Source organism: Aethalodelphis obliquidens, unplaced genomic scaffold, assembly GCF_003676395.1.
Source record: "Aethalodelphis obliquidens isolate GAN/ISIS:26980383/991018 unplaced genomic scaffold, ASM367639v1 scaffold6, whole genome shotgun sequence".
NCBI lineage: Eukaryota > Metazoa > Chordata > Mammalia > Artiodactyla > Delphinidae > Aethalodelphis > Aethalodelphis obliquidens.
The window spans coordinates 19,105,697-19,249,875 of NW_020837950.1; positions in this window are offsets into that span (position 1 = coordinate 19,105,697).

Here is a 144,179-nt window from a genome sequence, read left to right on the forward strand (position 1 = left end):
CTTCGATTAATACCACATTAATTTTTTTTTTTTGCGGTACGCAGGCCTCTCACTGCTGTGGCCTCTCCCGTTGCGGAGCACAGGCTCTGGACGCGCAGGCTCAGCGGCCATGGCTCATGGGCCCAGCAGCTCCGCGGCACGTGGGATCTTCCCAGACCGGGGCACGAACCCGTGTCCCCTGCATTGGCAGGCAGACTCTCAACCACTGCACCACCAGGGAAGCCCAATACCACATTAATTTTACCACATTCTTTTTCTATTACTTTCCTAGCTTTGTAGGAAGGTAATAGAAAAAGAAAATTAGCACACCCAAATATGTTCCCTTTTTCAAGATAAGCATGTTTTAACACTTAAATTCCTTCCTTCATTGTCTTACCATTTTTAAAAGCCAAACAATCAAGAAAGCAGTAAATATTAAATATTTTGAAATCTCAAAAAATATGAGGACAATATAATGGGTTTATTTTTACTACAAATAAAATAATCCTTATTTTAATACATATACCCATCATGTTAAACAATGTTAAGCAAATATAATGTTTTTATGAAGGTTCAGCTCAAGCTGATATCTTATTTGCTGAACCCACGTCTGCGAATTGATTACAAAGTAATAGACAGTTGGCCTGGCAGAGAGAGGTAATGGAGTAGCCAAGAAACTCTAAAGAAACCCTTGCTACTTCACAGTGTTTACACTTAAGTTTTTCATATGAAAATAATATAGTCATCGTAACAGTATAAAATAGATGCTATTACTAGTGATTTGGAATTGAGTTCTTCTGAAAGCAAAGAAAACATTTATATGTTGTGCTCATATTCCAATAACAATATATTTGGATTCTGATAAATATGTCAATACTATTACTTCTCAAATATGATGTATAAAATTGGACTTAATATTAACAGTAAACTTTTGCATGGTTATTATTATATTTTATGAAATATAAGCTGCACTAGATAATTAGTTTAAAATCATTCAACAACACAAATATTCTTCTAAATATGACACATAATAGACCTCATTTAGCAAAGATTACAGTGCAGCTAGATCATTATTTCTGACATTCAGCAGTCAACCTCCAACATCATTGCTGAAGATCCTTTTCACAGTAGCTAAACACTTGAAAATAACAATTGTGCTATCAGAGCATTCCTGAATAACACATGAAGCTGGAATTTACATTTTTTATTAGTAAAACTGCCTGTTTTCTTCTAAAGAATGTTGTTTTTACTTAGGTAAATAATATAAAGTCATGGCTTTTATATGATTCCTGTACAATTGGAAAGTTTCAGTAATTTACTTCTTAGACGGTGGATCTGAAATTTTAAAGGTCCAGTTTACCATCTGACAGCACCCTTCCTTCTCCAAAACTAATTGTTAAAAATGAAAAGAACAAAAGGAAGGTTCCTTCTAGTCGATGTATTATATAGATATATCTGACAACATGGACTGTGCAAACAGCCCATTGAGAAATACCTGGTCTCTCTAGTCTAGCACTTTTCAACTTAGTCAATCACCAACCAGTACAAAGTATTCTTCCATGGCACCTGCTAGTTCTGTGTGCAGTTGAAGAAGTTCATGAATATTTATAAGTACAAATGATGAACAACAACAAAAAGCCACAATACTTCAACATTAACCTGAAATTTCACAATACTTTCTAGGGCATTTGCTTGTCTGCTTACATTCTTTCAGAAACATTCACAGTGGCTTGCTTTAGTCTGCCAAAACCAAATGTCATTTCAAAGCTGTTTCCTGTTTAGTCTTTTTCTTTTTGGATGCTTTTTAATAAAAATTGATTTCCTACTCCAAAGACTACTCCCTAAGTAAAAACAATTAAACTATATTTAAATGAGGTCTTGTGTGTATATTATATATTTACAGGACTGAAAAAAATCTATCTTTCTATAGCACAGTTGCCCTTAAGTTCTGAACTACCCATTGGTGCTTATCACACCTTTGCTTGGAAGTAGTTAATGGTGTCCTTCTACTGCAAGACAGGGTTTTATTTCCCTAGTCTGTCGCATAAAACTCTTCCACTTATTTCCAGACTACTGGGGTTCAAGTCCCAGTTCTCCCATTTAGTAGGTATATGACCTGTGCAAGTAACTTAACTGTTTGTACTTCTGCTTTATTATCCGTATAGTGGAAATGAAAATCATATATAGATCATATGGCTGTTATTGGTTTTATATATATATATAGTTACATAATTGTTCTGTGTTATCTTTTAAGAACATCTACAGCTAGAATTTTTTCTTATATGAATTAAACACAAAGTATAATTATATATATACATATACATATATATGTATATATATAGGGGAATACGAACACATATATGCATTTTAACTATGTAGTTGGGTCATTTTACCTTTTAGGAACATCGTGGCCTAAAATTTTCATCTCATTATGTTAATATTTTTCCCTGGTAACCAATATTACTGAATTTCAAAAAGATCTGAGGCTTTTTCAGTCTCCACCATCCCAAAAGGCAACCCCTTGTGGTAGCCTGATTTTAGCTCTCTCTCTTAATTGTAAGTTATTCAAGGGCAAGATCACTTCTTATTTATGTTTATACATTTTTGTCCAGAACAACAATCACACAAAATTTTTAAGTGGTCATTGAATGAATCTTACGTGGGGCCCTAATTTGCTAGTATTGAAGAGCACTTAGAATGTTCCATTGTCAAAATACATATGGCATGTAGAAAAGTAAACTTTCCACATGTAAATACATTATACATATCTTTTTCTTCTGAGATGTAGTGCAAAGTGCATTGATATAGTACAAAACCCTAGGGATCTTCAGAAAATATTTCTGAATCACCAGTAAGACTTGTTTTTAAAAAGTTGGATAAAATATGTTAGGTGGGTCATTCTTACCGGTTGGCACTTCTGAAGTTAAGAACGTTATCTCTAAGAGTAAAGGATAACTTATTTCATCATTAAGTGAATAGCTGAACACAATATTAAGTGAATTTTCACTGATTTACATCACAGCAGTCACACTCAAGAGGGAAATAAATGACCTAAGACCTTCTCATTATGCAAGATTATGCAAACTAAAAAGGGAACAGAGATTACTAACATTTGTGTGAACTCAACATTTTAACATTTTTGAGAATATACAAAAAATATAAAGTAAAAAAAAGTCAGGCTAGAAAATTAATTTATCTACAATAATCTGTGCAGATGGAAATTGCATAGATAGAGAATCAATAACCACACTTTGTATAAACTTCAATGGATGGCAAATTAAAGTTCAAATGAACTGTTCCTGAACTTTTTAAATAAAATGTCAAATGAATTCTCAGTCTGTCTCTTTGTTCCTCAGCAATATGTTCAGTTTTCACAAAGGCAAACCGCTTAATAAACGCATGGCCACTTTTATAGGAAAAGAAAATATCATTTAAAACTATCTTCCATATTTGTGAAAACACATTGTGTCACCACCAATTAAGTTTTCCAGTTAAAATTACAACCTTTGATTAGTCAAAATCCCTATTATTAAAATTGGGTAGAAAGTTCAATATTCCATGTTGTCATTTTAACATTAATTATAGTCACATTTTCATACAAGAGAAATAAACAAATGTTAAAGTTATATTCACTTTCATTTTTTTCTCTTTTTAATTAACCATTCTCAACCCAATACACAGAGGAAAAAAATGATTACATAATTAGTTTTTTATTCTTTGGAGATCCCTGTGCATTTTAATTTACATGTTGATTATGTAGCCAGAAAAATCTCCCATGTAAAATTTGATTCAGCAAGGCAGAAAATGCCTTAAAATGAATAGAGGGCTGAAACTGAAAATGCATTTTGTCTAATTGTGTTAATGAACTACCCTGATGAGACTTGTATAATACAAAAGGCTCCCTGACCTTTTGATTAACTGTAAAACCGGATACTTCTCTAATATCGCAGAGTTTTACTCCATTTTCACATGTTTTTAAACCAAACACTTAAACCACTTGAATACTTTAGAAAGTAATGGAATGGGTAAAAGAGGTAGGCATTCCTGCCTCTGCTGTGAAACTACTGTTCCCTATTCATTGCAAAACATGTAATGTTGAAGCCACCAGTGCTTTTGAATTATTTCCTTTGTATCCCAGACTAAGATAGACATTGTTGGAGGAATCCATGAGAAAAGTAAGTTATATAAACCATAACATTGTCTGTGAGGGCTATGACTTAAGTACCCAAACAAAAGAATATCTGATGATAAATTGTAATAGTATAATCCAACATGAGTGGAATTTATGTGTCACAGTTTTCAAAAAGGACACGATGGCTGGGTGTGGGAATATAACCCCCTCATGTGGGAAGTGTACTGTCTGTCCATGCAATGTATAACTTTCCCCTGATACTGAAATATCACATGTAATAATCTAGTATCTTGAAAGAATAGTGTAGCTATTCAATAACTATTTAAACTAATTCATTTGGGCCAAAGTCATTGTGGAAGACTTCATTACTAGGTGGTTTCTTAAATGTGTGTGTATTTGTGTTTGTGTGTGTCTGCGTGTGTTGAATGACATATATTTAAAGAAGCTGAGTCTTCCAGGAGGTTAGAGAAAATTTTGGCAAGAATTCAAGCCATGCTATTCCCATTACATTGGGAGGGCTTTCTCTGCCATAAATTACTGTATATGTAAGTATCTCTTACTTACATATACTAAAATTTTAATTTTAGTTAAAATTATTTGTGTAATTTTAACTAAACAAAATAACCATGGACACCAGTAAGCTGACTTCTGTGAAATGAATGATAAAGTAATCATTGCTCCAAAGTCTCAGTGTTCAAAAGAGTAATAGTTAAAATATATTTATCCATACTATAAACTAATATTAAATTGTCATTAAAATTCAAAACATCAGCAGAGGAGGGAAATATTTTGAGGTAATATTTGATGTAATTTTTATGCTGAGAAAAATACTATCCAAGTGTCATTACAAGTTTGGGAAACCAAAATATATTCATATATTTAACTACTAGAAAAGAAAGTCAAAATTACAACAGTAATCTTTGATTTATTGGATTGCAAAGTGATTTTTAAATCTTTTTCTGTACATTCTATATTTTCTGAAGTTTCTATAACGTATCTTTATTTTATTACATTTATTTAAATATATATTTTAAAATCAATACATCTCCTTGATAAAATATTCATCAAATATAGAGTGAATTTTTAACAAAAACTTTAGGTTAGTTCTAAAATTAATTTTATAAGTTTTAATAATCTATTATTTGGTCTATTTCCTATGTCTATAAATGTTGAGCAGTAATCATTAAGAACTTTGTAAGCTGAATATTACAATGTTGCTTCATTTCTTACAGTTCTTTGTTCTATCTACTTCCAATTTTAAGTATCTGTCAAGTATGCATTTACATACACATAGCAAGTAGTTAGGACAGAAATTGAGTTTCTGTCTAAAAAGTATAATATTTACAAAACAGATCACCTGTGCATTCTGTTCAGTAACTGAAATTTCTCTTCCATACTGTTTGTGAAGATTTATTCAAAAGTTTTTTTTTATTGAATAATATATACATTGCTTTTACTAAGTAAATATTGTTACTGCAGAACCAATTACTATATGTTTGGGTACATATTGTTTCTTATTGTTCTAATTTAACAATTCCTGTGCTACTCAAGTACATTTTTATTGTATGAATTAATTCTTTCATTCCTCAAATAGTTATTGAGCACCTACTATGTGACAAATGCTGTCTCAATTCCCTAATATTTTGAAATCAATGTTACAGTTTGCTTCATATTCAGACTATACAAATTCTTTTACTTCTGTTTTACCAAAAATTTTAATTGCCTCTTTATCATTATTAGAAGAAATTACGTGTGCTTGCTTCCCCACTTTTTTAATACCTTATAATTTATTCTCATTATATCTTGATACTTTAATCAGACAAAAATTTATAATACCATGACAGTAACTGTCTTGTTCATTGTTTTAATCACTACTGCTCACCTAACACAGAATCTGGTGTATTTTAGGTCCTCAACAAATACTTTTATAATGGGTAAATAGGAAAAAGCAATAATATGGTTATTATTTTTCCCTTTTTCATCTTTCCATACCCTCAAAATTGGGGGTATAGAGACCTAGTATCTCATAAACTTTTTGGTTTTATAATCCAAAAATTATTGTTTCCAGCTAGAAACCAATTGAATTTGTTCCAGAAAGAGGCTAAAGCAGATATACATTTATTTTTTCAGTTATATATCAGACTTTGATTTACTGTAAAAATAAATCTTTGCTTTCAACCTTTGCATGGTTTTAACCTGAGTGAGGTAAATTTAGATCCAGATGTTAAAAAAAAAAAAAGAAGAATATTATGATACTGGGAAATATCATCCTATTTAAAATTTTAGTTATTTCACTTGGTTCCATGTTTTACCTGTAAGGTTTGTTTTTGTACCTATTAAATGGCCTCTTTCCCTTGTCAATTAAACAAGATTTGAATTCCGTGGCATTGCCAGCAATATTCCCATGGAGAATGAAATACTTTCTTGGTGGACCCCTGGGAATCTTCTTGATGTGAAAGAAATAAGTTCCAAAACCCACAAAATTATGGAGATATATTGTACAAGGGCATTTCTGCCAAGATGTTTAAATGGTCACAATATAAAGATGTAAATCACTAATAGGAAATCTCAGCATTGTCTTCTACATATTTATCTATGAGACCCTGTATTTATAAGTGGTCAAAAACCACTTCCCACATTTTCATGACCCCCTACTTGCCATACTTCTTACCCCCGTGTTGAACTGCACCCTTAATATCACATAGTTTTTTCCTATCTTCAAACTTCCACTCTTTCATTCTGCAACAAAACATTGACTCCTCAGTGTTCCTTGAATATACTTCCTGAGAATGAAAATATCTTAATCCCTTCCTTCTCACCTCAAGCCAGAAATATTAAAGATACTGTGTAGTCAGTTTAACATGAGAATAAGATGTAAATATTGAGATATGATATAGTAGTAAAATCAACAGTCCCTAGTAATCAAATGACTGCTGGGGGCATTAAAAATAATCTAGCTGATATATAATTGGATTTCATTGATTTAGCTTTCACTGAATAGAAAGTGAGTCTGTGCATTTGTAGTTATTTTACTCATTTGACTTAGAATTCCATAACAATTCTCTTTGGAGTACATTTTTTGGATAGTTTTGACAAATTTAAGTTTCACATTTTTTTTTTAAAACCAGGAATAGAACCCATGACCAATGCAGTGCTGCAGTGGAAGCATGGAGTCTTAACCTCTGGACCACCAGAGAAGTCCCCAAGTTTCCCAGTTCTTAGGTCTGTCATCCCTTGATTTTTTCTCCTACTTACAGATTTAGCTAAGAATTCATAGTATCAGTATTTGTACCAAGGTATCTACCTGTTCACCTGAATAATAGTAACACTAAATGGAAACAAAATTTCATGGTCTTTGGAATGTGATACCCTTAATAATACTACTGATGGACTTCCTCCAGCCCTACTCTTCCTTCTGCTTCCTCAACCAAGGTGAAAATCTAATACATTTTGTTTCTGTTATACAATTAATTTTATTACTTGCTTCTGTAAAAACAATTTACTTAGGATGAACTTTGAGAGAGAGAGCTCAAGCAATGCAGTACCCAGGAAAGAAAGAAAAAGTGTTCCCCATGAATATACTAGCAGCAAACACTTTCTCTGAAACAGATTAAGGATGTCAAGCAGAGGTTAGATGCATTATTATCTTAATTTTGTAATTAGAACAATTAAATACATTTCCCCAAAGCCAATAATCATTAAAACTGGGACTTGAATTCAGGGTTGTCTTTAAACTCTGTGTATTTTCCAATATTTTATGACTTACCATTAAACTAAGGAACACCTTAAAGATAACCACTTTTCAGCAGGCTGAAGCAGGCATGCAACTTCCAGCACATCATTTTTAAAAGTGTCCTGTTAACAACGTGTTTGAGCATTTAACAGCTATCTGTTACTCATCAATTTTAATAAATTGGGATTCTCTGTGCCTAGGTGTCTTTTAACTTGTAGGGAAATTGTATTCCTCAATGGTTCATTCCTAGCCAAAAGTTGATACCAATTAAACAAGTAACCACTGCCTGCCAAACATTCTATGTGCCCCAAACCTTTATCTATCCAGGTATGAAGAATCCATTACAACTAGACATTATTATACATAACTTGGTGTTTTATTTCTTAATGCTAACAGAAATGGCAATTTCTGTGAAATATAAAGGAATAAAATTTTATATAACATTCTAAATAGCATGTATATATTCATGATTTTCAGCATCACTCAACATCAGGGACAGGCATTGTACTCAAGATAGCAATCAGAGTAAATGAAAGGATATGAGAATCAGAAAAAATGCCAAAAAGATGACTAAAAGAAAACTTATTTGCTTTTGAGAAAAAGGAAAAACACTGTGTATAAAAGAACACATCTACGTATTACACACAGGGAATTTTATGTGAGTAATATATGTTTGAAGCTGTTTACAGAGGTAAAATTAAAGAGCTATTTGGGAAGGCAGGCTCCATTTTATGCCAGGTATGCTAGCACCTACCTCATAGACTTGTAAAATTAAAAGAGAGTGCATAGAAAGCACTTATCACACTGCCTGGCTCATATTAAGCAGTCAATAAATGCCAGCTCTTATGATTTTTTATTGTGATCATTATTCTGGAAGCCCAGGATGAACACATTGGAGGTATATTCGTTAATGAATTAATGAAACAAATACAGAAATGTTTATATCCTCAAAATTTGTATTGAATATGCATGCATAGTTATCTAGACTATTCAGTTCAGAATGTTCACTGGGGGACTGAGGTTATTTGGTTTGGTTATCATACATTGAGATAATTAGTTGGATAATTGACAAATGTCTCTAATTCTTCTATATCAGCCAGCAGTCTGGAATATATTTGTAATAGTTAAATCAGTGACTATCCTTTCTATGATACTGATAATTAAAAAAAAACAAACAGGTATATATGGTTTCCTAAAAATCAATTAGAGACTTCATAATGTTTTTTATTAGAAAGGAAATAGAAATAGTGTAAATGTGATCATGCATTATAATTGTTAGTTCTATAGAATGGTATAATGAATGTCTCGGAATGGTTAAGCATATATTGATTTCGTACATACATGGAGGTCAGAAGCTTCAAACTGTGTATATCCTGAAAATCCGAGGACATGATGAAGAGGTGTCACTCTTTTGGTGATGATTTTTGAATGTATTGCTGATGAGAACAGCATGGCAGTATGGTCATTTTGATCACATAGTTATTTTTCTCAGTGAAAATTATACAATTACCATTAAGGCTTATACATTAGTCTTTCATGAAATTAATTAGGTTATATCAGCTCCTCAGGAACTAGTGATTTTTAATGAATTGGTGTTTGCTCTCCAGTAGCTGGGAAGCTGAGATATAGATTCAGAGTCAACTACCTCATTATTGCCCATTCCCCACTACCCACTTGGAAAACCGTGGGAGACTAAGCCTCTTACTGCTGTCTATGTGTGACTCCCTTCATGAAGGCTGTAGGCCTGCCAATCACAAAGAAAGTAGAACTGAGTGGGAGCATCCTAGGTCAGCAGCAGGTTTGGAATATTTTATTTTTGCAGTTATTATGGAGAGAACATGTTGGGCAATTGACCAGCTCCCTGCAGAAAAGATGGTGTTCACCCTATGAAGAAAACCACAGAGGCAAAAGAGCCTGTAGCCAAGTAAATTGCCTGCAAAGTGGCTCCAGCCATTTGAGGCTGGAGCATAACATTCCTGGGAAAAGAACAGGAGCTTTTTGCCTGGTAAGCTACTTAAATGTTACAGGATCAGAGAACTTTTTTTTTTTTTTTTTCCTAAGCCAGTGTAGTTTTTAATGCATCTTGTATATTATTCATCCCTTTTTGTTCTTCCTATGTATTTAGTAAAATTCCTTTTGAAAAATGTAAGCTTGCTTCTGATGTGTTATGGGGAAAAAAAAGAAAAATAACATTTTTTTCACAAAGAAACTCATATTCTGATAATTTTAAGGGAGAGTCATGTAACTCAGGTGCCAAGAGAGTATCATGACAGAAGTATTGTATGTAAATGAACTTCAATAAGGTGTCACTTAAGGGGAGAGAGTTAGGAGTTAGTGACTATTATTAGTTCAGCTCTTTCCATCAATGAAGAAATTAGAGGAACTGACTTTGGTCTGATCAAAAGAGATTTGTGCAATTGCTAGATAGTCTGCCTCTCTACAAGAGTTTAACTACAGAGGTTTATGTGCGGTGTGTGTGTAACATGCAACTGTGCATCCATGTTTATATCAATAATTTTCAGAAATTGTGAGTATATCCCAGTATATGACAACTTGGGGACCAAAATACTGGGTTCAAATGCTAGTACTACTTCTCTGGGCTACAGTTTTCATCAGTAAAATGAGAATAATAACAGAATATGACTAACAAGTTTGGTAAGAATATTCAAGAATTTATTTCTTAAGATCTTATAAGAGGGTTTGGCATAACTGAACAAGAGCTATTAGCTATTATTATTATTTCTTGTGAATCTACTTAGTTACCTAGGAGTTTTATTTAATTGTTAAATTTAAGCAATTTTTTAATTAATATAAACCTGAAAAATACCAGGATGTTATATAAATCCATGTCCTAAAGGTGAACATTATTTTCATGTAAATATAGAATTATCAGTTTCAGTAACTTCAGAAAAGGAAATGCAAACTAATCCTAAAATTGACAACAAGTATAAAACCAGGAAAACAAGAGGTGTGGGTGGCAGGGGGCAAGGAGAGACTGAAAGAGTTTTAAGGTATAAGATAAAAAACTTAGTGAAGAATTGTGGGACCAAGAATTGAGAAGAAATACCAAAATTTTGAGCTTCACATTTGAAGTAACTTAATTTTCCTCCCTCTGCTAATCTAGAAGTAGAAGGAGAGATGGTAAGCAGAGTTGTTGCTATTTCTACAGGGTTAGGAGAATAAAACTTTAAGCCTAATATCTGCCAAGGAGAGGGGAGGGCTGACTAACCCCCCTACACACAGTTTGGAAGAGGATTATAAAGGGATTACCACAGCAATAAGGGTGAACAAGCAAGCAACAGCCCAACACTCTTAGGGAAAGAAGCCCATCTTCAACTCATTTCAGTGGTTGAAAATGAACTGAGTTTTCTGGGGACATCTATCCCATCTAGAAGACCAAATTGTAAATTCTCCCTGAAGAATATAACATTATCCAAACCATCACATTATCCTTACATTTTTCTTCAAACATAATTTCCAATCTCCAATACAAAAAAAGAATCAGACACGCAATAATACAAGACTCTGTTATTGAAAACCCAGGGACACAAATGACAACTAGAACAAATCCATAACAGTGTCAGAAATTGGAGTTATCAGAAATGGATTTTTAACAAGCGATGCTTAATATTTTTAAGGAAATAAAACGGATGTTTGAAATTTTCAACAGAAAAGTGGAATATTGAAAAAGTGGAAATTGTAGAACTAGGAAATTAATGATTGGGTTTCAAAACAGATTATACACATCTGAAGAGAGAACCATTGAATTGAAACATAGGTCAGAAGAAAATGTCTACAATGTAGCATGGAATGAAAAAAAAACTTCACAGAGAAACAAAAGAGAGAATAAGAAAACTAAAGAATAGAGTGAGAAGTTCTAGTATACTTACAATTGAAAATTTAGAATGAGAGGAGAGGAAGAATCAGGCAAAAGCAATATTTAAAGAGATAGTGAATATTTCAAAATTAACCTAGATATTAAGATTCTTATTGAGGAAACTATCAACCAGAATAAAACAAATACATAAGAAAACAACAGAAAAGCACAACTAGACATATAATATAAGACTGATTTTTTGAAAAGCCCAAAAGAAAGAATATTTAAAACAGCCAGGTGAAAAAGACATTATTTTCAAATGAACAAAAATTAAGGTAAAAACAGGATCTTTCAATAGAAATGATGAAAACTAAGAGGTTTCACCTTCTGATAAAACTAATTGCCAGCATATAATTCTGTACAATTCTGTATAATTCTGTAATTCAAAAATGAATGTTAAATAAATACATTTTAAAACAAATCAAGAGGGGACCTTCAAGATGGTAAAGGATTAAGATGTGGAGATCACATTCCTCCCCACAAATACATCTACATGTGGAACAACTCCTACAGAACACATACTGAATGCTAGAAGAAGACCTTAGACTTCCTAAAAGGCAAGAAACTCCTCACATACCTGGGTAGGGCAAAAGAAAAAAGAAAAAACAGAGACAAAAGAATAGGGACAGGACCTGCACCTCTGGGAGAGAGCTGTGAAGGAGGAAAAGTTCACACACATTAGGAAACCCCTTCACTCACGAGGACAGGGAGTGGGCCAGGGGAAAGCTTCAGAGCCACAGAGGAGAGCACAGCAACAGCAGCACAGAGGGCAAAGCAGAGAGATTCCTGCACAGAGGATAGATGTTGACCAGCACTCACCAGACTGAGAGTCTTGTCTGCTCACTCACGAGGTTGGGTGGGGACTGGGAGCTGAGGCTTTGGCTTTGGAGGTCAGATCCCACGGAGAGGACTGGGGTTGGCTGTGTGAACACAGCCTGAAGGGGGATAGTGTGCCAAAGATAGACAGGAAGGAGTCTGGGAAAATGTCTGGAACTGCCTAAGATGCAAGAGACCATTGTTTCAAGGTGTGCAAGGAGAGGGGATTCCTTCCCCATCTGCCCACAGAAGGCAGAGCAGTGGTTAAATGAGCTCCAGAGATGGGCGCAAGCCATCATGGACACCAGAGATGGACATGAAACACTAAAGCTGATGCTGCAGCCACCACTAAGCCTCTGTGCAAGCACAGGTCACTGTCCACACCTCTCCTCCTGGGAGCCTGTGCAGCCTGCCACTGCAAGGGTCCAATGATCCAGGGACAACTTCCCCAGGAGAACACATGGCACACGTCAGGCTGTTGCAACGTCATGCTGACATCTGCTGCTGCACGCTCACCCCGCATTCCGTACCCCTCCCTCCCCCCGGGCCTGAGTGATCCCTCCAATCAGCTGCCTCTTTAACCCACTCCTGTCTGGGTGAAGAACAGATGCCAGAGGGTGACCTACATGCAGAGTCTGGGCCAAATCCAAAGCTGAACCCAGGAGCTCTGCGAACAAAGAAGAGAAAGGGAAATCTCTCCCAGCAGCCTCAGGAGCAGTGGATTAAACCTCCGCAATCAACTTGATGTATGCTGCATCTATGGACTACCTGAATAGACAACAAATCAACCTAAAATTGAGGCAGTGGACTTTGGGAGTAACGGTAGACTTAGGGTTTGCTTTCTGCATCTAATTTGTTTCTGATTTTATGTTTGTCTTAGTTTAGTATTTAGACATTATTATCATTGGTAAATTTGTTTATTGACTTGGTTGCTCTCTTCCTTTAAAAAAAAAATATATATATACATATTTCCTCCTTATCTTTATTTGTGAGTGTGTATGTATATGCTTCTTTGAGTGATTTTGTCTGTATAGGTTTGCTTTTACCAATTGTCCTAGGGTTCTATCTGTCCTTTATTTTGTTTTTTATTTTTTTCAGTATACTTTCTAGTGCTTGTTATCATTGGATTTGTTTATTGCTTTGGTTGCTCTCTTCTTTCTTTTTTTTTAAAAATTACATTTCTTTTTCTTTTAATATATTTTTAATGTTTTTAATAACTTTTATTTTATTTTTTTAATTTTTCTCTTTTTTTCTCTCCCTTTTCTTCTGAACCATGTGGCTCACAGGGACTTGGTGCTCCAGCCAGGTGTCAGGTCTGAGCTTCTGAGGTGAGAGAGCCGAGGTCAGGACATTAGTCCACCATAGACCTCTCATCCCCACATAATATCAATCAGCAAGAGGTCTCCCAGAGATCTCCATCTCAATACTGAGACCCAGCTCCACTCAACGATCATCAAGCTCCAGTGCTGGACACCCCATGCCAAACATCTAGCAAGACAGTAACACAACCCCACCCATTAGCAGAGAGGTGGTCTGAAATCATAATTTCACGGTCACACCAAAGAACAGTAGCAGATGCTGTCCTGCCCACCAGAAAGGCAAGATCCAGCCTCATCCACCAGAACACAGGCACCAGTCCCCTCCACCAGGAAACCTACACAACCCACTGAACCAACCTTAGCCACTGGAGGCAGACACCAAAAACAGTGGGAACTACGATCCTGCAGACTGTGAAAAGGAGACCCCAAACACAGTAAGTTAAGCAAAATGAGAAGACAGAGAAACACACAGCAGATGAAGGAGCAGGGTAAAACCCACCAGACAAAACAAATGAAGAGGAAAGAGGAAATCTACCTGAAAAAGAATTCAGAGTAATGAGAGTAAAGATATCCAAAATCTTGGAAATAGAATGGAGAAAATACAAGAAACGTTTAACAAGGACCTAGAAGAACTAAAGAGTAAACAAACAATGATGAACAGCAAAATAAATGATGTTAAAAATTCTCTAGAAGGAATCAATAGCAGAATAACTGAGGCAGAAGAACAGATAGGTGACCTGGGAATAAAATAGTGGAAATGACTACCACAAAGCAGAATAAAGAAAAAAGAATTAAAAGAATTGAGGACAGTATCAGAGACCTCTAGGACAATATTAAGTGCACCAATAGTCAAATTATAGGGGTCCCAGAAGAAGAAGAGAAAAAGAAAGGGACTGAGAAAATATTTGAAGAGATTATAGTTGAAAACTTCCCAAATAAAGGAAAATAAATAGTCAATCAAGTACAGGAAGTGTAGAGACTTCCATACAGGATGAATCCAAGGAGAAACACACCAAGACACACATTAATGAAACTATCAAAATTAAATACAAAGAAAAAAATTTAAAAACAACAAGCAAAAACAAACAAACAAATAACATACAAGGCAGTCCCCATAAGATTAACAGCTGATTTCTCAGCAGAAACTCTGAAAGCCAGAAGGGAGTGGCAGGACATATTTAAAGTGATGAGAAGGAAAAAGCCTACAACCAAGATTACTTTACCCAGCAAGGATCTCATACAGATTTGACGGAGAAATTAAAACATTTGCAGACAAGCAAAAGCTAAGAGATTTGGCACCACAAAACCAGCTTTATAACAAATGCTAAAGGAACTTCTCTAGGCAGGAAACACAAGAGATGGAAAAACCTACAATAAAACACCCAAAATAATTAAGAAAATGGTAATAACTACATACATATCAAAAATTACCTTAAATGTAAATGGACTAAATGCTCCAACCAAACAACATAGACTGGCTGAATGGATATAAAAACAAGACCCATATATATGCTGTCTACAAGAGACCCACTTCAGACCTAGGGACACAGACAGACTGAAAGTGAAGGGATGGAAAAATATATTCCATTCAAATGGAAATCAAAAAAAGGTAGAGTAGCAATTTTCATATCACACAAAATAGAATTTTAAATAAAGACTATTACAAGAGACAAGGAAGGACCCTACATAATGATCAAGGGATCAATCCAAGAAGAAGATATAACAATTGTAAATATTTATGCACCAAACATAGGAGCACCTCAATACATAAGGCAAATGCTGACAGCCATAAAAGGGGAAATGGACAGTGACACAATCATAGTAGAGGACTTTAACACCCCATTTTCATCAATGGACAGATCATCCAAAATGAAAATAAATAAGGAAACAAGCTTTAAATGATACATTAAACAAGATGGACTTAATTGATATTTATAAGACCTTCCATATAAAAACAGCAGATTACACTTTCTTCTCAAAGTGTTCAGGGAATATCCTCCAGGATAGATCATATCTTGGGTCACCAATCAAGCCTTGGTAAATTTATGAAAGTTGAAATCATATCAAGTACCTTTTCCGACCACAAGGCTATGAGACTAGATATCAATTACAGGAAAAAAAAATGTAAAAAAAAAAAAACAAAACACATGGAGGCTAAACAATACACTACTAAATAACCAAGAGCTCACTGAATAAATCAAAGAGGAAATCAAAAAATACTTAGAAATAAATGACAATGAAAATACAACTACCCAAAACCTATGGGATGCAGCAAAAGCAGTTCTAAGAAGGAAGTTTATAGCAATACAATCCTACCTTAAGAAACAAGAAACATCTCAAATAAACAACCTAACTTTACACCTAAAGCAATTAGAGGAAGAAGAAGAAAAAAAAAGGAAAAAAATAACCCCAAAGTTATCAGAAGGAAAGAAATGATAAAGATCAGATCAGAAATAAATGAAAAAGAAATGAAAAAATAGAGCAAAGATCAATAAAACTAAATGCTGGTCCTTTGAGAAGATAAACAAAATTGATAAAACATTAGACAGGCTCATCAAGAAAAAAAGGGAGAAGACAAATCAATAGGATAAGAAATGAAAAAGGAAAAGTAAAACCTGACATTGCAGAGATACAAAGGATCATAAGAGATCACTACAAGCAACTATCTGCCAATAAGATGGACAACCTGGAAGAAATAGACAAATTCTTAGAAAAGCACAACCTTCCAAGACTGAATCAGGAAGAAACAGAAAATATAAACAGACCAATCACAAGCACTGGAAATGAAACCATGACTAAAAATCTTCCAACAAACAAAAGTCCAAGACCACATGACTTCACAGGTGAATTCTATCAAATATTTAGAGAAGAGCTAACACCTATCATTCTGAAACTCTTCCAAAATATAGCAAAGGGAAGAACACTCCAAAACTCATTTGACGAGGCCACCATCACCCTGATACCAAAACCAAACAATGATGTCACAAAAAAAGAAAACTACAGGCCAATATCATTGATGAACATAGAAGTAAAATTCCTCAACAAAAAACTAGCAAACAGAATCCAACAGCACATTAAAAGGATCATACACCCTGATCAAGTGGGGTTTCTCCCAGCAATGCAAGAATACTTCAATATATGCAAATCAATTGATGTGATAAATCATATTAACAAATTGAAGGAAAAAAAACTTATGATCATCTCAATATATACAGAAAAAAGCTTTCAACAAAATTCAACACCCATTTATGATAAAAAAAAACCCTGCAGAAAGTAGGCATAGAGGGAACTTACATCAACATAATAAAGGCCATATATGACAAACCCATAGCCCACATCATTCTCAATGGTGAAATACTGAAACCATTTCCACTAATATCAGGAGTAAGACAAGGTTGCCCATTCTCACCCCTATTATTCAACACAGTTTTGAAAGTTTTAGCCACAGCAATTAGAGAAGAAAAAGAAATAAAAAGAATCCAAATTGGAAAAGAAGACATAAAATTGTCACTGTTTGCAGATGATATGATACTGTACATAGAGAATCCTAAAGATGCTACCAGAAAACTACAAAGGCTAATCAATGAACTTGGTAAAGTAGCAGGATACAAAATTAATACACAGAAATCTCTTGCAACCTATACACTAACAATGAAAAATCTGAAAGAGAAATTAAGGAAACACTCGTATTTACCACTACAACAAAAAGAATAAAATACCTAGGAATAAACCTACCTAAGGAGACAAAAGACCTGTATCTGGATGCAGATAACTATAAGACACTGATGAAAGAAATTAAAGATGTTACAAACAGATGGAGAGATATACCACATTGTGGAAATGAGTATACTACCAAAGGCAATCTACAGATTCAATGCAATCTCTATGAAATTTCCAATGGCATTTTTCACAGAACTAGAACAAAAAATTTCACAATTTGTATGGAAACACCAAAGAGCCCAAATAGCCAAAGCAATCTTGAGAAAGAAAAATGGAACTGGGGGAATCGGGCTCCCTGACTTCAGACTGTACTACCAAGCTTCAGTAATCAAGACAGTATGGTACTGGTGCAAAAACAGAAATATAGATCAATGGAACAGGATAGAAAGCCCAGAGATAAACCCACATATATATGGTCACATTATCTTTGATAAAGGAGGCAAGAATATACAATGGAGAAAAGGCAGCCTCTTCAGTAAGTGGTGCTGTGAAAACTGGACAGCTTGGGAAACCTGGACCGCTACATTAAAAGAATGAAATTAGAACACTTCCTAACACCATACACAAAAATAAACTCAAAATGAGTTAAAGACCTACGTGTAACATAGGTCATTATAAAACTCTTAGAGGAAAACATAGGCAGAACACTCTATGACATAAATCAGAGCAAGATCCTTTTTGACCCACCTCCTAGAGATATGGAAATAAAAACAAAAATAAACAAATAGGACCTAATGAAACTTAAAATCTTTTGCACAGCAAAGGAAACCATAAACAAGACCAAAAGACAACCCTCAGAATGGGAGAAAATATTTGCAAATGAAGCAACTGACAAAGGATTAGTCTCCAAAATTTACAAGCAGCTCATGCAGCTCAATATCAAAAAAAAACAAACAACACAATCCAGAAATGGGCAGAAGACCTAAATAGACATTTCTCCAAAAAAGATATACAGATTGTCAACAAACACATAAAAGGATGCTCAAAGTCACTAATCATTAGAGAAATGCAAATCAAAACTACAATAAGGTATCACCTCACACTGGTCTGAATAGCCATCATCAAAATATTTACAAACAATAAATGCTGGAGAGGGTGTGGAGAAAAGGGAACACTCTTGTACTGTTGGTAGAATGTAAATTGATACAGCTACTATGGAGAATATTATGGAGGTTCCTTAAAATCTAAATATGGAACTACCATATGACCCAGCAATCCCACTACTGGGCATATACCCTGAGAAAACCGTAATTCAAAAAAAGTCATGTACCAAAATTTTCATTGTAGCACTATTTACAATAGCCAGGACATGGAAGCAACCTTAATGTCCATCGACAGATGAATAGATAAAGATGTAGCACCTATATACAATGGAATATTACTCAGCCATAAAAAGAAATGAAATTGAGTTATTTGTAGTGAGGTGGATGGCCCTAGAGTCTGTCATACAGAGTGAAGTCAGAAAGAGAAAAACAAATACCGTATGCTAACACATATATATGGAATCTAAAAAAAAAAAAAAAAAAAAAAAATTCTGAAGAACCTGGGGCAAGACAGGAATAAAGACGTAGATGTAGAGAATGGACTTGAGGACATGGGGAAGGGGAAGGGGAAGCTCGGACAAAGTGAGAGAGTGACATGGACATATATACAGTACCAAATGTAAAATAGATAGCCAGTGGGAAGCAGCTGCATAGTACAGGGAGATCTGCTCAGTGATTTGTGTCCACCTAGAGCAGTGGGTTAGGGAGGGTGGGAGGGAGATGCAAGAGAAGGGGATATATGTGTACGTATAGCTGATTCACTTTGTGAAACTAATATACCATTGTAAAGCAATTATACTCCAATAAAAGTGTTAAGAAAAATCAAAGAGGAAATATGTCACCAGAGACATTTAAATATAAAGGCAAAGACTAAATGTATAAGAAAGAAATATATCACACTAAAACCAACCAAACAACAAAATCTGGTTTACAAATACTAATATCAAGTAAATTAAAATTTGAGGCACCTCTTCTAAACCAGAGACCACAAGAACACTAAGTGCAATCCACAGGACATCTATAATGTGTAATGAATTAACTTATCTTCTATGCATCTAGTAATTTTTGCATGTTTTTGTTTGTTTGTTTGTTTTAGGCTAATATATTCTGATTCTAAAAAAAGACAAAAATTAGAAAGATAAATTATGCAGATCTCACCCATGAATATAAATATGCTGAAGAAATTATTAGCATATTGAACTCAACAATCTTTAAAAATATGTCTTTTAAACAAGAGCAAGTAGGGAAAGTATCACACACCCAAGCCCACTGGAGCAGCACTACTGAGAGTAAATTCATGGTGAAAGGAGTAATAGTGCCTTGAATAGCTCACCTGATATGAGCAGGATATTACAGAATTATGTCATGGAAGAGGAAAGACCAGACCTACCCTCTCAACAGAGTGTGCATGGTTGATGGAAGCACCAAACCTTCCTTTGGTGTGATAAGTCAAAGCCTTGTGTTACGGCTGTGGTATGTAGCTTCAAAACAGGTTTAATGGTTGTGAAACACCTGCCTACAATCAGAAAATGAGGATCTTCACCTTGCAAATGACCAGGATCGGTTACATTAAACACTGGACCTAGCTGGTTTCCATGTAGTTTTACAAAAAGCCAATTATTTTGATAAAAATTATATATTTGTTAATGATAATAATAATGTCTGATTAATTTAATAACACTGTAAGCAAAAGGGTAATATCCTCATTCTGATAAAGGGTGGGTACAAACAAAAGAAAAAATACTATTGCCAACATCTCACTTAATGGTAAGATGTTGAAAATTATCTTTCTGAGAGTTCTATCAAAATTTCTACAAGAGATTCTAGCCACCACAGTCAGACAAGAAAAAGAAATAAATGTTATAAGGTTAGGAAAGGTAGAAATAATAATCTCATTATTAGCAGGTAGAATATTTATGTAGAAAATTCAAATGGAACTTCTGATGTTTTAGAAATAAAATTGAGTTTAGTAAATTTTGTTAGGTACAGCATCAGTATGAAATATTAAAATGTGTTTTATACACCAACCAGCAATTGTTAAAAAATAAATAAAAATATAATATTTATAATAACATAAAACTAATATTTAGAAATACATGTAACAAAGGTATATAAAACTGTAGGAAGTTACAATAAAATTTTACTGAGAGATTTAAGACCCACATAAAAGAAGGAAAGACTTTTCTTGGATTGGAAGAGTGGATATTGAAAAGATGTCAATTTTTCCTCAACCCAACCAAAAAGTAGCAAAATAGAAGTGGTTTTCTTCAATACTATCCAATGTAATTCAATTGAACAGTTGTATTTTGAATAACCATTTATAAGGCCCTATACTAGGTGATATTTTTCTTTAATGGAGAGTTACAACAAATATATTTTAGAATCTTTGCCCAAATTTTCTTCAGGCCAATGTTCTAATTTTTACAAGCCATAGACAAATTTTTATGGTTTCATTGTTTAAATGTATGAAGAATAGATAACTTGGTAAGACACAAGATAGAGAAGTCAAAGGGATTGTATTTGGAAATAATACAAATATCTATGTAATATTTCATCTTGATAGCTTTTGAACTGTATATTTGTACTCTTTTTGGATTTATGTATATATTGCCTTTTAGGAAAGCATCAGCCAGCACAAAATTTTTCTCATATTCCTTCCATTTACTTGTTTATTCATCTCTTATATTTCTTAGTTATTTGGTGGATTTTTTTCTTTTCTTTTCCTTGTTTTCCCCACTTTATTTTTAGTTTTATTCTTCTTTAAAATATCAGAACAAAAATAGAGATGCTTTTCATATTTTTAAGAAAAGTTTAATAAATGTACATCTATCAGCAACCGTTATCCATAATGCTAAGTCTATAAATATTATCATAGGTTATGGATACACTTTGGGACATTAATCAAAATAGGATAAATTATATAAACTAATCACATTCCAAATTTAAAACTGATTACATTATGGAAACATAGTAGCTAGTGAATGTTTTGTTTACTTACGCTTTTAAAGTGAAAATAATGTCTATCAACTGATGAATGGATAAAGAAGATATATATAGGTCATATATACATCTATAAAGTTATATAGATTTATATATATGAATATTGTTCAGCCATGAGAAGGAAGGAAATCCTGCCTTTTATGACAACATGGATAGATTTTGAGGGCATTATGCTAAGTGAAATAAGCCATCTAGAGAAAGATAAATACTGCATGGTATCACTTACATATAGAATCTAAAAAACAAAAATGTCAAACTCATAGAAACAGAGAGTGGAAATATGTTTGCTAGAGGCTGGGGAGTAGGTTGGTAAAAGGGCACAAACTTTCAGCTATAAAATGAATAAGGTATGAGGATCTAATATATAACATGATAACTATAATTAATAACACTGTATTGTATTATTGAAATTTGGTAAGAGATTAGAATTTAAATGTTCTTACCAAAAAATAAAAATAAAAGATAAATATGTGAAGTGATGGATGTGTTAATTAACTAGATGGAGTGGGGGAGTATAATCCTTTTATAATGTATATATCAATAGTATCTTTTTTTATGGCTCAGTAATAGTCCATTGTATATATGTGCCACATCTTCTTTATCCATTCATCTGTTGATGGACACTTAGGTTGCTTCCATGTCCTGGCTATTGTAAATAGAGCTGCAATGAACATTGTGGTACATGACTCTTTTTGAATTATGGTTTTCTCAGGGTATATGCCCAGTAGTGGGATCGCTGGGTCGTATGGTAGTTCTATTTTGAGTTTTCTAAGGAACCTCCATACTGTCTTCCATAGTGGCTGTATCAATTTACATTCCCACCAACAGTGCAAGAGGGTTCCCTTTTCTCCACACCCTCTCCAGCATTTATTGTTTCTAGATTTTTTGATGATGGCCATTCTGACTGGTATGAGATATCTCATTGTAGTTTTGATTTGCATTTCTCTAATGATTAATGATGTTGAGCATTCTTTCATGTGTTTGCTGGCAATCTGTACTTCTTCTTTGGAGAAATGTCTATTTAGGTCTTCTGCCCATTTTTGGATTAGCTTGTTTGGGTTGTTTTTTTTCTGATATTGAGCTGCATGAGCTGCTTGTAAATTTTGGAGATTGATCCTTTGTCAGTTGCTTCATTTGCAAATATTTTCTCCCATTCTGAGGGTTGTCTTTTGGTCTTGTTTATGGTTTCTTTTGCTGTGCAAAAGCTTTTAAGTTTCATTAGGTCCCATTTGTTTATTTTTGTTTTTATTTCCATATCTCTAGGAGGTGTGTCAAAAAGGATCTTGCTGTGATTTATGTCATGGAGCATTCTGCCTGTATTTTCCTCTACGAGTTTAATAGTACTCAGCCATAAAAAGAAACGAAATTGAGTTATTTGTAGTGAGGTGGATGGACCTAGAGTCTGTCGTACAGAGTGAAGTAAGTCAGAAAGAGAAAAACAAATACCGTATGCTAACACATATATATAGAATCTAAGGGGAAAAAATGGTCATGAAGAACCTAGAGACAAGATGGGAATAAAGACACAGACCTACTGGAGAATGGACTTGAGGATATGGGGAGGAGGAAGGGTAAGCTGGGACAAAGTGAGAGAGTGGCATGGGCATATATACACTACCAAATGTAAAATAGATAGCCAGTGGGAAGCAGCCGCATAGCACAGGGAGACCAGCTCGGTGCTTTGTGACCACCTAGAGGGGTGGGATAGGGAGGGTGTAAGGGAGGGAGACGCAAGAGGGAGGAGATATGGGGACATATGTATATGTATAACTGATTCACTTTGTTATAAAGCAGAAACTAACACACCATTTTAAAGCAATTATACTTCAATAAAGATGTTAAAAAAAGTATCTCAAATCACCATGACATACACTTTAAATGTCTTATAATTTTTTATGTTAATTATACATCAATAAAGCTGAAGTTTTTAAAAGTACAAAGTAACAATTATTTACAGATTTGAATAATTATTGCTATTTTCAAAAGAGTCAATGTTAAGGACAAGTGCAACATCTGGCCCTTGCTGATTTCTGCAAATTTTAGTGCTTCTTTTGCAAGTTTTTGTTTAAGGAGAATTTATTTTTTTTAGTGCTGAAATACATGTCCATATCAGTAAAGAGGGAAGAAAATGTGTATTTTGTAATTTATTCAAATGTCAGTCTATGTGCAAGTGCTCATTTATCAACACAGAAAGTTTACATAAATTCCACATTACAAATATGAAATTTCATCACCATCGGATTTCCCAGTGTTTTCCCTTTCGAGTATTCCCTGGTGAGCTATGTGAGAATCATATTATTCTCTTATTAAAAATTGTTTCTGCATTTAGTTCAAGGTACCAGGAACAACATGTGCCTTTCTTGAATCTTAGGATCCTGTCCCTGGTACAAATGGAAGTGTGTCTTCTTCTAAACTTGGTCTTCAGTAACTAAGTTCAAATCCTCTCTTTCTTCTGCATTTCTCTTCCTCTTTTTTTTTTTCCTCTTTCCACTGAACCACTGAATATTTAGGTCACTTGCTCTTTATCTGTGTTCCTTATAAATGTCTATCTTATAATTATTTCAATTTCTGTTTCTCTTCCACTCATTCAATCCAAACTCTAGAGCCATTTTCTATAAATGCAATTTTATTGTTAGCTTAAGTCTATAGTGGTATGAACACTGGTTGCATTGCATAAAAATTCACAAACAAAACCATATTTTCAAATACTCAAAAATTATATATTCTAATTGATGTTCTCCAGAGAAACAGAATCAATAGGGTGTGTGTGTGTGTATATATAAAATATATAGTATATAATATATAAAATATATAATGATTGTGAAAGCAGGTCCAAAATCTGCAGGGTAGGCTCATAGGCTGGAGACCCAGGTAAGAGTTGCCCTTTGAGTCCAAAAGCAGTCTGCTGGCAGAATTCCTTCCTGCTTAGGGGAGGTCAGTCTGCATTCTATTAAGGCCTTCAATAAGACTCACCCACATTATGGAAGGTAGCCTGCTTTACTCAAAGTCCAACTATTTAATTGTTTATCTCATTCAAAAACACTTTCACAGAACCAACCAGAATAATGTTTAACCATCTATCGGGGCATCATGGCCCAACAAAGTTGACACATAAAATTAACCATCACAGGGATGGACATTTCATCTTTAGGTAAAATAGTGTACTGTGTAAGGGTTTATTTCCTCCTTCCATAACAGTTGTTACTGATCATAAAGATAAACTTGTCAAATTATTTTTATACATAGCAGATTCTTAGCTCAAAGACAGAAACAAAATCTTACTTATTTTGGATTCTGACATTAGAATAGCATTAAACCTGAAAAATTACATATATATATATACATATATATGTAAATAGATGTGTGTACACATATACATGTATCTTACAGATGCTTAAATGATAGAAAATTGATTAAAAAATTAAAATATTTGGGTGACATTGCTCAGCACTATGTCCCAATTTCTATTCTTGTCAGTCAATTGAGTTAGAATCACATAGGATACCACCTCAGGTCCTTGATACTTATTGGTCCTGAAGGGACCAGGGGTGCTGCTATTGGAGTGTCTTGTATGCTCTGTTGGAACATACTGTAATCCTCAGTGCACATTAACTGTGACATCTGACTTCAGGTGCAAGACACAGATATGGATGCCTATTTATTAACAGCCTGAAAACACCTGAAGTCCTCTGACAGATCCAGAGATTTCATGAGTGACAGGATTTTTGCACACACATTTTACTACTACAGCTGGAAAAAGAAGAGAGAGAGAGAGAGAGAGAGAGAGATTTTTCTTTTTTAAAGAGAAAATATTGACACCTCTCTTTGTCAGAGTCAAACATGGATGGAGATTCCAAAATACTAATTATAGCTTAAATTTGCTGAAGGCACTGGTCTGACTCATTCATCCACCATCTACTTCATGCTGCTGGAGTGAATGTCAGCCTCTCAATTGGCTAAACTTTGCATTCCCCAGGAAGGCTTATAAGAGCTTTCAGCTCATGTGAGAGCACACTGACGATTTTTGTAAGATAATGTCACTGATAAAATAGCCTTCTTGTTTGTATTGAGCACCTTGGCAGACTCTTTTGCAGAACAAAAGTGGACTCTTGCTGTGTTCCATCCATCATATTGTGAACTGTGCAATCCACACTGCTTCAGGGAATGCTTTGCTTAACGATTCTCTTGATCCCATTGGACAGACCAATTACACATCTTGACTTTCTACTCTCAGGTAGACATTATTTCAAATTTTTAAATTATTGCTTGCTTGGAGAATGTTTCAGGAAGGCTTTTGTTTTCTTTTTCCCCAAAAAAGAAGTTTTACAAATTCCTCAACATGCTTACAAATCAATGTTCTAAACACTCTGGGCTCCCAGTACTGCAAGGGTAGGATTTAACAGTTTAAATTTGATCAGTCATTTAGAGTGGTTTTGTTTTAGTTTCATATATTGTAATTGATCTAGTTGTATTTTTAATATTCAGCAGGGTCCATTTGCTATCTATGCAGTTTCAGGATTTCTCAATAACGAGCTTAAATTTATTATGCTCTAATTTAAATCTGGTCCCCATCTCCATAGTGAAAACAAGGAAACATAATTTAGCACTCTCAAAAAAATACTGCTTCAAAGAGTTGAATATCATTGCTAACTCATTCCCTAAAGATTAACATTTGGAGGCTAGAAACTTCCTTAAGCTTTTTCTTATAAGGCCAATTTGTTTAAACTATTGGTTTTCAAAACATGTTAAATGAACCCAAGGTGTTCAAACAAGATTATCTGCACCGCTTCAACCAACACTTTAAACTTTTGCATATATATAGGGGTACACAATAAGAGTCTCATTTTATTTAAACAAAGAATTTACAGGAAAAAAATGAAGGAAGAAGAAAGCCTTGCACAACAAATTGTTTCAATTCCTGTGCTGCTTAGTCATTCTTTCATCTACTCATTCAGGGTAGTGTCTGAACATAATAAAATAAATATTTAAAGAGTTTGAAGCTATAGGGGATTTTGTAGGTGACAGACAAAAACCAGGGGACACATGGGAAGCTTTCAAAATCAAGGAGTATTGTGAGATTAAGAAAATTACTGAGGCATAAATGTCCAGGTCATGAGAGATAACCTCAGATCTTGGGTTTATAGAGGGTACTAAAACACACTGGGATAAATGGCATGATTGGATCAGTCCTGGTGGATTTAAAGTCAGATTATAGTGAGAGACTGTGAGTCTGAGGGAATAGGTCTCTAAGTCTTGGCAGAAATATGAAAATCCCATGATTCCCTGCTTCCCTCCTGTTAATGATCCTTCTAAACCACACTACACAGAACTTTGTCACTCCCCACTTCCTGACTTGTGTATCTGTATCAGAGGCTTGGGGAATAATAGAAGTTTGGACTCACATAGACCAAGGGGATCTCAGAGTTGCCCTTCTAGCTCTGAGAGTTTGTGGAAATCTGGAGCTACCACCTGCCTTCTGAAGGCATCTTCCCTGCTAAGGAAACTTGGAAACAAGGCAAGAATTGATCTTATCCAGAAAATGGAGGGCTCTGGGGTTAAACAAAATGAGGAGGAAATGCTTAATATGAAACTAATTTAGGAAAGCCCAGAAGAAAATCTGAATAGTATAAAAAAGATTTCATGGTATCACACAAGAGATATATTATCCATGTTGCCATTGTAATCATTACTGTTTGGTTTTAAACTGTTACTAGACACCAAAACCACATAACGCTCCACATAAACTATACTTAGATATGCTGTAGATCCAGTAGGTTTAGAGTCCCAGCTAGCCTAACATTTGAGAATGTAAAACTAACTTTAGCTAAACTAATGTGTGAACAGTTGCCAATGAAAGTACACAGTCAATTAATCTATGAGCCTGTTATCAAGAGCCTGTGTCTCTTTTATTGTTCAGTTCATGTATCAGAAGATACATTACACACATAGTTTCAAATGGATTCATGGCTAAGTCAGATAAGAAAGTCAGTATATGAGTCATTGTATGTCATCTTTGATTATTTTCCCAAATTTCTCCAACACATGAGCCCGGATAAGTAAGAGTTAAATGGACAAGATCCAAAAATGAGAATATCAATAGAAAGTATCTTAAATCTTCCTTTGTTTCATTCTTTTTAATAAGAAAAGATGATTAGAACATAAGTGATTCTCTTCAGCTCAGCATATCATCAAATATATAGATATAATATATATAAATATATAAATTCAACTAAATGTGAGACAATTCAAAACCCACCATGTGGTATCTTATTGACAGTGCCATGTTACAGCAGTAAGTTCTAAATTAGGCAAGGAGTCATATTTCTGAGAGACTCTAAAGTCATCTTGCTAAATTCATTAATTTCATAGATAAGATTTTCATAAATGAAAACCATACAATTAAATCATTTAGCAATTTCATATAGCAAGATCTAAAAGAACTTCTACAGAGACCTAGATATTTTTTCTATAAATATACTCATGTGAGGTGCTAGATATTAAATCAACAAATGTTGGAATCACCTTAAAATATCCTTGGTGGGAGAATATTTGTACAGCCACTCCTTGAAACCCAAATATCTGGTTTACAATCACAGAGGTAGCAACTGTATATCAAAATTTACAGATAACTTTCCATTTGTGTAAGAATCAATCTGGTGTGGGCCTTTAAAGGGAGAGCTTCCTGATTCAATGTCTCTTTCTTACAGCCTTCTTTAGTGGTCCGTACGGAGGAGTACTGCCTCAGTTTTCTTCCCATATCCATTCTCCAGTCTTGGCTATTTACAGTCCAGCTTCTTTTTTTTTTTTTTTTTGCTGTATACGGGCCTCTCACTGTTGTGGCCTTTCCCGCTGCGGAGCACAGGCTCCGGATGCGCAGGCTCAGCGGCCATGGCTCACGGGCTCACGGGCCCAGCCGCTCCGCGGCATGTGGGATCTTCCCGGACCAGGGCACGAACCTGTGTCCCCTGCATCGGCAGGCAGACTCTCAACCACTGCGCCACCAGGGAAGCCCCAGCTTCTTTGATTATTCACTCTTCTCACATTTTCCTACTACCTTCTTCCTTTGAGACTATTCTTTCTCTCCAGTTGCCTTTTTTCTCACTAAACATTTGGAAACTCCTTCAGCATTATCTATACCTTGATTTATGATAGCGTTTAGGCTCTGTGAAATTTCTGGAACTTTGTAGTAGATTCCTAATTTGTCATCCTTAACTTTAGACTTACCTATGTACAAGGCTCTCCATACAGACTCATTTTTAAAGCCAAGTCAAACCAGTTCAGTTCTCCAGACAACCTTTAGTGATTCCCATTTTCCACAGTCCATTTCTCACATTTTATCATGGCACACCAAGCCCCCCACCAGCAGGCTTACCTCTTCCTCTTGAGCTTTATCCCCAGGTAGGACCCTCCTGACAGTGTATTGTTTATTATGGATTGTATAAGCCTGTGGGACTAGTTCAATCTAAAACAATTACTCATAGCATTGTCCCCTTGAGAAAATTGATTGTGTTCTAAAAAAGTGATTTACAAATCACTTCTGCTAAATTTTATTTGTAGGATTATTTTTTTAAATTTTAACTTATGTTCTTTGCATACTGTATGTTTAAGAATTCTAACACATTTTATAGCCTCTTGGTACATAATCAGAATTTTTTCCCTGATCAAAATGTACATTTTGAAAATGTGAAATTATGTATTATATTATGTATTAATATGAAAAGAATTATAAAAATTAAAAGTAAATGCATGGAAATTTATATTCCAGCAGCAGTTGTAAATTTTTTTTTTTTAATTTACTTCTCTTTATCTTGCTGGATGTATTTGTAAAGTTTTTCAAAATAGAAATATAGTTGGCCCTCCATATCTGAGGATTCCACATCCAAGGATTCTATATCCGAGGATTCAACCTTTGATTAAGGATCAGGGAAAAAAAAAAAAATCCAGAAATTTCCAAAAAACAAAACTTGAATTTGCCACACACCAGCAACTGTTTACATAGCATTTACATTGTATTTACAACTATTTACATAGCATTTACATTGCATTAAGTATTATAAGTAATCTAGAGATGATTTAAAGCTTACAGAGGATATCTATAGGTTATATGCAAATACTACACCATTTTATATAACAGACTTGAGCAGCCAAGGATTTTGATATCCATAGGGATCCTGGAACCAATTCCCCACAGATACCAAGGGACAACAACTGTAAGAACTTCCACAACCCTCCAAACAACTTGACGAAGAAAATAAAAGCTAAATCATTTCAGAATTTTTGAACATTGATAGGGAAAATAATCATAATATGTTTATTGTCATAAAGGGTAAAAAACCATATGCAAATTAAAAACCATAAGATTGAATTTCCACACAAATTTAGCTAAAAAGGTAGATCAACATATAAATTCTGAAACACCACTCTATTTTATTTATTTATTTATTTTTAATATCTTTATTGGAGTATAATTGCTTTACATTGTTGTGTTAGTTTCTGCTGTATAACAAAGTGAATCAGCTGTACGTATACATATATCCCCATATCCCCTCCCTCTAGCATCTCCCTCCTACCCTCCCTATCCCACCCCTCTAGGTGGTCACAAAGCACCGAGCTGGTCTCCCTCTGCTATGCAGTTGCTTCCCACTAGCTATCTATTTGACATTTGGTAGTGTATATATGTCTATGTCACTTCTCACTTCGTCCCAGCTTACCCTTCCTCCTCCCCGTGTCCCCAAGTCCATTCTCTACATCTGTGTCTTTATTCCTCTCATGCCCCTAGGTTCATCAGAACCATTTTTCTTTTCTTTTTAGATTCCATATATATGTGTTAGCATACGGTATTTGATTTTCTCTTTCAGACTTACTTCACTCTGTATGACAGACTCTAGGTCCATCCACCTCACTACAAATAACTCAATTTTATTTCTTTTTATGTCTGAGTAATATTCCATTGTATATATGTGCCACATCTTCCTTATCCATTCACCTGTCAATGGACACTTAGGTTGCTTCCACGTCCTGGCTATTGTAAATAGTGCTGCAATGAACAGTGTGATACATGACTCTTTTTGAATTATAACACCACTCCATTTTACACTTTTAGTGTTAAAATAACATTGAAGCCTGCTCCAGAATTTAGCCTCCCCTTTTTTAAAATGGAATAACATAAATTTGCTGTTTAGGAAAAGAACTGGGGAAAAGAGTTTAAGCCAACTAAAATCCTGTATTAAATGAATATATGAAGCCAAATACAAAGTTATATAAACATTCTTTTCAAAATAAAATGCTAACTTAAATATATAATTGTATGAGATGCATTTAAGAAGGTCTAATCAGATCATATTCAAAATATGATAAAATGTGGCTTATGCCAAGAGGATAAAGAAAAGTCTCTCCAAATTCCTGTATTTTAGACAACAGCTTGGACTGTTTGCTTATTTGTTACAGATCCACCCAGATCTCACCAAATAAATCTCATTTAATAGCACAGTTTGATAACAGTTCTGACAAAGAAAACTGCCATCAGCAACTGCTGGCTGCCAAACAAAACTGCATTATTACGAAGTATTGGCCAAATGTATGGGTTCTCAAAAAAAGTAATTAATTGGTCTCATATGTCTATTTCTACTTGAATGCTAAAATTAACCATTTAATTAACCCATTTTATTAAAATAGAACATTTATATAACAGCTTCAGTTGAAGCCTTGGGACTTCCTTGCTTCCTCTTTAGTAAACAGGCCCAAGATTATCCCACTATATCTGGATTCATCCAGACTTCAGCCGACTCAGATCTCTCTCTGAGTTCCAACCTCAGGTATTCATTTATTCAGCAAATATCTACAGATAGCTACTATGAGCCAGGCATGATGCTAGGCACAGAGACACTAAAAGGCTAACAGCAGTTGCCCAGAACATCCATTTTATAAGATATCCTACAGCAATACATTTCAGTGATCAATTTTGAGAAATGTATATTCTACCACACCCCCAAATATTCAGAGCCTATTTTTAAATTTTTAAAAGGGTTGCAAAATCTTATCATTAAAAACAAAACCACACCTATTAGAATGGTGAAAATCTAAAACACCGACAACAACAAATACTGGACTATCATTCATTGCTGGTGGAAACGCAAAGTGCAACAGCCATTTTGGAAGACCATTTGGCAGTTTCTTACAACACTAAGCATAGTCTTACCATACAATCCAACAATTGCACTTCTTGATATTTATCCAAATGAATTGAAAACTTATGTCCACAAAACCTGCACATGCATGTTTATAGCAGCTTTATTCGTTATTGCCAAAACTTGGAAGCAACCAAGATATTCTTCAGTAAGTGAATGGATAAATATACCATGGTACATCCAGACAATAAAATATTTTTCAAAGGGCTGAAAAGAAATGAGTTACCAAGCTCTAAAAAGATATGGAGTAAAATATGCATATTACTAAGTGGAAGAAGCCAATCTGTAAAGGCTACATACTGTATGATTTCAACTATCTGACATTCTATAAAAGACAAAGCTACGGAGACAGTAAAAAAATTAGTGGTTGCCAGGAGTTGGGGGAAGGAGGGATAAATAGAGCACAGAGTTCTCTTTAGGGCAGTGAAACTACTTTGTATGATACTATAATGGTAGACACATGTCATTATACATTTGTCAAAACCTACAGAATATACAACACCAAGAGTGAATCCTGAACATTACCCATGGACTTTGGATGATATGTCAGTGTAGGTTCATCAGTTGTAACAAATGTACCACTGGGGGATGGGGGAGATGTTGAGAGTGGAGGAGGTGGTGCTACCTGAGGGTAGGAGGTACATAGGGAATCTCTGTATTTTCTTTCTTTCTTTCTTTTTTTTTTTTTTTTTGCCGTACGCGGGCCTCTCACTGTTGTGGCCTCTCGCGTTGCGGAGCACAGTCTCCGGATGCGCAGGCTCAGCGGCCATGGCTCACAGGCCCAGCCACTCCGCGGCATGTGGGATCTTCCCGGACCGGGGCACAAACACGCGTCCCCTGCATCGGCAGGCGGACTCTCAACCACTGCGCCACCAGGGAAGCCCAATCTCTGAATTTTCTGCTCAATTTTGCTGTGAAACTAAAGCTGCTGTAAAAATAAATAAATAAATAAAATATATTAAAACATTTTATCTCACTTGCTTTTGTGATTTGTATGCCAAGAAATTATTATTATTTCTTCATGGAACTAATAACCTTACTAACACCTTTAAGTAACATTTAGTCCATATGACACAAAAATGAATCACAATTTGTTAAGGTAATTAAAACACTCAGAATTTCAGTTTCCAAAACAACCCACAAATAAACAAAAGTTCCTATAGCCAGTCATTTTGTTAAGCTGATAAATCAAGTAAAGCATTTCATCTTGTATTCTCTGTAGATAAATTACTAATATCTCTTGAGTCATATTTTAAGGAAAAATGCAATTTTAACAAAAGAATTTTCATTTATAGTCAAGATTTGCATCAATATGGTGATAATCTCCATTAATTCACTTGCTTAACAAACTTTTTTTTTAAAGAACCGAATCTGTGTTGGCAAACATTTTCTGTAAAGGGCAGAAAAGTAAATATATTAAGCTTTACAGGCTACATGGTCTCTGTCACAACTACTCACTTCTGCCATTGCAGTGCAAGAAGTAATAACAGGCAAAAATAAATGAATGGATGTGGCTTGTGCCACTAAAACTTTATTGACAAAAACAGGTAGTGAGCCAAATTAGGCCCATGGGACTGTAGTTTGTACTTCTGATCTAGAAGATAGGAATACAAATTTTAAACTTTCTGCCTTTAGGAATTTAGAGTCTCATGAAGAAAATGTATGGTGTATTTCATTGTTTTAACTGCTGTGTTATGGAACAGTAAAAGAGGAAGTGTTGCCCAAAAGAAGAAAATGTACTAGCAAGACATTTTTCTCATGCTTCCTGGGTGAAGAGTGGTTTATTATAGTACAGGTTGCTATTTTGTTAAATATTTGGCTGTTCAAAAGATCTGTCCTTTTCTTTGCATATTATTCTGGAATGTATGGGGCTACAGATGATATTCATTAAGAACTCACCCACTCACCTCCTACTTTCTTTAACAACTTATGTTAGAGATATATTGGAAGACATGATGAAAGAATGTGTGGGAAAGTCTGTAATTATACTCAGCTAAGAACACCCACCACAGAAAGGCAAAGCCCTCTATTGAAAAGTAACAAAGCTGCAAAACTGAACAACCAACAGTGAGGTCTAGAAGTGGTACAACAGTAAGAGGGAGGAGCAGTGGACATACTCTAGCAGAAGACTGAATAGACTATAGCATGTCCTGCCTCAAGAGTCTAAGTTAGGGAGATAATGAAGTCATCACTTCCAAGATTTGGCCTTGCTAATTTTCTTAGAGGTCATTGCCCGTACATTTCCTAGGGACAATAGTCCAAAGGCCCTAGGGTCAGATGACCTTTAAAAATAGATTACATTACTGGCTAAAGATTTGAACAGGAATCAGAGAAGCATGTCTTTCAACAAGCATTTATGGAACACTGGTGTGATGGTTAATTTTGTGTGTCGATAAGACTGGGCTAAGGGATGCCCAGGTACCTAGTAAAATATAATTTATGGGTGCTTCTGTAAGGGCATTTCTGGAAAATATTAACATTTGAATAGGTAGACTGAGTAAAGGAAATTGCCCTTACCAATGTTAGTGAGCAATGTACAATTTGTTGAGAGCTTGACAGAGCAAAAAGGAGGGAATTTGCTTTTTTACTTTTTGAGTTGGGACATCCATCTTCTCTTGCCCTTGAACATCAGTACTCCTGATTCTTGGGCCTTTGAGTTTGGACTGGAACTATACCACTGGCTTCCTAGGCAACCAGCTTGCAGACAGCTGGGCATCAGATTTCTCAGGCTCCATAATCTTGTGAGCCAATCCCTCATAATGAATCTCTTTGTATATATCTGTATATATCCTATTGGTTCTGTTTCTTTGGACAATGTTAATATAGCTAGCTGTTAACATGTCAGTAATAGTTGCTGGGGGGAGATTTAAGAGAGGGTAAATAATTCCTGAAATCTTTAAGTTGGGGATATAAGATATAGATAGATAGATAGACATATTATACATATATTAATATACACATAGTAAGCAGTTAAAGAACATAACCCACAAAGCCCATCTTCTAGAAACTTTTTCAGAAATGATACAACTATATAAATCAAAGAGAAGAGAAAAATTAAATAACATTTTAGTATATATATATATATATATTTTTTTTTTTTTTTTTTTTGCGATACGCAGGCCTCTCACTGCTGTGGCCTCTCCCGCTGCGGAGCACAGGCTCCGGACGCGCAGGCCCAGCGGCCATGGCCCATGGGCCCAGCCACTCCGCGGCACGTGGGATCCTCCCAGGCCAGGGCACGAACCTGCGTCCCCTGCACCGGCAAGCGGACCCTCAGCCACTGCACCACCAGGGAATATTTTTTGAAAGCTCAATTGCCAATTAAGTTTGAAAATGAGAATACTTACAAAGTTTTTAGTTCAGTTGAGAATTAAGAGACAGAAATAAGAATAAGAAAACACCTCATCATTCTGAGCTCATGAATTTACTCTTTCTCATATTTTACTAACTTATTTATTACGTCATGATCAATAAACTCCTAAATTTCGCCTCTTTGTGCTCATTCTATGGTTTCCTACCCCATGCACATCGAATGCCTTACTAGTTTTACCACCATCTAGTGGTAAAACCAGGTGATTACAAGTAAACTCTGAATAGAATGTTCATGGCAGATGAAGGAATGCATTCCTCTTTGACTTTATGACAGTATAACTGATACAAGATCTTAGTACATTGTAAAACAGACATAGTAATAAACCTTATAAGGAAGAGTTTTAAAATATAAATTTTTGGAGAGATTTAATTTTTAAATACTGATTATTTACTTGTCTACACATATAGCTGATTCACTTCACTGTGCAGCAGAAACTAAGACAACATTGTAAAGCAACTATGTCCCAATAAAAATTTTAAAAATACTGATCATTTATATTCTCAAACACCTTTTGAAATAAGGGTACCTGTAAAATTGCTTTATGTTTGCTTGGTCTTAAACACAGAATGTCTCTTTCTCTGGAAGTAGATAAAGAGAGTAATCTCACTCTCTCTGTAGCCAGATTGGGCCATGGATACCATTAATTTTAAAAGAAAGTTTTTTTAAAAATAAGAATGAATACAGTCATAATAGAGAGATAGAGCAGATTATTTTTGAGACAAAAAGCTTTAATATTCATCTGAAGAAGCAGTGATGATGACAAAGTCCTTCAGGAAACACTACAGGATGATACAGTCTTATGTTAGTATCTCTCTTCTGGCAAAACAGAGTTAAAACAACGGTAATACCAAGTACAAGTTCATTGATAGAACTATGTTGCCCATGAGAAAGTACTTATTAAGATGGAAAACAAGATTATTATAAATTAATTAGTATGTGTGCAAAACACAAATACCTAAAATGGAAGCTCTGGAAAAAACTTTAGACATTATTTAATCCAGCCCTCTCATTTTTCAAATTAAAAAAAAAAATGAGGGAGCTAAATTCTACAAAACTTTTTCAATTCTCAACATTTGACTCAGATCAAATGTGTGAGAATTTGCAAACCTAATGTGAACTAATTACTGTTCTATGTCCCTATTAGCCTCTATATAGTCCTTACCAATGTTTTGTTAATTTTCAAAATAACCCAGATGTCAGTTGTTTTCATATCTTCATGCTCCTTCATCCGTTCCATCTGTTTTTGTAACCATTTCTACCTAGATATAGTTCAGCAATGCTTTGAGTTGTCAGGAAAATTTACTCACACAAACAAAAGTATTAGTGAGAAATATTCACTGCATCGATTCAGTTAACAAATATGTACTAAGTACCAAGCACTTTGCTAAGTGCTAGGGATAAATAATCAGAAAAAAAAAAAAAAAGCCACAGGCTTTCCCCCTAATGAAGATTATAATATAATGGAGGAGAAAGACAGATAGAAAAATAAAGAAATAAAACCCATAAATAAAACATTACTTCAATGTAGAAGTACACATATTTTCAATGTAGATAATTAACATGGTCAGGAAAAGAATGATTCCCTAAGAAAAGAAGGCTTAGCTGGGATCTAAGGAAAGAGTCTGAGTTAATTTTAAGAGCTGATATATGTGGTGATGTATATGTAAACAAAATGTATAGTTTGATTGGAGAACTAATATTTATAGACAGTGAGGAACAATAGATAATTGTGTAGTATATTCTTAATGGAATGTTATATAGCAGTAAAAATAAATGATGTATAGTTATATGCAGGAATATGAATGGGCTTTAGTAATATATTACTCAGCGGAAAAATTGTTTCTATATAGCATATTTTTCATGTCTTTTTACAACTCTTTAAAAATGTGAAAAATATGATTACCTCACTGGTTGAACAGAAACAGGCCTCAGGTGAGATCTGGCCAGCAGGCAAAAATCTACACACATACACAAACACACACACACACTAAGTTTCACGATAGTAGTTGCCTCAGGCTAAGGGAGTTGAAAGAATGGTGGAACAAGGAAAGAGCAGATAGGTAGATGTAAAATATGTTAGTATTCTAGATCTTGAGTTGAATGATGGATTAGAAAGAGTTTACTATATTAAAGATTAAAAAAGACAGAAAGAGAGGGCCATTCACAAGCCAAAAATGATAATATATGAAAGGAACACAAGTTATGAAAAATTTAATTGTGTTCATTTAAGATCCAACATCCTCTAAGTGTCCATCATCGGATGAATGGATAAAGAAGATGTGGCACATGTATACAATGGAATATTACTCAGCCATAAAAAGAAACGAAATTGAGCTATTTGTAATGAGGTGGATGGACTTAGAGTCTGTCATACAGAGTGAAGTAAGTCAGAAAGAGAAAGACAAATACCGTATGCTAACACATATATATGGAATTTAAGAAAAAAAAATGTCATGAAGAACCTAGGGGTAAGATAGGAATAAAGAAACAGACCTACTAGAGAATGGACTTGAGGATATGGGGAAGGGGAAGGGGAATCTGGGACAAAGTGAGAGAGTGGCATGAACATATATACACTACCAAACGTAAAATAGATAGCTAGTGGGAAGCTACCGCATAGCACAGGGAGATCAGCTCGGTGCTTTGTGACCACCTAGAGGGGTGGGATAGGGAGGGTGGGAGGGAAGGAGACGCAAGAGGGAAGAGATATGGGAACATATGTATATGTATAACTGATTCACTTTGTTATAAAGCAGAAACTAACACACCATTGTAAAGCAATTATACTCCAATAAAGATGTAAAAAAAAAAATTAAAAAAAAAAAAGGTCCAATATCCTACAACAATGGTGGGGGGGTAGTGAAGAGAGAGAGGGCGGGAGGAGAGAGAGAGAATAATTAGATTGGTCAAAAAGTTCTTTGGGGTCCTTCCCTGGTGGCGCAGTGGTTGAGAGTCCGCCTGCCGATACAGGGGACACGGGTTCGTGCCCTGGTCCGGGAAAATCCCACATGCCGCGCCGAGGAGAGGCTGGGCCCGTGAGCCATGGCCGCTGAGCCTGCGCGTCCGGAGCCTGTGCTCCACAACGGGAGACGCCACAACAGTGAGAGGCCCGCGTACCACAAAAAAAAAAAAAAAAAAAGTTCTTTCAGGGTTTTCTTTAAGATGTTATGGAAAAACCTGAATGAACCTTCTGGCCAACCCAATAAAACATGGAGAAGCAATATGGTGCTAGTTGAGGTTGGTTATTTCTTTTTTTTTTTTTTTTGCGGTACGCGGGCCTCTCACTGTTGTGGCCTCTCCCGTTGCGGAGCACAGGCTCCGGACGCACAGGCTCATGGGCCCAGCCGCCCTGCGGCATGTGGGATTCTCCCGGACCGGAGCACGAACCCGTGTCTCCTGCACTGGCAGGCAGACTCCCAACCACTGCACCACCAGGGAAGCCCGAGGTTGGTTATTTCTTAAATGTCAGTTTATGAATCATGAATGAGTTATATGGGTCTTATTCATCTATTATTTGTTTATTTAAAATTAAGGTTTGCTTTATTTGTTTTTCAGATTTGCTTTGAATTCTCTTTTGGGGATGGGGTGAGGAAGAATGATGTGTCTCAGTTTCCTTTTCTGTAGGATTACTCTGACTACGCTATGGAAAATTCTTTGGAAGGAGCTTTCAGAGGTTATGTATCCACCATTTAGGAAAGTTAATAACATCTGAGACAGTGTAATCGTTGTGTAAATGTCAAGAATTACACTGATTTTTCAAATATGTAAAAGAGATAATATTTAGAAATTAATTGGATGTGGACATTGGCAGCCTAAAATATTTCAAAGACTATCAAATTTAGGGCACCTGCAAAATTAGGTACTTGGTAATGCCATTCTCTGAGACAGAAAATAGCATAAGAGAACTAGGTTTAGTTAGTAGTTTATTTATTCATCAATTTATTCAACCTTTACTCAATATTGATTTGTGAGACATTGTTGTTCTAGGTACTAAAATACTAATGTAAACAAAACCTACAAGTTCCCTGCTTTCACACAGCTCCCATTTTAGTAAGAGAAGCCAGATCACAAAGAAATATGCAAATGAATAAATAAGGTAGTTTAAGTTATATGTTTTATAGAGTAAATAAAACAACAAAATGAAATAAAGAGTGATGCGGGAGGCAAGGAAGCTATTTTAAACAGGAGGTTCACAGATTTCTCTGGGAATGACACTTAGCAGAGACCAGAATAGTAATGCCATGAGTTTGGCTTTAGATAACATTCTGCTTGAGGTATCTTTGAGATTTCCAAGTAGAGATGAGAATGATCCAGTGAAGGAGAAATAAAAGCAGTCATGTAAAAGGAGATATATAGCAACTGTAGAGGAAATAGAGGAGGGATTAACCTTTCACATGCCATAATATCTATATCTAATTTGTATACATTTTCTCCTTTATGACTGTTCCTCCAAGGTAGGGTGGCAAGATTTAGAAATATAAATACAGAATACTCAGCTAAATTTGGATATCAGCTAAACATGAATGGTATATATATCTATGCTCTATTTGGGACCCTTATACAAAAAAAATTTATAGATGATCTGAAATTCTGATTTAACTGGGCCTCCTGTATTTCTCTAGCAACCTATTCAAGAAGCACTCAGCTATCTTAGCTTCTCCCTTCCTCCTCTCTTCCCTCCTCCTTTCTCTCTCATCCTTTTCTTCATCTTCCCTTTCCTTCCTCTTTACTTCCCTTTCTTCTTCCCAGATTTTCCACAGGGGGCTTTAAAAACCTCACTCCTTCACTGTACAGAGCAGATCGGTTGTGCCCCTTCCTCCCTCTTCTAGTATATAATACCCTTCCTTATCAGGACATGGATTATAACAAAGGCCAGCCAGCCTAGATGTCAAGTTGGAGTCTAAAACACATCTTTACAAGTGTACAAGCATGGATCCCAGTTAATTGTCAGTAGATGGAACATAGTAACTCTAACTTTCTCATCTATATTTCCTACATGTGACTATAGGAGGCAACTGAAAGTATTTTTTTAAATAATAAGAGGATATTTGCTGAAGTTATGGAATATATTACAGGAAATATTTATGTAGATGCTTCAGTTTTCTCATCTTTAAAATGAGAGGGTTTAATAATAGTAATGATAGTGATAATAATACTAACAACTAATGTTTATTGCCTAATTACTCCTTTCAAGGTATCATATCAAGCATTTAATGTGTATTAACTTAAAAGTTCATTTCAGCTTCAACAGTGTATGATCTATTGGTCTCAGCATGATCTCAGATATGACAGAAACTAACGGAGGAGAGCTTAGAGATACATTAAGGATATTGGATGCCATTAATAATGCAATGCAGTTAAATACTAATATCTAAATAATGCCAGGCAAAAAGAGATTTTAAAGCATCATGATCATCATAAAGACAAGAAACATTACTGGAAAAGATTTTAGCAATTTTCAGTTTTCTCAGTTAATTCCCAAACTGGTTGAGGACAACTTCTACAACGTGTTTTCCTTTGATGATTTGTCTCTGTGAGTCATTCACACACCTAACATTTCATGTGGTGTGACTATAAGGTGCATGGTTGGTTGAGTGAAACCACAAGCTACACAAATGTGGGGAAAATATATTATTAATGGTGTTAGTAAGAAATATCATTTAGAATTTAAAAGCACGTTTCTTCTGTGCAGTTCACTGGGCTTTACAAATATTTCATTACGCTGTATTACCCTGCTGTCAGAGGGAGGTGACCAAGTTGCAAATACTCCAATAAACAGATATTGAGGGGCTATTCAGATAAGAAAAGGACGCTGCAATACACAGTATATGCAGTTAAACAAGAAGGAGGAAATAAATATATCAACTTACATTAAAGGGCTGTGATAAAATCTCTATTGGCATTGGAGTAATTTAAAACCATATGAAGGCAACCCCTTTTTGGCTGCCCCTTAAGATAATCAAGTGCACAATGGAACAAAAACCAGCTACATGCAGAGTGCCATGGGTGTGCTTAAAGAGACATGAAAATTGATCATATGATCTGAAAATTTCACCTTACCCACACCTACCTTCTAAAAGAATTTAAGTATGTGAAGCCCATTCTGCACAGGAATGCCTTATGGAATAACTTTTCTGTAAGTCTGTCTGACAGCTTTTGCTGCATACAAACCACCCCAAGTTCTAGTAGCTTACAAGGTCAAGTATAAATGGGCTCATGGTTTACAGGCTGGCTGGGTGTGTCCTCTAATATAACACAGGCTGTATATTCAGTGGAGCTCATGCATGCATCTGTGGTCAACTGCCTGTTGCCTGGGGTCTCCTGCATGACTCTCTCAGGTGTCTGGGTCAAGGCTCTGATGGCATTGTCTGCTTCATGGGGTCTCCATTCTTCAGGATATTATCTTGCCATTGTTCCCTTGGGGCAGCAGGGTTCTTAGAGAGCAGAAGTGTAAAAGTTCTCATGAGATCCAGGCTTGGAACAGGTGCAGTGCCATTTCTACCTCATTGCATTGTGCAGGCAGGTCTCTTGTCCTGCCCAGATTCAAGGTTTGGGGAAAGAGGCTCTACCTTGTGATAGGAGGAGCTGCAATACTCACATTGTAAAGGCCTGAGTCTATGTAAAGAATGAATTTATGACCATTTTTTAAATCTACCACAGTGGTATAGTAGATATGTCATGATTTTGGCAACCATTCTTAATCAGAAGTCCTTTGTTTGGGGAATTTACCACTTTATCAGTACTATTTTCACAAGAAAAAAAAAAAAAAAGCCAGAACTTGAGAACTTGCCTTCCCAGCAAGTTGAAAGTTGAAAAGTTGAAAGTTTTCCTTTCAACTCACTCATATGACTGAGTGATGTGATTCTATTATGTGACGTAGACTTAATGAATCAGATGCACCTTTGTGAGGTTTTTTTACTCAGAGAAGAGAAAGCACTATGAATAATTCATTTTCTGGTGAATGTTGGCAAAGCACAACAGAGAGGTGGATGGCAGCGCTCCATTTGTGGCCTCCCATGTGATCTGCAAGGTCTCTGCCTGTGTCAACTACTGTAGGGTCTCTGAAGTGTGCCCCAGGGCAGGCACAGGTCCTGGCTGCCCAACCTCTAAGCCAGATTCCCTGGCTTTCCCAGAGAGTTAGAGAATTACTCATATCCTTAAATAAAGTTCTTAAATCAACCAGAATGGCTTCTACGCTACACAAAAATTCAGCAATTTTGGTGTCTTTTGTTAAATGCACACTGATATGACAGCTGTCACGTACAATCTAACAAAATTGTTTCAAATGACATTAAAACCTAAGTGCTACTAGAGCCATCTAATGGAAATCACCAAACGAACATTTTGCGCCACCCAAAAATAATATCCATGGAGAAACTATCTGATTCATAGTTAGCACTTAAGAAATGATAGCACCTATAATATTATGTTTTCTAAATACTTTCATAAAACAAATTCTGTGTCATTTTTCAATATCTAATATAACACCAAACAACATTGGCAAGTTTTATTTTATTTTATACTTAAATATGAGGCTCACAATTCATTTCTTCTAATAGTCCAAATAATTCAACTTACTTTTCCCTTTATTTTTCTAGACAGAAAATAATAACAAAACTGCACAGCATAGCAGAAAGATCTTTGAAAAGGAGAATAGAATGTGAAGGTCTGAGTTCACACCTACCACATACAAGATATATGCAAGTCCCTCATCTACTTGGCTCCTACTCTTCACACAGTTGGGAAAGTGGCTGCCTTGTTTATCACAAGAATTATTCTGAGACCCATATGAAATATTATGAGTATAAAGCCTTTGAAACTGTAAAGTGCTATGTAATCACAAGGTAAAACAAGAATTTCTCAACCTCCCCACAAGTGGTATAAACAAATTAAAAAATTTTTAATATATTCTCAAAATTTATCTCTATTCTGAGCCTCCTCTAACATTTGTTTATATGTGTCCTCAATCCAGATTTAATTTAGATTGGTCTTTTTGTATTTTGGGTTGAAAATCTTGACAGTAAAATCCTGCAAAGTAAATGTAGTTTACAGCACCAGAGGAAAGTTGTCTTCTAAGCTTGATTTCAGAAGAAATATCACTTTTCTTTCCAGTGCCCAGCATACTGATCTAAACAAAGTAGGTCATAAATTAATTTAAAGTGATGATGACTACTACCAATAACAAGACTGAATGATACAGTAAGTTTACTGTGGAATACAAAGTCTTATAAAATATTATAATTACTTAATGTTCTAATATACCATATGTTCTTTAAGTATATGCTAGGGTTTTTCTCTTTAAAATTTTGACCTAAATCTTTCTTCTATATACAGTATGATCCCTTTGTTCCTTTGTCAGAGGATTTGTGCAGACTACTTTATAGTTTACAGTTTTTATTTACAACATTTAAAAATTATTATTTTCTTTTAGATGCTACATGGGAAAAAATTCACCTAAACAATGAACAAAGGCAACAATAATTATACAAAGTTAACAACAAAAAGAGCAATGAAATTATGTAGTATGAGCAAAATTGAATTTAAAATGATTACATAAAGGAATACAACCAATTATAAAAAACATGCAAATATAAAATAATGTTAAAAACCATAAAAATGAAATATGAATACAATGGTAAGTAATTCATCAAAAGTGACCTTACCTTAAGTAAAGGCCAAGTGAGGATTTAGTTAAACTTCATCATCTACTTATTTCATTGAAAGTGTAAATTCTCAAAAAAATAGTAAACTATCTCTTTCTTGTTTTTATCTTCTTATAAAGGTTTAATATTTTTCTCTAACATTTTTCTCTATGAAATCTAAAAGTTCTTGTTTTTGTTTCATTTTAGAAATTGTTCTTTCCAAACCTTAAATAGATCTTAAATCAGTGATATCTCTCTCTACACCAATACTTAAAATCCTGCAGTGGCCTCTCATATGTGTTAAAAAGGTATCCAAGTCTGTATGAGAACTTCAAGTGCCTTTATGAGCTCATCTTGCCTACCATTATCATCATAATTGGTCATTCTCTTCACTCATCACCTTCACTAATTACAATGACCTTTCTTCAGCTCCTCTGCATATGCCAAGACATTACATGATCTGATTCTTGTGTACCTTTCTAACATAATGCATTCTGTACTGCACTCTACTCGGTATATTCCAGCCACTCTGACTTCCATTCTGTTTCTTGGCCATACAAAGACTTTTCTCACCTCTCAGGGCCTGAAACATATTATTCTCTCTGCCTGAAATCATCTTTGCCCCTTTTTCATTGGATGACCTGTTTCTTTTCAAACTCCCAACCTCAGCTCAAATGTCACATGCCCAGGGAGCATTTTCTTTACTACTCTATCTAAATCACATTTCCTGTCAGTCTCTATCATATAAGTGATTATATACTCAAAACTGATATTAACTTGTTTGTTCATTTGTTTACTTGTTTTGTTATCTATCTCCTCTGAAGAAGTAAGTTTCTTGAGAGCAGAGAGTATGTTGTGATTATGATTTTTTATATTCCCAGAGTCTACAACAGTGCCACCACAATAATTATTTCTTGAATCAAATAATGAATTTGTTGCTATCTTTTCATCAATTTATACTTTTTTAGTTCTGAGGACACGTCAGTGTAATTAAATAATTGTATCTCATTTTAGGAGATGCTGATGCAGGTGGGCTCCCGAAGCTAGGCCTAGGGTGCAAGTGATGGGTATTTAATAAAAGACATGTCTATGAAAACAAAAGAAAAACAAAGCATAATGATTGGACCAAATTATAAACTAGTTTTTGGGCACACGGGGCAGTCAGTCAAGGAGTTTTCTAGATGTTGAAGTCAAAGCATCTTTTGCAGTTCAAAATGTGTCTGATGATGTCATCAGATGTTCAGGTAAACTTTCTGAGTGGCTTATGCAGCAATAGGCGTGAGTATTGTCTAAATATGAGATGTTATGGCAATTTCTTTGAAGTTAATATCAAATCATCTAGCTTCAGTTTGTAGGACATCAAGAAAAGGGCTGTTTCTCATCCACCAGAGCACAGGCACAAGTCCCCTCCACCAGGAAGCCTATACAACCCACTGAACCAAACTTAGCCACTGGGGACACACACAACAGAAACAATGGGAACTACGAACCTGCAGCTTGCGAAAGGAGACCCCAAACACAGTAAGTTAAGCAAAATGAGAAGACATAGACACACACAAGATGAAGAAGCAAGGCAAAATCCCACCAGGCCTAACAAATGAAGAGGAAATAAGCAGTCTATGTGAAAAAGAATTCAGAATAATGATAGTAAAGATGATCCAAAATCTTGGAAATAGAATGGAGAAAATACAAGAAATGTTTAACAAGGACCTAGAAGAACTAAAGAGCAAACAAACAGTGATGAACAACACAATAAATGAAATTTAAAATTCTCTAGAAGGAATCAATAGCAGAAAAACTGAAGCAGAAGAATGGATAAGTGACCTGGAAGATAAAATAGTGGAAATAACTACTGCAGAGAAGAATAAAGAAAAAAGAATGAAAAAAAAATTAGGAGGGTCTCAGATACCTCTGGGACAACATTAAATGTAACAACATTTGAATTATAGGGTTCCCAGAAGAAGAAGAGAAAAAGAAAGGGACTGAGAAAATATTTGAAGAGATTATAGTTGAAAACTTCCCTAATATGGGAAAGGAAATAGTTAATCAAGTCCAGGAAGTACAGAGAGTCCCATACAGGATAAATCCAAGGAGAAACACACCAAGATACATATTAATCAAACTATCAAAAATTAAATACAAAGAACAAATATTAAAAGCAGCAAGAGAAAAATGACAAATAACACATAAGGGAATCCCCATTAGGTTAACAGCTGATCTTTCAGCAGAAATTCTGCAAGCCAGAAGGGAGTGGCAGGACATATTTAAAGTGATGAAGGAGAAAAACCTACAACCAAGATTAATCTACCCAGCAAAGATCTCATTCAGATTTGTGGAGAAATTAAAAGCTTTACAGACAAGCAAAAGTTAAGAGAATTCAGCACCACCAAACCAGCTTTACCACAAATGCTAAAGGAACTTCTCTAGGCAGGAAACCAAGGGCAGGAAAAGACCTACAATAACAAACACAAAACAATTAAGAAAATGGTAATAGGAACATACATATGGATAATTACCTTAAATGTAAATGGATTAAATGCTTCCACCAAAAGACATAGACTGGCTGAATGGATACACAAATAAAACCCATATATATGCTGTCTACAAGAGACCCACTTCAGACATAGGGACACAGACAGACTGAAAGTGAGGGGATGGAAAAAAATATTCCACACAAATGGAAATCAAAAGAAAGCTGTAGTAGCAAAACTCCTATCAGACAAAATAGACTTTAAAACAAAGACTATTACAAGGGACGAAGAAGGACACTACATAATGATCAAGGGATCAATCCAAGAAAATATAACAATTGTAAATATTTATGCACCCAACATAGGAGCACCTCAATATATAAGGCAAATACTAACAGCCATAAAATGGGAAATGGGCAGTAACATAATCATAATAGGGGACTTTAACACCCACTTACACAAATGGACAGATCATCCAAAATGAAAATAAATAAGGAAAAACCAACAGAATACACATTCTTCTCAAGTGATCATGGAACATTCTCCAGGATAGATCATATCTTGGGTCACAAATCAAGCCTCGGTAAATTTAAGAAAATTGAAATCGTGTCAAGTATCTTTTCCAAACACAATGCTATGACACTATGTATCAATTAAAGGAAAAAGTCTGTAAAAAATACAAACACATGGAGGCTAAACAATACACTACTTAATAACTAAGAGATCACTGAAGAAATAAAAGAGGAAATCAAAAAATTCCTAGAAACAAATGACAATAAAACATGACGACTCAAAACCTATGGGATGCAGCAAAAGCAGTTTTAAGAGGGAAGTTTATAGCAATACAATCCTACCTTAAGAAACAATAAACATCTCAAATAAACAACCTAACCTTACACCTAAAGCAATTAAAGAAAGAAGAACAAAAACACCCCAAGTTTAGCAGAAGGAAAGAAATCATAAAGATCAGATCAGAAATAAAAGAAAAAGAAGTTAAGGAAATGATAGCAAAGGTCAGTAAAACTAAAAGCTGCTTGTTTGAGAAGATAAACAAAATTCATAAACCATTAGCCAGATTCATCAAGAAAAATGGGAGAAGACTCATCTCAATAGACTTAAAAATGAAAAAGAAGGAACAACTGACACTGCAGAAATACAAAGGATCATGAGAGATTACTACAAGCAACTATATGACAATAAAATGGACAACCTGGAAGAAATGGACAAATTCTTAGAAATGCACAGCTTTCCGACACTGAACCAGAAAGAAATAGAAAATATGAACAGACCAATAACAAACACTGAAATTGAAACTGTGATTAAAAATCTTCCAACAATCAAAAGCCCAGGACCAGATAGCTTCACAGGCGAATTCTATCAAACATTTAGAGAAGAGCTAACACCTATCCTTCTCAAACCTTTCCAAAATATAGCAGAGGGAGGAACACTCCCAAACTCATTTTACGAGGCCAGCATCACCCTGGTACCAAAACCAGACAATGATGTCACAAAGAAAGAAAACTACAGGCCAATATCACTGATGAACTTAGATCCAAAACTCCTCAACAAAATACTAGCAAACAGAATCCAACAGCACATTAAAAGGATCACACACCATGATCAATTTGGGTTTATCGCAGGAATGCAAGGATTCTTCAATATACAGAAATGAATCAATGTGATACATCACATTAACAAATTGAAGGAGAAAAACCATATGATCATCTCAATAGATGCAGAGAAAGCTTTGGACAAAATGTAACACCGATTTATGATAAAAACCTTCCAGAATGTAGGCATAGAGGGAACTTTCCTCAACATAATAAAGGCCATATATGACAAACCCACAGCCAACATCATCCTCAATGGTGAAAATCTTGAAACCATTTTCACTAAGATCAAGAACAAGACAAGGTTGCCCACTCTCACCACTATTATTCAACATAGCTTTAGAAGTTTTAGCCACACAATCAGAGAAGAAAAAGAAATAAAAGGAATCCAAACTGGAAAAGAAGTAAAGCTGTCATTGTTTGCAGATGACATGATGCTATACATAGAGAATCCTAAAGATGCTACCAGAAAACTACTAGAGCTAATCAATGAATTTGGTAAAGTAACAGGATACAAAATTAATGCACAGAAATCTCTTGCATTCCTATACACTAATGATGAAAAATCTGAAAGTGATATTAAGAAAAGACTCCCAAATACCATTGCAACAAAAAGAATAAAATACCTAGGAATAAACCTACCTAAGGAGACAAAAGACCTGTATGCAGAAAATTATGACACTGATGAAAGAAATTAAAGATGATACAAATAGATGGAGAGATATACCATGTTCTTGGATTGGAAGAATCAACATTGTGAAAATGACTCTACTACCCAAAACAATCTACAGATTCAATGCAATCCCTATCAAACTACCACTGGCCTTTCATACAGAACTAGAACAAAAAAATTCAGAATTTGTATAGAAACACAAAAGCCCCCGAATAGCCAAGGTGATCTTGAGAGAGAAAAACGGAGCTGGAGGAATCAGACTCCCTGACTTCAGACTATACTACAAAGCTACAGTCATCAAGACAGTATGGTACTGGCACAAAAACAGAAATATAGATAAAAGGAACAGGATAGAAATCCCAGAGATAAACACATGCACATATGGTCATCTTATCTTTGATAAAGGTGGCAAGAATATACAATGGAGAAAAGACACCCTCTTCAATAAGTGGTGCTAGGAAAACTGGACAGCTAATGAATAAAAGAATGAAATTAGAACACTCCCTAAAACTATACACAAAAATAAACTCTAAATGGATTAAAGATGTAAATGTAAGGCCAGACATTATCAAACTCTTAGAGGAAAACATAGGCAGAACACTTTATGACATAAATCACAGCAAGATCCTTTTTGACCCACCTCCTAGAGAAATGGAAATAAAAACAAAAATAAACAAATGGGACCTAATGATACTTAAAAGCTTTTGCACAGCAAAGGAAACTATAAACAAGACCAAAAGGCAACCCTCAGAAGTGGAGAAAATATTTGCAAATGAAGCAACTGACAAAGTACTTATCTCCAACATATACAAACAGCTCATGAAGCTCAATATCAAAAAAAACAAACAACCCAATCCAAAAATGGACAGAAGACCTAAATAGACATTTCTCCAAAGAAGTACAGATTGCCAGCAAACACATGAAACATTGCTCAACATCATTAGTTATTAGAGAAATGCAAATCAAAACTACAATGAGATATTGTCTCACACCAGTCAGAATGGCCATCATCAAAAAATCTACAAACAATAAATGCTGGAGAGGGTGTGGAGAAAAGGGAACCCTCTTGCACTGTTGGTGGGAACGTAAATTGATTCAGCCCCTATGGAGAACAGTATGGAGGTTCCTTAAAAAAACTAAAAATAGAACTACCATACGACCCAGCAATCTCACCCCTGGGCATATACCCTGAGAAAACCATAATTCAAAAAGTGTCATGTACCGCATTGTTCATTGCAGCTCTATTTACAATAGCCAGGATATGGAAGCAGCCTAAGTGTCCATCAACAGATGAATGGACAAAGAAGATGTGGCACATATATACAATGGAATATTACTCGGCCATAAAAAGAAATGAAATTGAATTATTTTTAGTGAGGTGGATGGACCTAGAGTCTGTCATACAGAGTGAAATAAGTCAGAAAGAGAAAAACAAATACCGCATGCTAACACATATATATGGAATCTTAAAAAAAAAACAAAAAACAGAAGTCATGAAGAACCTAGGGGCAAGACGGGAATAAAGACACAGACCTACTAAAGAATGGACTTGAGGATACAGGGAAGGGTAAGGGTAAGCTGGGACAAAGTGAGAGAGTGACATGGACATATATACACTACCAAAAGTAAAATAGATAGCTAGTGGGAAGCAGCCACATAGCACAGGGAGATCAGCTCGGTGCTTTGTGACCACCTAGAGGGCTGGGATAGGGAGGGTGGGAGTGAGGGAGACACAAGAGGGAAGAGATATGGGGACATATGTATATGTATAACTGATTCACTTTGTTATAAATCAAAAACTAACACACCATTGTAAAGCAATTATACTCCAATAAAGATGTTTAAAAAAAAAGAAAAGGAGAGGGCTGTTTTAGTTTGAGAGTTAGTGAATACTTGAGGGATCAGTTAGGGAGAAAAGATAAATGTTTCAATTCTGCTTACAAAGGTATAATTTACCAAATTTTTCTGAGTCTTAAAAAAATTTTCCTTGTATTAGGGAAACAAAAGATTAAAAATACAGTAATATTTTAAACAGTAGAGTCATAAATTATAATTGTATTCATCAGTTAATTCAATCCCAGGTAATTAATTCTTGTTTTGCTTGAGTCCAGTTTTTCTGTTTGTTCTATTGGACTTGCCTGATGATTGAGGGTGATAGGGACAGGGATAATTTCAGGAAATCTACAAGGTTTTGTTAAGGTTAGTATCATTTGCCAAGTGAAGTGGGTGCCTTCATCACTGGAGACTGTGGAAGGGAATACCCCAGGTGGAAAACACATTTTCGTTTCTTTCTCATTGTAATTGCATCAGCCTCACAGAAAAGGAAGTCTTCAACTCTTCAAGCAAAAAATGGGTTTTGTCAGGAAGCTGAGAACAACCAAGTGGCCATCTTGGTTTTCCCATAGCCCTATTTTTTTAAATTTACAGCTATTGTTGACCCATCTTAATTTATGTATCAATAATTTAGGAATAAATTGTTACATGTTACAAGAACATCAGGATGACAAAATCTGGCAAAGAGGGCTCGGGGGGGGGGTGGTTTGTTTGTTTGTTGTTTTTTTTTCAGAAATAGAATGGACTTCATCCACATGTGTTAGAATCTTTATACATTTTTCTGTTGTTTCTGCCTTTGCATGAATGTCATTTGAGAATTTCCCCGATACTTGGGTTCATTCCTTTTAGTGTGAGCTTCAGTTTCGATGACAGATAACATTTTATGTCAGGACTTTTAAGAATTCCAAGAGTTTCACACAATTTCTAGAATACTTTTAATTCATACCTATACAGATGCAACATAAAGAAGGCTTAATGTTTCTTCTTATTTAATAATGCTTCCTATGTAACTTTACATGTCAAATATGCCTAATTAGTTTAATATTTCTCCTTTTATAAGGAGAGAGGATATCTCAAAGTTAGTTCTAAGACAAAAAGACTTCATTTAGAATTTGATTTTCAGAAAGTTAGTCAAAAATATCAGAAAGGTTTTAAAACACTTAGTCAAATAGGTCACTGTGACACATTATCCATTTAACCAAAATAATTTAAAAAATCATAGGCAAATATAGAAGTTTATATAGTTTTGAGAAAAATTTAGCTCTTAATAGTAAGAAAACTAGGTTTACTTAAGTAATCAAAGACCTGATAAAGACAATATAGAACATGAGTGATTATTTTGACATGTTTTATTTTTAGGTAGAATAAATGTAACGAAAAACCTTTCATAATCTCTTATTATCAAGAGCAGAACAATAGGAAAAATTTGTTCTTTTAACAGAGAGAAAACCAAATTTCAATTTTGCACCAGTTTATTTTTAATATTAAAATGCATTTACTTAATTAAATTCATTCAAGTATTATCCAGTCCTGACCACACATAAAATTCCTTTCTAAAGATTCCTCTTTTCCAAACATTTTATAACTCTATATATCCATTTTAGTTTGTCCTTCATTTTCTTTCTCATTTAGAAATAACCAGCTTTAGAACAAACTCACTTTCTTTTTTCTTAACAAAAATATCTCCACATCTTATACTTTTTCTTACCACAGAACACATCGTATTTCTATTATTATATCTGGTAGCTTTAACCACATATATTAATTAGAATTGTTAATCTTTTGAAACCTTAATTTTTAAGTGAAAATGCAGAAGCAAACAATTGTGAACTGTATTAATATTTTGTGGCTTGGTGAACTTATAAATATATTTTATAATTTATAGAAATATCCTACTTCATAGTATGATATTTCAATAAAGCATAAAATATATTTATTAATAGACCCAAACATACTTAGTCTGTCTGTAATAAGAGGTCAAAAATAGGTAAACTGGGACTTGTTTAGCAATTAATATTTAATATTTTACCTTATTTGGAAATGATCTAGATATTCAATGTATTTCCATCATTTAATTTGACTTAGCAAAACTCTTGGGGTGTAAATCCTCAAAGAGATTTAGGAAATGATTTAAGTAGACATATCATAAAACAATTATTGTTAAAATGTTCACCTAAAAACTCTTATCTCATTTACATTTATTTAATTCAAATTTTCTTAACAATCATATTTTAATTACTCATGAAAATATCATGAGATATTTAAGCAGTTATCATATTTTTTCCTTTGTTGACAGTTTTGTAACAGAGACATTAGCCCATTTGACTAGTAAACCCAGGTAGAACAGAAATTATTCATCTCCATTATATTTAATGTAAACTCTGTAGACACACCTGTATTAATTAACTCAACAAGCTTAAAATTAGTTTTTATTTACTAAAAATTATCCTATATCACATAAATTTGAAAAACAAATTTAGAGTAGTTTTTTATTTTTTTGGATTAGTTTTTATTATATTTTTGAGAATTCTTATAGAAGTACTTGTTAGTTTAAGCCAATTAAATAGAGATCTTTTACAAATTAATTTGGGCAATATTGTTGGAGGTAGGAAAATAACATATCTATAACATAGACTTATATACATATAAACACAACCAGAGATCTCATAGTTTTCATTTTAAAACTTAGATATGAATCAGGTATAATACAAAGCTTACTAGTTTATAAATAACAATTGAATAAATTAGATTACTTACTCAGGTGGCTAAAAAGTATTTTATTATTTGTGGAGAAGATTTTTAAGATCTGCATTTGCCTTTGACAAGAAATTTTAAGGAGGCTGTTAGGACAAGAGAGTCCTTTTAACAGTAGTTTGTGCTTTAAAAGGCCTCTTTCCCTCTCTTTTTTTTTTCAATTTACTTTCAGGCTCTACTGACTGAATAATCTGGGCTCAGTCTCAGGTGATGTGGGCTGTGTTTACATTTCAAGGACATGATAAGATTTACAACTTTAAGGGACAGAAAGAGAACATGTAAGTTTACTCCTAGGAGTTTTGAAGTATATTTATCTATTTTTATAAGTCTTAGGGTAATTATTATTAATATTTTTCTTAAGCACAGGACAGTTTGGCTCTAATATCCTGATCTTTTAAAATAGCTATAATCCTCTTGAGAGGAATAGGCAAGTCCTTGGGACTGGTAAATATAAGTGGACTTTGATTTGTTTCTAGAGTTGTACTTCTGATTTTGTAGGACTTTACAAGATAAAGACTGTTGTTTCTATTAGCCCATGAATATTGGCTTCCAGCTGATTTACTTTCTGATTATTTGTAGGAAGGCCTGGAGAATTGTTGAGGAGATGGGTCAGTTTTTCTCCTCATCTGGTGGGGTTAGTTTTAAAAGGGGCTGCCAGGACAAGGTATCAAGAGGTGCTCTGGGCTCAGGGGTGTCCATTGATGGAGGTGGAGGAAGTGAGTTCCTCAGATAAAAGGGAAGTTCAGAAAAAGGCAAGTAAAGGGATGAAGGAGAAAGTGCAAATTTGGGAGGGGGGGTGTAAGAGAAGGGTAAGAAATTTCTGCTGATTTTTTAAGTTTAGAGACAGTCTGAGTCAACTTTTCATTTATAGTTTGGAGGGAGGTAATTTTCTCAGTGTTACCTTTGGAGGCCTCTAGATGCCAATTAAAGTATGCTTCCTACTTATTTTGTCTGGTTCGATCCATTTTTTAGTCATGCATGAAGAAAGACTAATTTGGGATTTGGAAAGTTCCTCATTTTGGCCAGTGCAAGTCTAAATCATCCTGGGTTAAATGGACCCATGTAGATAGGTGGTCACAGGATAAGGGTCCATAGGTGTTACACATAAATCTGGCAGTGGTTCTTGGAGGGGTTCATGTTTCTTTGAATTTTTGTTATAAGAACTTCCCATTATTTTGAATACACACCTAATTTTTTTTACAAAATTGAAACCCAAATATCGAGACAGACTCCTCCCCACTCCCAAAAAGAGAGGTGGACTAGTGTGGACACTGAGAAACACACAAATAGACTCGGACCTCAACCAAATGGGATGTTTGGATCCAGGAGTCCTCACTTCACAGCCTCCAAGCCACCTAAGAGATATCTGCATGCAATGGGTCCATGTAGTTACTGTACACTGAGTCTAAAGGAGCTCCAGACTGCTGAGGGGGGCTGATCTGGATCCTGCCAACTACACCAGCTATGTTAACCAAAATTTCAGAAATGGAGACCTGATTGAAATAAACAAGCATTTATTTATGCCTCCAAAATGGAGGCAGCTTATAAAGGCAAAATCCTCAAGGCCACAGTTAGTTATGTGAGTTGTTCATCAAGAATTATAAATAGAGCTGACAAGAATTGGTTGGGGTCTGGACTGGCTGCATAGTTACAAGGGGGAACAACCTTGAGACCACCAAGGTTGCAGCTAGCAGATTTTTTTTTTTTTAATGGCTGATAGTGTCCTTGAGTTTGGTACAGTTCTCAGAAAGTTCAAGCTTGCAGTGGTGCAGGGACATGTCTGAGACCAGATCCTCAATAGCCACCCAACTCCATTTTGTATGCTTGAACTATGATTACTCCATTATGATTTCAAGCTGTCATCAGATGCTGTCATTTTGTGATGTAATATTCTCTCCCCCTTACTAAAATCTTATATTTTATCTAAGACTTTTGACTTATTAAATCACCACAAAAAGATTTTTATAATGTGAATAGTTATTTGATTGCCAGACGCCTCATAAGGAATAGCTATTTTTTTCTTTTTTCTATTTTCAGATTTTCACTATGGAGCATTTATCTTGGCATATTTACTATCTTGCTGCAGTAGATGTTATTTTTATTTTCCAATAACCAGCCTCATTCCCAAATTCTTCTATGCCCTCCACCACAATGTGGAAGCCCAAGAACTACATTTCCCAGAATCACTTGCATGCAGTTATGAATTAAATTCCACTAATGAGAAGAACTTACATACTTTGTGGCTTAAAATTCGGTGGTGTGTGATATAATTTCTACTATATCTTCATCATTTGGAATAGTGCCAGTATTTGCTGACTGAATGAAAAAATGAATTAGAGAATATAACTTCCTGTAATATGAATAAATTCTGAAGGGAATGTACTTAGAGCTAGTAGAAGTATTGAGATATTCAACTATAAAAGGCTATCAGGGTTTCTTTAAATTATCTCCCCACAAAAATATTACCTTCAGTAGATATCAAACATTTTGGCCTCAAAATTCCTTTGCACTCATGAAATTACTTAGAAAATGCAAAAGACTTTAGTTTATGTAGGTTATAACTATCAATATTTACTGTATTAGAAGTTACCACTGAAAAAATTTAATATGTATTTATTTTTATTAACATAACAATAATTTTTACATAAAACATAAATAGCATATTTTTATAAAAATAACCAATTTTTAAAAATAAATAATAAATCAGCAAGAAGAATAACATCATTTTACAATTTTGCCAATCTCTTACATATCTGGCTTAATAGAAAACAGTTGAATTTTCATATCTGCATCTGCATTTGATCCATTGTAATATGTTGTTTTGCTTGAAGTCTGTGAAGAAAATTCAGGCTCATACAAATATGTAGTTAAAAAAGAAAGGGGTGTTTAGTTGCCTTTTAGACAATTGTTGATATTCTTTTATACCACACCAAAATTTGTGAAATAACGGCTACCTTAAAATCAGTTGCAAAGTAGAACCTAAAACTAAGTTAATTAATTGTTCATGCTCTGATACATTAAAATCCCATGAAACCACCATACACTGTGAAAATATATTTTACCCTTGCATGATTTTATGACGTTATGCATTGGTCATGTGGAAGGCATTGGTTCACTGAACTATTAAAATACTACAAATGTTTACACATTTCATTTTATAATATCAAATAGTCACATTTATAAATATCACCTCCAGTCTCATTAGAAATGTCCTTAAGTATCGAGAACCTGTGAAACTCATAGGGGTGTATTTAAGTTTTTCAAAATTCTAATTTTCACTCTGAACATTCAAATTTTAATATTGGCAAAACCCACTGTCACTCATTTTCCATAATGTAACAGCCTCACATCATTTAATTTTGAGAAAATGCTTGTTAAATATCTAATTCTAAAAAACATAATCTATCAATAAATCATTTTTTAAAGTACAAATGATATTTCATTTTAAAAAAAATCAACTAACTCAGCTTTTAATTCAAACAATTGCCATGATTTTTCTGGGAACAATCATACTTTGGTATACAATAGAGTGCTTTATGCATATTTTCTACTTTGTCACACCAGATATTACAAAAATACATACTCAGGCATCAAGATTTAATAAAAATATTAGTTGTTACTGCTTTATCATGTTTTTCTCCTTTTCTTTTTCTTTCTTTTTTTTTTTCTTTCCCCTGTGAAAGTGTGGAGCTGAATGGTTACTAGCACAGTTGATTGATTACTAGCACTAACTTGATTGATGCTAGGACACCAGATATTTTACCCATGCTCACTTTTTTACCATTATGACAAAGATCAATAGAAGGGGGAAAAAACAAATAATATTTAAGTATCACTGTGACCCCCACAGAACTCCTGAAAGGTTTTCTATGGCCTCTCCAGAAACATTCAAACGTGGAAATAGAAATCTGTATTAGTCTGCTAGACTGCCATAACAAAATACCTCAGACTAGATTGCTTAAGCAACAAAAGTTTATTTTTTCATGGTTCTGGAGGTTAGAAATCCAAGATAAAGGTATTGGCAAGTTTGGTTTTTCCTGAAGCTTCTATCCTGGGCTTGCAGATGGCTACCTGCTTTCTGTGTCCTCAAATGACCTTTTCTCTGTGTGTGGATGTCCCAGGTATTTCTTCTACATCCTAATAATCTTTCCTTATAAAAACACCAGTCTTCTTGGACTAGGGTCCACCTGTATGACTTCCTTTAATCTTAATTACCTCTTTAAAGGCTCTGTTTCCCAAAGCAGTCACGTTCTGAGGTTAGAACTTCAACACATGAATTTTGGGGGATACAATTCAGACGATAACAATATTCTTACTCCTGTCACTCAGATTTAAACTCTGTTAATGTTCTGGAATAATTTCATTCAAAAATCTCTGTCTGTCTACACATATATCCATATATATTGATTTATTTAAACATATATTGTAAAATATGTCTACAAAGACTCTATGGGTAATTTGTTATTTAAAGTAAAATATTAAATAAATGTAATTCCTCTTGATCATTCCCTTATAATTCCAGCTCACCTCCAACTTTCTACTATAAAGTTTGATGTGTTTCATATTAGTTATTTTAGGGTATTTTACACATATATTTAAGTGCATAGAACTTCTTTATAGGATATCATATGTATATTTTATAAACTTTTAAATCCTTTTTGAAAGGCATAGCCAGAGCCAGAACCACTAAAATCAATGGCTGATTTGGTTTCCCAGAAATCTGCTTTCCAAGAAATGGGAAAGGGGGTGGATGAAGGTTGTAAAAAGCCTAAGTCTGATTTATTAACCTTAAGGAAAACCTTTAGGGATGACCTTGTCATTTCAGTCTGCTTTGTGAGAAGAACATAAAGATGCATATTCTCATGCTATTTGCATGAATTTTATATGTATCCGTGTTAATTAAAATTGACTTTATGTGTGCTGAGCCATCAAAAAATCAAAATTACCCAAATAAGTACCTCTTTTAAATCAGTTTATGTATCAACTACCTACGGAATTTTATCTCATGTTCATCCTATGATGACCTAATCACTTTTAAATATTTGCAGATGATATCTGAGGAACAAATATTTTTGGTCACTATTACTTGACTTTTATTTACCTAGCAAAAAATTTTAAACAGAATATTTCATTCTACTACTCTCTAAATTTAAATAAATAAATGCATGCATATAAATAATGTAAATCTCAGACAATTAATCTTTAAATCAGATTTCAGTAAAATTACTCACAAATTAGCCAATGTAAATAGAAGTTTGGATCTTGTATGGAAACCTCAATTTATTATTTTTTTATGCATCAGTGTGTAGGTCTAACAGTGTATATTTATTCATCAAAATAGATGTATTTTTTCTGAATACAAAGTTAATAATTTCTCATTTATTCAATTTTAAGAATAAAATATAGCTAAAGCATGTATTTTTTACATGTCTGTAACAGTATTTTTTAATTTTAATCTACAAAACACTTTTTAATTGTCCTTAGGCTCAAAGGTCAGGTTATCAAATTAACCAGTAATTCCCTAATTCTGTTTCATATATTTTTGTGTATTTTGTAAGAACATTTCTTTCTCTAAAGAATAGAGACAATTTTACTTCTTTTTTACATTAAACTTGTTTCATGTTTAGATTTTTCCCCGACCCCTTTTATATTTACACTCCAATTTTGATCAGCAGTTTTATTAATAGCAACCTTCTCTTCTCCCCAAAAAAGCAATGAGATTACTCAGTTGTGTTGTAAATGAATTTGGTATCACTGGCCTTTAAGGGAAACTGAAGATTACACAGAGTATCACTGATTTTGTCAGCTTAACAAGGGTTTAGCAATGCCTGATATATATACATGAAAATTCCCACCAGACTGGGAACAATTAAAATTTTTCCTTTACCTCCATAAAAAAAAAAAAAAAGCAGTGACATTGACATATGGTCTTTCCTAATTCATTGCATGCTAGGTTACCTGTGTGCATCATTAACATTTAAGTTTAAAAAGAGCCTAGTTGCTAATTCTTTTTTTTTTTTTTTTTTTAATTATATTTTATCCCACTTTTAGCCTCTGAGGTTGTAGTACCGATTTATTTTGTGCACTTAACTAATTTATAATGCAAATACAAATCTTCCTCAACCTATGATGGGGTAATATCCCAATAAACCCATCTTAAGTTGAAAACATTGTAAGTTGAAAATGCGTTTAATACCTCTAACTTACCAAACATCATAACTTAGCCTAGCTTACCATAAACATGCTCAGAACTCTTACATTAGCTTACAATTGGGCAAAATCATCTAACACAAAGCCGAGGTTCTTGGCAATTAATAATCTCTAATAGTCTAAGATATGCAATCGTAGCTCTTTTTCCTTAACTATTCACTTACTTGTGCAAATTGTTGATACCACAGTAAACTTACCAGACAAATATTTTTTAAAGACATACAATATAAAAATACAAATAACAACAGCAAAATGCTTGTGTCCAACAAAGGTAATGCTAAGGGGTATCTACTAATACCAATAGATTTAGTCCCAAGCCAATTTATTAATTTGGCGACTTTAGAAAGAAGTCTTCATACACAGTCTTTCAAGCTTATTATTTGCTATTGTAGAAAAACTGAAAGTATGGCTGTATTTTCAAGGACAGGCTCATGTTAATTAAGTTTATTAGACTGACATACAATACTGAAATGTTAATCGATTAATTTTTAATAAAAATATAATTATCCCACAAGCTGAAATACTCATATTGGCATAATGTGGAAGGCCAGAGACATAATGTTGACATGTGTTGAGGATCACCAAATATTTCAAATATCCTTGAACTGTTTGGGGCCTTTTCCTACAAAAACTAAACAAATGTGCATAAACATAGTATCCTGTTTACTATTTCTTTGAGACTTGTATTGTCAACCACATGACTCCAATTGCTTTTACAAAGTGGCTTCTACTTTTGAAGTAAGAGAAATTTACAGATATTGAACAGGAAAGTTCAAATAAGGAAAAATATAATTTAAAAGACCTTGGTAAGATACCTTCCTGGTAGAGAACACTCTAAGTCATGTATGCATTTAGGCCATGCAAGACTAAGGCAGGACCTGGGAAAGTTCAGTCCAAGACATTAATTTGGCCAGAATCATTAAAACTGATAACTGGGAGATGATTACAACTTCTGTCACCAAGGAAAGCAAAGTCTTGGGAGTGCAAAATATACTTACAACATTAAAAGTTCCATGGGGAGAATTGTTATTTTGGTATTTCAATAAGTTATATACTATTCTATAGTAGATTGACAATGTTGAGTTTTACCTGAGCTCTGTGTTCATGGAAAACAGTATTGGTTAAGAAAATCTTTTGCAAATGGTACCAGCACCATTTGTTAAAGAGATTATTCTTTCCTCATTCAGTAGTCGTGGCACTCTTGTCAAAATCAATTGCCTATTAATGTATGGAATTATTGCCGGACTTTCAATTCTATTCCATTGATTTATATTTTTCTCCTATGACAGTACCATACTTTCTTGATTACTATAGCTTTGTAGTAAGTTTTTGAGATTTGACAGTGTAAGTACTCCAACTTTATTCTTCTTTTTCAAGATTGTCTCCATTTTAGGTTTCTTCAATTTTCATATAAATCTTAGGATCAGCTTCTCAGTTCTGAAAAAGGTTAGCTGAATTTTTTTTGGTAGGAATTGAATCTGTAGATGAATTAGGGAAGTATTGTTTACTTAACAGTATTAAGTCTTTCAATCCAAGAAAATGGGATATATTTCCATTTATTTAGATCTTCTTTATTATCCTTAAATGATATTTAGTAGTTTTCAGTGCATGTGTTCAGTGCAGTTTTGTTAAATTTATTCCTAAATATTTTATTCTTTTTGACAATTTTGTAACTTGAAGTTTTCTTAATTTAATTTTCTTATTGTTTATTGCTAGTGTGAAAATGCAATTGTTTTTTGTATACTGATCTTTTTCCTGCAGATGCACTCTATCAGGTTAAGGAATTTCTCATTTCTTCTGAGTTAAGTGTTTTTAACATTAAAAGGTACAAGTTGTGGGGCTTCCCTGGTGGCGCAGTGGATGAGAGTCTGCCTGCCGATGCAGGGGACACGGTTTTGTGCCCCAGTCCAGGAAGATCCCAAATGCCACGGAGCGGCTGGGCCCGTGAGCCATGGCCACTAAGCCTGCGCATCTGGAGCCTGTGCTCTGCAATGGGAGAGGCCACAACAGTGAGAGGCCTGCGTACTGCCAAAAAAAAAAAGATACAAGTTGTCAAATGCTTTTTATGCATGTGTTATCATGATTGAGTGCATTTTGTCCTTTATTGTATTGTTATAGTACATTACATTAACTGGTTTTCAAATGGTCAACCAGCATTGAATTAATGCCACAAATCTTACCTGGTCATGGTGTGCAGTCCTTTTTATACATTAGTGGATTTTTTTTTGCTAATATTTTTTAGAGAATATTGAGAACTTTTGCATTTGTATTCAAAGGGATATTGGTCTATAGTTTTCTCTTCTTGTGAATTTTTAAACCTGTTTTTTTGTGTGAAGTTAAAACTGGCCTCATAGAATGAGTAGGGAAGTGTTTCCTTATCTTCTATATTTTGGAGGAATTTGTGGAAGATAGGTATTAACTCTTTAAATTTTTGGTAGAATTTAACAGTGAATCCATGTGATCCTGGACTTTTCTTTGTGGATAATTTTCTGACTAAGTCAATCTCTTTATTTGTTATGGGACTTTTCAGTTTTATCCATTTCTTGTAGAATTAGTTACAGTAGTTTCTGTTTTCTAGGAATTTGTCCATTTTTTTAAAGATTATCCAATTTACTCATAGTCTTCCCATATATTTCTATTTATTTCTGTAATGTCAGTAGTAATGTTCCTTCTTTCATTTCTGATTTTAGTAATTTCAGGTCTCTCTTTTCTTATGATTAGTATAGGTAAATATTAGTCAATTTTATTGATATTTTTCAAGACCAAACTTCATTTGTGTTGGTTTTACTCTAGTGGTTTTCTATTTAATTTATTTCCACTCTAATTTTTATCAGGTCCTTCATCTGCTTTAGGTCTAGTTTGGTCTGCAGATTCTAGTTTCTTAAGGTGGAATTGATTTGAGAATTCTTTTTTAAATGTAGGCATTTGCAGTTACAAATTTTCTACTGAGAACTAATTTTCCTGCAGCTCATAAATTTTGGAATACTGTACCCTTATTTTCATACATCAAAAATATTTTCTAATTTTTCTGTGATTTCTTCTTTGACCCAATGGTTGTTTAGAGTGTTGTTTAATCTCTACATATTTGTGAATTTCCCACATGTCTCTCCTCATTGATTTCTAATTTCATTCCACTGAGCTTTGAAAAAATACTTTGTATAATTTTATTTCTTTTTAAATTATCAAGACTTGTTATATTGTCTGATCTGAAAAATGTTCTCTGTGCACTTGAGAAGAATGTGCATTCTGCTGATTTTGCTCTATAGACATATGTTAGGTCTAATTGTTTAATGGTATTGTCCAAATCTTTTCATTCCTTATTTATCTTCAAATTGTTCTATTATTAAAAATTGAAGTATAACCTATTTTTATTGAATTGTCCCTTGAATTCTGAGTTTTTATTTCATGTGCTTTTAGCTTATTTGTTTGATGAATATATGTTTACAATTGATATATATTCTTTTGGGTTGACTTTTTTTGTGAAATTTTTTTTGTTTTCTATCAGTAATAACTTTTTCTCAAAGTCTGTTTGCCTAATAATAGTATAGCCACTCCAGCTTTCTTGTTGTTACTGTTTGCATGGTATATCGTTTTTCATTCATTTACTTTTAATCTATTTGTGTCTTTGAATCTAAAATATATCTCTTATAGACAGCACTTAGTTGGATCATGTTTTGTTGTCTTTTTTCCTAAACTGTACTGCCAACATTTACCTTTTATTGGGATTTTTAAATCCATCCACATTTAACATAATTGCTGGTAAGGTAAGACTTATATCTGCCATTTGCTGTGTCATATGTGTGTGTGTGTGAGTATGTGTACTATATGTTTTTTTTAACACTCTATTCTTCCATCACTTCCTGATTTTGTGTTAAATAGATGCTTTCTAGCATAACATTTTATTTCCCTGTCACTTCTTTTACTATATATATATATATATATATATATATTTTTTTAAGAAGATGTTGTGGGTAGGAGTTTATTAATTAATTAATTTATTTTTCCTGTGTTGCGTCTTCGTTTCTCTGCGAGGGCTTTCTCTAGTTGTGGCAAGCGGGGGCCACTCTTCATCGTGGTGTGTGCGTCTCTCACTATGGCGGCCTCTCTTGTTGCGGAGCACAGGCTCCAGACGCGCAGGCTCAGTAGTTGTGGCATATGGGCCCAGTTGCTCCGTGGCACGTGGGATCCTCCCAGACCAGGGCTCGAACCCGTGTCCCCTGCATTAGCAGGCAGATTCAGCACCACCAGGGAAGCCCTTTTACTATATTTTTAAAGTTATTTGTTAATATGGGTTATCATTTAAAAATTAATTTATAAAGTTATAGCTCAAATTAGTACCAATTTAAATTCAAGAATATACAAAACCCTTTTTTCCTGTATACCTCCATTTCTTTTCCTGTCATTTGTTCTGTTATTTCCATACAAATTACATCTTTATATATTTTATGTCATCAACACATTTTATAAACATTGCATTATAAAATTGTCCTTTAAAACAGATAGAAAAAAAGGGTTACAGAAAAAAATATGTTTTTACACTGTCTCTTATATATACCTATGTAGTTATTTTTACTGAAGTTCTTTCTTTCCTCACAAAACTTTGAGTCACTATCAGTATCCTTTTCTTGAGCCTGCAGGACTCCCTTTAGTATTTTTTTATGGCTAGTTTACTAGTGACTAAGTCTTTTGTGTTTATTTCTCTTAGAATGCTTAATTTCTCCTTCATTTTTGAAGGATTGTTTTACTGAATATAGACTTATAGTTGATGATTTTTTCTTCCAGCACCTGGAGAAATATGGTTTCTGACTGCCACTTGGAATTCATGGTTTCTGATGAGAAATTAGTTGTAATCTTATTGATGATCTCATATATGTGATGAGTCACTTCTTTTTTTTTTTTTTTTTTTTTTTTACTTCTTTTAAGATTATCTCTACCTTTGCTTTCAACATTTTGATTACAAAGTACTTAGCTGTGAATCTCTTTGTGTTTAACCTACATGATGTATGATGAGCTTCTTGGTTGTGTTGAATAATTTTTTAAATTATATTTGGGAAGCTTCTGGGTATTAATTTTTGGAATAGTTTTTCCACTACTTTCTCTTTCTTCTCTCCTTCTAGACTCACATTATGAGATGTTGGTATATTTGATGACGTGCTCAGATCTCTGAGAATCTTTTCACTGTTTTCCTCTTTTTTTCTCTCTGTTACTCAGACTGAATAATCTCAGTTGAACTTCTTCAAATTTACAGATTCTTTCTTCTGTCTGCTCAAATCTATTGTTGACCTCCTGCATTAAAATTTTAATTTTAGTTATATCTTCAACATTAAAGTTTATATTTTAATAATATCTATCCCATTATTGACATTCTCTATTGGTGAGATGGCATTCTTATACTTTTCTTTATGTCTTTGGACATGGTTTCCTTTAGTTCTCAGAACATAGCTTTAAGCTAATTTAAAGTCTTTGTCTAATAAATCAAACATGTGGGCTTCATCAGTGCTAATTTCTATTGATAGCATTTTTTTATTCTGTATGGTTCATGCTTTCTTGCTTCTTTGCATACTTCACAATTTTTTGTTGCAAACTGGATATTTTAAATAATGTAATGTGACAACTCTGAAAATCAGTTTCTCTTGCTTCTCCAGGGTGGTTGTTATTGCTGTTTGTGGTTGCTTTTGCTCTTTTTTTTCTTAGCATTTCTGAACTAATTCTTTAAGGTCTCTATGCTTTATTCTGTGTGGCTAATGAAGTCTTTGGTTAGTTTAGAGGTCTGCTAAGTATTGAACAAATGGACATATATTTTCTTAATAACTCTCCTAGTCCTAGCTGATGAAACTCTTTGTGTATGTTGAGGCATGCCTTCAACAGGCAGTTGACAGCTTAGCCTTCACTTCATGCTTCCTCAGAGCTTCAAGGTCAGCCAGAATTGAGAGATTATAACATTCTCAAAATATTTCTGAGGGTACATATCCTGCTAGAGTACCAGGACATCCTATAGACATCTTATTCCCTAGCTTTTCATTTTAAGCATTTTGACCATCTTGTTCTTGGCCCTGACTATTGTCCACTGTCTCAGACAACTTTGCAAGGTAAACCGTGATCTCTAAGTTATCATTTCCAATGCACAGCTCCAGAGAAAAACCTTTTCTTATTTCATGAACTTCAACTCTGTTCAAATAAAGATATCCTTGCAAGCAGAATCTTCCAGGGAACCTCCAGCCGACAATGATTCTCTGGGGATGACAATTTGAGGAGCTCCAACCCTTTTCTTTTCCCTCTGTTGGACACAAGGATACTGGATTTTAGTATGTTTATGAGCTATTTGTTAAGGGTCTACTGGGCTAGTGGTCAAGGCTACTAAAAAGCTAAAATGGTGGGGAAGGGGTTAAGAACAGGGCAAGCTAAAATGCCAAAATGTCATTATTCATACTGAGATTTAACTTTTTTTTTTTTTTTTAAATAAACAGTCCTCAACCCTCCTGCAAACCTTTGGTTAATTTCTAGTGACCTGGAAAAGTTGATCTGAAAAAGTTTTTGTCAATGTCATCCTTTCTTTTATGGGGACAGAAATTTTAGAGTTTCTTAATTTGCTACTTTTTGCTGACATAAGTCCATATAGCCACTGTTTTATTTTAAGGCATTTACTTAGGTTACCAGCCAGTTGTCCCCGCATTACAGACATTTTCAACAAAACAAAAGCCCTAGTATATTGCTCTTTACCCATTTAATACAGAGATTTTGCTATCAAGATAAATTTTCAACCCCCCAACATTAAAGACCATCAAGAGAGTAAATGTTCATCAAAATGTCATGAGTAAGTCAATTCTCCTTTATTCCTTAAGAGTATATAAATCCAATTATCTCCATTATAGTAGCTAGAAATTTGTTTGTAGGCATTGGCTTGGAGTGTGAAGCCTATACTTCTGCTTGAGTGGCAATAACCAATTTTACTTAGTATCTATAAGGCTCAGTCTCCTCATATGTGACACAAGATTATCCTGGCTATTCCTTGTATTTGCTGTTGCTTAAATAGAATTAACTCATCCATATAAACCACATAAATCATATATAAGTCCCAAACTCAATCTTATTTATTATTGTATTTCCTAAATTGTTCCACTTCTCTTATATATTGTTCCCACACTTAATCTCTTTTTTGATTCAGTTTGCTCTTCTGGCCAAGTATTTGAAGAGAAAACACTTTCAAAAATATATCACATTAAGAACCTGGTTTTCCTTCTCCTCTGGAGATTAGTAATTTTCCTTCTGCTCTAGTCATTTGTGTCATAAATTACTCAGAGAGCAAAATTACTCTGCAAAGTGTAGCTGAATTGTAACCTGTTTCCTTCATCATAAATTTCACCTGTGATTGATATGGTATGCACAAAAACTTAAAAAGAAAATAAGAGCTGTTTTTCAATCTAATTTTCTCACTTAGAACCATTAAGGGAGGTAAAGAGTTATATTCTGTACCAGAAAGGATGGCATTTATATTCTTTCATTTCTAAAATAGGTTTTCATCTTTGAAATGGAAACAGTTTCCTAACTTAAAGTAGGTAATTACACACTCCATTAAACAAGTAATTAACAGATTACAACTTGAAAAAAGAAAAACTTGAAAATGAGCAATTCGGATTCTAAATGGGAAGAGTAGTGTTATAATTAGCATAATACCTTTAGAAATAGATTAACAAGTACACAATAAAAATGAAAAAAGAAACAGTCTGTTTCCTCCATACAGATCATACACAACAAATAGCCGTTCATGAGTCAGACATCAGCATGGTTTTAAGAAATCTTGGTCATAGAATTGTTGCTATAATTCTCTAAAATTCAAAATGATAAGATTTTGTTGTATGAAATATTTGATATCCTAAGAGACTGTGACTCTTCAAGTCAATGTTTTAAATTGTCTTTCAACAATAATTCCCTTAGGCAAGTGGCCAATGCTAGCAAGCTCAACATGTGTAATTCAAATTGGTAATTTGAAAAGGCAAAAGAGATAGGCTCAGTGTTTTATATGTGTGATTCATTTTCACTGAAAGTTCAAAAATGTGCATAAAGGTGATTCAAAGAAAACACGCACGCTAAGTCGCTGTTATCCTCCCTTCCAAGAAAAAGCAAGAAAAAGAATCCATTCTAAACTGGAAGATGGGACCACTCTTCTTGCTAATCTGCTTTCTTAAAGAGAAAAAAAAAGGGTGAATAACTGAAGGTACCGCTTCAGCTTCCGAGGGTAATGGCAAAATAAAAGCCCAAATAATAACTAGCCCTTTAGTAAGATATATATTTTATTTATGCAAAATTCTGGGCTAAACTTCCTGTCAAATCACTACAACAAGAAAAAATGTGGAGAGTTCTTCAAGTTTGAGGTCTTCTAGTGAAACTACATATAGGCTCTTTCCCACCTTCTTGAAAATCAGGAAAGAGGCAGGGGTATATCACAAAATCTGGAGCCTGTGCTCCTAAGATCTGTTAATGATTCCTTCTCTGAAATTTGAACTGACCCTGTGACTAATAATAATTCATAGAACATTTTGGAAAAAAGTTGTCCATCATTTGTTTGGCTAAAAACCATATGTTGTTTTCATTCTATATTGAAAATAAACAAAACAGATCACTAAGAAAAGAGGTTTCTGCCTGCAATCTTACTAAAAACAGACATACAGTAAGTTCAAATCTGTCAGAATGAAGATACTACTGAGAATGTCAAATAGCTATTGACTTTTGTGTCATCATTTCTATGTGGCAGTGAAAAGAAACTGCTGTTGCATGTTATTTCATTTGCCTTACAATGTTAGTTTTTTTAGTGAAACAAATACTGGTTTGAATTGAGATATCAAGTGTTTTCTAAATAAGAATTAAAGTCAGGTCAGAATAACAGTTAAGTTAGGTAAATTCTATGATTACCTATTTATAATCATACTTCTACCCATGCCAATTAATTTATAATTTTTTTGTGTGATCCTATGTTAATCCTTAACTCTTATTTATGTCAATGGATATACAGTTTTTCTCTGGAAATTTCTGTTTAATGGATACTTCCATAAAAGTCTACAACTTATGCTGGTGCCAATTTCAGCTATTACAGCCCATCCATTGTAAGTTTGGATAAAAGCAGAATTGTGTGAAACAGGCTTATCAACATGAATGATTACTCATGATTCACTTTGGCTTATTTTTAAAGTAGATATGCACAGGGTGGTCAGTAGCAGGGCACATTTCAACCTGAGTTTCCTGCCTATAAAGAAAAACTTTTTTTGTAAATCACATTGCATTTCTTAACAACAGGTAATGCATCATGATAAATGTCTTCTGTGTGGAAAATTCAGGATTTGTTCACAAGAAAACACTGTTTAAGTGCTATGCTTAATCCCTAAGTATTGCATTTAAAATTGAAAACAGAATTAGAAATATGCCAGACCCTTAGCTCTTGGGCATAACTCAACAATGGGTAGCTACTTTTCCAAAGATCAAGAATACTTTGAAAGCTATATTAACTTTACAGGGTAATTCCAGGTGAAAACTTCCTGAATGTAGTTAGATTTCTTGAAAGGTTTCTCCTTTCTCATTTCAAACATGTTTTTGCCAGTTATTTTGATATGAAAAGTACCCAGTATCTTACCATCACACCTTATACTCTTAAGCAAATACTTAGGTTCTGAGGATGGTTTTGACTTCTATGTACCCTCTAGAGCTGATTGTTGACAGAGACCAGTGGCCAAGATTTACCAGGTTTATTTCAGCTCAGAGTGTACCCTGTTCACACACAGTTATAGGTTCTGCTGGATTACTAGTGGGCAGTTGTTTTTATAACACCTCAAACCATCTTCTACCATCTGTCCTCAGTCTTAGTGAGAGTTTAAACAATGCATAGAAAGATATTCTGGAAGCCTCATGTCTTCTCTGTCCTTCACATACAAGCACTCTTTGGGGCTAGTACCCGAGGAGCTTGTGACGGATAAATTTTATGCATCAACTTGGCTAGGCTATGGGGTCCAGTTATTGGTCAAACACTAGTCTAGTTGTTGCTGTGAAGTTACTTTGTAGATGTAATTAACATCTACAGTTAGTAGCCTTCAAGTAAAAGAGATAACACTCCATAATGTGGGTGAGACTCATCTAATCAGTTGAAAGTCTTAAGAGCAAAGTTGATGTTTCCCCGAGAAGACAGAATTTTGCCTCAAGACTGTAAATTTTGTCTGAGTTTTCAGTCCACTGGATTGCCCTATGGACTTTAAACTCAAGACTGCAACATCAACTCTTGTCTTTTTTCAGCTGGCAAGCCTACCAGTCCCCACAATCATGTGAGCTGATTCCTTAAAATAAACCTGTTAATATGTAACAGTGCAACCCCATTCGTACTGTTTCTCTGGAGAATCCTGACAAATACAGAGCTTTTCCAAGGTGGAATTCTACTTCTATAAATAAGGTCAAAGGTAACTGATGTACAAGGTCCAAAATACTGATGGGCTGATTTGGTAACACCGATATTAATTTTCTGTGAAATAATTATTCCTAAATAACTGGACCCAGCTGAGTGTAATTAGAAACATTCTAACTGATATTTGTTATTAATTATTCACCAGAGTATTCATCAGCCCCAGTGAAAGAACGTTGTTCTTTAAAAAAATGTTGAGAGTATTTCATCTATGTTCAATACCATGCTAAATCCTGACACAGATGTGAAAGATAATCCCAAATCCATTGTGCTCTTAGTCTAGTGGGAGAAATAGATTGTGGGAAAATGGGAAAGATGTCTGGAATGATTTTCCAGGCAGAGGGAAACTGATGTGCTGAGACATTTTGAAGAGAATGAGAAAATGAGTTCTACAGTCATGAAAATAAATGTATATTGAGAGTATATGGCACATGTGTGAGATATTGCTGAGGAAGTGAGCCTGGACAATAGACCACAGTTAAAATTTCCCAATCTTACTTTTCTTATCTATAATGTATTTCTGGGAATAAAAGTAAGGAAGTTTTTTATGAAAATCAGATGACCTTATTTGTAAAGTGACTAACGTTTAATACAATTCACTACAAAATATGGTAGCTTTTATTTTTAGCAGTGTTGACCTTATAAAGCGTGATCTGGGGGATATATAATATCTGGCACATAATGATTATTCCCTGCATGTCCCTCCCTCTTTATCTGTGTCAATTCCATCAGCTACTATTTAAGCTATCATATGTCAAGCACTTATCACCATGTCTGGTATGTAGTAAAGACCAGAGTACTGATAGTTAACTTTAAATACACATATAAAAATCTGTATCTTTTTGATCAAACACCAAACACTTAAGTGCCTCTTTTGCTGATGTTCAGACTTTAGTGAAGTGACTTCAACATAATGTCAGACCCCTAACTAGTTACATAATAAAATATATGGCCAGGTTTCTGGTATAAATAAAAACTAAGGCTTCCCTGGTGTTGCAGTGGTTAAGAATCCGCCTGCCAATGCAGGGAACACGGGTTATAGCCCTGGTCCAGGAAGATCCCACATGCCGTGGAGCAGCTAACCCCATGTGCCACAATGACTGAACCCACGTGCCACAACTACTGAAGCCCTCGCACCTAAAGCCCATGCTCCTCAACAAGAGGAGCCACCAGAGTGAGAAGCCCACTCACTGCAACAAAGAGTAGCCCCCGCTCACCGCAACTAGAGAAAGCCTGCATGCAGCAACAAAGACCCAATGCAGCCAAAAGTAAATAAATAAAATAAATAAATTTATTATAAAAACCCCCTAAATTTAAGAATATAGAACACCTTTTAGGAGTGGATAAACACTGGGTAATTGGAAGACTTGGGTTTTGGAGCTACGTGTGGTACTAATTATCACAATATTAGAAAAAGTACTTACAATTTTTGAGTTGCAATTTCACTGTCCAAAAATGAACAAATTAAAATAAATAACTCATGAGGTCCCTTTTGGCTTTAATATTACAGGCTCGTGGTTGTTTATACTCCATGAGTCATAGACAGACAAATCCCACCAAAAGAAATAATAGTAGATACTGTTAAATCATTGATATCCGAGCAATGAATATTATGAGAATTAATTATCTTGAGATTATAGTATCAGTAAAGAGAAACTAATGTGTGATCAAATTTGGGAGCACTTAGGTGTTTGGATGTCTGAATTTCCTAAGCCAGAAACCCAGAAGCATCTCTCTATTTTTGTCCTTGTAATATGAGCATCTTTAAAATCAGAGCACCAATAAAGTCTGCAGATCCAGCAATCTATCTTTGGGAACAATGCTTGAGATATGAGATATTACCTGAGAGTTTATTTAGGGTAAAAGAGATGAAATAATCTTGAATGACCGGGGTCACTATCTTCCCATAACCAATGATCAGATAATGGTAGATACTGTAGCAAATAGAGATTGACCGCTTGATTCTGTACATACTTTTCTTCTTTCAAATATTTAAGTACATTTCTTCATATGCATTTTTAGCTCTAAGTCCTTCTCTGGATAGTGTTCTCTTCCCAAGGAAAGTAGTAGATTTATTTAACTGTTGTCTTTTTATTGAAGTACCAAGATCATGGCTTGCAGTGCCAAGAAGTGGCTGTGCTCTGTAGTGTCACTTTTATTGTCACAGTCTGTCCTAACATTTGATGCCAAGTGTGGCGTGTAGGTTGAGTGTGTAGGTTGACTATGAAATCCGTCCAGTAACCAAATGTGACAAAAGTCACTTGTTTTTTAGTCTCAAATCCTTGAAACAATTGTTATTAAGAACTGGAAATATTTCTAAATTTCTAAGGAAATTTGTCAGGTTCTCTAACCAATATATATCTTTTTCTTTCCAAAGAATACAACTGTATCCCCCAAATGACCTAAGAATTACAAATAAAATTTGTTTTAAAACAAAGTGTTGCACATATTTTTATCAGCAATAGTAATAGATTTACTAAACTAACTGCAATGCTGATAACTTCATTGCAGATTAATAAAATCTCTAACAAATGAGAATCAAAAATTCATGTAATTTAAAATTTGATCCAGAAAACTGATCTTTCTCACAAAAGATTCTGTATGTCTGATGACGAACATTTGAGTGAACCTGTATAAACTTAGTTATCCAGATTTTTTACCTACTTGACAAACACTATACCAGATTTTCACATTCAGTCATATCTTCAATGGATTAAAAGTCAAGAAAGATTTACTCTTCTGTATCTTACTAAGATTTTTTTAGTTTAAGGGGCTACATCTCAAAAGTAAGTCATTTACATAAAACCTCTATTTTTTTGCTATATGTGTTTACTAGTTCTACTGTTTTTACATAGTATTTGGTATTATGTTTTGCCCCAAAACATATTATATATGTTTTATCACCATTGTAATAGTTAATACCATCATAGCAAAATATTATTAATTGTTAAAAATTTTTTAATCAACAAATATAGCTATCAATTTAATCAATATAACAATTATGTGGTTAAAAATTAAGTTTTCAAAAAGTAGAATGGAAATGTCTATTGCTGCTCAGCAATCAAGTTTTGGGTCCTTAAAACTTAATTAAACACTATGATGAAGCTTAATTTAACAGGACAAGCTCATTGCTTTTTATATTGACCAATCCCAAGAACCTCAATTGAAACATACACATTTGGAAACTAGAAAAATTTTTTTCATTGCTTTTTGTGACTAATTCTGAAACTGAGAATTCACTGTTAATTGAACTAAAATGAGCAACTTTGAACAACAAACTTTTGTTCCAAGAAACCATCTGAAATGTTTTCCAAATTCTGTTCTTCTAAATATGTCAAGTAATATGCTAATATTTGCATTACCAGGGGACAAAAGCATTTCTTAGCAATACAAAAGTGGTGTTCAATTTGGAAGATTATAAATGAAGACCTTTTATTTTTGTTCTCCATCCACAATGTCTTTATAATTTTCAAAATACTTTTCAACAAGTACTTCAAATGAATTTATAACTAAGGCTTTCTAATACATAAAATAATCTAACATACCATGATCAAGGCTTGATGGCTGATGCTTCACTTTTGCTATCAATGAATTCAGTTTGTCTTGCATGTGGAATACTGATATAAATGGATTTTGTAAGAATAAGGCTGTCCTGTTGGGCTAATAGATCTGGAAAATATTCTAATATGTGAAGGCAGTCCCTGTTAGTGCATACAATGTCATGTATTAAAGGTAAAGAAAAATACACTAAAGTTGCTGTTGTTGTTTTTGCCTCAACAGAAAAGGGATAGTTTCAGCATAAAAAATAAAACAGATTTTAGTAAAAAAAAAAAAATCTTTATTTCTTATAATTTCCCAACTCTAGACAAATATTAGAAAACATTTCAAGAGTTCAGTGGCCTCTCTTTTCAATGATTGATATGTTTTTAGAGCCTTATGTATGCCTTTTAAGTCTTCCACATGTCTGAGGTGGTGTGGGGTGGAAGATAGGGATGGAGGATTTGGGGCATTACTTTCTGTGATAACAGTTTGGCTATGTGGAACAAGTTCTCATTTTGTACCAACTGTGACTTTAGTGCTATTGGTGTTTATCCCAATAAATCTCTTCCAGATGATATCATGTACTTCTTAATAAGGTTTAAAACCTCTACCCCAGTTGTGCTAGTTGCCCAAGACTGGTAGAACTAAAGGTCTCCATGGTCTCAGTATTTAGCTCATATATGACACTGAATACCATCTAAAATCACAACCCCAGAGGCTTTATCCATGTAGAGTGAATAGAATAAATTTTATTATAGTTGTGATAATATTTGCTGCCTTAAGTTTTTAGCCATGTCTATAATTTTACAATGAACAATATTATTTGACAGAAGAATCTCACCAGTTCCTTTGCTTGTCCCTGCTTATTATTTAAGCCATTTTGGCAGTGGATGTGGTAAGTTTATTTACAAATTAGTCCAGCAACTATAAGCTTTGCAAGTAAATAAAACATGATAAATGAGTATTCTAAAGTATTAGCATTTTTATCCAATTAGAGTGTTAAGTTTCTAAAATGCTTGAACGTCTTTCCACTTTGTTTTGTTCTTTGGGAGTTTCACAATGCTGCTTGTGGTCAGATAATGCCATAGAATTTGGGAGCATTTCCAGACTTAAAGGAACTACTTTTTTCTTGTTTACAGTTTCATGAAAATTTAAATTTTAAATATTTTATAATATTTTCAATATTTACATTGCAGTTGTTACTTCTACAACACTAACAAAAAATTAAGGTTATTAATTAGTGTATCTCTCTTAAGACATATGCAGATTTTATCATAACAAAACCTAATAAAATAATAGTAGTACCAGAGGTATAGTAGTAATAGCTATAATTTAGTATCTATATTATGTGCCTGATATTGTTTAATCACATCAACTGTTTGAATCCTCATATTATATTTAAATAACTTTCACTTCTATGTATTAATATTCTCTTCTTTAAACCACTGATCCAAAATTGTTTAATAGAGAAGAAATCAACACACACACAATACATAGATGAACAAAAAATGGAACACAGAACCAATTCCAAGTCATACTTATTTTATTTATCCATAATTGGCAAGCTTAATATTAACTTCTTGAAATGGAGTTCCAATACCATGATGAAAAAACAGATAACAGACATGTCAATCAGTATATGAAAATCATTATCTCCAAATTATATCACCCTTCTATCCACACTTATAAACCATAATGGTAAAACATTCTGTTTTAAAGGCTTAACCATTTCTGGACTTTCTGAGCACCATGTCTGTACTCAGCTGATCATAGTAAATCAGATTGCTTTACTGTATCACTACTTACTTTAGCTAGTTCCTAAAGCAGCAAAACATTCCTTAAATCTTAAGCTTGGTGTGTTATATTTTTCTAATGTACATTAAAATAAGTAAACAAATATTAGAATAATGATTACATATCTGTACAGCTTAAGCTTTCATAAAATACATATACTACCTGTTAAAATTCTTTTAATATTTTCAGATGATCCTTTGAGCTGAGGGAATATAATAATTTCATTTGATTTATACATATCACTTACATATGACAATAGTGTCCTTGGTTATTGTTAATGCTCATGTTATCACTTTGAAAGTGAAAAAGCAGATGGGGTAGACGTGAGCTTGGAGGAGGAGAAACTGCCACACTCACAATGCAGGAAAAGTCTTTTTTTTTAAATCCACAAATAAGAATATATGATTATTGCAGCTATTAGACCCAGGACTGATGACTGCACATAAAAGACTGCAGCAAATGAAGATTTTATTGTCCCCTTTCTGACTTTCTAAAATGACACGGAAGCTTACATGTTCTGGGCACCATTCCCAGAAGTATAGCATTCTCTCCAAAAATCCACAGATGCTCTTCTGGGAATGAGGTGGCAGCACTGGCAACACAAATGAGCTGACAGTGTGCTACCATTCCTGGAAGCACTGCCTTCTGGAGCTGAGACTTTCAAGAAAAAACACCAAACTTGATTTTGCTCTGTTCTTCACATATCCTCTGTATTTTTAAAACTCAAAGATTAATATTATATGGAGGGAAAAACCAGTCTGGTCTGTGGTTGTTTGGAGAAATCACTAATATATTTTTTGAAACTGGAGACATGGTGGTTTGAGTTATCAAAGACTGGAGTTTCTAAGGCACTGTATAAAGAAAAATTGGAAATAGACACTTAACAACCACAAGCAGACCAATTCATTATGCTTTGCCTGAGAATATGACACTATAAAATACTTACTTTTAAACTAAAACAGTTGCTTTAGTACTGTATTATCATAATTACTTGTATTTTATAGTGATTTTATCTTAGATTCATAGTCTGATAATTTTTTAAAGTGACCTTAGTAATCATCAACCAAATTCTTCATTTTATAGTTTCTAAGAGATTAAGTGACTTAGTATGAGCCAGCTGTGACACAAATGGAGCTCTCCTGAATTCAAGGGTAATATGTTACTTTTACCAATTTCCAAAAAGTTTCAAATTTATTATCCCATTTAAGAAGTCTAGAAAACCTATGGAGGTATCACTATGCTCATTTGGAAAGAAATGAATGGAAGCCCCAACAATTTAACCAAATTGCTTCACAAAATATATTTAGCAAAATCACAAAATTTAAAAACCCTCACTTTTTTTCAATACAACATATTATAATATATATTAAATATTCACTTTATTAGTCAAAATGACTAATTATAAGGCATAGACTGGGGGCAGTGGTTGGCAGTGAGGGACAAAGAGGACTTGCACCTAAGGATGCACCTGAGCAGAATGAGGGAAAAAAATTGTGGGTGCCTGCATAGGCAGCCTATTGGAGACAGCTTGGACCTCTACATTTAGCTGCTATGAGCTGAGGACATGCACAGGCCCCACCTTGATTTAGCACTCCTCTATTCTGGGCCAAGTGTCCCAATGCTGGAAGAGAAGAAAGTAAACACTTAAAGGGAACAGAGCCAACTCAGCATTGACCCTCAGAGCTTCTGCTCCAGAAACTTAGGATCAGAACCCCCTTCCGCCTGATAGCGCAGTTATGGCCACTGAGCATATGGGAATTCCCACCTTATACCCAGCATCAGCTCTAGTCCCACCACCCCCAGCCCCACCCTATACAAAGGTGACAGCTACCAGCAAACCCAGAGGAAAGGTCTGACTTGCATCCATGTCAAATCCAGCTCTCCCACCACAGGCATTGGGAGAAAGCAGTTGGTATAGGGATGCTCCTACATAGGGTCACCCTTTAAAGACTGCAATAGATAATGATTTCACCTAAATTTAGAGGGGCAAAGAAAGTTAAGCAAAATGAAAAGGCAGAGGAACTACTCTCAATTGAAAGAGAAAGAGAAACCCCATGAAAAAATAAATAAAGAAACAAATAATTTACTAGATAAAAAATGCAAAGCATTGGTAATAAAAATGTTAAATGAATTAGGGAAAAGAATAGATGAACACAGTGAAAGTTTTAATAAGGTACTAGAAAATATATAAAAGACCTATTCAGAAATGAAGAATTCAATAAGTAAAATAAGGAAGGGATGAATAGCATACTAAGTGAACAGAAGAATGCATAAGTGATCTTGAAGATAGAATAATGGAAATTGCCCAATCAGAACAGCAAAAACAAAAACAAATTTTAAAAAAGAAAGCAAATACACAAGCTTCCTCTGGGGTGCAGGTGGCCTGGGTCACCCTCCTGCTAAGTCTGGAGGGCAGCGCTAGGATAAAGGAAAGGATCCCTCAATCTAGTCTGCAAACTTAAGGACCAGCTCTTATTTCGCCTTTTCCTTCCAGTTGTTGACACAGTGCCTCCTGGTACAAAGGAATCTATATGTTGAAAGGACTTAAGGGAGGGGCGCCTTCAAGAAGACAGAGGATTAAGATGTGGAAATCACCTTCCTCCCCACAAATACATCAAAAATACATCTACATGTGGAACAACTCTTAAAGAACGCCTACTGAACGTTGGCAGAAGACCTCAGACTTCACAAAGGCAAGAAATTCCCCACGTACCTGGGTAGGGCAAAAGAAAAAAGAAAAAAACAGACAAAAGAATAAGGAATGGGACCTGCACCTCTGGGAAGGAGTTATGCAGGAGGAAAAGTTTCCATACACTAGGAAGCCCCTTCACTGGTGGAGCCATGTGAAACTTTGGAGCCATGGAGGAGAGCACAGCAACAGGGTGCAGAGGGAAAAGCAGAGAGTTTCCTGCACAGATGATTAATGCTGACCAGCACTCACCAGCCTGAGAGGCTTGTCTGCTCACCCACGGGGGTGGGTGGGAGCTAGGAGCTGAGGCTCGGGCTTTGGAGTTCAGATCCTAGGGAGAGGACTGGGGTTAGCTCCATGAACACAGCCTGAAGGGGGCTAGTGTGCCACAACTAGCCATGAGGGAGTCTGGGAAAAATTCTGGACCTGCTTAAGAAGCAAGAGACCATTGTTTTGGGGTGTGCAAGGAGAGGGGATTAAGAACACCACCTAAAAGAGGTCCAGAGATGGGTGCAAGCCACGGCTATCAGTGCAGACACCAGAGACGGGTATAAAACACTAAGGCTGCTGCAGGAGCCAACAAGAATTTTGTGTTCAAGCACAGGTCACTATCTACACCTCCCTTCCTGGGAGCCTGTGAAGCCCCTCACTGCCACAGTCACATGATCCAGGAACAACTTGCCTGAGAGAAAACATGGTGTGCTTCAGGCTGTTGCAATGTCATCACGTGGGCCTCTGCCACCACAGGCTCACCCCACATTCCCTACCCCTCCCTCCCTGCAGCCTGAGTGAGTCAGAGCCACCTAATCAACTGCTCCTTTAACCCCGTCCTGTCTGTGTGGGGAATAGATGTCCTCAGGTGACCTACATGCAGAGGCAGGGCCAAATCCAAAGCTGAACCCCAGGAACTGTGTGAACAAAGAAGAGAAAGGGAAATTTCTCCCAGCAGCCTCAGGAGCAGTGGATTAAATCTCCACAATCAACTTGATGTACCCTGCATCTGTGGAATACCTGAATAGACAACAAATCAACCCAAAATTGAGGTAGGGGATTTGGAGAGCAACTGTAGACTAAGGGTTTGCTTTCTGCATCTAATTTGTTTCTGGTTTTATGTTTATCTTAGTTTAGTATTTAGAGCTTATTATGATTGATAGATTTGTCAGTGTGTATGTGTATGCTTTGTTGAGTGATTTTGTCTGTATAGCTTTGTTTTGTCATTTGTCCTGGGTTCTGACTTCCGTTTTTTGTTTCTTCTTCTTATATTTTTTAGTATAATTGTTAGTGCTTTTTATCATTGAAGGATCTGTTTTTGGTTGGGCTGCTCTCTTCTTTCTTTCTATCTTTTTTATTACTTTTTTATTTTTAATAATTTTTTCTATTTTAATAACTTTATTGTATTTTTTCTTTCTTTCTTTCTTATTTTTTTCTCCCTTTTCTTCTGAGCTGTGTGGCTGACATGGTCTTTGTGCTCTGGCCAGGTGTCAGGTCTGAGCCTTTGAGGTGGGAGAGCCAAGTTCAGGACATTGGTCCACCAGAGACCTCCAAGGTCCATGTAATTTCAAATGGCAAACGCTCTCCCAGAGATCTCCATCTCATTACTAAGAACCAGCTCTACTCAATGACCAGAAAGCTACAGTGTTGGACACCCTAACCCAAACAACTGGCAAGACAGGGACAGAAACCCACCCATTAGCAGAGAGGCTACCTAAAATCATTCTAAGTGCACAGACACCCCAAAGCACAGCACCAGATGCTGTCCTGCCCACCAGAAAGACAAGATCCAGCCTCATCCACCAAAACAGAGGAACCAATCCCCCTCCACCAGCAAGCCTACACAACCCACTGAACAAAACTTATCCACAGGGGGAAAACACCAAAAACAACGGGAACTACAACCCTGCAACCTGCGAAATAGAGACCCTAAACACAGTAAAAGTTAAGAAAAATGAGAAGACAGAGAAACACACAGCAGATGAAGGAGCAATGTAAAAACCCACCAGACAAAACAAATGAAGAGGAAATAGTCAGTCTACATGAAAAAGAATTCAGAGTAATGATACTAAAGATGATCCAAAATCTTGGATATAGAATGGAGGATATACAAGAAATGTTTAACAAGGACTTAGAACTAAAGGGCAAACAAACAATGATGAACAGTACAATAAATGAAATTAAATATTCTCTAGAAGGAATCAATAGCAGAATAACTGAGAAAAAAGAACAGATAAATGTCCACTTATGATAAAAAATAAAATAAAATAGTGGAAATAACTAATGCAGGGAAGAACAAAATTAAAGAAGGAAAAGAATTGAGGCCAATATCAGAGACCTCTGGGACAACATAAAATGCACCAACATTCGAACTATAGGGGACCCAGAAGAAAAAGAGAAAAAATAAAAGGACTGAGAAAATATTTGAAGAGATTATAATAGGAAAATTCCCTAATATGGGTAGGAAAATATTCAATCAAGTGCAGGAAGCACAGAGAGTCCCATACAGGATAAATCCAAGGAGAAACATGACAAGACACATATTAATCAAACTATCAAAAATTAAATACAAAGAAAAAATATTAAAAGCAGTGAGGAAAAAGGAACAATTAACATACAAGGGAATCCCCATAAGGTTAAGAGTTGATCTTTTAGCAGAAACTCTGCAAGCCAGAAGGGAGTGGAAGGACATATTTAAAATGATGAAAGGGAAAAACCTACAACCAAGATAACACTACCCAGCAAGGATCTCATTCAGGTTTGATGGAGAAATTAAAACCGTTACAAATAAGCAAAAGCTAAGACATTTGGCACCACAAAACCAGCTTTACAACAAATGCTAAAGGAACTTCTCTAGACAGGAAACACAAGAGAAGGAAAAGACCTACAATAACAAACACAAAACAATTAAGAAAATGGTAATAGGAACATACATATCAATAATTACCTTAAATGTAAATGGATTAAATGCTCCAAACAAAAGACATAGACTGGCTGAATGGATACAAAAACAAAACCCATACATATGCTGTCTATAAGAGACCCACTTCAGACCTAGGGAGTCAGACAGACTGAAAGTGAGGGGATGGAAAAAGATATTCCACGCAACTGGAAATCAAAAGAAAGCTGGAGTAGCAATTCTCATATCAGACAAAATAGACCTTAAAACAAAGACTATTACAAGAGACAAAGAAAGACACTACATAATGATCAAGGGATCAATCCAAGAAGATATAACAATTGTAAATATTTATTCACCCAACGTAGGAGCACCTCAATATATAAGGCAAATACTAACAGCAGTAAAATGGGAAATCAACAGTAACACAATCATAGTAGGGGACTTTAACATGCCACTTGCACCAATGGACATCATCCAAAATGAAAATTAGTAAGGAAACACAAGCTTTATGACACATTAAACAAGATGGACTTAATTAATATTTATAGGACATTCCATCCAAAAACAGGAGATTATACTTTCTTCTCAAGTGCTCATGGAACAGTCTCCAGGATACATCATAAGCTTTTGACAAAATTCAACACCCATTTATGATAAAAAGAAAAAAACCTCCAGAAACAAGACATAGAGGGAACTTACCTCAACATAATAAAGGCCATATATAACAAACCCACAGACAACATGGTTCTCAATGGTGAAAAACTGAAACCAAGTCCACTAAGACCAGGAACAAGACAAAGTTGCCCACTCTCACCACAATTATTCAACATACAAGGGAAGTTTTAGCCACAGCAACCAGAGTGGAAAAAAAAGAAATAAAAGGAATCCAAATTGGAAAAGAAGTAAAACAGTCAGTGTTTGCAGATGACATGATATCATACAGAGAGAGTCCTAAAATGCTACCAGAAAACTACTAGAGTTAATCAATTAATTTGTTAAAGTAGCAGGATACAAAATTAATGCACAGAAATCTCTTGCATTCTTATACACTAATGATGAAAAATCTGAAAGAGACATTAAGGAAACACTCACCTTTACCACTGCAACAAAAAGAATCAAATACCTAAGAATAAAGCTATCTAAAGAGACAAAAGACCTGTATGCAGAAAACTATAAGATACCTATGAAAGAAATTAATGATAATACAAACAGATGGAGAGATATACCATGTTCTTGGATTGGAAGGATCAACATTGTGAAAATGATTTACTGCACAAAGCAATCTACAGATTCAATGCAATCCTTATCAAACTACCAATGGCATTTTTCACAGAACTAGAACAAAAAAAATTCACAAGTTGTATGGAAACACAAAAGACCCTGAATAGCCAATGCAACCATGAGAAAGAAAAACGGAGCTGTAGGAATCAGGCTCCCTGACTTCAGACAATACGACAAAGTTACAGTTATCAAGACAGTATGGTAGTGGCACAAAAACAGAAATATAGATCAATGGAATACAATCGAAAGACCAGAGATAAACCCACACACATATGGTCACCTTATCTTTGAAAAAGGAGGCAAGAATATACAATGGAGAAAAGACAGCCTCTTCAATAAGTGGTGCTGGGAAAACTGGACAGCTACATGTAAAGGAATGAAGTTAGAACACTCCCTAAAACCATATACAAAAATAAACTCAAAATGGATTAAAGACCTAAATGTAAGGTCTATAAAACTCTTAGAGGAAAATATAGGCAGAACACTCCATGACATAAATCACAGCAAGATCCTTTTTGACTCACCTCTTAGAGAAATGGAAATAAAAACAAAAATAAACAAATGGGACTTAATGAAATTTAAAAGCTTTTCATAGCAAAAGAAACCATAAACAAAATGAAAAGACAACCTTCAGAATGGGAGAAAATATTTGCAAACGAAGCAGCCAACACAGGATTAATCTCCAAAATATACAAGAAGCTCATACAGCTCAATGTCAAAAAAACAAAAAACCCAATCCAAAAATGGGCAGAAGACCTAAATAGACATTTCTCCGAAGAAGATATGCAGACTGCCAACAGACATATGAAAAGATGCTCAACATCACTAATCATTAGAAAAATTTAAATCAAAACTACAATGAGGTATCACTTCGCACTGGTCAGAATGGCCATCATTAAAAAAATCTACAAACAATAAATGCTCAAGAGGGTGTGGAGAAAAGGGAAACCTCTTGCACTGTTGTTAAGAATGTAAATTGATACAGGCATTATGGAGAACAGTATGGAGGTTCCTCAGAAAACTAAAAATACAACTACTATATGACTCAGCAATTCCAGTACTGGGCATAAACCCTGAGAAAACCATAATTAAAAAATGTCATGTACCACAGTGTTCACTGCAGCTCTATTTACAATAGCCAGAACATGGACACAACCTAAGTGTCCAAAGACAGATGAATAGATAAAGAAGATGTGACACACATATATACAATGGAATATTTCGCAGCCATAAAAAGAAATAAAATTAAGTTATTTGTAGTGAAGTGGATGGACCTAGAGACTGTCACACAGAGTGAAGTAAGTCAGAAAGAGAACAACAAATACCTTATGCTAACACATATATATGGAATCTAAAAAACAGAAAAAAAGGTTCTGAAGAACCTGGGGCAGGACAGGAATAAAGACGCAGATGTAGAGAATGGACTTGACGACAAGGGGAAGGGGAGAGGTAAGTTAGGACAAAGTGAGATAGTGGAATGGACATATATACACTCCCAAATGTAAAATAGCTAGTGAGAAGCAGCCACATAGCACAGGGAGATCAGCTTGGTGCTTTGTGTCTACCTAGAGGGGTCAGATAGGGGGGATGAGAAGCAAGAGGGAGGAGATATGGGGATACATGTATGTATAAAGCTGATTCGTTTTGTTATACAGCAGATACTAACACACCATTATAAAGCAATTATACTCCAATAAAGATGTTTAAAAAAAAAGTAAAGGACTTAAATTAAATAAATAAATAAAAATTTAAAAGAAAGTAGTTTAAAGATACCTCTGGAATGGCATGAAGCTTACCAATATTCACATTATAAAGGTCCCAGAAGGAAAAGAGAGAGAGAAGGGGATCAAAAATGTATTTGAGAAAATTATAGCTGATAAATTCCCAAACCTAAAGACAGAAACAGATATCCCCATAAAGAAAAAACAGGTCTCAAACAATATAAACTCAAACAGACTCCTACCATGACATATTATAATTAAAACTGAAAAAGTTAAAAATAAAGAATTATAAAGTCAGGAAGAGAAACATAAAGAATCATATACAAGGGAATCCCCATAAGACTATCAGCTGGTTTCTCTACAGAAACTATGCAAGCCAGGAGAGAGTGATATATTCAAAGTGTTGAAAGGGAAAAACTGTATTTTAAGATACTCTCCTCATCAATATTACCATTTAGAATCAAAGGAGACATAAACATCTTCTCAGACAAGCACAAACTAAAAGAGTTCATCAATACAAACCTACCCTAAAAGAAATGTTAAATGTCTTCTCTAAGTGGAAATGAGGTAAGAATCTATAGAAAAGGGAAAAATACCCCAAGAAAGGTAAATATATAGTAAGGATTGAGCATCAACCACTTAAATAAGCCAGTACAAAAATTAAAACAAAAAATTGCAAAAGCAAGTATAACTACAAAAAACAGTTAAGGGATAAACATAAAGATATAAAATATGACATCAAAACCACAAAATGTGGGGGAGAGGAGCAAAAAATGTAGATCTTTTAAAATGTGTTTGAACTCAATGACTAACAATTTAAAACATGTAGATAAGTTATAGGTCAACATATAGGAACCCCATGGTAATCACAAATCAAAATCCTACAATAGATAGACAAAACTAAAACTAAAACAAAACAAAACAAAAAGAACAGGAGCCCAAACATATTACTAAGTAAAATCATCAAACCACAAGGAAAATAAATTAAGAAGAAATGAACAGAGAAGAACAACAAAAACAACTGGAAAACAAGTAATAAAATACCAATAAGTATATACCTATTAACAATTGCTTTAAATGTCAAAGGACTTAAAGATCCAATTGAGAGACATAGAGTAGCTGATTGGATAAAAAAGTAAGATCCTTCTAGGTCTTCCCTGGTGGCACAGTGGTTGAGAGTCCGCCTGCTGATGGAGGGGACATGGGTTCGTGCCCCGGTCTGGGAGAATCCCACATGCTGTGGAACAGCTGGGCCCATGAGCCATGGCCACTGAGCCTGTGCATCCAGAGTCTGTGCTCCGCAATGGGAGAGGCCCATGTACCACAAAAAAAAAAAAAAACAAAAAAAGGAAGATCCTTCTATATGTTGCCTACAGTGGCTCACTTCAGAGGTAAAGACTCACACAGATTGAAAGTGAGGGGATGGAAAAAGATATTTCATGCAAATGGAAATGCCAAGAAAGCAAGGGTAGCATTCCTCATATCAGAAAAAATAAACTTTAAAACAGACTATAATAGAAGACAAAGAAGGGCATTATATAATGATAAAAAGATCAATGCAAGAATAGGATATTATACTCATTAACATATATGCAGTCAATCCAGAGCACCTAAATATGTAAAGCAAATACAAATAGACATAAAGGGAGAAATTGACAATAATACAATAATAGTAGGGGACCTTAACCCTCCACTTACATCACTGGACAGATCATCCAGATAGAATATCAAAATGGCCACAGTGGTCTTAAATGGCACAATAGACCAGTTGGACTTAACAGTTACCTACAGGACATTCCACCCCAGAAACAGCAGAATACACATTCTTTTCAAGTGAAAATGGAATGTTCTCCAGGACAGATCACATGCTAGATCACAAATCAAGTCTTAACAAATATAAGAGGATAGAAATTATATCAAGTATTTAGTCCAACACAGTGATATAAAACTAGAAATCAATTACAGAAAGAAAAATGGGAAAAGAGCAAACACGTGGAGACTGAACAAAGTGTTACTAAAAAAGCAATGAATAAATGAAAAATTCAAAAAAGAAATCAGAAAATACTTCAATATAAATGAAAATAAGAACTCAACTTTCCAAAATATATGGAATGAAGCAAAAACAGTTCTAAGAAGGAAGTTTATAGTGATACAGACCTACCACAAGAAACAAGAAAAATCTCTAATAAACAACCTAACCTACCACTTGAAGGACTTAGAAAAACAAACAAACAAAAAGAAACCCAAAGTCATCAGAAGGAAAGAAATGATAAAGTTCAGAGAAAAATAAAATAAAATAGAGACAAGATAAAGAGAAAACATCAAAGAAATGAGAGAGCTGTTTTTTCAAAAAACATAAACAAAATTGATAAACTTTTAGCAAGACACACCAAGAAGGAAAGATGACCCAAATAAACAAAATAAGAAATGAAAGTGGAGAAATAACAGCTGATGGAACAGATATAAAAATATTATAAGAAAATACTACAAACAGTTACATACCAACAAATTGGAAAACCCAAAAGAAATGGACAAATTTTCAGAAACATAGAGCCTGCCAAGACTGAATCAAGAAGAAACAGACAATTTGAATAGACCGATCACTAGTAGTGAAATTGAATTTGTAATAAAAAAAAATTAAAAAAAAAAACTCCGAGTAAACAAAAATCCAGGACTGGATGGCTTCACAGGGGAGTTCTACCAAACATATAAAGAAGAACTAATACGTATTTTTCTCAAACTATTTCAAAAAATTAAAGAGGATGGAAAACTCCCAAATTCATTCTATGAGGTTACCATTACCCTCATACCAAAACCAGACAAAGACACTACAAAAAAGAAAATTACAGGCCAATGTTTTTGATGAATATAGCTGCAAAAATTCTCAACAACATATTAGCATACCAAATCCAACAATATATAAAAAGTATCACACAACATGATCAAGTTGGATTTATTCCAGGGATGCAAGAATGGTTCAACATTTGCAGATCAATCAATGTCACACACCACATTAACAATGGGAAAGAGAAAAATCATGTAATCATCTCAATAGATGCAGAGAAATCATTTGACAAAACTCAACATCAATTCATGATAAAAACTCATCGAAGTGGGTACAGAGGGAACATAACCCAGCATAATAAAGTCCATTTATGAAAAAACTCAGCCAACATCCTACTCAATGTTTAAAAACTGAAAACTTTTCCTCTAAGGTCGTGAACACAATAAGGATACCAACTCTCACCACTTCTATTTAACATAGTATTAGAAGTCCTGACCACAGTAATCAGAGAAGAAAAGGAAATAAAAGGCATCCAAATTGGAAAGGAAGAAGTGAAACTGTTACTATTTGCAGATGACTTGATACTGTATAAAGAAAAACCCTAATGTCTCCACCCAAAAACTATTAGAACTAATAAATAAATTCAGTAAGTTTTCAGGATACAAGATTGATATAAAATGCATTGCTTTTCAATACACTAATAATGAACTATCAGACAGATAAAGTGAAAAAAAATCCTGTTTAAATTGCATCTAAATGAATAAACTACCAAGGAATAGACTTTAAATACCCAAGAATAAACTTAACCAATTAGGTGAAAGACCTATACTTGAAAACTACACAGCATTGATGAAGAAAATTGAAGATGATACAGAGAAATGGAAAGATATCCCGTGCTCTTGAATAGGAAGAATTAATATTGTTAAAACAGCCATACTACCCAAAGCGATCTACAGACTCAATGCAATCCCTATCCAAATACCCACAACATTTTTCACAGAACTAGAACAAATAGCCCTAAAATTTATATGGAACCACAAAATACCCTCAATTGCCAAAGAAATCTTGAGAAAAAAGAAGAAAGCTGGAAGTACCACCCTCCCAGTTTTCAGACCATACTACAAAGCTATAGTAATCAAAACAACATGGTACTGGTACAAAAACAGACACATAGATAAATGGAACAGAATAGAGAGCCCATAAATAAACCCATGCACCTATGATCAATTAATCTAAGACAAAAGAGGCAAGAATACACAATGGAGAAAAGTCTCTTCAATAATTGGTGCTGAGAAATCTCAACAGCTACATGTAAAAGAATGAGATTAGAACATTTCCTCACACCATATACAAAAATAAACTCAAAGTGAATTAAAGACTTAAATGTATAACCTGAAACTATGGAACTCGAAGAAAATATAGGCAGAACACTCTACATAAATCATAGCAATACTTTTTTTCTGTGTCTGTCTCTTAAGGGAAAAGAAATAAAAGCAAAAACTTTTTAAAATGGGGCCTAATTTAAAAAGCTTTTGCACAACAAAGGAAACCATCGACAAAATGAAAAGGCAACCTACAGAATGGGAGAAAATATTTGCAAATTATATAACTGATAAGGGGTTAGCATCCAAATTATATAAATAATCTATACAACTCAACAGCAAAAAACAAACAAACAAATCAAAACAAGTGCAGAAGACCTGAATAGACATTTTTTTCCCAAAGACCTACAGATGGCCAATAGCCATGTGAAAACATACACAACATTCTTAATTATTAGAGAAGTGCAAATCAAAATCACAATGAGATATCATTTCACACCTGCCAGAATGGCTATCATCAAAAAATCTATAAATAACAAATGTTGGAGAGGATGTGGAGAAAAGTAAACCCTTGTACACTGCTGATGGGAATGCAAATTCTTGCAATCACTATGTAAAATACTATGGAGGTTCCTCAAAAATCTAAAAGTAGAACTACCATATGATCTAGCAATTCCACTCCTAAATATATCCGGAAAAAACAAAAACACTAATTCAAGAAGATACATCTCCCCCAATGTTCATAGCAGCACTATTTAAAATAGTCAGATATTGATGCAACCCAGTGTCCAGCAGCTGATGATTGGATAAAGAAAAAGTGGCATATATATACAATGGAATATTACTCAGCCATAAAAAGAATGAAATGCTGCCATTTGCAGCAACATGGATAGGCATAGAGAATATTATGCTTAGTGAAATAAGCCAGAGAAAGACACATACTGTATGATATCACTTACATGTGAATCTAAAAAATAAAACAAATGAATATATATAGCAAAACAGAAACAGACTCACAGATATAGAAAACACACTAGTGGTTACCAGTGGCAAGAGGGAAGTGGCGACGGACAAGATAGGGGTATGGGATTAAGAGATACAAACTAGTATGTATAAAATAGGTAAACAAAAAGGATATATTGTACAACAAAGGAAATTTCAGCCATTATTTTGTAACAATTTTACTGGAGTATTATCTGTAAAAATATTGAATCACTATGCTATATACCTGAAACTAACACAATATTGTAAATCAATTCTTCTTCAATTATAAAAATAAATAATAAAATAAAACAAAATGACTAATTATGTTTCATAAGTTTCCTGCTTTTTATTTTTCAAATTATACCAAAAGAAACTCTCTTTACTATGTAAGTAGTAGTTACCATTCTATACTAAATATAAGACTTTTTATTGGCTGGTTGGTTCATTCAGGTTTTTTCTATAAGATAGCTCTAGTAGCACTTAGTTGTCTTCAAGTTCATTCAAAGCAATTTTGTTAAGTTGTATGTGACAGCTGTCATATCAGCGTGCATTCGAAAAAAGACATCAAATCGGTGAATTTTTGAGTAGCAATTTTAATATTGAAGATGGAAGAAAAAAAAGCAACATTTTTGGCCTATTATGCTTTATTATTTCAAGAAAGGTAAAAACGCAAATGAAACACACACACAAAAAAAGATTTGTGCAGTGTATGGAGAAGGTGCTGTGACTGATCAAATATGTCAAAAGTGGTTTGTGAAGTTTTGTGCTGGAGATTTTGCTGGACAATACTCTATGGTTGGGTAGACCAGTTGAAGTTGATAGCGATCAAATCAAGACATTGCGAACAATCAGCATTCTACTATGTGGGAGACAGCCAACATACTCAAAATATCCAAATCAAGCATTGAAAATCATTTGCACCATCTTGGTTATGTTAATTGCTTTGATGTTTGGGTTCCACATAAGTTAAGTGAATAAAACCTTCTTGACAGTATTTCCACATGCAGTTCTCTACTTAAATGTAATGAAAACATTCTGCTTTTAAAACAAATTGTGACAGGCTGTGAAAAATGGATACTGTACCACAATGTGGAACAGAAAAGATTGTGGAGCAAGTGAAATGAACCACCACCAACCACACCAAAGGCCAGTCTTCATCCAAAGAAGGTGATGTTGTGTATATGGTGGGATTGGAAGGGAGTCCTCTATTATGAGCTACTTCCGGAAAACCAAACAATTAATTCCAACAAGTACTGTTCCCAATTAGACCAACTGAAAGTGGCACTCAATGAAAAGCGTCCAAAATTAGTCAGCAGAAAATGCATAATCTTCCATCAAGATACCACAAGACCACATGTTTCTTTGATGACCAGGCAAAAACTGTTACAGATGTCTGGGAAATTCTGATTTATCTGCTGCACTCACCAGACATGGGATCTTCAGATTTCCATTTATTTTCATCTTTACAAGTTTCTCTTAATGGAAAAAAATTTTAATTCCCTAGAAGACTGTAAAATGCACCTGGAACAGTTCTTTGCTCAAAAAGATTAAAAAGTTTTGGGAAGACAGAATTATGAAGTTGTCTGAAAAAAGGCAGAAGGTAGTGGAACAAAAGGGTGAATACATTGTTCAATAAAGTTCTTGGTGAAAATGAAAAATTTGTCTTTTATCTTTACTTAAAAACTGAAGGCACTTTTTGGTTAACCCAGTAACTCTCCAAACTACTAATTGTACAGCTACTCAATCAATTGACATAAATGGCAAAGAATGAATTTTTCTGATCCACAAAGTTTTCATTTTTAGATGCATATGAAATAAAAGCTTTATTTTGTCATAAAAAATCAGTCAAGTGTCTTCTGGTGTTTCATATTGGTGGAATCATTCATGATGCAAAGAATGCAATAAGTCACAATATCATGAATCAGTTGGTTCTTGAGGCTTTGGTGTAATTTTCTGTTTATACATAATTTTCTTCTACATGGTATCAGAGTGATCAGATAGGGATCACAGAATGTAGTATTTCCTAGGCTTTCAGTAAATGCTTTGTGAGAATGAATGGTTCTAGATGTATAATCATAAAAAAAGAGCCACCACACTTCAGTAATTAGATCAAAATCAGATACAAGAAACAAAGAGAAACTGATATGTAATATCAGTCTGTTACCATGTCATAGATGTCTTCAGGGTTTCAGTCCAAACAGTTGAACCCTTTAACAGAGCAGTGCTTTGTCTTTAAATTCATACTTTTCCCTTCATTTTTTCTTTATTAATAATATTCATTGAAGATCATACAATATGATGAAATAATATGGTTACTCAAGTTAATTATTTTTTTCCCTATATTTGTTTCAATATATGAGTTACTTGTTAAGAGGGAATACTTTCAACAATTTTCTAGGACTTGTTCATTTTCTATTTCAGCATTTATTTTTATTTTCTTCAACACTTACACCATATTTATGAAAAGATGAAAAAGAAACTAAGACATTTACAAACCAATCATTTCATTTTGCAGGGAGCAAAAAATGTAAAGACACAAAATGGTGCTGCCTACACCACTTATAACCAAGCACAGTGGCTTCTGATTGATAGACAATCTAAAATACAAAGCATTTCTCCAAAGAAGATATACAGAGTGCCAACAAACACATGAAAGAATGCTCAACATCACTAATCATTAGAGAAATGCAAATCAAAACTACAATGAGATATCATCTCACACCAGTCAGAATGGCCATCATCAAAAAATCTAGAAACAATAAATGCTGGAGAGGGTGTGGAGAAAAGGGAACCCTCTTACACTGTTGGTGGGGATGTAAATTAATACAGCCACTGTGGAGAACAGTATGGAGGTTCCTTAAAAAACTACAAATAGAACTACCATATGACCCAGCAATCCCACTACTGGGCATATACCCTGAGAAAACCATAATTCAAAAAGAGTCATGTACCAAAATGTTCATAGCAGCTCTATTTACAATAGCCTGGAGATGGAAACAACCTAAGTGTCCATCATCGGATGAATGGATAAAGAAGATGAGGCACATATATACAATGGAATATTACTCAGCCATAAAAAGAAACGAAATTGAGCTATTTCTAATGAGGTGGATAGACCTAGAGTCTGTCATACAGAGTGAAGTAAGTCAGAAAGAGAGAGACAAATACCGTATGTTAACACATATATATGGAATTTAAGAAAAAAAAATGTCATGAAAAACCTAGGGGTGAAACGGGAATAAAGACACAGACTTACTAGAGAATGGACTTGAGGCTATGGGGAGGGGGAAGGGTAAACGGTGACAAAGCGAGAGAGAGGCATGGACATATATACACTACCAAACGTAAGGTAGATAGCTAGTGGGAAGCAGCCGCATAGCACAGGGAGATCAGCTCGGTGCTTTGTGACCGCCTGGAGGGGTGGGATAGGGAGGGTGGGAGGGAGGGAGACGCAAGCGGGAAGAGATATGGGAACATATGTATATATATAACTGATTCATTTTGTTGTGAAGCTGAAACTAACATACCATTGTAAAGCAATTATATTCCAATAAAGATGTTAAAATGAAAAAAAAAAAAAAGCAAACACATATTAGAAGTATTCTTGCAGGTTCAATTGCCTTGCTTGGGACAGAGTTTGTGTACTACTTGGACAATATGTTAAGGATTGACAGAGCACTTATTCTGTCTACTAATCCGTAATGCTACTTAATTTCATCCTGGAGTAATGCAAGTAAAAATATTTCCTTTCTTCTCACGATTATAGTTGGTAGACCTATTTTTCTGTGCATTTTCAGGTAGCAGTCACTCAAATATAATGATCTAAACAAATTCCAAATATTGATTTCTTGGCAATGATTCTCCTACTGCCCCAGAAAAAAAATTGCATGAAAAAACATTATACATAATCTGTTCTCTCTGTGCTTTGTGTGTATGTGTGTGCTGCTCCAACATATTGGTCATTTTTTCTTTTTTCCCAGAGTAACAGTGACACAAGCTGCTTGAATAGATGAACAGTTTTCAAATCAACTGTAATTCTTTAATTAGAAAAAGAAGTTAATACAACAATGCAAAGATAAATAAAATAAAATGGAAGAGCTGGAGGGGCAAAGCATTTTTATCATTTTCTATAATGTAATAACACTGCTAACTGTATGAATGAAAGTTTAGTCAATCTTCCTTAAGCAAGCCAGAAAAATATCCTTAATGACATGTTAAGATGCATGATAGGAATGGAAATCCCACATAGTAAAAGTTTTATGCCTTAATTTTTCAATTATCCATTCAACTAACATTATTGAGTACGTATTTTGTACCAAGTGCTCTTGCAGGAACTAAAATATGTATTAGTAAATAAAGCTTAACAGCTAGTGGACAAAGATAGAAGTAGATAAATTCACAAATAAATACATTCTTTTTCAGATAATATTACACACTATGGAGAATAAAAGTAGGTAAGTGGAAGGAAGATATCAGGGGGAGATTCTGGGAGAGGGAACACGAAGTTCCCATGTTCTGAGATGGAAAAGTGTCTCGCATGTTGGAGAAAAAACATGGAATATAATGTAGAGGTTAGAATTATACTGGGTAAAATTAGGGAGGTGCATGTTGTTCAGGGTTTTTTAATTGTGGAAAAATATACATAAGATAAAATTTACAATTTTAACCATTTTTAAGTGTACCATTCAGTGGCATTAGGTTTATTCACATTGCTGTGGAATCATCATCACTATCAATTGCCAAAACTTTGTCATCATTCCAAACTAAAACTCTCTACCCAATAAATAATTATTAACCATTGTTCCGCCCTTAGCCCTTGGTAACCCACTGTACTTTCTGTGTCTATGAATGACTATCCTAGGTACCTCATATAAGTGGAGTCATACAACAGTTGTCCTTTACTGACTGATTTATTTCACATGGCATGTCTTCCAATTTTGTCCCATATTTTAGTACGTGTCAGAATTTCATTCACTTTTGAGAATGAATAATATTCCATCATATATATATAACAAATTTCATTTATCAGTCAGTGGAAAATTAGGTTGTTTCCATTTTTTTGGCTATTGTAAATAATGCTGCTATGAACACTGGTGTACAAATATCTACTCAGGTCCCTGCTTATATCCAGAAGTGGAACTGTTGAATCATATGGTAATTCTATGTTCAATTATTTTAAGAACTGCTATATTGTTTTCCATAGAAGTTGCCTAATTTTATTTCCCCAACAACAGTGCAAAAGTGCTCCAATTTTTCCACAACCTTGCCAACACTTGATGTTTTGTGGGGGTTTTTTTCTTTCCCAATTGCTTGCTTTTTTTTTTAACATCTTTATTAGAGTATAAGTGATTTACAATGGTGTGTCAGTTTCTGCAATTTTTGTGGTTTTTTGATAGTAGCCATCCTAATGTGTGTGAAGAGGTATTTGATTTTGATTTGCATTCCCTAATGATTAGTGATGTAGAGCATCTTTTCATGTGTTTTTGGCTGTTTGTAAATTTCTTTGGAGAAATGTTTAATCAAATTCATTGATCATTTTTTAATCAGGTTGTTTGGGGTAGTTTTGTTGTCAAGTTGTAGGAGTTATTTATATATTTTGGATATAAATCCTGAATCAGATATATGTGAAAATATTTTCTTCCATTCTATAGGATGCTTTTTACTCTGTTGATAATATTATGTGATGCACAAAAGTTTTTAATTTTGATGAAGTCCAATTTATCTATTTTTTTGTTTGGTTGTGCATTTGGTGTCATAGCCAAGAAATCATGCCAAGAAATTATGCCAAATCTAATGTCATGAAGCTCTTCCACTGTATTCTTACATGAGGTATAGTTTTAGCTCTTACATTTAGTTTTATTATCTACTTTGTGTTAATTTTCATATATGGTAAAAAAAATAAGCATCTGACTTGGGCATGAAATATAATCCTTTTAACATGTAGCTGAGTTTGGTTTGCTAGTACTTTGTTAATGATTTTTATATCAATATTCGTAGTGAATATTTGGTCTGTAGTTTTATTTTGCTTTGTTTTATCCTGTAGTGCCTTTGTCCAGTTACAATATCAATATCAGGGTAATACTGTTTTCATAGAATGAGTTAGGAAGTGTTTCTTCCTCTTCAATTTTTGGAAGAGTTACGGAAATATTGGTGAATAGTTCTTCTTTAACTGTTTGGTAGAACTCACCCATACCAATGAAGCCATCTGGTGCAGAGCTTTTCTTTCGGGGGAGGATTTTTATTGCTGACTCAATGTCCTTACTAATTATAGTTTTATTCCTATTTTTTCATTTCTTCAGTTTTGTGTTTTGTGATTCAGTTTTGTTTTTCTAGGAATTTGTCAATTTCATCTAGGTCATCCAATTTGTTTGTGGACAGTTGTCCATTGTACTCTCATAATCCTCTTTATTTCTGTAGAGTTAATAGTAATGTCCTCAGTTTTATTTCTAATTTTAATAATTTGTATCTTCTTTCTTTTTTTCTTATCCAATCTAGCTAAAATTTATCAATTTTATTGATCTTTTTGAAGAATCAACTTGTGGTTTTGTTGACTTTCTCTAATATTTTTCTATTCTCAATCTCTAATCTTTATCATTCCCTTTCTTCTGCTTGCTTTGAGTTCAGTTTATTGTTTTTATATTTAGGGTGTTTTTTAAGGCTATTGTATGGACTTTGGTTTTTACTCTGAATGAAATTGGAAGCTGTTAAAAAGTTTTAAAACTGAAATAACATAATCTGACTTTTGCTTTGTGCTGGAAATAGATCAGAGTGATATAATTGCAAAACCATAAGGCCAGTTAGGATCCAATCTAGGAGGCAAAGTAATGATTATGTTGTCTGTAATTCTGGTATTCTGGAAAAAAGTTGAAAATTGTGGAGCAAGGTTTTTTAATATATCTGACATGGGATGTGAGAGGAAATGAGGTGCCAAGGATCATGGCTTCAAATTTTTTGGCCTTAGCAACTCGAAGAAGAGGGTTGCTGTGCTGAGATGAGAAAGAAGTGCATTGGGAGTTTTGGAGAAGATCAGCAATTAAATTTTGGACATATGAAGTTGTAACCTATACTAGACATCCATTTGGAGGTATCAGATAGATACTTGGATATATAAGTCTGAGATTCAGAAGTAGAGATATATATTTGGAAACTATCAAACCAATATTTACAGCAATGCATTTGAATGAAATTATCCAGAAGTTAGGGTGTATTGGGAAGAAAAGATATCAAAAGATTAATTCCAGGGGTACTCTAAAATTTAGTCAGGAAGATCAAAGGACATCAGCAAAAGGACTGAGAAGCAGCTGCCAAACTGCCAGTGAGATGAAAAAATAATAAAGGGATAGTGATCTCTTGGAGACAATGTCAGGGGGAAAAAAAGGTGTTTCAGGAATGGGAGAATGATCAACTACACAAAATACAATCAACTACATAAAATCTATATCTATGTTTATATCTATCTAGATATCTTTTAGAAACTGGGTGGAGCTAAATGTGAAGTCAAAAAAGGGTTTTACTTAAAATGAGCAATTCAGCAGGATTTCTGCCTGATGGAAATGATCAAAGAGAGGGGGAGAGGGCTTCCCTGGTGGCGCAGTCATTGAGAGTCCACCTGCCGATGCAGGGGACACGGGTTCGTGCCCCGGTCCGGGAAGATCCCACGTGCCGCGGAGCGGCTGGGCCCAGGAGCCATGGCCGCTGAGCCTGTGCGTCCGGAGCCTGTGCTCCGCAACGGGAGGGGCCACAACAGTGAGAGGCCCGCATACCACAAAAAAAGAGAGGGGGAGAATTAACAACAAAGATGGAGCAATGACTGAGTGATAACAGTGGCTGGGGTCTAGGGGTCAAGTAAAGAGCTGGCTTTTACTAGCAGGACAAAGAGTTCACTCATAGTAACAGAGTCAATGAGTTCTGCAGCTGGTAGGTGTGTAACAGTGGTTGTGAAAGCATGTAGAAATTATCTTCTGGGTTTTTTTTTTTTCTCAGCAAAATAAAACACTGGGAAGTTGGTTGAGCCTGGAGATGGGATAGAAATTCCTAGAGGTTTGAGGAGACTGTAGAGATGTGACGTCGTCCTTTGGAATGGTAAGGCAGTGTGGAGACTACACCAATGTAGTAGGATGTTATATAGAGCTAGGGATTCCCCAAAATTGACAGTTAAAACCCTAAGACCAGTCAGTAAGGTAGATAATTTTTGTGACTGTATTATACAGCATGGGTACAGACCTGAAGTAGGTGGAGAGTTAGAATAAGCAAGTGAGTATAATAAAGTAAGAGAAAGGAAATGTGATTAGTATAATAATGAGTAAAGGGATTCAAGATAAATAAGAAAGAGAGCATGTTTATATTAGTTTCCCTTTGCTGCTGTATCAAATAGCATCACAAGATTATTATCTTACAGTTCTGGAGGTGAAAAGTCAGACTCAGGTCTCTAATCAAGTGTCAGAAAGGCTGAGGTCCTCTCTAGGAGGCTCATAGAAAACACTTCTTTGTGACTTTTAGTTTTTAGAGATTGCTCACATTCCTTAGCTATTGAACCCTTTCTTCCATTTTCAAGTCCAGTGATGACCAGTCTGTCTCATGTCTCATAACTGACACCTTCTTCTTCTCTCTTCCACTTTTAAGAACCCTTCTGTTTCTGTTCAGCCCACTCAGATGATCGAGAATAATCTCACAATTATAAGGTCTTTAATGTAATTACATCTGCAAAGTTCCTTTTGCCATGTAAGATAGCATATTGACAGGTTTCAGGGATTAGGACATGAGCTTTATTCTGCCTTTCACAATAATGAGGGAAAAATAAGTGAAAGATAAGAAGAAGGAATGGATTTTAGTTCCCAATGAGTTTTGAAGACTGTTAGAATATGTTCATTAGAAAGAATGATTTGATGTGGCCGAGTTTACCATTGATCTCCAATATCTTTTTTCTGTTATTCTTCCTGGGTACACAGCTGGATACACTTTCAAGCCTCCTTTGCAGTTAGATGTAGTCATATGACTGAACTCTGGCCAATGGAATGTGAGTAAAATTGATATATATCACTTTCAGTCCTGGCCCACAAAGTCATCGCATATGTGGTCTTCCATTTTTCCCTGTAATACTTGAAAAAAAAAAACTATTTATATTTATATTCAAATTAATTAAAATTAAATAAAATTAAAATTTCAGTTCCTCAGTCACACTAGCCATACTTCAAGTCTTTAATAGCTAAATGTCACGTTTGGCTACCATATTGATCAGTGCAAATATAAAACAGCTGCATCATTGTAAAAAGTTCTATTGGGTAGTGTTGACTAAAGGAAGGAATAAGCTTGGTTCTGTAGGTGACTGAGTATAGAAGAACTCTATTCCCACTTCTTATTACATTGGACTGTACCAGGATGAAGAAATAAAATTTTCTTTTGTTAAGTCAGAGATTTTACATTCTTTATAATGGCAGTTAACACTCTTTAACTAGTACAGCTGGAAAGAACAACTGATATGGTGGACATTATGAGACACCACATGGAATTCCCTTTTGGGAATAACACACTTGCTAGCCCAGCTATTGAGTCTATTGCATCCAAAGACTGAGGAGGTATATAGGCCTCAGTCTCTTGCTTCAACTTGAGGTAGCTCTGACTAGTTATCCAATGTTCAGCATTGCCTGAAGGGTCATTTGAGACTTCCCTAGAGACTCCATGACAGCTTGATTTCTTCTGCTACTCATTCCTATTTATTTTCCTTCCCTTCTACAGGTGTTTCTGTTTTGTTTTGTTTTTTTTTTTTGCTTTGCTTTGTTTTGTTTTATCGTTTTCAAGGGCACTTGCTAATGTACATCCTCCTGCATGTTAAGAACCGTCTCAGACTTTGATTCCTGGGAACACAACCTACAACAATTGGTACTGGAATTGGCCCAAGGAAGTAGATGCTAGGATAGGATATAAGAATTGCATCACCTGTCATCTCAGTGTTAATAAGGACCCCATCACTCGTGGTAGATAATGCGCAGAGAAACTTCGTTACTAGTGGATGGTTCAATTGTTAAAGCTTTCAACAGTGGTGAACTGAGATGGTATATTGTTGGAAGGGAGTGCATTAGCAGTTGTCAGGTATCAGATATTTGAGGGAAATGGCAGAAAGGGTAAATGTAAAGATGATAGTATTGGATGGCTATGGTTGAGTTTACTTGATGTTTTGAAGAAAAGATAAGGAAAAACTGATGGTACCACAACTAAAAGCTAGAACTGAAATCCAGAAGGCCTCCTTAGTAGCATGCAAAAAATCTCTCATCTCCTGCAGTAGGAGAGCAGACAAAGCTGAGGATCAAGCCCAAGATTTAATTATAAGAACATCAAAGCTCCCAGGAAGGTTAAACTCTCAAGCAAGGCAGGCCAGGGCCCAGATTAAGAAAGAGTAACCTTTATATATGGGGTAGAAACATCTTGAGGATCCAAATCCTACCCCCCAAAAATGAATCTCAAATTCCCAGATCTCTTAAACTCCCTGAGTCTGCAGAAATGGCCCACTTCTCCCTATTAGGTCTAGCACTCTCCTTTCCTTGAAGGCAAAGTAGACCCTTTCTGCCTGAAGACAGCATTTCTTTTCCTCAGAATCTGCCCCAAAAGGTCCACCCTGACCATGGGCCAATAATTAAGGTCAAATCTCAACATAATCTGGCCAAAGGCATGTTGGACCTGATTAGAGAAGAAAGAGACTATACCCCCAAAGGAACTCCAAGATTTGTCTCACTTGTGTTAGCAGTAGCCAAGGAAGAATATATGAGACACTTATTCCATTTGTGTGCCATGTAGCATAATCCAATCACAGAAATAATCTGTCAGATTTATAGTCCAAAGGATTAGGCAGGGCATTTACATCAGGGGTGGGAAATCTCGAGGAACATGGTAGAATTCTACCTACTCCAAGGACATTACAATTAAAAAAGAAATTCTGCAAGCACTGAGTCATTGAACTTTAGCCTCACTATAGTATAGGTTAGGTGCAGCAAGAATTATTATCATCATCTCATAGGTAAATAAGAAGTTCAAGATATGAAAGCAACTTGACCTTATTCTAGTAATTATGGTGGGTGTGGAGAAAGGGTTTAAATAGAAAGATTTTGACTTCAAGTCCAACATTTTCTTTGCAACACTTCATAAACTACATTTGGACTTATATGTCTATATCATTACTGTATTGCATGTTACCTGATTATAAAATGATAATGTTAAAGTATCACATTAGTATAAGAATTTAGAATTTTTTAAATGATTTTATGTAAAATTCTCTCTTTGATGTAATATGAAGAGCAGAGGCCAATTATTTATTCCTCACATATATTCATCATCTTGGGCTGTTATAAAAAATACCATAGATTGGGTGGAATAAACAATAGAAATGAAATGTATTTACTCACAGTTCTGGAGGCTGGAATTTGGAGATCAGAGTGCCAGTGTGATTGGACTCTTATGAGAGCTCTCTTCTTGGTTTCCAGATGGCCACCTTCTGGTTGTGTCCTAACATGGCAGAGAGAGGGAGAGAGGTCTTTTCCTCTTCCTATAAGGCCACAGGTTTTATCAAATTAGAATCCCACTCTTATAGCCTCATTTACTGTAGTTACCTTCTAAAAACCCTATCTCCAAATATAGTCACATTGGGAGTTAGGGCTTCAACATATGAATTGTGACAGGGACACAATTCAGTCCATTACACCACAATATCAAGCTTGGAACATACACACGACAATTAGTGAACAAATATTCATTCGTTTTAATTTTAATTCATTCAATTGATACGTGGTCAAGCCATACCCACAGAGAATCAGATAATTATATATATATATATATATATATATATATATATATATATATATATATTTCAACTCACTCAATTCTGATAATTAATGGAAAAGAATTAGAGATTGAAAACCACTAAAACTTTAAACTCTATATAGTTATAGATAAAACTTTTTGAATTAAAAAATAGATGATTATCAACTCTCATTTTGGCTGGAAGGCTTAGGCTTGACAAAGAACTTAAAATTTTCAATGGCTTCAACAGTTTCATATAAAATATCTTCAGTTAAAAACACTGGTTAGATAGAAATATCATGATCAAGGTAGCCATATACATAATTTGTTTGGCATATATTCAGTAGCTTAAAATTCCTATATTCTAAGTTATAGTATTTTTGACATGACCTATGGTGCTTAATATATGTTGAAACTGGAGTCTGGGGGGGAGGGTAATTATCAAAATTCTTCTTCACATAACATTACAAAGTCATGACATAGTTTGATATTACAATGGAAAAAACACTATACACACTTCATCCATTAAGCAACTAATATTTTTGCCTACAAAATACTCTATCAAATGCCAAAATGGCACTATCATGACAAAGCCAGAATGGGGGAATTCTAAACTCATTAACTTATGAGAAGATGGCATTTGTTTTCACTTTGCCAAATCAAGAAGAAGCAAATAAACTTGAAATGTTACTATTGGGAGAGACTGACCATTACTTTGACCTACTTTGGTAATTCAGATACTCTTATGCAAATACTCCTGTGGAACTGTGGAAAAGATGTTGAGCACATTGTAAAAATAAGGGAAAAAATCTCAAGAAAATTAACATTTTTTAGCTATTAGATACAGTCATTAGCAATATTCAGAAATATTCTGACAGCTTTCACTACAATTTCCTTTCCTTTTGTTTTTAAAAAATCTACTCTAAAGAAATACATTCAGCTAGGTTATAATTAACGTGGCTGTCAAAAGATATATATCATCCACTGCTTACCATCCTAAGGTAGCAGTACTATTGTTCTCTGTCTAATCAGGTCAAAGCAGTGACAACTTTAGTTAGAGTTATTGTCAAGACACTGCCTAAATTCTCTAACAGCAAACTATGTTATATGTTTGCTCCTGCATCTTTTATTTTAACCTTGTTGGGAGAGGGGAATTTTTTTTTTTTTTTTGTAAATTGGCAAGTCCCTTATTATATGTGTCCTAACAGCACACTTTCTTGTATTTCACAACCAATGACCTAGCAGCTGACCTACCAGTTCTACCAGAATGTTAAAAGTCTAATGAGCTTATTTTAATAATATATCAAACAATTTGACTTCATAGCATAAAATTCATGAGAAATGGAACAAAATATATGTGGAAGAAACTCTTCCTATATAAATTACTATATTCTAGGGAAAATGCATTTTATAAAAATGCTAAATAATTGATTATAAAAATGATTTGAGCTTATTACTGAAAGTTTCAAGTTTGCAGGAACATTTATCATTTAAACTGGCTGTGAACATAAACTCTGTTCTGATTTCTCTCTTTTTTTTTTAAAGTATGGTACATGACTTTCAACAAGAAAGATATTTTATGCACAATATATGTTCTTTTAATTGAGAAAATTTTAGATAATTCTGTATTATTTTTAGATAGATTGACCTCTCAAGTTTTTATCCATTCATTATCCCTGTACAATTTTTGGTTAGGAGAAAGATTCACAGTAAAATAAGAAGCTTATCTTAATACAGATAAATCCAGTTCATGAAAATAAATATAAATTATTTTGTCCTTTGTGGCATATGTATTGTTTAAAAACTGAAGAACATTTTGATTTTTTTTCTTTGGCTGCTAATTTATTCATTTTAGTTATGTTAATTTTCCAGGAAATTATGCTCACCTCTTTAAGGAAACATTTCTGGTTACATACTGACTTTCAGGTCATGGCATATGCAGCTTAAGATAATAAGACTAGCAATTACTTTTCTATTTTGACACACTATTCCAAGAACATTGTGCCGCATTTAATGAAGTAGGCCATTGCTGCCTTTAGGATGTATTCAGGCAGTCCTTGACTTAGGTGGCTTAGCTGTCCATTACACATAAATAATCAACCAAGAATGACCAGTGGACGCTGGAAAATCTGCTTCCCTCTCCCAATAGCCCCCTTTTCATTATTTCTTCTTACTCTTTCCAGAAGACAATGCCTGGAGTGATCTGTCTCCTCTCTTCCAATGTGCACTCTCTCCTGGAATTTCTAGTCTCACCTCTTCACTGGATTTGTAGGAAACATTCATGATCATGGGCCTGGGCTGGCTGTTGGAGGCAAGAAAAAGTAATAAAAAGAGATAAACTGTATCCCCATTAACTTTCCACTGCCGTCCCTCGGCGCCACCTGAGACACCATGCCTCTGAAGAACACTGTTCTAGCTCCTCAATACATCCGGTGAATACTTAACTTCATAGGCACTTGACAAATCTTTATTAAGCCATATCTTTTTACTCCAGAATTACACATCCCACTCCACATCTTAAGAAAAATAGACCTAGGGTAACCTAAAATGTAAAAGAAAGAGAGGGAGAAGGAAGTGGAGACAGGGAAAAAGAAAAAAAGAGAGAGAGATTATTCTATTTCTAATTTGACATCTAGTCTGTCAATGAGAGACACTTCAAATGAAGACCAAAAACAGTGAAATTAGTCACTTCTTGAGGTCTTTAATAAGAAGAAAATAACAAAAGCTGTCACCTGACCTGGCAAATTAGGTAGGATTTGAAGAAAGAGATCATCATCCTTGCTGTTCCTCTTTACCAGTTTAAAGCTCCTAAATGTCAGGAGGTCTGTTCCTCATTGTTCAGCATTTCCATTCAAGTCTTTCATTGTCCTAGACCCGCCTACTATAGCCTCTGCCTCAGGCTATCAGATGACTGGCACCAAGAATTTTTATTCTCCTTGACCATGAGTGAGTGAGTGGAGAGCGGGGAGAAATAGGAGAGACCTCAATTCATTGAAGGTGCCTAAATTGCTTTCCTTGTGCTGAGGTTCTATAGTGCTGTAGGAACAGTGCTGTACTTCTGGCATTTAGCCTCCTAAATGGATAAAAGAACCTAACCAAGACAGATAAACTATTCCTCCAGGCAAAATGTATTTTGAATTTCAAATACCTGAGTTATCTATAAACTGCTGGAAAATTTTATGGTTATAAATTGGTTGTTGTTTTGGAAACTTCCACAGGAAGTTTACTGAGTGACTCTGAAACTCAAGCTTGCTCATCTTTGAGAAAGCTTTGCCTGATAGTGGAGTCCTGTGAAGAGAAACAGGAGCAACACAGACTTCAGCTTAAAATTATGGTTCTATTTTGCCTCTCTTCTCAACCTGCAAAGCCTTTACCCCTCCTTTTTATGATACTCCTTTTGTTTTCAAGTATAATTCCTAGTCATTGGTATATGTATTAGGGGGGCAGGTAATTTGTTAAAAAGCAGTGTGAGTAATCTGGACTTTACAAGCTTAAGCCATTTGAGCAAGTAGCATTCACTTCAGCCAGGGCAGCAAAAGGCTCCTGCTGTTAAAAATTTTGAAAGGAGTGAAGTGAGTCAGAAAGAGAAAAACGAATATCATATATTAATGCATATATGTGGAACCTAGAAACATAGTACAGACGAACTGGTTTGCAAGGCAGAAATAGAGACACAGATGTAGAGAACAGGCGTATGGACACCAAGGGGGGAAAGCGGGGGTGGAGTTGGTGGTGGGATGAACTGGGAGATTGGGATTGACATGTATACACTAATATGTATAAAATAGATAACTAATAAGAACCTGATGTATAAAAAAAAAGTTAAATTAAATTAAAAAATGTTTTGAAAAGCAGTAGCTTGAAGTATTATATCTCATAATGTAATATACATTTAAATAGAGATCCCAAGGATCAAAGCCATAAAGCCGGAAAAATGAAGCTTTGAGTCAGGTAACCAGTTAGGAGGTATTTAGAGGAGACCTGCAGAAAAAACTTCTATAGGTGAGGGAAAAAAATTAATATTGAATGCATTTGCAAAAGTCATCAGGGCTCTGTACATAGGAGGATTGTTCCTTTATTTTATCAATAAGTATTTGCTGAGCTCCAATATGTCCCTAGTGAACACATATGGGGAATGCAATGATGAATAAGATAGAGGTCCAAGGCCGAAATTATTTAAAAACTACAGAGGAAGAATACAGTCTGATAGTACGAGAGGTCTAAGCAGAGTGAAGAACAGGAGGACAGGAAACTGATGAATTTCAGTTTGTGGGAGTTTGGGTGGGATGGAAGAGTAAAAGGGTGGGTTCTAGAACTTTCCACAAAGGAGAAGTCTAAGCAGGTTGTTTTTCTGTCCCAGTCAATTTACAGCAAACCATAAGAAGTGGGCCACTTCACCTACAACTGTTTCTATTTAGACTTTCATGGTAGTATGTCTCTTTAATAATTACTGACAAACTTATATTTTAAAACCTGTGTCATCAGGAAGCTGTCATGTGAATCATAAGGCACATTCAAGGAAGAGAAGAGATATCCCATTTGAACATGATAGGCTGAAGTCCTTCGATGGCACTAGCCTGCAAGAACGATGAAACAGTTCTAGCTGGGAGGGCCTGCTGACTTGTGCTCTTCCCAGAGAGGTTGGTGGCAGCAGTTCCTAGCCGTGGAAACACTGAAAAGGGCTAAAATGGTTTATTTCTCCAGTATGCCTATTACAAACAGCATTCCTTCCCCTGGCAAGGCAAGTTAAACAGAGTGGTTTGGTTCTCAGCAGGACAACACACAGATATCATAAGCTTTCTTTGGCACATTTTTATTAACATCAAAAGCCTCCAGCAGCTTCTGGAACTCATCTTCCCAGAGTAATTTATGAGTTCTTTCACTTGCTTTTTCATCCTTCCCTAGGAGCTCTCAAGCATTCAAGTTGTTACCCACAGCTTACCCACCACTCTCTATTTTAACAAAGAGATGAGAGAAAATAAGACATGAGGAGTATTTTTGACTCTTACTCCTTTGCATTAAATAAGCGCCAGGGCTCGCTTTTGCCTAACTCCTTTGTTACAGGAATTTGGCTTCATCACTGTTCCTGTTTCTGTGGCTGAATCTTTGTCCTCCTGTATCCTCAACATGGTTTTCTGCCCACACAAAGGGGTTCACATTTGCTTTATGATACCACTCATTTGAAACCTTGAACAGAGCCCCAATGTTTATTCACTTAACAATTACTTATTAAACACTTCAACCCAGGCACTGTGCTTGGTGATTGGGCTATAACCATGAGCAAGACAGGGTTCCTGCCTTCAAGGGGCTTGCAGTCCCATCTAGAGGGAGGCATAAAACAATTAATTATAAGATTATTTGAAAAGGGCAATGAGAGATGATAAGCTTTGAGGGGTTCATTCCATGTGTTCTTCACCTTTGCTCTATGAAGCTATACTCCCTAATAAAGAAGTAACGTACAAGCCCCTTGCCTCTGCCCCTACTTTATGGGGAATGAAATTCAAAAACTGGCCCTCAGAATGGGATATTGGGATGGATTCTCCCTGTTCGTATAGATATTAGGACACCATCATTAGTGGGGCAGTGATAACATTTGGCATACGGTGGCATCACAATTATTAAAGCTTTCATTTATGGTAGATTGGAATGAAATTAAGGCAAAAAGTTAGGCATCAGGATATATGCCAGCTGTGTCACTTGAAAGGCATGGGCCAGGGGTCATTTTAAGGAGCTTGAAGTGGACTGGCTTATTTTAACTGTAACGGAAGCCTTGTAAGAGGAAAATTGTAAACTAAGCGCATCTTACTGCCTATGCAGCCAAATATGAAATGCTACTTTTGCAGATTTTGAAAATTTTAGGAAGAATATGATCACTTGCAGCTGCTGACTATAACTATAAAGTTAGACCAGGATCTTACTCTAAGTTCTCAGACCTGTAAAGGGGGCTGTTCTTGGGACACCAAGTGACCATGAGATTGAAAGAGCCCATCATGATCTGGGAATCGTGAAATCCACAAAACCTTACGGTTAAGCGGGCACAGTGGAGAACTATAGGACTAAAATAAAGTTATGTATTTGGGATTAGGTTGGAACAGATCTAGAAGGGAAAAGTACATTATGCAAACAGTAAGACAGATAACTTGTCAACCATTTCTATTACACTGATCACTCTTCTTCAACTCATACCTATAGCTAGTGGAGGTAAGGGTTCCTTTCAGCCAAATGGCAGAAGAAAGAATTTGGGCCCAGTTCATAGACTACATTTGGCTGAAGTTTGGTCCTTGTCAAAAATGGGCAACTGATGCATCACAGCCCCATTTGTGGTGGCCTTATAGTACTTTGGTGATGGAGATGCAGTGGTCAGTGCTTCAGTTTTGTACTATTGTCTAATTTGTATAGGAGGAGACATGACCTGAGATAGCCATCCTCTTGCTGGCACAATTGACCCATGAAAGAGTTTATGCATTGATATTCATGCAATAAACTCAAGAGCAAGGGCTCATTTTTTCTCCTGAAAGTTACACTTTTCCAGCAACAGAGATTGACACAAAACCCTCTAATTATCTTTCTTTCTTGAGAAAAATAGCCAGCCACTTGGTGACAGGTGGATTATATCAAACACTTTATACTCTAGAGGAGAAAGAGATTTGTCCTTACTGGAATTAACAATTATTCCATCTATATGTTCATCTCTCTTACCCACAGTGCCCATGCCAAGAAAATATCTAGGGTCTCAGAAGTCTTTACCACTAATTGAAAGGAGACCTTACACCAACAAGTTGTAGTTGAATGGAATAACAATTATATTACTTATGTATAATCACTGAGTCTTAATGTCTTGGTAGCTTATTTGCCTCTGCCTATATGATCTTACCTTGCATTATAGCTCTGAATTGGACAATCACTCCACTTAGCTCTTGGCCTATACAATGCTAATATCCAGTATGATTCCATCTCCTTGACTTATACTTATGCTTGTGAATATTTTTGACATTCTAATATTACTACATAAGAACTGACTCTTGCATTTATTTTACTCCTGTGATCTTTTACTCTATATTACTACAAGCTAATAGTTTAGAGATTTCAAATAATGTTATAAATATATTAAATATTCTGTTTCCAGTTTGAAAACAAAATATAGTTTCCTCATCTGTAAAATGGGGATAATGTTTATTGCTGTAGAGATTAAATGAGATAATACATATTATTTCTCAGAAGCATGCCTGGCATATAGGAAGCACTTGTAAGTATTTGTATTATTATTCATACATGTATCATTCATAAGGAACTCAAAATATGAATACTTGTATATGTACCAGAAAAAATAAATGAATAACAATGAACTTCAACTTTGATTTATTCACTGAGATTGAGTTACAGTAACCACTAGATAGCTTATAGATGTAGGTAGATGATGGATAAATAGATAGGTAGATGATGGATAGATAGATAGGCAGTTCAATAGAAAGCATGTCTAGCTTTCTATTGAACTGTTATGAACTTTAGATTTAGAACTTCTTAACTGCTGCTAATTTTTTTTATTGGGTACCTCATGGAAATGAATCACAATTCAGCTGAAGATGTGGTAAGATGTCAGCCTCAGTATGATTCCTAATCAGATGAAATAACTTCTAGTTTTCCTGCCAAGAGGAGCGCTTACCTTTTTAAGAACATCATTTAATCATCAGGTACATGTTATAGATCACTTTTCTTCCATGCAAGTAGTAGACTTCCAAGTTGAAAAAGGAACTGCTGTATACATGTTTTATGGCTTAACATTATCATATACCAAAGGACATATTTTGCTCTAAACTCTTTCTAATTGATAGGTGCATGCAGAAAGGTATTAAATCTTTTAATATCCTAGAGTATTCTTCAATTTCTCATGCTTTCAAGACTTTACATATATTATTCCCTCTTCCTGTAATATTTTGAACTATTTTTTCAAGACTCAGCTCAAATGTCACTTCCCTGTGAATATAAGTTCAAATTAAAAAGTAAAATTTAAAATATTGCACAATCTGCCCTTAACTCCAACTTCTGACCTCTCTACCCCTCAACCCCTCATACCATCATATCTTTACCCAAATATCACCTCAAAGAGTCCTTCCCCAGACACCATTAGCATTAGTTTCCTGTAGCTGCTATAACAAATTAGCCCAAACTAGGTGTATTAAAACAATAAAAATTTATTCGCTCGTAGTTCTGGAGGTCCAAAAATTCCAGAGTAAGTTTCAACGGACCAAAATCAAAGTTTTTGCAGGGTCACATTCCTGCTGGAAGCTCTGGGGGGGATCTCTTCCTTGCTTCTTCCACCTTCTGGTGACTGGCAGCATTCCTTGGCTTGTGGCCACAAATGTCCAGTCTTCGAAGCCACCACCTTCAATATTTTCTCTGCCCCATCTTCACATTGCCTTCTGCTTTTTGTGTGTTCAGTTTCCTGCGGCCTAGCTTTTTTTTTTTTTTTTTTTTGACAACACTGCACGGCATGTGGAATCTTAGTTCCCCAACCAGGGATCAAACCTGCTCCCTCTGCACTGGAAGCATGGAGTCTTAACCACTGAACCACCAGGGAAGTCCCTTGCTGCCTTGCTTTTATTAGAATATTTGTAAATACTTTTAGGGCCCATCCAGATAATCCAGAATAGTCTTCCCATCTCAGGTTCCTTGATCACATCTGCAAAGTCTTTGTCATGTAGAATAACATTTACAAATTCCATCAGTTAGGACTTAATATCTATGTGGATGATTACTCAGCCTACTATACCATTAGAAGAAAAAAATTATGACTTGGATTACCACCAGTGCTTGCTGACACTCCATATGCCCCTTCTTTGCTTTATTCTCCTTCAAAGAAATTATAGCTAACCAATATGCCTTATATTTTACTTATTAATCTTGTTTTTTTTTTCTTTTTACTCCATTAGAATGTCAGCTCCATGAAATTAGGAATTTGTGTCCATTTTTAAACTATCATAGAATAATACTTGTCACTTAATAGTTCGTCAAACATATTTGTTGAAGAATGAAGGACACAAAGAAGGAATAAATAAATGAATAATTATTTTATGAAGTTTACACCTTTATTTTTAGCTATAGAGCATTAGATTAGACCCTATAAGTGAATGCTACAGTAGTAAATTTTCTAGCCCTAGAATTGTTGCAAAGTGTCTTGTACAACTCGGGAGTATTCTCAAGGGATTTGTATGCATAATAATGGTTAGATAAGATATATATACCTTCCAAATCTAACTAAAATTATTTGAATCGGTTACACAATGTTAAGGCATTTAATATTCTTAAGATCACAAAAGGTTTCTTCTTTCCTTTTCATCTAGGTCTTATCACTCTGGAGAGTGATGTTCTGTGGCTCCTGATTCACTAACTCCCCTTATAAAATCAGTTATTTTTCTGTTTTCAGTAGTATTCAATGCAGAGGGAGAGAAAGTGAGAGAGAGAACAAGAGAAGATTTTCTAAAGATTAACATTTAATTTATTTTTAAATGGTGCCAAGCGTGTTAGATGTCTGCACTGGGTTTGATGGGAAGGAAGAGCCAGGATGGCCCAGTGCCAGATGTTAGAGCCCAGGCAGTGTGAGGAATGCAATCATTTAGGAGAAATGCCTGGTATTACATGTCAGAGTTGAACAACTGGGCCACTGAGCACAAGATACCAGAGCTTGAGGGTGGTGAGTAAAGCGTTTATGTAGGGTGAGGGTGCCTAAGTGAGGGAGACAAAGCTTGAGTTAAGTGAAAAGGGCATTTAGGTGGGAAGGAAGCCAGTATGGAAGTCAGAGTCCAAGTAGAATAAAGAGAGCTTCTTTGAAGTGGAGTTGCCTGACACAGATTGTTAGAACACAGACAAGTGAGGAGGGTGTCAACACTTGGGGCTTGGTGTGGATTGTCAAAGCACGAAGATAAAAAGGGTTTTCAAGCAACAGAGGGGCAGTACACATATATTAGGCATACCTATATTAATGTTGCTATAGATCAGTTATTGGGGTTCATGTCCAAATTACACCGAAATATACACATTTAAATTTCAAGTTCACTACAGAATTTTATAATGCATCTGTAACATAGAATAATAATAATTCAGAATAATATTTTTCTCTCCATTTGATCATGAAACATGAATGGTTGAGTTTTAGACTAGTTTTAATTATTCAGTGTTTCTAAAATGTGTCCAAGTCATCAGTCAGCTATTTGGTAATAGGACACAAAGTTCATAGTCCTGGGAATTGATGTAACCATGAAACTCTGGGCAATAGAAATAAGTTAATAAAGAAAATGAGAATTAAAGGAAAAAAGAAAAGCTCATATGATATCTATGGCATCCATGAAGGTGAATGATTCAGATACTCAGATATTCCATCAAAAATTAAATTGATATTCAGCTGCAAGAAGTGCAAATAGCTCACTCAAAATGGGGCACTTTCAGGGTCTGCTTCAGCTTGCAAGCCAAAGACATGTTTGTCACCCATAGGTCTAAATCAATAACCAAGCTGGGAATGTAATGGGCTTCATAAGGGAAGAAAGAGGCTATATTTCAAAATAGCTGCCAACATTAACTAATATTAATATAATTTAGTAAATTATATTAAATGAAAATAAAAACTTCGGTTAAAAAGCACAGTTTTTCAGAATGCATAAAAAATATGATACAACTATATTCTGTCTATAAGAGGCACACTTTAGATTCAAAGACACAAATTGTTAAAAATTAAAGTAATAGAAAAGAATATACCATGCAAACAGCTACCTGAGAGAACAGAAGTAACTATGCTAATATCAGACAAAATGGACTTTAAGACAAAATTGGTTACTAGAGACAAAAAAATACATTTTATAATAAGAGCTTCAGTTCTTCAGGAGGATATATACCAACTATAAATATATGCACCAAACAAAAGAGTACCAAAATACGTAAGCAAAAGCTGACAGAATTGAAGGTAGAAACAAGCAATTTAACAATTGTAATTGGAGATTAACAATTGTAGTTTATGACTGCAATACCCCACTTTCAATAACAGATGGAATAGGCAGAAGATAAACTAGGATATAGAAAACTTGAACATTATAAACAAAGGAGAACTAATAGACATTTACAGAACACTCTACCCAACAATAACAGATATATATTCTTCTCAAGAACACAAGGAATAGTCTCAAAAATAAACCATGTGTGGAATTATACAACAAGCTTCAATACATTTAAAATAATTTAACTCATACAAAAAATGTTCTCTGACTGCAATGAATTTAAATTGGATATCAAAAACAGAGGAAAATTTGTGAAATTCACAAATATATGGAAATTAAACAAAATATTTCTAAATAATCAATAGATCAAAGAACAAATCATGAGGGGAATTAGAAAATAAAACAAAAACGCAACATACCAAGACTTATGAAATACAAAAGCAGGGCTCATAGGGCAATTCAAACCTGTAAATGTCTATATTCAAAAATAAAGAAGATATCAAGTCAATAAAAAACCTTCCACCTTTTGTCAGGAATGCCATGTTAGTTTAATATCGAAAAATCTACCACTTTAATATACCATATTAAAATATAAAGGACAAAATCACATCTTGATGTATAAAAAGTGTTTGACAGTATTCAACAGTTTCATGATTCAAACACTCAACAACGTAAGATAGAAAGGAACTTCTTCAACTTGACAAAGGGCATCTATAGAAACAGAAAAAACAAACATACACACAGCTAACATCAACAGTCTTTCACTGATATTTTCCTTAAGATTAGGGAAAGATATTTCTATCTAACATTTTACTGGAAGTAATAAATAAAAGGCATTCACATTGGAATTTAAGAAGTAAAGCTATTTTTATTTGAACATAGCAAGATCTTGTATACAGAAACATTAAGGAGTCTATCAAAAAACTCTTATAACTAATAAAACAGTTTACCCATGTGGCAAGATACTATATACAAAAATCAATTATATTTATAAACACTAGCAATGAACAATCCAAACTGAATTTTTAAAAAAATTCTATTTACAATAACATCCAAAAGAAAAGTACAAGACTTGTGCACTAAACACTACAAAAAATTATCAAAAGAAATTAGACTATCTAAATAGATGAAATCACATCCTATAGTCATGAACTAGAAGATTTAACCCCTATCAAAGTTCCAGTTTTTTTCAGAAACTGAAAAGTTGATATTAAAATTCATATAGAAATACAAGGGACTCAGAATAACCAAAACAATTTTGAAAGAAATAGTTAAAAAAAAAAAAAACAAAGTTACAAGACTCACATTTCCTGAGTTCAAAACTTACTATAGAGCTAAAGTAATGAAGACAGTTTGGTAGTGGATAAGGATAAGGATAACATAATTGTAAATCATACATGTGTTTATCTAGTACCTAGACATACAGTGTCTAGTATCCAAAATATATTACAAACTCTTACAACTCAACAATAAAAAGACAAATGACCCAATTAAAAAAATGGGAAAATGATCTAAATAGATGTTTCCCCAAACAAGTTATACAAATGGCCAATAGATACATGAAAAGATGCTTAGCATTATTAGTCATTACTGGAATGCAAGTCAAAATCATAATGTAATACTTTACAAGCACTAGGATGGCTAAAATAAAAAAGACATAAAATAAGATGTGTTTGTAAGGAAGTGAAAAACTTGGACACCCTCATACATTGCCTGTTACTTTGGAAAATAACCTGGCAGTTCCTTAAAATACTAAACATAGAGCCACTGTATGACCCAACAATTCTAGTCATATATATCTATATATACCCAAGGTAAATGAAAACATATACCAATAAAAATCTTGTACATGGTTGTTTATAACAGCATTTTTCTTAATAGCTCCAAAGGAGAAACCACATAAATATTCATCAACTAATGAATAAATAACAAAGTTAGGTGTATCCATACAATGGAGTGTTATTCTACAAAAAAAAAAAAAAAGAAGAATACAGATATATGCTACAACAATGATGAACTTTGTAAACAGCAAAATGAGAGAAATGTGGTATAAAAGATTTTTTACTGCATGGTTCTATTTATGTGAGATGTCTAGAACTGGCAAATCCATAGATACAGAAAATAGATTGGTGGTTCCCTGGAACTGGGGATCAGTGGAATATGGATTGCTACTAATGAGTATGAGATTTCTTTGGGAAATGTTGAAAAGATTCTGAAAGTAGATTTTCATGATGGTCGCACAAACCTGTGAATGTACTAAAAACCACTCAACTGTATACTTTAAGTAGGTGAATTCTGTGGTGGGTTAATTTTGTGGTGTGTGAAATATATCTCAATAATGCTGTACAAAAAAATAACAAAAAAGAATTAACCGTCAAGTATTAGCCAGAGGTGGTTATACCTATTTGACTGAATTTTAAATGGGTTTGATCAAGGAGGTTGTAGCATAAGATTAAATAAGGGAAAGTTTGTTTTTAAGGGACATCTTGACCATGAAGAAGCTGTATGCCAAACATGTCTAGGGAAGTGAGTCTATATGGCATAAGGCATGGTAGCCATGGAAGTGTACCAATGCAATCTTCCTTCAAGAGAGGACTTGACATTCAGTTGCAAGGTGTGCTATTAGCTGAAAGAGTCTACCTAAATCTCTTTTAAGATGCATCTTACCTTTGGAGCCAAGCCAATGACTGGTCATGATGTAGATACAAGAGTAGTCCATTGCTGCAGAACAGGGGTCTGACCTCATGGATAATCTTTGCCTTGGAGCTCCTGGTTTGGTTGTCCAATCTGTATAATGGCTGGAGATTCTCCCTGCTATATTCTTCTTTCCTCCTTTTCTTTTACAGTTGTCAGTTATGTATCATATTCTGAATAATTTTCCTGTCCACTTCTGCCTTTATCTTTCACATGTGCTACCCCTAATAGACTATTTGCACACCTATCTTACCATGGTCCTTGTATAGAACCCAATGGACATATCATAAAATTTATCAAATTTGGTTGTAATTATATGTGTATCTGACATATTTCTTTAAAAGAACCCAGAATTAAGGATAATCTTTTATCATAAAAACAAGTACATACCAATGCATTTAATTCAAAACTTTTAAAGGTATCATTGTTGGAAATCAACTTTGTAATGAAATTATCTATTTAATATAACTACCTAAGTGGTCATCTTAGATTTTTTCCACTCTCAATGGTATTATTTTTCTATTTTATTGATGATTCACAGAATTAAGGAATTTGGACACAGTTAAATTAGAGTTTGATTGAGTACTTCTGGCACTAAACTCGGAGCAGTTCACTTTCACTGTAGAAACAAAATAAATCATCTACCTTTAATTTAAAGAGTAACAATAAAAAGAACAAAAGAAAAAAACACTAAAGTAGTACTATGATATTTCTAAAAGACAAATCGAGATTTTACTTGTACGTGCCAAAAAGAAGCATAATAAAATTCCCTTATTAGTTTATTGCTGTATAGCTTTCATCTTTTAATTTCACAATGAAAATGTAAATTGTTATTTCCCTGAAAAAGACATTGTGGCAGTGTTATATTAAAACAACATAATTTATAAAAAATAAATTGATCATGCTTCTAATAGAAGAGTCAGTTTTGGTAGCATTGCATAAAAAAGAAGTCACAAGTTTTTTGTTCTCTTGATTAAAAGTCAGCCATCCTCACTATTTATCACATTTATAGCACAGTCTACTGGACTTTGGCAAAGCTGCTGTGATCACAAACTGTTTCTTGAATCAGAGGAAATGAGCAGACTTGTGTGCCAATTCTTGAACAATAAGTTTGGTTTTCTAGCATTTCTGGAAGAAATTGCCATTTTTTACTTTTTTTTTATTTTATTTTTTTTTCAGCTCTTGTTCCTCTGCAGCATTCACAGAATACAGATTTTGACCATCTGGGGTCCACACATAGAACAGTATGAGGCATGACATGCCTGCTTGAAACACATTTACCTCCTGGTTTAGGAATGATAATAATAAAAATGTGTAACACAGGATGTTATGGATTTAACTGTGTCTCCCCAAAAAAGATATGTCGATGTCCTAATCCCCAGGACCTCAGAATGTGACCTTATTTGGAGATAAGATTTTTATAAAGGTAGTCAAGTTAAAGTGAAGTCATTAGGATGGGCTCTAATCCAATATAACTGGTGTCCTTTTTAAAGGGGAAATTTGGGCACTGAAACAAACACATGAGGGAAGATGATGCAAAGTCACAGAGAATGCCATATACAAGCCAAGGAATGCCTGAGGCTACCAAAAGTTAGGAGAGAGATTTAAAACCGATTTTCCCCAACAGTCCTTAGAAGGAGCAAACCCTGCTGATACCCGAATCTCAGATTTACTTTTCAGAATTGTGAGACAATAAATTTCTGTTGTTTGTGTCACCTAGTTTGTGGTACTTTGTTATGGCAGCCCCAGGAAACTAATACACAGGCTAAGTTTTAATTCACTGTATGGCATATGAACTTTATTTCAGGAATAATTCATTTTTGGAAATACTTTACTATAATTCCTTTCAGCGTATATGGCTTTGAATAAGACCACATTTCTATATTTGTCGTGTACATTGACTTTCCCCATCTACTCCTAAAATCTCCCCACTCCTCACAAAGCAATAAAGGGAACAGTGAATACGTAACATTTGAATAGAAATATCTTTTTTCGTTAAAAATAAATAGTTAACAAACACATTGAATCTAAAGAGCTCGTGTGGTATGTAGCCTTCAAGATGGCACCCTATGGTCCCTGCCTCATAGCATCCATGCTTTTATTTAACCTCCTTTTGAGTATGGGCTCAATTCAATGACTTGCCTCAAAAGAACAGAATACGGCGGGAGTGTTGGGACATTGCATTGAAGTTTAGATCACAAAGGTTGTGACTTCCATTTTCGATGCTCTTATGTACTCTCTTTTTGGACTGTTCACCCTTGGAGAACCTACCATGTTGTAAAGAACCCTATGCAGAGGCCCCTGCATGATGGGAAAAAAATGAGGTCTTAGTTTAATAGTCCATGAGGAAGTGAATCCTGCAACAACAGCTGCCTGAGACCTGATATTTCAGCTCATCAAGTTCTGAGATAAAACTGTAACCCCGGCCAACACCCTGGCAATAAACTTGTAGGAGACCTTGAACTCCACAGAAGCACCCCACTAAGTGCCTATATCCACAGACTATATGAAATAATAAATGGTTGTCATTTCAACTCCTAAATTTTGGAGTGATTTGTTACATAGAAATATATAAATAATATAAATTATAATATATAATAATATAAATTATTATAAGAGCTATAATAATTATTAAGCATTTTTCTCCCTTTGCATGATTATCATTATATTACTTTTGAGATTTTATGGAAAATGTAAGTGATGATAATTCTGAGAGTAAAAAGAAATGTGTTGAAGAGGACTAAGAGAACTTTTTCACAACTGCTTCTACCAAGTGAGATTTGCTTTAGAAACACATTTGCAAAGGTTCAACATAAATGGAAAGCATTTAGAATAACCTGCAAGCATATTCTATTTTCTAACACATACCTTGATTTGATTTCTCTCAGGTACTGAAAAGTTAATTTGTTAATTTCTGTTGCTGGTATTATTGTTAACGAAATTATATTCTTACCCAATACATGCTATTAAGATATTAATAATGTTCTATTTAGTGAAAGGATTCTATAATGTTATTAATAAGAAGATTAGACAATTTTATAAGGAAATTATTGAGCACAAAGAAATGTGGCACTGATCAATGACAGACTCATCCAAGAAAAGAAGTATTGTTTCTCTTGTACACTTTTTGGGGGATAACAGATTTTACTGGTTAACAGATGAAATAAATATGTGTTTTATTATTCAATCAAAATAACATAATGAATGTGTTAGTTTCTATTATTGTTGTAAAAATTTCCACAAATTTAGTGTCTTAAAACAGCACTAATATATTATCTTAAGGTTCTAGAGGTCAGGAATGTGACATGGGTCTCACAGGACAAAAATCAAGGTCTTTGTAGAGTATGTTTCTCTTTGGAGACTTTAGGGGGACACTCCATTTCCATGCCCTTTTCAGCGTCTAAATGCTGCCTGCATTTCTTGGTTTCCAGTCTTCAAAGCTAGCAATTATATAGGTCCAGTTGTTCCCACATCACCTCTCTCTGACCCTTTTACTGTTGTCACATCTACGTCTGACCACAGCTAGGGAAGTTTTCTGCTTCTAAGGACTAATGTAATTAGAAGAGGCTTACATGGATAATCCAGGGTAATTTTGCCATTTTAAGATCTGTAACCTTAATCACATCTACAAAGTCTCTTTACCACGTATGGTGATATATCCACATGTTCCAGGAAATACAGCCCTTATTCTGTCTAGTAGATTACAATAGTAGATGTTTGTATTTGGCTAATAAATAATACATTAAAAACTATAAAACTGTGTTGAATTCTGAAATTTCACATCAATGCATATACTCAAGAATGTAAAGAAATATGTAAAGATTTAGGCATGTGTACATTTCAAAAAAATTTAGTATCACATCAAACAAACTTAAGCATGTGTTCCATTTCAAAAATAAAAATATCACTCAAACAAATTTCATTTTAAATGAAAATGCAATACGTTAGATTAGAGAAAGTAAGCTCTAATAAAATAGACTGAATTCCCAGAAACCTTACTAGATTAAAATAAAAACATTGCCATATTATAAATCATTTTAGACATAGCTGGTAGCTGAATTTTCTGTTTCTCTGTTCACTGGAAATCACAAAGATAATCATTTTGATCAACATTTAAGTCTGTACTTTTAATAAGAATAACTGATTTCTTTTAGTAAAATTAAAAACGGAATTAGTAACATATAAAAACCATACCATTAAAAATTATAACATGGAAATGGAAGTAATACAAACCATTGTAAATAGGAGTATAAGTGAAGTTAACAGCCTATTGTCCATTTTTCAGGTAATGCTTTTTGGCCCATTAATATTATAGCAATGTAAGTTTGAGACAGATCTGCTAATTTCTCAATATATCCACTATGTAATATTCATGCTGTAAACTTTGGTTTCTTGTAGTTCTCCATGTAAAAATATAAGTTGAGCCACAAGCAAATATAATTTGTCTTTACAGAAGGCGACTGGTATTAAGGAGGTAACATCAAACACTTTATTACATTTATTAAGTCAGCCTTAGAAAACACAGCTCTAATTACATCAAGGCTGCTTACAAACTATCACTCTTATCTTTTGCTCCAAATAAATGGAAGTACTTACTGTTTCCAGGACATATTTTGAAAAGTGCATGAATTCAAACTATACTTCCCCACCAAGAAATATTTCACTATAATTTTAATCAAGATAACATAAATCCCAAATCCATCAATATCATTATGAGTATCACCACAACAAAATTTGAATTTTATTTTTTGTTTGTGAAAATATGTAATATATTTGTGCTATTTTAATCAATTGATTACTAACAATAAGTTCTTTAGTTACTCTATGCAGAAGGAAATAAAATAACACTTGGAGAAAATAGTAACTATTACTAAAATAAACTTAATTATATATGTACTGCAGAGAAGCATAAAAGGTTGATTAATAAAAGATCTTTAAACACAAATTTAAGACTAAATTTTGTGAGAAAAATGGAGGGAAAAAGCTAGTTACAGGAGAAAATATAAAGAGGTAACAATTCTAAATTTTAAGGGAGATATTTATTATATTTCTGAAAGGAGAGAGTAGGAATCAAATTAATGTCATTTATATTCTACTGGCTAGAGTTGAAGAATGATGTAACATTTTATTTGAAATGTCAATATTGACAAATTCTAAAAATTGCATCATTTGAAACTCTTTAAACATATGATTTAAAAATATATATGACAAGTTCAAAATGCTCAAGGAGGTTACAGAGTTTTTCAAACTTTTTCAAAAAGTTTTAAGATTATTACTCTGAACTATAATTCAGACTCAGTTTTGAGTCATTAGTTACAGATCCCCAACTCTCATGATAAGTTTTCCAGTGAAGTCTCTAAATCTTATTCTGCAGCTGCAAATCAGTTGAAATCATATCACTGTTAACCCTCAAGATAACATTAAGATCTACTGATCTCAATTTTTATTTTTATTTTTTGAGTAGCTCTAACTATTTGTAAGAATAGATATTTCATGAATTTTATTTTTTCTTAGAGGTCTTTGAAAGAACGATGATTACTTATTTTTAATAGAATAAAATTAAATTAAATCTATCTTGCAATTACCATAGGATTCACTACACCTTGTATAAATCTGATACATTATGAGATCTTAGTGATATTGTTTCTATACATTGAAACATTTTTTCTATTTTATCATCTTATTTGTTATTTAAACTGTTAATCATTACTGTTATTATTTACTGATACTCATAAATTAATCCCAGTTGTGTTAAAATAGACTAAGACAATATGGAAACAGAATGATGGAGCCCCTTAAAGAATGACACAGTAGTGAAATAAATAGTCACTAATTCAACCTTTTTTAGTGTTGTTATTGCATAGAGTAAAGTATTGCATAAGCTTTCCAGAACCTATAAAAAAGAAAAAGACTGGAAGCACCATATTTGTGGTCTGCTTTTCAACATTCTTTGAACAAAGTTAAAATTCACAATTTGTTATTTTCTGGTCTTAAAGTTAAAGAAAAGTAAAATTATCAATATAAGACATTTTACGATAATTAGATGAACCAGAAAATGAATGCAAAAGACAACACTGAGTCTAGACTCTAAGGATGGTGAAATCAGTTGTATAAGTCAAATTTCAGACCATGTCCTTTTTGACGATGATATCCTGCATGGATTTTCTCAAACTCAACAAATGACATGTAAAAATATATGTCTAAAAGCAAAAAGAAAATGTGTTATTCTTTTTAGGGTCATTCAACAGGAAGAACTTCATCACAATCGCTTGGATCATCCCATTTTGTTAAAAGAAAATGGGACAGCACTTTTTTATCTTCTTCATGAAATTTTAATGAAAATTTTATGATGAAAATATGATGTTGTTTTCCATTCTTTTATGATATCTGCGTCAAAATTTATTTGATAAAGATTGTAAGTGGACAAATGTTGAAGTTAAGAGAGTATACAAACAGACAAGCAGGAAATAGATTATTTTAAAATGAAATAATTAATTGGTTAGCTCATTTAAGTACTCTTTATAAAACTATAAATCAAAATGTTTTGCAGTTATGGAACAAAGATGGCATGTTCTGTGCAACAAAATTATCAGCTATCCAAGGTTTCAAAATATTTGTCAAGTATGAAGGTGTATGTGTCAAGATGTGATATTTATTGTCTTGATTTATAACTTTTAAATATTAAGATATATGCTAGTAGGCTTTTATTTGTTCTTTGAGATTCACAAATATTAGGTGAAAACTTGGTTGAAAAAATCATAACACATACATCAAAAAATATTTAATTTCTAAAAACTATCCAGAAAGTGGGTTTAGAGGGAACTTACCTCAACATAATAAAGGCCATATATGACAAGCCTACAGCTAACATCATACTCAATGGTGAAAAGCTGAAAGCATGTCCTCTAAGATCAAGAAAAAGCAAGAATGTCCACTTTCGTCACTTTTATTCAACATAGATTTGGAAGTCATAACCACAGCAAACAGAGAAGAAAAAGAAATAAAAGGAATCCAAATTAGGAAAGAAGAAGTAAAACTGTCACTGTTTGCAGATGACATGATACTATACATAGAAAATCCTAAAGATGCTAACAAAAAACTACTAGAGCTCATCAATGAATTTGATAAAGTTGCAGTATACAAAATTAATATACAGAAATCTGTTGCATTCCTATACACTAACAACAAAAGATCAGAAAGAGAGATTAAGGAAACAATCCAATTTACCGTCGCATCAAAAAAAATAAAATACCTAGGAATAAACCTACCTAAAGAGGCCAAAGAACTGTACTCAAAAAGTTATGATAGGGCTTCCCTGGTGGCACAGTGGTTGAGAGTCCACCTGCCAATGCAGGGGACATGGGTTCATGCCCCGGTCCGGGAAGATTCCACATGCTGTGGAGCACCTAGACCTGTGAGCCATGGCCACTGAGCCTGCACATCCAGAGCCTGTGCTCTGCAATAGGAGAGGCCGCAACAGTGAGAGGCCCACGTACTGCAAAAAAAAAAAAAAAAAAAAAAGCTATAAGATATGGATGAAAGAAATCAAAGATAACACAAACATATGGAAAGATATACCACGTTCTTGGATGGGAAGAATTAATATTAATATACTACCCAAAGCAATCTGCAGATTCAATGCAATCCCTATCAAACTACCAATGACATTTTTCACAGAATTAGAACAAAAAATTGTACAATTTGTATGGAAAAACCAAAGACCACAAATAGCCAAAGCAATCCTGAGAAAGAAAAACAGAGTTGGAAGAATCAGGCTTCATGACCTCAGACTATACTACAAAGTGACAGTTATCAAAACACTATGGTACTGGCACAAACACAGAAATAAAGATCAGTGAAACAGGATAGAAAGTCCAGAGATAAACCCATGCACTTAGGGTCACCTAATCTATGACAAAGGAGGCAAGAAGATACAATAGAGAAAAGACAGTCTCTTCACTAATTGGTGCTGGGAAAACTGGAGAACACTCCCTAACACCATACACAAAAATAAACTCAAAATGGATTAAAGACCTAAATGTAAGGCAAGATACTATAAAACTTTTAGAGGAAAACAGGGAAACACTCTCTGACTTAAATCACAGCAAGATTTTTTAGATCCACCTCCTAGAATAAAGAAAATAAAAACAAAGTAAAAAAATAAAAACAAATGGGACCTAATCAAACTTAAAAGCTTTTGCACAGCAAAAGATACCATTAACAAAACAAAAAGGAAACTGTCAGAATGGGAGAAAATGTTTGCAAATGAAGCAATGACAAGGGATTAATGTCCAAAATACATAAACAGCTCATGAAGCTCAATATCAAAAAAACAAACAACCCAATCAAAAAATGGGTGGAAGATCTAAATAGACATTTCTCCAAAGAAGACATACAGATGGTTAAAAAGCACATGAAAAAGTGCTCACCATCACTAATTATTAGAGAAATACAAATCAAAACTACAGTGAGGTGTCACCTCACACCAGTCAGAATGGCCATCATCAAAACATCTACAAACAATAAATGATAGAGAGGGTATGGAGAAAAGGCCACCCTCCTACACTGTTGGTTGGTGGGAATGTAAACTGATACAGCCACTATGAAGAACAGTATGAAGGTTCCTTAAAAAACTGAAAATACCGCTGCCATATGATCCAACAATCCCACTCCTGGGCATATATCCAGAGAAAACCATAATTCTAAAAGATACATGCACCGCAATGTTCATTGCAGCATTATTCACAATAGCCAGGACATGGAAACAACCTAAATGTCCATCAACAGAGGAATGGATAAAGAAGATGTGGTACATATATACAGTGGAATATTACTCAGCCATAAAAAGAATGAAATAGTGCCATTTGCAGCAAAATGAATGGAGCTAAAGGTTTTCATACTGAGTGAAGTAAGTCAGAAAGAGGAAGACAAATATCATATGATATTGCTTATATGTGGAATCTAATAAAATGCTACAAATGAATTATCTACAAAACTGAAATAGAATTACAGATATTGAAAATAAACTTATGTTTACTGGGGAGTAAGGGCAGGAGAGAGATAAATTGGAAGATTGGGATTGACAAATACACACTACTATATATAAAATAAATAACTAATAAGAACCTACTGTATAGCTCAAGGAATTCTACTCAATACTCTGTAATGGCCTATATGGGAAAAGAATCTAAAAGTGAGTGGATATATGTATTTGTTTAACAGGTACAAATGTATGTGTTCACTTTGCTGTACACCTGGAACTAACACAACATTGTAAATCAATTATACCCTAAATTAAAAAAAAATAATAATAATTTCTTTCCATTAGCCTCTTGACACTGTGTAACTATATCTACCTTCTTCCCAGGGAATATTTCTGAAAAATACTTTGACAGAGACAACCACAGCCTTCTTCGTAATCCATCTCTACCAAGCAATCGGTATTTATTTGCTTAAGTAAGATAGGCTCTTGAAAGTATGTTTTAGAGAGGAAAAGAAGTTCTATTCCTTTTCCAAAATGATCACAAGTAACCTCTTAGGGAGAAAAATTACTGGTGGCATCTCCCTTAAAAAAAAATGCTGCTGTACAAAGCAGCTTGGTAGAGAAGATTGGTGGAAGAGACTGAGGCAAGAAATAAGAGAGGAAGCAAAAGCAAGAGAGGGAAAAATAGAAGAAAGGAGAAAGGGAGCAGCTAAAAGATTAGATCCTTAACACTAAACTTATTCATGCATGAAATTACTAAATAATGTTGAACAAAATACTTCACTTTTGAACTTCTCTGATCCACTAAAAAAATAAATAAATAACATATCTTCAAAGAGTAGAGACCAAGATTTAGAATTAAGGATCTTGGATGTCCAGCCCTGCAATGATATGTCTGACCTTGGAACATGTCATTTTAATTCTGTAAGATTCAATTTATATTCCTGTTTCTTAAAGAAATCAATGCTGATAAAAGCAATGTATGCTTATTCTGGCAAGTTCTGAAAATGAATAATGGTATAAAAAGAAAATATAAATCACCTACCCAAAGATAACCACTATTAATATTTTGATATATTCCTTCCATTCTTTCCTTCTAATGAATGTGCCTGTTTACACCCTTTTTTTCCACTTAAACTTGTGAGCCTTTTCTCATCTCTTAAATATTCTTTTAGAGTACCATTTTTTATTATATGAATAAATATGCCAACACATATTCTGTAATGTATTTATCCTTTCTCATATTTTGGACATTTAGATGGCTTCCAAATTTTTTACTATTATATATAATAGTCAGATGAAAATCTCTATACATAAATCATCGAGTTTATGACTACTTACTTAGGCTATGTTCCATAAAAAGGGTATTAGAGGGTCATAAAATGTGACCTTTCTAACAAGCTCTTGATAGGAATTCCCAAATTGCTTAAGCTTCAGTTTATTGTTAAAATAAGAAGCTTGCATTAGATGATTTCAGAGGTGCTTCTCTCAGCTGTACAATTATATGACTCTGTGTCTTTTAGCCAGCTTACTATGGACTTCACATTAAAAAGTCTATGACTCATTAATCATGTAATCTTCTCTGACAAAATAATAATACCTCAAAAACAATACTGCATCACTGTTATCTATATATTTTTATGCAGTGGACTGGGATCTTGACTTGTTAGTCTCCCAAAAGCTTACTTTGAGCCAAGCATTCAGGTGTAAATGGTTTATTAGGGAAATCTTTCCAGGAAAAATTAGTAAGGGTATGGAAGAAGCTAGATAGGGCATAGGGAAAAGCCAAACAAAGGTGACATTGCAGGTCAAGTCCCAGGCTCTGTCTAACCTCACTGTCTGCTAGAAAACTGCATTAATAGTGCTCTATTCATTGCTTTCCCTTTCTCTCCAACTTCAGTTTTGTTCAGGCTCCAGCTACACTAACTCTTCTTTCACTTCCTCAAATATTCTAAATTCTCTTGTGCCTCAGGCCCTTTGCATATGCTATGCCCTCTCTCTGGGGTCCTCATTTACCTAATTTCTCTCTGTAGTAGATGCCCACTGCCATGGGGTCTTTTTTGTGTTTACCTCATAATACTGAACATATTTCAATAACTTGTCTACCTACCTCCTTTTGTTTGGGGTTTTCACTTCTTATTTAGAAATAAAATTCATTAAAAAATTGTAAGAAACAGCCACTTTGGAGACAGTTTGGCAGTTTTTTATAAAACTAAACATACTCTTACCATATGATCCAGCAATCATACTCTTTGGTATTTACCCAAAGGAGTTGAAAATTTGTGTTTATGCAAAACCAGCACACAGATGTTCATAGCAGCTTTATTCATAATTGTCAAAACTTGAAAGCAACCAAGATTTTTTTCAGTAGGTGAATAGATGAATAAATTAAGGCATATCCAGACAATGGAGTATTATTCAGCTTTAAAAAGAAAGGAGGGAGGACCTTCAAGATGGCAGAGGAGTAAGACACAAAGACCACCTTCTTCCCCACAAGTACATCAAAAATACATCTGCATGTGGAACAACTCCTACAGAACACCTATTGAATGCTGTCAGAAGACCTCAGACTTCACAAAAGGCAAGAAACTCCCCACGTACCTGAGTAGGACAAAAGAAAAAACAGAGACAAAAGAATAGGGATGGGACCTGCACCTATGGGAGGGAGCTGTGAAGGAGGAAAAGTTTCCACACACTAGGAGCCCCTTCACTGGTGGAGACAGGGGTGGGGACTGGCAGAGGAGCTTCAGAGCCATGGAGAAGAGCACAGCAACAGGGGTGCAGAGGGCAAAGCCGAGAGATTCCTGCACAGAGGATCGGTGCAGAGCAGCACTCACCAGCCCGAGAGGCTTGTCTGCTCACCCGCCAGGGTGGGTGGAGCATGGAGGCTGAGGCTCGGACTTCAGAGTTCAGAACCCAGGGAGAGGACTGAGGTTGGCTGCGTGAACACAGCCTGAAGGGGACTAGTGAACCACAGCTAGTCTGGAGGGAGTCTGGGAAAAAGTCTGGACCTGCCTAATAGGCAAGAGACCACTGTTTCAGGGTGCATGAGGAGAGGGGATTCAGAGCACTGCCTAAACGAGCTCCAGAGATGGGCAGGAAACACTAAGGCTGCTGCTGCAGCCACCAAGGAGCCTGTGTGCAAGCACAGGTCACTATCCACACCTCCTATCCTGGGAGCCTTTGCAGCCTGCCACTGCCAGGGTCCTGTGTTCCAGGGACAACTTCCCCGGGAGAACACACAGCATACTTCAGGCTGTTGCAACGTCATGCCAGCCTCTGCTGACACAGGCTTGCCCCACATTCTGTAACCTGCCCTCCCCTTCCTGCCTCAGTGAGCCAGAGCCCCCTAATCAGATGCTCCTTTAACCTCCTCCTGTCTGGATGAAGAACAGACGCCAGAGGGCGACATATGTGCAGAGGTGTGGACAAATCCAAAGCTGAACCACAGGAGCTGTGTGAACAGAGAAAGGGAAATTTCTCCATGCAGCTTCAGGAGCAGCAGATTAAATCTCCACAAGCAACTTGATGTACCCTGCATCTGTGGACTACTTGAATAGACAATGAAAAATCACGAAATTGAGGTGGTGGACTTTGGGGGCAACTGTAGACTTGGGGTTTGCTGTATGTGACTGACTATTTTCTGATTTATATGTTTATCTTAGTTTAGTTTTCAGCGCTTGTTATAATTGGTGGATTTGTTTACTGGTTGGTTGCTCTCTTCTTTTTTATTACTTTTTAATTTTAATAATATATTTTTTATTTTATATTTTAATAACTTTTATTTTATTTTACTTTGTTTCTCTCTTTATCGTCTCCCTTTTCTTCTGAGCTGTGTGGCTGACAGGATCTTGGTGCTCTAGCCGAATATCAGGCCTGAGCCTTGGAGGTGGGAAAGCTGAGTTCATGACATTGGACCACGAGAGAAATTCTGGCCCAACGTAATATCAATCAGCAAGAGCTCTTCCAGAGATCTCTGTCTCAATGATGAGACCCAGCTCCACTCAACGACCAACAAGCTCCAGTGCTGGGTACCCCATACCAAACAACTAGCAAGACAGGAACACAACCCCACCTATTAGCAGAGGGGCTGCCTAAAATCATACTAAGTTCACAGACACACTAAAACACACCACTGGATGCTGTCCTGCCCACCAGAAAGACAAGACCCAGCCTCATCCACCACAACACAGGAACCAATCCCCTCCACCAGGAAGCCTACACAATCTACTGATTGAACATTACCCACTGGGGGCAGACACCAAAAACAATGGGAGCTACAAACCTGCAGCCTGAAAAAAGGAGAACCCAAACACAGTAAGTTAAGCAAAATGAGAAGAGAGAGAAATACACATCAGATGAAGGAGCAAGGTAAAACCCAACAGAACAAAACAAATGAAGAAGAAATAGGCAGTCTACCTGAAAAAGAATTCAGAGTAATGATAGTAAAGATGATCCAAAATCTTGGAAACAGAATGGAGAAAATACAAGAAAAGTTTAACAGGGACCTAGAAGAACTAAAGAGCAAACAAACAATGGTGAACAACAAAATAAATGAAGTTAAAAATTCTCTAGAAGGAATCAATAGCAGAATAACTGAGGCAGAAGAACAGATAAGTGACCTGGAAGATAAAGTAGTGGAAATAACTGCCACAGAGCAGAAAAAAGAAAAAAGAATGAAAAGAATTGAGGAAAATCTCAGAGACCTCTGGGACAACATAAAACGCACCAACATTCGAATTATAAGTGTCCCAGAAGAATAAGAGAAAAAGAGAAGGACTGAGAAAATATATGAAGAGATTATATCTGAAAATTTCCCTAATATGGGAAAGGAAATATATAATCAAGTCCAGGAAGTGCAGAGAGTCCCATACAGGATAAATCCAAGGAGAAACATGTCAAGATATATAGTAATCAAACTAACAAAAATTAAATACAAAGCAAAAATATTAAAAACATCAAGGGAAAAGCAACAAATAATATACAAGGGAATCCGCATAAGGTTGACAGCTGATCTTTAAGCAGAAACTCCGCAAACCAGAAGGAGTGGAAGGACATATTTAAAGTGATGAGAGGCAAAAATCTACAACCAAGATTACTCTACCCAGCAAGGATCTCATTCAGGTTCGACATAGAAATTAAAATTTTAGAGACAAGCAAAAGTTAAGAGAATTCAGCACCACCAAACCAGCTTTACAACAAATGCTAAATGAACTTATCTAGGCAGGAAACATAAGAGAAAGAAAAGACTTCCAAAAACAATTAAGAAAATGGTAACAGGCACATACATACCAATAATTACCTTAAATGTAAATGGATTAAATGCTCCCACCAAAACACAGAGACTGGTTGAATGGATACAAAAACAAGACCCATATATATGATGTCTACAAGAGACTCACTTCAGACCTAGGGACACAGACAGACTGAAAGTGAGGGGATAAAAAAATATTTCATGCAAATGGAAATCAAAAGAAAGCTGGAGTAGCAATTCTCCTATCAGACAAAATATACTTTAAAATAAAGACTATTACAAGAGACAAAGAAGAACACTACATAATGATCAAGGGATCGATCCAAGAAGAAGATATAACAATTGTAAATATCTATGCACCCAACATAGGAGCACCTGAATACATAAGGTAAACACTAACAGCCATAAAAGGGGAAATCAATAGTAACACAATCATAGTAGGGGACTTTAACACCCCACTTTCACCAATGGATAGATCATCCAAAATGAAAAGTAATAAGGAAACATCAGCTTTAAATGATACATTAAACAAGATGGACTTAATTGATATTTATAGGACATTCCATCCAAAAACAACAGAATACACTTTCTTCTCAAGTGCTCATGGAACATTCTCCAGGATACATTATATCTTGGGTCACAAATCGAGCTCTGGTAAATTTAACAAAATTGAAATCACATCAAGTATCTTTTCTGACCACAATGCTATGAGACTAGATATCAATTTCAGGAAAAAAAAACTGTAAAAAATACAAACACATGGAGGCTCAACAATATGCTGCTAAATAACCAAGGGGCCACTGAAGAAATCAAAGAGAAAATCAAAAAATACCTAGAAACAAATGAAAATGAAAACTCAGTGAACCAAAACCTATGGGATGCAGCAAAACAGTTCTAGGAGGGAAGTTCATAGCAATGCAATCCTACCTAAATAAACAAGAAACATCTCAAACAATTTAACCTTACACCTAAAGCAATTAGAGAAAGAACAACAAACAAAACCCAATGTTCGCAGAAGGAAAGAAATCATAAAGATCAGAGCAGAAATAAATGAAAAAGAAATAAAGAAAACGATAGCAATGATCAGTAAAACTAAAAGCTGGTTCTTTGACAAGATAAACAAAATTGATAAACCATTAGCCAGACTCATCAAGAAAAAAAGAGAGAAGACTCAACTCAACAGAATTAGAAATGCAAAAGGAGACGTAACAACTGACACTGCAGAAATACAAATCATCATGAGAGATTACCTCAAGCAACTATATGCCAATACAATGGGCAGCCTGGAAGAAATGGACAAATTCTTAGAAAAGCACAATCTTCCGAGACTGAACAGAAAGAAATAGAAAATATGTACAGACCAATGACAAGCACTGAAATTGAAACTGTGATTAAAAATCTTCCAACAAAGAAAAGCCCAGGGCCAGATGGTTTCACAGGTTAATTCTATCAAACATTTAGAGAAGAGTTACCGCCTCTCCTTCTCAAACTTTTCCAAAATATAGCAGAGGGAGGAACACTCCAAAACTCATTTTATGAGGCCACGATCACCCTGATAGCAAAACCAGACAGATATGTCACAAATAAAGAAAATTACAGGCCAATATCACTGATGAACATAGATACAAAAATCCTCAACAAAATACTACCAAAAAGAATCTAACAGCACATTAGAAGTATCATACACCATAATCAAGTGGGGTTTATCCCAGGAATACAAGGATTCCTCAATATGTGCAAGTCAATCAATGTGATACACCATATTAACAAACTGAAGGATAAAAGTGATATGATCATTTCAATAGATGCAGAAAAACTTTCAACAAAATTCAACACCCATTTATGTTAAAAAATTTCCAGAAAACAGGCATAGAGGGAAGTTACCTTAACAAAATAAAGGACATATATGACAAACCCATAGCCAACATCAATCTCAATGGTGAAAAAATGAAACCATTTCCGATAAGATCAGTAACAAGACAAGGTTGCTCACTCTCACCACTATTACTTAACATAGTTTTGGAAGTTTTAGCCACAGCAATAAGAGGAAGAAAGAGAAATAAAAAGAATCCAAGTCGGAAAAGAGGAAGTAAAGCTGTCACTGTTTGCAGATGACATGATACTATACATAGAGGATCCTAAAGACTCTACTAGAAAACTACTAGAGCTAACCAATGAATTTGGTAAAGTATCAAGACACAAAATTAATGCACAGAAATCTCTTGCATTCCTATACACTAATGATGAAAAATCTGAAAGAGAAATTAAGAAAACACTCCCATTTACCATTACAACAAAAAGAATAAAATACCTAGGAGTAAACCTATCTAAGAAGACAAAAGACCTGTATGCAGAAAACTGTAAGACACTGATGAAAGATATTAAAGATGATACAAACAGATGGGGAGATATACCATGTTCTTGGATTGGAAGTATCAAAATTGTGAAAATGACTATACCACCCAAAGCAATCTACAGATTCAATGCAGTCTCTATAAAATTACCAATGGCATTTTTCACAGAAGAACAAAAAAATTCACAATTTGTATGGAAACACCAAAGACACCGAATAGCCAGAGCAATCTTGAGAAAGAAAAACAGAGCTGGAGGAATCAGGCTCCCTGACTTCAGACTATACTACAAAGCTACAATTTTCAAGACAGTATGCTACTGGTGCAAAAACAAACATATAGATCTATGGAACAGGATAGGAAGCCCAGAGATAAACCCACACACGTATGGTCACCTTGTCTTTGATAAAGGAGGCAAGAATATACAATGGAGAAAAGAGAGCTTCTTCAATACATGGTGCTGGGAAAACACCTACATGGGACAGCTACATGTAAAAGAATGAAATTAGAACACTCCCTAACACCATAGACAAAAATAAACTGAAAATGGATTAAAGACTTAAATGTAAGGCCAAACACTATAAAACTCTTAGAGGAAAACATAGGCAGAAGACTCTATTACATAAATCACAGCAAGATCCTTTTTGACCCACCACCTAGAGAAATGGATGTAAAAACAAAAATAAAGAAATGGGACCTAATGAAACGTAAAAGCTTTTGCATGGCAAAGTAAACCATAGAAAAGATCAAAAGACAACACTCAGAATTGGAGAAAATATTTGCAAATGAAGCAACTGACAAAGGATTAATCTCCAATATATACAAGCAGCTCGTGCAGCTCAATATCAAAAAAACAAAAAACCCAATCCAAAAATGGGCAGAAGATCTAAATAGTCATTTCTCCATAGAAGATATACAGATTGCCAACAAACACATGAAAGGATGCTCAACATCATTAATCATTAGAGAAATGCAAATCAAAACTACAATGAGATATCATCTCACACCAGTCAGAATGGCCATCATCAAAAAATCTACAAACAATAACTGCAGGAGAGGGTGTGGAGAAAAGGGTACACTCCTGCACTATTGGTGGGAATGTAAATTGATACAGCCACTATGGAGAACAGTATGGAGGTTTCTTAGAGTATAAAAATACAATTACCGTATGACCCAGCAATCCCACTACTGGGCATATACCCTGAGAAAACCATAATTCACAAAGGGTCATGTACCACATGTTCATTGCAGCACTATTTACAATAGCCAGGACATGGAAGCAATGTAAGTGTCCATTGACAGATGAATGGGTAAAGAAGATATGGCACATATATACAATGGAATATTACTCAGCCATAAAAATAAACGAAATTGAATTATTTGTAGCGAGGTAAATGGACCTAGAAACGGTCATACATAGTGAAGTAAGTCAGAAAGAGAAAAACAAATACCGTATGCTAACATATATATATGGAATCTAAAAAAAATGGTTCTGAAGAACCTAGGGGCAGGACAGCAATAAATATGCAGATGTAGAGAATGGACTTGAGGACACAGGAAGGGTGAAGGGTAAGCTGAGATGAAGTGAGAGAGTGGCATGGACATATATATGCTACCGAATGTAAAATAGTTACCAAGTGGGAAGCAGCCACATAACACAGGGAGATCCTCTTTCTCAGTGCTTTGTGACCACCTAGAGGGGTGAGATAGGGACTGTGGGAGGGAGATGCAGAAGGAGGGGATATGGGGATATATGTATACGTATAGCTGATTCACTTTGTTATACAGCAGCAACTAACACAACAATGTAAAGCAATTATACTCCAATAAAGATGTTTAAAAAAAATCATACAAAGAAATGAGCTATCAAGCCATGAAAAAACATGGAGAAACCTTAAATGCAAGGTACACAATCTGAAAAGGCTACAAACTCTAAGATTCCAATAATATGACTGTTGAAAACGCAAAACTGTGGAGACTGTAAAAAGATTAGTGGTTGCCAGAAATTTGGAGAAACAGTGGGATGAATTGGCAGAGAATAGAGAATTTTTAGGTCAGTGAACCTATTCTGTATGATAGTATTATGGTAGCTACATGTCATACATTTGTCAACTCCATGGAATATAGCACCAAGGTTGAATGTAATACAAAGTAAATTCAGTGTAAAATCTGGAATTTGGGTGTTACCGATATGTCAATGTAGTTTCATCATTATAACAAATGTACCACTCTGGTGGGGATGCTGATGGTGAAGGTTGTGTGTGGGGGGGAGGTCAGGGAGTATATGGAAATTCTTTGTACTTTCTGCCCAATATTGCTATGAACTTAAAACTTCTCCAGAAAGTATACTCTATTTGTTTAAAAAGTTTGTTAGAATAGGAAAATGAATTTCCACATACCCTTTAACCAGATTCCCCAATTGTTAATATCTTCTCACATTTAATCTTATCATTCCCTCATCTATATTTACACCTAATATTTTTCTCAATCTTTTAAGAGTCACTGATGACATGGTGCCCTGTTATTCCTTCATAATTGAATGAGTATTCCATAAAAAAGACATTTTCCTACATAACAACAGAACAATCAAATCAGGAAATTAACAAAGATATATTAACTATCAAATTCAGAGTCCATTCAAACTTACCTGATTTTTTTTCCCCATAGGTCCAGGATCTAACCTATCATCACATGTTGCACCAGGATTTAATATCTCTTTAGTTTTATTCAATATAGAACAGGTTTTCACTCTTTCCATTTGTTATCTTCACATTTAAAAAATGTATAGGTCAACAACTTTTTAGAATGTCCCTCAATTCAGGTTGATGTGATGTTTCCTCAGAGTTATGTCCAGATCATGTATTTTTATCAGGAAAGTCACTGAGGTGCTACTGAGTTCTTTTTAGTGAAGAGACACATAATGCTGATCTGTCCTATAACTGGTAATGTTAACTTTTATCCCCAGAGCAAGATAGTGTCTATAAAGTTTTCCACTATAAAGTTAATAATTTTTTTACTTATTAACTAATAAGTATTTGATAACTATTTTGTGAGGAAAAAATATATTTTTCTTCCTAAAATTTTTACTCCTTCATTTAATATCCTTGTTGTTTCTTGCCTGAAGCAATTATTACTATGATAATTTCCAACAATTTCCTAATCTTGCCATTAATTATATTTATTTATTGGTATTCCCTGTAAAGTAAAGCTTTCCCTTCTCCTTTTAAAATTTTATTTATATATTTATTCCTTTTAAAATGTATATTAGTATGACCTTAGAGATTCCTATTTTATCCAGTGAGTTATAGTTTGTTACTATCTTGCTTTATTTTGATGCTTAAATTGGCCCAAATTTGGTCAGTGAGATTCTCTTCAAGCTGGTTTTTATGTCTTTTTAATGTAATTTTTTGTGAGACCAATTCCTTAACTTATGCTACTCTCCCTCTCTAGTTCTGAAACAACTGGTTCTCCAAAGAGTCTTGGTTTATTTTGGCAGAGAACAGCATTTAGAAAACAAGATCTAGGTGCTAATAGTGATCATTGCTACAAAGGGTTCATTTTTTTTAATTAAAGTATAGTTGATATACAAGGTTGTGTTAGTTTCTGGTGTACAGCAAAGTGAATAAGTTATATATATATATATATATATATATATATATATTCTTTTTCATATCCTTTTCCATTATGGTTTATTACAGTATATTGAATATAGTTCCCTATGCTATACAATAGGACATTGTTGTTTATTCATATGGAGGTTTCTTTTCTTCTAAGTTCTCCAAGTTGACAGAGCAAGAAAATACATACCCTAAATGAATACCTGTGTGCGCGTGCGCACACACACTCACCCACGTCTACATATTTATAACTATCTAACTATTGAGAGAACCATCTAAAACCATGATTTCTCTTGGATATCTCCAATCCAAATTGAAAAAAAAAACAAGGCTTATTTTTGCCTCTCTTTTTCCCCCCAACACTTATGGAACTCTTCCTTTCCATGAGAAACCTGGCTTTACTTCCCTTAAATCATTCTACATATTTACTCAATACTTCTCCACCCATATAACGAATTTCCTAATCACATAAATCTCTACCAGCCAAACTTTCTGCTCCAACCAAGGGTGGTGGGGAAGAGAAAGAGAAAGAAAGATTTTTCTCCTCCAAAGTGCATCCTTAACCAAGTTCATAGTAATTCACTAAATCACAGAATAAACACCTTTACATATATTATAAAAATCCATCATTACTCTGTGATGGTTTCATCTAAAACAACTATACTTTTGTTAAAATTTTATGCAATAACCCAGTTTTCTAGTTGCATAACAGGTACTTAATAAATATTTATGGAATAGTTAATAGAATTAAAGTTCCGATTTGTATGTTTATAAATTTTTAACCACTTGTCTTACTTGTTTCCATCTTTTCCTATAAAGAATCAACAGTTTGCTTAATATTCCAATGAATTCCAATGATTTTATTGGAAACTGTGAATGTTTTTAAAGCATTTAATGGATTGCTAAAATGTCCTGCCAGTATGAAATGGAGCATCTCCTGAAACAACGAGGGTAAAAAAATCCTGGGGGAATTACAAAATAGTCTGGAAAAATATAAATAGATAAATAGCCAAGATAAGCAACTGCTACCATATTCTGAGCACCTGCTCTATAGTAAGTACTAAACTGGGCATTTTAGTTGTACATCCTCTGTACAGTAACTATTATTATGATTATTTAAATATGAAAAATACAGATAGAGATCTAACAACTTGTACAAGGTCACTCAGCAACTGAGGGACTGAAGCAGAATTCAAATACATCTAACTCCAAAACCTGTGCATTTAACATTCTTTTTGAAATAATAAGGACAAAAGTGCCAAATACTATTTGTCAGGCTGTGACAGGTACGATCTTTTCTGCATCTCCTTTTGGGCTCAAATCTCTACCATAATTAAAAAACCCTTTCTTCCTCAAGGCATGCAATGGAAAAAAATCCTGGGCAAGCCTCATAGAGAAAAACTTAATTCAGGTTATAAATTTAAACATGGTTGTAAGATTATTTGGAAAGACAGACATAAAGGAAAGCATTCAGAAAGAAAAGGCATCGTGCATTTTTAACAATTAAAAGTGCAAGGAGCTAAATGCTCTTGGCCCAGTCAGAGTCATGGCTTACTCTTCTCATTTAAACCATACAATTATTATAAAAATTGGAAAATCAGACTGGTATGGCTTTCATTTATTTATTTATGTAATGAAAGAGAGAGCATGAGAGAGAGAGAAAGATTCTATAGAAGTATAAAACCTATGATCCACCCACACTGGACTCCTTTATGTTCAGATGGACCAAGCCCTTTCCAGCTTCAAGGTCTTTGAATGTGCTGATCACACATCCCAGATCAATTCCTCTACTTCTGTATGATCATCTTCTTTGTTTCATCTGGGTCCCAGAAATAACCATTTCTACAACTGGGCCTTCTCTTCAAAACCTATCAAAGGACAATCTCTTCCCTGCCAGTCCTTGTTAATTTATAAATGGAAGTATGACATAAGACTTTGCTTCGTTTATTTATAGTGATTATCATATTCTGTAGTGCTTTTTATTTTTTGCTTGTTTGTTTATCACCTATTCCCATAGGTGCTCTCATGTTTTGAAATTATATATTTAGTTCCTCAGCACTTAGCATAATGTCTGGGATAGACAGCTAGATAGATAGCTGGAGATATATAAATATGATACTGAATAATTAATTATTGAGTTAATAAACTAAGTCTATTAATTCTTTGCCCTTATAAAGTTTCAAAAAGTATAAATATTAAATAAAGACTACTAGGGATATTCTTTGTATAAACACAAAATTTATGATTTTATGTCTGTAGGCTAGGCATCATTTTTGGCATAATAAAATCAATGGAAAACATCTAATCAGAATTTTAAAAATTAACTTCTGAATTAATGCTATAAACTATCACATCTAGAAGAATAAGTTGTTTTTGTTTTCTGGCATATTTGTCATTTTTTTTAGTATTTTAACTTAAAATGATATAAGAAAATTATAGGCTAAAAGAAAATGAATCCATCTCAGGTCATGTCCTATGTAATAGCCTGGTTACAAAGGCTGTGACTTCAACTGACAACTTCGAGTTATTGGTCTGAGAAATTTCATGATTAGGCAATGTCTGCAAGGGCTTATTATTATCATGACCCCTAAACATGAATACAAAAATAACTGTGGTATAGCTAGCTGTTGGCAATTTACTTGTTAAAATTGTTCAAGTTTGTAGCTCTGAAACCATAGTCAAGAGTAAATGGTGCACAATATAAAATCATAATTTGGGCAAAGTTTATGAAACTCAAGATAATCCCTTTATTTAACCCATTAAAATTAAGAACTTAGGGAATAATGCCAACAATGATATGTCAGAAAATGAAAAAAAAATGTTTTCTCAGAATTCTATTTTGAAATATTCTGGTATTTATTTTCTCAAAATTCTGTGCCATTTTTCTGATTTCTAAAAATTGAAAGGCTAGTAAGAATTAATGAAAATTTGAATAATGTGTGCTCTAAACAAACTTTCTATAAAAAATACTGTGGGGATCTATATAATCTAAATTTTTTTGACAATATAACCCATGTAAACCTAATTGTCACTGTCTTCTACTTAGTTTATGATATAGGATATCACAGATTCCACTGACAATTTTTCAATAATTGTCTTTGACATAAGCATTTTTTATAGATTGTGATTTCCCTCTGAAAATCTGATTGTATCAATCAATCAGGCTGATTTCAACTGCAAGTAATGGAAAACCATGACTTAACTAATTTAAACATTAATAACATTTATTATCTTACATTAAAAGTAGTTCAGAGCTGTGTTAATTAAGCAGTTTACTAACATTATCAAAGACTTAGGTTCTTTCTATTTGTCTTTATGCCAACCACATATGTTGGCTTAATCTAAAAATGTGTTCCATTCATGGTTACAAAATGGCTGTCATGGACCATGGGCCTGCTGTACTCAAAGCCTCATATCATATTTATACAAGTCATCCAGGCAGAATCCCTACACCCACATGGCATTTACTAAATCTGATTCCATACTCACTCCTACACTAATCATAATATAATTAGCTGATTAGAATAGATTCATTGGAAATGTCCCTTTAAAGAAGAATAGGGTCATTCTTGAAAAAGTTCAGTGTTCTGTAAACAAAAGATAATAGAGGAGACAGCTATTGGGTAGGCAACAAACTGCTTCAGTGACTCTTAAGTGAATACATACAACAACAAAAAGAAATTTGATATATCCCACATTCTAAAAAAACTGATGTAATTTGGTCTAAGTTAGTGACAGGGTTACTAAAATGAGATTTCACTGCTTTCCAGCCCTGAGTTTTCTTTCTGTTAATTTTCATCACTTGGTTTCTCCTGCAGGCAATAGCATTCTAAGCTGTACCCCAGAGAAGTCAAGAATTGTCTTCAGTCTTCATTAACATGCAGTATGTATTTGAGTAGTTTTGTTATTCATATATTTTGCTGATATTTATACTCAGTTCATTATGAACTTTTATAGGTGAGAATGTATGATTTACAATATTTACTGTGGCTCCATAATGGTTTTATTATGCAGGCACGGTTAAGGCAAAAAAAGTAGAGCCCCATCTCACCTTGAGAGCCTCTTGCTCTCACTAAGCCTTTTATTAAACATTCTGTGGCCATGGTAGTTAGCGCCAGTGACATGATTCCCCTGCAGAACAAGATTCTGGGGGTTTGTTCACAACAGATGAGATGATACAGTTCCCCTTTTCCCATTGTTGGACGTAGTGTTTTCTGAAACCAGATCTGAAACATCAGAGGTTATTTTTGCTGAACATCACACACTAGCACATTTGTCCAGCTACAATGAAAAACCCTTTAAGAATAAAGATGTGCTTTATTCCAATGGCATTTCAGGAAATGAAATTCAAAATTTTTGGCACTGAGCTGTACTTTTTGGGAGTCAGCTTCTTCCAAATTTTCTTGCATCACATAAAAAAGGTCAACTGTGGGTAAAACTGGAAGGCAGTCATTTATCATACTTCTCACTCTCTGCAGATCTTCTAATGGTTAACATAATCAAAAGGTTTTTGACTTAAACATTTGTCCCCTTCCTGGTTCTCAATGTTTCAATGCTATGTTACATCTCTAAGCACAAAGAAAAATCTCTATGAAAGAGTATATTTACTGCAATCTATTTTGTATTCATTTTCATATATTTGCAAACCAATTTCATACAAACATACAGAACCTGAAACAAGAATTTTCATGGAGATATATTCCTAAAACGTTACAAATATTTTTAAGACATTTTGTAGATTAAAGTTTGAAAGCTGTACATACCCTGAAACTCCAAGTAATAGACATCTCCTTTCTTAGTACCTCATCCATATTGTCTGAATTCTGATCATCCTACCTACATTGAACTCTAAACAATATTTCATCTCTGCTTTTATGAAATATCAAAATATGGAAATGTCTTCCCCTCCATTCAGCTTTTTGACAATGGCTAACAGCCATTTAGCTGATTTTCAGTTTAGCTCTGCAGCCATTTATTGAGTGTATACTCAGAGCATGACATGGTATTAAGTACTCTGGGAAATACTAAAATGAGTAATAACAAGAAGCTTATGTTCCAAGAAGGTAGATAAAAAATAGACACATATGATTCACTTGTCTACCAAGGCAGCCTTTAATATGTGACATAAATGGTCTATGAGTTGAAGATTCTCATCTCTACCACTCACTAGATGAATAATTACATGAAACACTTTGTTACTGTTTAATGGATCAAAGCATTTGTTTGATTAGCATTGGGTGCAGGGGATGGGGGTGTCTGGCAAGTTGCTGTTAAAGCTAGGAAATGAGGAAGGTGATATTTCCCTTTGAGAATTAAAGCTTGGTATAAAGCCCAGGGAAGAAATAGATTCCCTGAACAGTAGGACTTTGTTGAAAATGCTAATATACAAGTGAAGGATTTATTTTATCAAAAAGGGGAACTACAGAAAGAGTCAGAGACACTTCAGTTCAGTGCTTAATTCAAACATTGGCTAAGAGAGTGGATGTATTAGATGCATTATCCATGGGAACTTGAATATTTTTCATTCTAATGTCCAGGTTATCACAAGAACAAAGCTGAATATCAATCACAGGAGTCAGTAAATACCATTTCCCACTTATTGACAAGACAGTACATATCATCAGATGGCCATGGCTGGCTAGCTAGCTTAACCTGATGCCATTAAACACTCAAAACAACCAATTCCCCTCATTTTGAGTTTCTACTCAATATGTCATTTTTAATTCCCATAAAAATCTACTTTCTAAGAAGTGTTCATTCTTTGTTTATTATATTTCTTATTTCTGTGCCCTTGAATTTTCATAGAAAATCAAAATTGATTATGTGGTCCTTCCCCATTGGCATTTGGTGACAAAAATATTCTGATCCATGTGGCAGCATTTTCATTCTGGTGTCTCTCTCAGTCTCACTATGTTTTTAGTTAAGTGTGATTCAACCACGTACGGCCAAATTTCCCCTGCATACTGATTAAATTTGGTCTGGACTTTTAAAGAACCACATTTCATCAGCCTTTCCTAGGACCAATGACTAAGACCAATGCAGTGACTACCATTTGCAAATGCACTTCCCTCTCTACTGACCTCCCCAATTGGCAAGCTGCTACATTTATGGTTATTTGACTCCACCAGTTTTCACTTGCATCAGTTACAAAAGGACATATGGCATTACTAAACTTAGTCTAGCAAGTAAGTGAACTAGTTACATCAGTGAAAATATTAAAGAAAGAACATGTCTTTGTGCATTCCTGGTATAAATATCTGTAATGTATATCCCATTAGGATATCTGTTTACCTTCATTTGTTGCAACATATTTATGTATCATTCATTCCATATGTGTACATAATTTATATATTATAATCACTGAGAATTTGATTAACCAAAAGTCATTTTAAGGGAAATTATTTGTGGAGACAACTTTAAATAAAATGTGAGAATAAAAAGACTAATGGCTGTTTTCTGCAGGGTCAATGCAATATTCTCAAGGAGTTTTTATGTTTTGTTTTGTTTTTCTATCATAAGTGAAGGAGAAAACATTGCATACTATTATTGACAATTAAAAATGGCAAGATATATCTTAGATTAGTGAAACAGTACAAAGCCAAAAAAGATTATAAGATTAATAAGCATCAACACAGGAGCAGTACGAGATAATGGAAGGAAAACATGCTAAACAGATTTTATTATCAGATGGACCTAGTTTAATATTTTATCGTGTTTGGGGAAATTTCAATAATTTTTTAAATCTCATTTGTGTTATATGTAAAATAGAAATATTAGTACCTGCCTGTTTTATTATCATAAAAATTAAATTGTAATTTTTGCGAACTGCACTATAAAGTGTCTAGCATTTGGCAAAATTCATGTAATGGTAAATATCAATATTATAAATTCTTTCATGGTAATAACTTCAATGGTGTAAATATTTATTTAAGGAGATGATTCCAATTCCCTAACAGATAACTTACTATGGATAGAGGTACAGTGCTGAAGAATCTAAAATTCAAGAACTTCTGGTTGTTGAAATGGGAAATTGTAGGTGTTTGAGGAATTTAGGCTGATAAATTAATTAAACAAGGAGGTCATTAGACTGAAGTGGCTGTAAGGATTTAGTGGCCTCGGTAAGCAAACCAAAACCTAGGTCTTTAAATGCCTCAAAGTTGAGAAATTAAAACCAAAGGACAACTAGTACAAACGACCTTCTCTATATAAATCTTTTTCCCATCTCCTGTCAGTAGATTGCACCCAACCACTTCTGGTTTGTCACTGCCCATTAGAATCCATTTTTGCTCAAATAAACTCTTAAAATTTGTAATATGACTCAGTTTATTTTTTAACAGGGCTGATCAAGAAAAATTATATGGCTACATGAGGCAGTGACAAACAAGGAATTTCATTGGGTCCCTCATAGAGTGACATTGTCCAGAGGCTTAGGCAAGGGGCCACCATCCAGAAGAAAAGAGGGGCAAGGGCGCCCCTAGGGGGAGAGGGGATGATGAGAGGGATTACTTATATACGGGATGTATGGCGATGTCTCTCAGCAGCACCAGGAGCCTCTGAGTCACAGGACTCTGTAGGGTCAGGGCCAAAGGGCTGTAGTGGTTTGGGACCTTACAACTACAAGACAAGACAGGCATACTTCATTTTATTGCACTTGTCTTTATTGTGTTTTGAAGAGGTTGGGTTTTTTACACATTAAAGTTTTGTGCCAGCCCTGTTTCATTAAGTCTATCGATGCCATTTTGCCAACAGTTTTCCTCATTTCCTGTCTCTGTGTCACATTTTGGTAATTCTCGCAATATTTCAAACATTTTTTTATCATTCTTTGTTATGGTGATCTGTGATTAGTGACCTTTGGTGTTACTACTACAACTTGCTGAAGACTCAGATGATGATTAGCATTCTTTTAGTAATAAAGTATTTTTTAATTAAGACATGTACATTGTTTTTATAGACACCAGGCTATTGAACACTTAATAGACTACAGCATAAAGTAAATATAACTTATATGCATTGGGAATCCAAAAAAATTTGTGTGACTCACTTTATTGTGATATTCACTTTATAATGGTCTGAACTGAACCCACAATATTTCTGAGGTATGCCTTCATTACCAACGGATAAGAGCCACTGGGTGAGGTTTTGTGGGATATGTAAAGCAAACCGGCTCTAAGTGGCTAAAACTCTTCTCATTTGGGCTATTTCCAAATCAATTGGAGGTATAAAAGTTGAGTTTGTCGGTCAGCATTTTGTGCTAAGAGGCCTCAACCTGCAGTGAAGAAATCAACAACCTTCAGGGCAATATGCAGGCCATCTCTAGGTCATTTATATAACAGAAATGTAACTTCATATTACAAACTTGAATTGGAGGGTGTGTCAGTTATCTGCTGCATCTATGATTTGCATAGTCTAACTTGTAAACAAGCATGTCTTAAATCTGAGTTTGTTGTCATGAACGATACAGCATTTATCTCAATTGATATAGAAGGCAAAGTTACCTCAGTTTTTACTGCTAAAACTCTGAAAGATGGGGCTTCCCTGGTGGTGCAGTGGTTGAGAGTCTGCCTGCCAATGCAGGGGACACGGGTTCGTCCCCTGGTCCGGGAAGATCCCACATGCCGTGGAGCGGCTGAGCCTGTGAGCCATGGCCGCTGAGCCTGCGCATCTGGAGCCTGCGCTCCACAACAGGAGAGGCCACAACAGTGAGAGGCCCGCGTACCGAAAAAAAAAAAAAAAAAAAAAAAAAAAAACTCTGAAAGATGAAATACCCATGGTAAGTCAGATATTTTAGGAGATTCATTAATTTAGCAAAAGTTTATGGAATTGTGGAATTTTAATGGCAAAAAAAAGTTTATATACTTCCTAAATAAAAATATTTCACAGGAAGTAATATGAACAATGTAGTAGAATAATGGCTCCCTAAAGATGTCCACATCTTAATCCCCATAACCTGTGAATACATTATCTTACATGGCAAAAGAGAATTTGCAAATGTGATAAAGTTAAGGATCTTGAGGTGGGGAAATTACCCTAGATTATCCAGGTTGTAAATGTCCTTATAAAAGAAAGAGAGAGGCAGGAGAATCAGAGAGAAGGAGATGTAACAATGGAAGTAAAAGGTCAGAGAGAGAGAGAGGGTAGGGGGAGGGAGAGAAAGAGGGAGATGGAATATTGAGATATTGATGTTGAGGAAAGGACCACACACCAAAGGATGCAGCCTCTAAAACCTGTACCTGTTCCAAGTGAAGAAATAGATTCTCCCATAGAGTATCCAGAAGGAACATAGCTCTGTCAACATCTTGATTTTAGCCCATAGACCCATTTTGGATTTTTGACTTCCAGAACTGTAACATAATACATTTGTGTTGTTTTAAGCCACTAAGTTTGTAGCAATTTGTAACAGCAGGAACAGGAAACTAATAGAGTGTGAGTTTTTGAATAAAAGACTATAACTTAAAATTATATAGGAATTTTAATAAATCCATTTAAATTAGCATTTTATTATCATAAAAATATGTTAAAAAAATCCACCACAATGTTGGACTTAAAGAGCTTTTAAATCCTCTAAGTGATGAGATAGTGAAGCCTTAACCCCCAATGTGACTGTATTTGGAGATAGGGTCTTTAAGCAGGTAATTAAGATTAAATGATGACAGAAGAGTGGGATCTTAATGCAATAGGATTGG